Source organism: Zalophus californianus, chromosome 10 (genome assembly GCF_009762305.2).
Source record: "Zalophus californianus isolate mZalCal1 chromosome 10, mZalCal1.pri.v2, whole genome shotgun sequence".
NCBI lineage: Eukaryota > Metazoa > Chordata > Mammalia > Carnivora > Otariidae > Zalophus > Zalophus californianus.
The window spans coordinates 37867010-38011188 of record NC_045604.1 but is presented as its reverse complement, the minus strand read 5'-3'; the positions used below and the strand labels follow the sequence as shown (position 1 = coordinate 38011188).

Here is a 144179-nt window from a genome sequence, read left to right as displayed (position 1 = left end):
GGTGTGTGGCCTGGTCTGGATGCTTCCAGGAGGCCCCTCCCGCTGCCCCTCCCACCCCCATTAGCAAGACCCCGGAGAGCTTCCCAGACCCTGGGGTCGCAGGGATTCCTGGTACTGAAGCTGGATAAAAGCTCACACATCTGTAACACATTCTGCTTTCCTCCACAAACCTGATGCTCCTGAGCCACCTTCCGGGCAGGGTGGATTATATCTTTGTTTTCGTTTTTTTCTAGAAGCAGATCTTACAGAAGTTAGGGAGAGTGGACTGCGACCTCAGACAGCCTGGATTCTCATCCCAGATCTTCCGCTTACGAAATAATGCCTTTGGGCAAGTTGTTGAACCAATTCAAGCTGCCGCCCCCCTAACCCTCATCGGTAACATGGAGGATGATAATGACACCTGTGTGGGTAGGTCACTCTGAGGAACAAATGAAGTGATACAGGTAAGGCATGTTAGCCCCATACCGAGCATGCGGTAAGTGCTCCCTGTGTATCACCTGCCATTATCATGGTGGTTAGCCCCATACCGAGCATACAGTAAGCGCTCACTGTGTATCACCTGCCATTATCAAGGTGGTTATGATTATTACAACATATTATTGATTATTACGATACTCTGGGCAGCCCCTGTGCAGCCAGAGGTGTGAGGGCCGCATGGGCCCCTCCTGGTTAACCCCAACGTCCATTTCTCCGTCACTCCGCTGCCTTCCCCCACTATCAGGCCTCTGGCTTCCCCCAGAGCTCTTGGTCCTGCCCTGTCTCACCTCTTCATGGCCACCACCTGCCTCTCAGCTTCACTCCCTCCATTCCAAGGCTGGCTTTGAGGGACGCCGGATCCGCAGTCCTTGCCGCAATCCGAGGAAGAGAACGTGCGGTAGAGCATGAGAGGCCCCGCAGTCCAGTCAGGAGGCATGGCTGTTTGCTTCAAGTAAATTAGGACGGGCAAGAGGGAGGGTCCTGGCAGTCAGGCTGGGCCCAGGGCCTGAGGCGTGTGATGGTGGACCCTCCCTGCTAGTGGAGAGGCAGGCAGAAGGAACTTGGACTGGGGGTGGGGAGGGGCTAGAACTGGAGGCAGATAACCTGGGACCATCTCCTGCGGGGCTCAGGGGAGCCTGAAGGGGCCACGGGACACACAGCGGGAGCAGGGCCTCAGATCAGGGGAAACTGAGGTCAATACCCAGACACATGGACTGAGCCGGTCTCGTTTTCATGGGAAAAGGTTAGGATGCACACCCAGGTAATTGAAGGGTTGCCACCCCTGGAGTCCACATGGGGGCAGTCTGTGAGCATGTGCCGAAAGATGGTACAGAGATGGATTGGCTGCCATGGTCAACCTGGATTCACTCTCCCAAGGGAGCTAAGTGGGGAGGGGCTGCTGGCCGCCTGGGGCTTCCTGCCTCCAGACTAGATGGATCCGGCAGGAACAACGTCAGAGCTGGCTCTGCTAGAGGGAAGCCGGGGAGGCCGAGGCACGGGAAATGGGGTCTGCGGTCTTGAGGAAATACTGTGCTATTTAGGGTCATGTGTCCCCGGAGCCTCCTTTAACTCTCTCATAACATGGGAAAGGTGATGATCCCCATATGCGGGTTCTTAGGTGTGTAGTGAGATGAATATAAGAAGAAGTTTGAACAGCTAAACTCGTGTTGTCATTACTGTCCCTGGTGTAAGTACACAACCTCTTCTCATGCTAAGGACTTTACTAAAATTCATTTTAGTAAAGTAAAATCATAGTAAAACTGATACAACTAGTTGGGGAATCCACAAAGTTTCCTGAAATCAGAGAATGCTTCTGAGCAGGAATGGCACTGAGGATTAACCCAGTCTTGGCAAGAGTGAGCGTCTGTGTGGGAGGTGAGGGAAGAGAGCTATCTTGGTTCAAAACTGGTGACAAAACAGGGCTTTGATTGTTTCTGAACTAGGCGCCTGCCCACCTCAGTGCTGGGCCGATGTTCAGGCATGGTGCCGCCCTGAAGCTGCCCTGATTGGGGGCCCCAGCCTGAGACCTCCCAGCTCTGAGCCAATCCTGAGGGTGTCTGGAGAAGGCCTTTGGTTAACATGGGTGGAGTAAGTTAGGTCGTGGAGCAGGGGGGGCTGGTTCAGCACTCTCCTGGGGTTAAATGAGCCACAGCAGGGGAACGGGCATCGGGCCGGCACTTCCTTCTATTTGAAGAGTTTGGGGGATTTGCAGTTTTCATACGCACTCAGGCCTTTCATCCTCTCAACAAATCAATCCAATTATTATCCCTTTTTTACCTGAATAGAAAAACAGGACTCAGAGTGATTTGCCTAAGGGCACTCAGCAAGCTCATGGCCAGGTTAGGCCGAGAGTCCAAATGCTGGCATTTTGGAGGCACAGTGTCCCAGGACTGGGGCGGGAGCCAGGATCAGACCCAGGCTATGGCCAATAGCTCTAAGGACCAGAAACTGGTAGTTCTGAGCCTGAGGACACATAGCCAGTGTCTCAATGGATGAAAAAAAAACAGTGTCTGGTCATAGCATATAGGAAATAGGTCCTTTCCTTTTGATAGTGTTCTGTATTGATCAGAATTTTTGCCTAAACAAGTTTTACATTCATAATCAGACAAAATAATCTCATTTTTCTGGGGGTGAGGTGGTTGGAGATCTGTACGCAACCACGCTGGGGTCCTGTGCACTCCAACAAATGCTCTCATGGGCGGGTCTCTGGTCTCATGATACCTGAGCCCCCCAGTACTCCTCTCCTAGTGATGGTTTTGGGAATTCCAACTTGCAGTTTTCTCGGCTCAGACTGCTTTCTTGCAAACACAGCTGCCCTCCGCTGTCCTTTAAGGGTTTTCCAGCAACCCTCTGCGCTCAGTTCCTTGGCAGAAGACTGGGGGATCACATGGCTGAGTGAGTGGCATTTTCTGAATCATGGAATGGAAAGAAACACTATACAGAAAAGCTGCACACAGGGCTTCTGTGTTGAGCCTGGATGACGACACAGCGTGGGCAGTGACTCATCCCAGCCCGCCTGGCGTGTGTGCTGGTCAGCGGATGGAACGCAGTTCAGTGCTCGCCTTCTGCGGGGACCAATGGAGCTTCTCAGCCACAGGGCAGCCCCGGGTGCCTCCCACGCACACCAGCGCCCGGGGCCACCAGAGGCTGCTCGGCAGGTGTCTGGGGAGGTCACAGACAATAGGACAGAAGGTGAAAATGGTGGAATATCCAGGTTAGGGGAATCAGAGAAAGGAACTAGGCAGACAGGTGTGGGGCGAATATGGTCAGGCTCCCCTGAAAACCAGGAAACAGGCTCCGACTTCTCCATCCCACATCCAGAAACAGCCCGGCGCCCAGCACGCACAGGAGACGTGGGCTCACCAATGCCAGAATGGACGTAATAAATAATTAACATGCTCATGGAGCCTCTACGGAGTCCAGGCATGGTCTAAGTCCTCGACGTGTGCTATCCCACTTCAGCCTCCCAACGGCCCTCTGAGAACATCAGTGAACCCCTCTTGCAGAGGAGGAGATTCTGCACAGAAACATGAAATAGCTTGCCCGAGGTCATGCAACCACTAAGGAGAAGTCCCACCTACAGCCTCCTGTCCGAAGTCTGTGTGCAGAGGTCCCCCTGTGGGCCAGACACTGTTCTTCACGTACATGATCGGATTTAACTTGCGCAACAACAGTACAAAGAAGGTATTGTTCCCATTTTAAAAATGGGAAAACTGAGGCTCAAAGAGGTTAAGTTGTTGCCCAAAGTCACACAGCTGGTAAGTGATGAAGTGGGGCTCACCCACGTCTGCCTGACTCCAAAGCCCATGATCTGTTTCATGACATCTGTGTTCTCCTCTTTTGGGACAGTGTCCCTCTTTTCTGAGTCCTCGGCCTGCCCACCCATGGTTTATATTGGTTAAATCTTGACTCAGTAGTAGGAACCTCTTGGTTGTTCCACACAAGGGCCTCCCTTGTTGGAGAGGGAGGAGAGAGGTGATGCCCCAGAGCTAAAGGGACAGTGTCCCCAGGGTGGACTTGGAGGGTTCTGTGCAGGTGGGGAGGGATGAGGGAGGTGAGGCAGGGCTGGCTGGGCAGCAGGTCCAGTGGGTCTCCCCTGGCTCTGTATCAAAATCCCCTTTGAGAAAACATAGGCTAGGAATGGCAGAGATCTGGTGGGCGTGTGGGGGTAACTCCAAGGGGCAGCTAGGGCTGAGAAGTGCTCATTGCATCCACTACTATTCTTTTTTTTTTTTTTAAGATTTTATTTATTTATTTGAGGGAGAGAGAATGAGAGACAGAAAGCATGAGAGGGAAGAGGGTCAGAGGGAGAAGCAGACTCCCCGCTGAGCGGGGAGCCCGATGCGGGACTCGATCCCGGGACTCCAGGATCATGACCTGAGCCGAAGGCAGTCGCCCAACCAACTGAGCCACCCAGGCGCCCTCCACTACTATTCTTTACCCCGTGGACCACCTCTCTGTGGGGTCAGCCAGGAACTAGCAGGTTCATGTGGGATCTGAATCCCCCAGGCCACAAGCCACAGATATATATCATATATAGACGTTATTGCTTTTGTTGTTACTTAAAGTTGATGTCTTTAAGCAAGGTGTGTGTTCTCCGGTTTGGTGCAGGCCCCACTATTCCCCATTGCCTGATACCCTTGCACTCACTTTGGCAATTTACGGTGTTACTGCAGCTCCTGATAACACTGGAGTTTGAGGCCCTGAAGATATAAAGTAATCTAGCATCAGCATTTCAACTGGAAAAAAAAAATACTTGGGCCTCCTAGACCAAAATGGGGACTCCATGGCCTCTCAAAGTTATAATCACTGGGCAAATCTGTAAAGCTAACTCTGAAGCAAATAATAACGTCTAAAATAACTTAAACCCACATCGAAGTGAACTGGCTTGAGATTACCATTTGCTTTGGGTCATCTCCGTCACTGATGCCCACACTCACAGAAAACCAAGCCCTGAGCTCATTGTCTCTCATGCTTGGGGTTAGAGTTGGGGCTGTCACGAGGAAATACACATCAGCTGACACACTCACAGGTTTAAGGACGTGTCAGTTCATATCCTTGGCTTTCCCAAGTTAGGGGTCATTGGGCCTGGCTTCGAAGTGGCCAGAGGCCATTGGTGGGAGGGAGGAGAATCTTCCTTCTCGTTGTATATTTCTTGTTCACATTGTTCTTCCCTGCAAGTATGAGTGACTTCTGTAATACAAAGATGTTCCCAAGGTACCTGTGGGCAGGGCAGGCCTGGGTGCACTTGCAGCCTGGGACTCACTGTCCTCTGACCCCTGGTTCTTTGTCACGTGGACAGGCTCTCTCTGGGTGGACAAGTGAGAATGTGGGGTGCATGGGGACAGGAGCAGACTACGGAAGGGCCGCATGTCCACAGCTCCTGTCCTGGGACCTGCAAACCTGTTACTTCACGTTCCATTCGCAGGTCACTCTAACTGCCACGGGCCACTCCTGATGCACCACCGGCTTCCTTCCCCTCCACTGATGGAGGCGTTCTCCACCCCACCACTGATGGTGGCGTTCCCCACCCCACCACTGATCGAGGCTTTCTCCCCCCGACCACTGATGGAGCCGTACTCCACCCCTCCACTGATGGAGGTGTTCTCCACCCCTACACTGATGTGAGCCTCTCCGGGGTCCGAGCTCCCCCTCTTCCGGGCCTCCCACTCAGATAGCTGTCTGGGACGAGGCAGGCCACAGCTTGCCCTGCTTTCCCTGGGCTGAAGGCAGGCAGGTTGCTTGAAGGGTGGAAAGGAAAATTTGTGTCCTGGGGCTGACGCCAAAGGCCCAATGTTGCACCTAACAGAAAAGCCGTTGTTGTCCCCAAAGGCCCTGGAGCCATCTTGGGGTGCCTAGGGACAGCCACTCCATTTTTAACAAAACCCCTAAAAGCTCACACGGTACCAAGGATGGTGGGTGTGGCCGTGACCTCCCAAATGGCCCCCTACCCACCACTAAGCCAGTGACTCTCCGTTCCCATAAAGCTCAGTTCAGAAGCGCCAGCCCAGGAGCTGCTCTAAATGCCCCAGGACAGCCCTGGTCCTGACTGCCACCGGGGACACTGCCCAGAGCCGTACAGCACCTTGCATGGGAACAGCAAAACTTGACAGTTTTCGAAGTACGCTGAGCTCCACAGTATAGCCTATGAGTAGGGGCGGAGGGTGCCACCTCCATTTGCACAGGTAAGGAAATTGAGTCACCTGCTTAGGGTCCCTGGGTCCCCATACTGGTGAGTAGTAGCCAGAACCAGAACCCATGTCTTTGGACTCCTAGGCAAGGGCTCTTTTCCTTCATCTGGGATCCCAGCACCACCACCACCCCCAGTCCAACGGGGGGTGGAAGCACCCAGTCCCCATCTCTCCCCACCCTCGTGATCTGATTCTCATCAGCACTTCCTGCGCACGCAGCCCTGAGCTAACCCTGGGCCCGCCTTCTCCAACTCACAGCATGCAGAGGGCTGGGAGCTGCGGTCCTCAGGTCACATGGCCACAGCCCCTGACTGGGGACAAGAGGGTCATTTGAACAGAGGAAAGCTGTGGGCTTAGGATAGACTGAAGGTTTGCTAACAAGGCTGCAGAAGCCCGTTCTCCAAATGCAAGCAGACACAGCAGCCTGATAAAAACACAGGGACTACCTGACTGACAGGAGTGTACAGCCTGCGTGGCACCTGGGGGGCGGCGGGCACAACCCCCTAGAACTCCCCTGAGGTGGTGGTTTCAGTTGAGTTGGGTGAGGGGCACAGTGGGAGCTGGGCAGCCAGCCAGAGGGGACCCACAAGCAAAGGCATCAGTTTAGGGGAGGAACCAGCTTGTCCTCAGCCCCTGGTCTGTAGCAAATGTTAAATAAATGATGTTTGAATGAGGAAGGAAAGGAGGAAGGAGGAGAGGGCAGGAATGGATCTATTTAGCTAGTTAATTCTCAACATTGAGGGAGGAAAAGAAATAAGACAGTCATCAGTTAGTATTTTTTTTTTTTTTTTTTTACTGAATAAACACTTTCAAGCTTGTAAACATGAAACCCTTTAAAAAGAGATGGCAATGGGGCGCTTGGGTCACTCAGTCAATTAAGCACCCGAATCTTGGTTTCAGCTCAGGTCATGATCTCAGAGTCGTGAGATCGAGCCCCAAGTCTGGGCTCTGCGCTCAGCACCGAGTCTGCTTGAAGATTCTCTCTCCCTCTGCCCCTCCCCCAGCTCACATGAGCTCTCTCTCTCTCTCTCTCTCTCTCTCTCTCTAGCTCTAAAGTAAATAAATAAATCTTAAAAGAAAAAAGACAGGAGTGCCTGGGTGGCTCAGTCGTTAAGCATCTGCCTTCAGCTCAGGTCATGATCCCGGGGTGCTGGGATCGAGCCCCCCATGGGGCTCCCTGCTTGGCGGGAAGCCTGCTTCTCCCTCTCCCACTCCCCCTGCTTGTGTTCCCTCTCTCGCTGTGTCTCTCTCTGTCAAATAAATAAAATCTTAAAAGAAAAAAGAAAATTTCTGGCGATAGGGGTTCAAGGAGCTTGCTGTCCTGTGACAAGTTTCCCCACAGGTTCTCAACCCCAGTCATCCTCCTGGAAGCTGCAGTAACCCAGGGCAAGGGCGCCCCAGAAGGGCTACCTCCCCTCCTGCACACATAGCTGGGAGCCCAGCGAACTAGAGTAGAGGATGTGCAGGATGCCGTGCTCCCTGCCTAGGCCAGGCTCAGGTAGGGCAGGCACTGCTTCTAAGGCCTGGTGTGCAAATCTCGTCTCAGAATCCCCTTCCCCAGCTCAGCTCTGTAGGCTCATTCCTCCTCCCTGCCCGGAAGGCCCTCATGCCCCTGGGAGCCGGCATCGGCCATTAGTCACTTGAGGCCGCTCCCCAGCGCTCCCTGATCAGGACCCAAGTCCTCCTCGGAGCCCTGGGCTCAGAGCTTCCTGAACAAGATGTAACTGTGAACTCTGTTTAACCTGCTTTTGGAACAGACTGGGTCAGGCTCCACCCTTTTTTGTCTTGTGGCAAGCAAGGAGTCAGGTCAAACCAGGGGTATTCTTAAGCGTGAGAAGGCCGTGGTGTGCCTTACAGAAGAAATATGTGTAGAAGATGAGCTGCATTCGGACATAGAGCAAGGTTCTCTGTGTACTGGTAGTTCGCACCTTCTGGGGCCCACCCTGTAGGCTCTGCCCGCTGCTCTTCCCGCCCACCCCATCCCCACGTTGGCCGGCCCTGGGGAGGGAAGTGTGGCGGGACGGGGCAAACAAGAGGGTCTGAGAGACAGGGGTGCGGTGTTCGGTCAGGTGTCAGTTCTAGGTGGAGGGGGATGTCCCAGCTCCCCCGAGGTCCTGCTCTGGAGGTGAGAGCTAACAAGGCAGCACAAGGTTTGGCCTCGGCTTCAGCTCCAACACGGGACCAGCTATACAGCCCCCTCTTGGGGATGTCTGCAAGAGCTGCTGGGGGCCCCTCAGGGCCAGGCCCATGACCTTAGAGGATGTTCGTGACCCGGTGGGCAGCAAGTGGAGGGAGGCTTGTGGCTGCAGAATGCCCCTTCCCTGGCCTGTCCTCACAGATCTCCTCTCCACCCCCCCTTCCCAACCCCACACCCAGATGCCTGTGCCCCTTCCCTGGCTGTCACCCCACCTGACAAAAGACAGACCTCTCCCACTGCCTGCCCAGCACACCTGTCCTCACCCTCCACCTGAGACTACGCTTGAGGACCCTCACCTCCCCTGCATTTCAGGGCCCCAAGCCCTGTGACAAGGCTGGCTGTGGTGGGAATGGGGAGTTGCGTGGGGGGGTGGGCTTGGTTGGGCCTGCGCCCCCACAGTGCCACCACTTTGTCTAACCAGCTGGGGTAGGCCTCTGTGACCCAGGCTGAGGACCAGCCCACCAGACATGATTTCTGTGGAGAAACCAAATTCTGACTTGGGAGCCACCGACTTGCAGAGGTGTGCAAGTCCAGGGTTTGTGGTGATTTGGGTGTGAGGGGAGGGCAGAGTCACAGCCCAGAACCCACGGTGGCTGCTCTGCCATGCCAACTTCGAGGCCCTCTGGGGACACCAGCCCAGGCTGCTCTCCCAACCCTCCCGAGCAGCCCCCTCACCCCTCAGTCTGTCCTCTGCACCTTCTAACACCTCCGTCCAACTTCCCTTCCAGTTGCCGTAAGACAGAGCACATCGCTGGGCAAAGAGAGCTTTGCAAACACAATGGATCCTCACTATTTGTGGATTCCATTCGCAAATTCACCTATTCGCTAAAATGTGTCAATACTTGAGGCTCTTTCGTGGTCACGTGTGGATGCCACGCAGAGGGGTGACAATCTGAGTTGGCCGTCTGGACATTCCCAGCTGAGGTCCCGAGATGACGCTCTGCCTTCTCATTTCAGCTCCCACGCAGGAAATAAGTGTCCTTTTCACAGTCTAAGTAGGGCCACAGTTGTGCGTGTGTGCGTGTGTGTTCGCGCGCGCGCGTGTGATTTTGTTGGTGATTTCTCGAGGGCAGCGCTGCAGTGCTGTGTGGGGCTGCCAAGCACAAGAAGCCTGGGATGGACGCTACGGAGGAAAGAGTATTCGCCGAGCTTCGTGCAGGTGTGAGTGACAGTGATATTGGCCGTGAGTTCAACATTAATGAATCGCCCATTCGGATTACATAGAGTCTTTAGACAGAAACACACATAAAACAAGGTCATCGATGGATTCAGATGATGGAAAGTTTGTGTCCAGAGGCTCACAGGAACCTAACCCTGTGTTTCCCTCAGGGGCAAAGATTCAGAATTTGCTCATTCACTGTTGTCAGAGACTTTATAGACCCTAATGACCTCGAATGATGAGAATCAACCGTAGGTCTTACAGAAGAAATATGTGTAGAAGATGAGCTGGGCTCGCCCAGACCTAGCGTATCAGGATCTCCTGGCATCTGGGTGTTGGAAGCACCACGGGTGACTCTGATGCAGGGTCTGGGTGGGAGCTGCTGCTGGGAAGCACCATGTTAGACCCGTTGGGTTTGGACAGTCAAGGTGGCCATCTTGAAAACAACCTTCTGTCCAACTGGGAGGTGATGTATAGCATGGTGTGGGGAGGAGAACAGAGCACTGACGTGGTATTAGGGCTCTGAAGACTCTGTGTGACCTCAGGCAAGTCATCTGATGTTTGGGGACTCAGTTTCCCCACCCATAACATGAAGATAATAAAACCGACGCATGGAGGGATTTGCTCTGAGATTCAGACATGTCTGGTGACCTAGGACGCCTCCAGGAGTCCACAGGTGTCTTTTGAGAAAGAATTCATCCCAAGAGAAAAGGCAGATGGTCTTGGCCAAGAGTGATGAGCACATTCCTGGGGAAGGAAAGGAGGAAGGACAGCTTGGGGAACCACTTGGCGTTGGTCACCCAGGTCGGCTTCTAGCCTGGCCCCTTAGGGCTTGCACCTGAGGGGTCGACAGGGAAGGCTGCTTGCCTAAGAACCTTGGTGAGACCCGGGGACCCAAGGCCGCCAGCAGCCGAGCTGACATATGGCCCCAGGCAGAAGCAGGATGTCTCCCCTCAAGGAGGGGTGCCGTGTGCCATGGCCGTCTGGCTCAGCCTGTGGGAGCCGGTACCCGCATGGGCAGTATCCCACCCACCCCATCCTTCCCCTACCGCTTGAGGTAGCACCTTCCTGAACTTTGGAGACACTGAGGGCCGTCGCTGCAAATGTCACCTCAGAAAGTTGGAGCTGGGAGGGAAGGAACAGCTCCTGAGCTCAGGTATGATGCTTCCTGGGACAAGCCCAAAGGGGAAACCTGGAGGCCCCACATAGGGACTGAGGGAGGCACAAAGCCCAAGAAAGACTGTTAGTTCCTGTTCATGGGACCTTTTTTTTTTTTTTTTTTTTACTCCAGACTTGCATGGCTGGGGAGATGGGGGTCCTAGATGCTTGAGAATCAACTGAGCTGGTAGCTATGAAAGATTTTGAAGAGGGGCACCTGGGTGGCTCCATTGGTTAAGCGTCTGCCTTCAGCTCCGGTCATGATCTCAGGGTCCTGGGATCAAGCCCCACATCAGGCTGCATGCTCAGCGGGGAGCCTGCTTCTCCCTCTGCCTGCCGCTCCCCCTGCTGTGCTCTCTGTCAAATAAATAAGTAAAATCTTTTAAAAAAAGGTTTTGAAGAGGTGCAAAAAGAGCCAGACGAACACAAGGGCTTTTTATATCAGTCCTTTCAGAAACACCCCCTGGGCAGAACGGCATCCTTCCTGAACCGGGACTGGGTGGATCCTTCAGGGGCATCTCTGCGGTGAGCTGGGCCTGGTGGAGGAGGTGTGCCCGGATGTCCACATTGTCTCAGGAGGGTTTACCCACACAGCCTGCCTGGTCTTTCTGTCGACGAGGGTATATTTTTCAATGTTTCTTTGCTGCTTTGGGTTGAGAAACTGTATCTCCCCATTCACCCCCATCAACGGGAGCGCCTGCCACATGGCAGGTCCTCAGTATAGGCTGGATCCCTCCCTTCCCCTCCCCTCCCCCCCTCCCCCCCGCCTTGCTGCCAACCTTCCCCTTAGGTCCACCTCCTGGGCTTTCCTGGTAGCAAGCCATGTTACTGCAGGAAGAGGTGTTATTGGCAAGAAAGCCACGAATGGGAAACAGAAACTCTGCCGATCTGAGGCAGCACGTCCCTGTCCCTCCCGCACAGGCCCCAGAATCAGTCTCCTGCCATCTCTCTCCCAGCTCTGCCTCGGTACCCCCGGGTTCTGCTCGCTTTGGCCATCTAGCTCGAGAGCTCTCACCTCGGTGCCCTCGGCTAGCTCAGCATCTACAATCCGTTGGAATTTTCCAACACAGGAACTGCATGGTCCACCTTTTCAGGGCACGCTTGCTGGCCAGCCAGCCCTGTGGGGGTGCTGCAGGGGCGGGCAACCGTGTGGCCGTGCCTTAGCTGTGCAGCTGATCTTCTGGAGCCCTCTGCTCTGGCCTGGGCTTCAGGCATGGCCATACCGCACTCACGGAGGGACATCCGGAACGACCACCCCCTCCCAGAACCTTCACAGGGACACTGTGAGCCATAGAGAAGCCCATGGCCTTGTCTCCTGGGAGCCGTCTGTGGACAGGACAGGCCAGGGGGGTAAGGTGCAGCTCAGTGAGGAGGCAGGGGTGGGGTAAGGTGGGCCAGAGACGCCTGGACTTGAGACAGCACTTGTCCCCTTCCTCCTCACTGTCCCTTCTCCCGGAGAGGCAGAGGTCTGCACAGGAGGAGCTGGGCTCTCCCAGGACAAAGTGGCTCTTGGTTCCCAGGGGACATCAGCTACTCATCACCTGCAGGGCTCAAAAAACTGATTTTGTTCTTCTTCCCTGAGTTCACTCTGGCACAAAAGGCCCACAAAGGCCAGAAAATGGTTTGGGCCACCTGACACTAATGTCAGAGAATGCCAAAAATGTGTCATGGAGGTGGCAACTGCAGGAAACACCGCCACCCCAGAGCGAGGCAACAAAGGGAAACGGGCGCTCCCTGCATGGGTTGAGACCCGGGCATCAGAGGTGGGGATGCGTGCCAGCCGGTGTTGTCTCTGGGGTGGGTGAGGGGTGACAAAGTTTCCCAAGTGTTGGAAAACTGCAAACTGGAGACAGTTGCTGCTGGGGTGAAGAAATACTGCAGGAGGTAAACGGGGCGGCAGGTGTCCTCTCCGCTTTCCAGCGCCCTCTGGCGCCTCCTACTGGCACAGTCTAACAGGCAGCCGATGGCAAAGCCCGGAGTGGTCTGCCCAGTGTCAGCTCCAGCACCACGGAAGGGAGATGAGAAGATCAGCACACCCGTGAGCTGGAGCTGGAGTCTGCTCTCATGCACGTGTGTGTGTGTGTGTGTGTGTGTGTATTGGGGGGGGGTGGGCACAGACTCCAAGCTCCCTCCCTGCAGACTGGATTGTGAGTCCTGCCCCAGGGGGTCGGAGCGGCTGGGGACCTCTCTGATTTCTGAACTGCCAGGCCCTGGGCCCCATTACCTCCCCACCCCCAAAGAGCCCCTGCTTTGAGATCTTCTGTCAAAAGGAAGCTCAGAATCCTTCATCTCTAGAGGGACATCTGGCGATCTGGCAGAGAAAACGTTACAGTTCCTGCCCCACTGTCCCGCACAGGGATCCCAGGAGCTTGGAGAAAAGCATGCTCTGCGCTGTGTCACTCCTCACGCAGTGAACCCAGGGGAGCTCCTTTACCAATAGAAGGTATAAGCTAAAAATGCGATTCTAGTCTCTGTTTAAATGTCACCTCCTCAGGGGGATCCTCCCAGCCCACTCGGTCTAATTAGGGCCCCTGCCACCGTGTTGTTCTCCATCACTGTGTGTTGTCATTCCGGTCAGAGCACGTGTCATGCATGCAATTCCGTTTTTTAGAATCGTGTGTTTATTGCCTGTCTCCTCTAGATAGCAGACTCACAAGGGCAGGGCCATGCTGGCATCCTTCACCACTGCAGACTCAGGACCTAGCCCAGTGCCTGGCACACAGTAGGTCTCAATAAGAGTTTGTCAAATGCATCAACTTAAAAATATAAAATGGCTCTAGATGGGGAGCCTGGGTGGCTCAGTCAGTTAAGCATCCAACTTCGGCTCAGGTCATGATCTCAGGGTCATGAGATCGAGCCCCAGGCAGGGATCCACACTCAGCACGGTGTCTGCTTGAGATTCTCTCTCTCTCCTTCTGACCCTCTCCCCACCACTTGCGTGCTCGCTTGCTCTCTGTCTCTCTAAAAAAATGGTTCTAGATGAGTTGTGATAAATTGATGGGTGGTGGATCTATGAATTAGCGGTATATGTGGCTTAACACTGAGAAGAATGTTGTAGAAGGCAATCGCTCTCCACTTCCAGGTTGACAGGTTGACAGGATGGCAGGCAGGAGGACTTCTCTGCCGTCTGTGTGGTTTCTGCTGTACACCCATGGGGATTAGGGCCTAACCCTCCCTCATCATAACTTTGCCTCCTGAACCCCTGATGGCATTGGGCTCACTGAATGCCAGAGCTGGCAAGGCTCCATCGATTCCGAAGATGGCTCCACACCGCCGTCACCTGGGGAACATCTGAAAACACCACTCTGTGGGTCCTGCCACTAGTTTCTGATTCTTTTAGGTCCACAATCCAGTGGAGCATAGGGGGTCTCCGGAAACGTGAGCCTGAATCCTCACTGCCACACACTGTGAACTTGGGAAAGTTACTTAACCTCTCTGTGCCTTGATTTCTTCAGCTCTACAATGGAAATAATAGCCCCAATCTCAGAGGTGTGTTGTGAGGATCAACGTGCATAAAGCTCATTGGCTGACTCAGTAAATACTGAATAAATACAGCTTTTATGGTGATTATTTTCTCACCAAGAGTTAGCGGCTGACGTGGGGCGAGCATCCAAGCCTCCTGATCCTGGACCCAGTGTTCTTTCCAATACGTCACGCTGAATGTGCACACAGCATTCCCTCTGAAGCCAGACTCGACACAGAGAACAGACGGCCACTGCCGTGGGACCCTTCGGTCGAACCCCATGGAAGAGAGGCCTGCACCTGGGAACAGAGAGCAGATCTGAGCCCTGGAGAGCAGATAGCTGGAGATCACGGGAGTTCAGCAGTGCCGCTCCGAGCCCTTTGCGAAGCCCTCTGGTTGCTCCTGTTAGCATTTCGTTATGGAAATACTGGGAACCAAAAATAGAAGTTCTTGAGGAGAGCTTAATCCCCTGGGCTTTACAAAACAGCTGCTGGAGAGTTCCAAAAAGCAACCACCAGGAGGCACTGTCGTCCCATGCAAGTGGTCATGGGTGGGCTAGAAGTTTCCATGAAAATCCCAACATCCCTCCGCAACCTCATGCCCCCACCTTGTCACACTCAGGACCCTGTGGCTGGGGTCCCCGCGGATCAGCAGCTCCTGGGGCTAGGGAAACCTCTTTGCAACTCAGTCCACCGCTTTCTTCCTTGGAGACCCCTAAGAGCAAGGACAGTCCTTGCATTTTTTTTCCTGGCTTTGTACCCTATCCCAGCCCCAGGACCTCGCATAGTGCTGGGCACATAGTGGGCATGAAGTACGCATACGCTTGGTGGGTGAACGGATATGTGAAATCTGGTGAAATTAATACGCTGTGGAAAGGAGGCTGCCTGAGCTTCAAGGGGATGGTGAGACAGGATGCAGTGGTGGGGACCAGAGAGAGGGTTATGGCTGATGATTAAGGGGAAGGTCATGACTAAATGGGAAAGAGGGGCTGAGAGGGCTCAGGCAGGAAGGGAACAGATGTACTTCTGGGATCCAGCTAGTGAGAGGCTGCTCAGTGCTGAGGTCAAACCCTTACCTCAGGGCCCTGGACGATAGCACCAGGAATATGGAGACATGAGCCCTAGCGGCCCCCAGCCATGGCTCAGCTGCCCTCCATGTGGTCATCGCTGGTCTCATGGCCACTATTCGCCTCTGCTGTCCCTGGGGTGGCTTGTGGCTGCCACCGTCAGGCTGTGAGCTCCCGCAGGTGGGCCCGGATCCCACCGCCTCCCTTTGGGTGATGCCAGGGGGTTCAGCGCCCCAACCCTGCATCACACATCCTTAGCCCAAAGGAGTCTCTTTCAAGAGAACCTCAAGGATTTCGGAGTCCCTGCCACCAGACCAGCCTGCTGCCTCTGAGCTCCCCCTGCCCAGGGGTGGGCCTCCCCTGGCCGACTCAGTGTTCAGGGTGAGTCAGGGTGGGAGGAGCCCAGGATGGAAGGCCCACTTGTGTTGGAATCCCGGCTCCAGGGCCTAGTCCGCATCAGCGGTGTGGTTTCCCTGGCCCTTACTTGTTCTTCCCGACACCCAGTTTGTCACGTGTGGAATGTTAGCACGTCCTCCCAGAGGGTCCAATGAAGTAGCAGGTAAGTGGTGCGGCAAGTGGCTCCTGCCTAGCCCATCAAGTGCGACGTTTGCCATGTCACCGACAGGGCAGGGGACCCGGGCAAGAGGCCTGCAGCCACACGAAGTAGCGGGGTGAGTGGGCGGAGGGGGCAGGGGGCGGGGGCAGCGGCGAGGGGCGAGTCCACGGGTGGGCTTGCAGAGTGGGGGTGTCCACAGCCAGGAGGATGCGGCAAGGTCACTGTCCCGGGAGGAGGGGGATGAGATGGGGAGCCAAAGGCTGGCTCTCTCACAAACAGGGAGGAGAGCATGTCAGGCCAGGCCAGCGCCCAGCAGGGCCACGCCCACCACCTGCCCCTGGAAATTTGGGGCTTCCCTTGAGGACTCCTCAGCGGCTCACTCCGCGTCCCGCCTCCCCCCTGCCCCCTCTCAGCGGCTGGTTCACCCTCTGGGCGCTTCTGCTAGAGCCCAGCTGCCCACGGACAGTCTGCTGCTCCCTCTGGCCTCACCCGCGGCAGTACTGTTCCATTCTCCTCTTCTGGCACCCTCGGCAGCTCCCGCACCCTGACTCCCACACTCCAGGGGCCTCCTGGACCTCAGCCCATGGAGCCCCAAGCCCTGTACTCATCCTAGAGGGGAACTGGGCGGGGACAGGAGCAGGGGCTCAGGCGGGGCGAGACTGAGCCGTGGGGGAGGGCTGGCCCCAACAAGGCTGTGGGCCGGCCTGGGGGCGGGTGGGGAGGGCCCAGAGCCCGGGGGCCCAAGACTTGGGCGGAGACCCAGACGCTCCAGGTGAGGCCTGGGACAAGCTTGGGACAGTGGCCATCCCTGAAATGAGGCCTCTGGCCGCAAGACTGAGTCTCCTGGTGGCAGCCTCATCTGGATAGGGCAGGGCAGCCACTGACACCACGGGGAGGGGACAGGGGCAGCAACACAGGGACTGGCAGAGATGCATAATGTGGGCAGATGGGCAACTCCTCCAGCCCAGTTTTCCCCTTTGGGCTTCAGAGCAGGTGGTCTCCAGGAAGCCAAGAGGGGAGGAGAGGTAGCTCAGATGGCCCCCTGCCCGGCCCAGGCAGGATAGCTACCAGTCGGAGTGGGCTTCCTTTTCGTCCCGGCCTCAAGGCTTTCCAAGACTGTCCGTGCTGGTTACCATCTGCTGTGATGGTTGCCAGGGGAACCACTTACTATTTTTGTATGTTGCCTACATGACAAGGCTTTGGAAAGGCTCAGGCATTGTTGGTCCAGGAGGAGGTGATGCCCAGCGGGCTCTGCTGGAGACCTTGGTCAGGGGGTGGGTGTTATGGTGGTGCCCCAGGCTGGTGGACAGACAGACAAATGAAAACAGTTATGGGGCAGCAGCATCAGTACCGATTCGGGGTGCCATCTTGGCAGGGAGGGGTCCAGGAAAGCTTCCTTGATGAGGTGATATCTAAGCCAAGGTAAGGTTTTGTAGGTGATGCGGGTGAGAGGGAAGTAATAGAGTAGGCAGTTAGTTGGAAGAGCATTCCAGGCAGAGGGAACAGCATGTGCAAGGGCCCAGGGGACATTGTGAATAAGGCATCTTCTGGAACGGAAGTCACCTAACTTCTAGAGTGTGAGGTAGGGCCCAACCCCAGGGGAGGCGAACGGTAGGCAGGCACAAAAACCATCGGGTAGGGTGGGTGGGACAAGCTGCACCACAGTGGGCACACCTGGGCACACCTGATATTAGGCCTCTGGCAGCAAGACTGCCGTCCAGGCAATACTCTCGGGGGAGGTGGCAGGTTTCCCCATGGCCCTTGGGACTCTGGGAGAATCTCCAGGGCATCTGAGAAAGCTAAGAGCCTGAATGGTGGGAGGGAGGTGCCATCAGTGGAGCTGTGTCACTGCTCGAAGTTCTGGGCTGAGCAGCAAGTATCCAGGGAGGGGAAGAGAGTGTGCTGAAGCTAGTCACCCTGACTTCTTCTACCCCAGCCCGTGGCCCAGACCCTGGATGCATAACTGAGGATTTCTTCTCATGTCGGTCTGTGAACCTGCTGGGAAGTCCAAGAAGGGTTCAGTCCTGAGGTGGGGGTGGAATGGAATGGAGGGGAAGAAGCAGAGATAAAGTAGGCACCCATCAGGTGTTAGGAATCTGCTCGGCACATTCCAACACGACATACCCAGCCCTAGCACCAGTCTCGTGAAATGGGCATTTGGGCTCTCTTGTTTTTCTTTTTTTTAAAGATTTTATTCACTCATTCAACAGAGAGAGAGAGACAGCAAGAGAGGGAACATAAGCAGGGGGAGTGGGAGAGGGAGAAGCAGGCTTCCCGCCGAGCAGGGAGCCTGATGCGGGGCTTGATCCCAGGAGCCTGGGACCATGACCCGAGCTGAAGGCAGACGCCCAACAACTGAGCCACCCAGGCGCCCCTAGGCTCTCGTTTTAAACATTGGGAAACTGAGGCTCTGGGAAGCTAAATAACTTGTCCGGGATTATAGAGGCAGTAAGCAATGAAATTGGGACTTCTACCCAAGTCAGTCTGACCCTAAAACCTGTCTCTCTCCACAAGACAAAAGCAACGTACTGCACACTTGCCAGGTGCTGGGCAAGCAAGCTAAACACCAGAAACCTGAAAACAAGATGCAGTTTCTTCTGTAGGAATCTAATGAGATCATGTGCAAGGGACCTGTGGCAGGTCATGTTTTTCGAAATCGGCCTGGTGTGCCTTGACCCTGGGCGGGACTTCGTGGCTGCCACGAGGAATGCAGGTGACACTGCCTGACACTAGAGGAGGGGTCGTAAAAGGAAGCCCAGCCCAGCCCCTGGGCTATGAGAAGTTAAACGCAGAGAGGAATGGAACTCCTTGTGTCGATGACAGCTCCACCCCCTGGAAATGTGAGGCTTCATCATTCCAGTGGAGGCCCCAGACAGCAGGGACCCCAGACAGCAGGGACGGACTAGCGTCCCCACTGCACTCTCCCAGAGTCACTGACCCACCGAATCTCTGAGCACAGGGAGTAGCGTTTTCATACCAGTAAGTTCTGGAGGTAATTACTTATACAGCTGTAGTCACGGGAACGAGACTTTGTAAACTGTAAAGTGCTCACATGTGTAAGATGTTACTAGTAAACCTGAGTTTGGCATAAGGGGATCACGTTGGTGTCTGAGGAAGTCAGCTTGTATCTTACCCTGGGTTGTGCCCCTGCTGGGTAGGGGCTTGTGCGCAGGGACACACATTTGGGAAATGATCCTTGGGCTGAGGCTCAGGGGACTGAGGGGAATGGCACAGGGAAGGAAGCTCGGCCAGTTCAAGTGAGTGTTAGTGAGCTGATCACCACCCTGTGCCGCTGGGGCTCAGCACCACCTGAGACCCTCTCAGGAGCCTGCAGAATGAGCCTCAGGGTATGGGAGCGGTTGGCAGACTCCAGCCCCTATTGGTGGAGGGTTGGTCCGGGGTCAGGGAATGTTCACTCCTTGCCCTTGCCAGTTGGAATGCCCTAGAATGCCTCAGATGGCTCGCTTGGCAGAGGAGCCCAGGGGAAAACGCTGAACTTGGCACTGAGAGATTATGCCACACGTGCTGGGCCGACAGGCTGAGAACTGGAGCATGAAAGGTGAGCAACATATCGTGATATTAAATAATTCTCGAGGCGGTGTTCACATGTGATGTCCTAGGTGGACGTCTGCCTGGCCAATATCCCCACTGACGGGAGGGAGCCTGCCTGGCCTCTCTGGAAAAGCCTGTGCAGTTTCAGGCCTGTTTAAAGCAGGTCTTTATGCCCTCAAAGCTGCCATCCTTCAGAGCTGGGCCCTGTAGGTGGTCTCTAGTAATCACAGTGTTCCCTAAGGAGGGCACCGGGGTCAGAGCACTCTCTGCCTGGTGGAGACTGGGCTCTAGGCATGGATTTCCAGCTTCAGCCTCTTGCAGAAGCACCTCAGGAACGGACAGTAACCCCAGCAGGCCAGGCTTTTTGGAGATTGGGGCTTTGAGAAGCACCCTTTTGAAGGAAGCCAATGCAGAGGGTGAGGTTGCTTTATTCAGACCTTAGCTTTTCTCCTAGAAGCTAATGATGGGTCGAGGAACCACCCTGGAGCAGAAGTGTAAAGAAGGACGGAGGGGTCTGAGTCTGGAGGCCTTCCCATCCAGGGTCAGGCTGGGGCGTGGGCCAGATGCCCTCTGCATGACCTCACCTCTAGGACCTGGGCTGCTGGTCAGCTCCGGCACTCACCCCTCTGGAACATTCAAGACTTGGTGGTCTTATTTTCTAAATGGAGAACAGGGCTCCTTCCTTCAGGGCCCTGTTTCCTGCCTTTAAGCCTTTAAGCCCCTTCCTCCCTGTTATGTAAGGGAGCTGCCTTGTGCCACCTGTTTGGGAGGAAGAGCCTGTCAGCTGCAGGCCCGGGAGCACAGAGCAGGTGGGAAGTGGGCAGCACTCCGGGGCACGGGGAACATGAAGCAAGAGTTGCTCTGTGTCCCCTAAGAGAGGCTATGGACGGGCTGCACCTTGTGGAAGGAACTTAGGAAAGGAATTAACCAATCATGTCAGTATCAACAACACTCTGATGCGAGGCACCTACTGTAGACCAGGCGTGGAGCGTCTGCTCTGAGAGCTTGAACTTGAACTTGTATGGGGCCTGGTTAAGAACCCAACCCCTGTCCACTCTCCCATTGCCTTTCCTTCAGCTTTCTCATCTCCTGGGTAAAGAATCATAGCTCCTCTCTTCCTTCTTCATCCCAAGGTGGCACAAGGCCTCCCTGTGATGCCTGGAGCCCCTCCACTGGGAGGAGGCCTGGCCTCAGCAGTTGGCACAGTTTGGTCCCCCAGGTTTGCTCATGACTGAGGAGTTTCCTGGGATGCAGGGCTTTCAGTGCAAAGTCCAGCAAGGTTGGCCACGTCGATGAGTGTCTGTGCTGGGCCCTCAAGGTTCTCCTGTTTGGGGGAGACACGCTCATAAGTAAGCAATTATAGCCAAGTAGGTGAGTACTACGCTATAAGGGACCCCGGAGGTGGGTCAAAACAGAGTCTTGTAAAGATAGAAGCCTTGAAAACAAGGAAAACATGACAAGCCTATGTGGGAGTAGGGAGCAGGGGTAAACAGGGCAGCAGGCTTTGGGTCCTGCACAGACGCCATGATGCTGATCCGCAGGCCAGCAGGTTTCCCTTCCCTGAGCTGCGCCCACCCTGTGTGGAGCCTCTTCGGGCTGCCCAGGTTCCTGTGTGCTCTGTCCCAGAATCTCTAAATGAGAGGCATTCTGATTCAGAGAAGCCCCTTGCTGGGGTGTGGGGCAGCAAAATGGGCAGAACTGCCCCAGGAATGGGGAACCCCGAGGCCCTGAGGGAAAACTGTGCTTTGATGGGAGGCCATCAAGGGGGAGAGAGAAGTGGGGAAAACAGTGGTCCTGGAAAGTTCCCACCCTGCAGACCAGGCTCTAGGGAAGGAAATCCTGCCCCTCTCACTGCCCGATGATGCAGGGAAGTGGGCAGCATTAAGTAAAAGAAGTCCTCTCTCAGGTGTTCCAAGGACTTGTAACCATCTGTATGCTCTCACACATCATTCGTTTTGGGGCCACATGTCCGGCACAGACTACCTTGGCCACATGAAGGACTTTCTGAATTCCAGGCCAAAGGGTCCTGTCTGATAAGTTCCAGGCCCATTACTCTTGCGTGGATGGCCACCAAGCTCTCAGCTTCTGAGTGGGACCCAGGAGTGCACCAGGAGAATCTCTAGTCCGGACACACAAAAGAATAAGGCAGAGCTCAAACCTGGTCCTCAGCAAGGCTCTGGCTGGGTTCTCCCTGAGGTGAAGGGTGAGGCAGAAGGTAGTGTTTCTTAAAGTATATCTGAGCCCATCCATATCACAGTCTCCCCGGGGGGGGGGGGGTGCTCACTAAAAATGCAATTCCCAGGCCATGTTCTAGAAATATGGAATCATGAGCCCTGGGGGTGGGACCCAGAATCAGCATTTTGAATAGTCACCTTAGGAGATTCTTCTGCTTGATGTAAAAATTCTCTCTTGGGAGTAGTTGCTATTTATTTTATGTCAAAGAAATTCATCTCTACTATAAAATTTCCAGGATGAGTCTAACGCAGGGTTTCTCAACCTCCGCCCATGTGACTTTTTGGGCCAGATAATTCTTTGTCCGGGGAGGGAGGGCTGACCTGTGCATTGTAGGAAGTTTAACACTAGACACCAGTAGAATCCTACAGCTGTGACAACCAAAAATATAAAAATGTCTTCAGACATGGCCAATGTCCCTTAGAGGGAACTAAATCCCCCCTCAAAATGGATGAAATCCTTATGAAATCTGACCTGAGTCCAGTGTGTTGCATGGGCTTTACCATGCTTGGGATGACCTCCAGGCTGGGCCCTGGCCACACGGCCCTTGGCACCACTTCCCAGCCGCTGATGGGGCTGAAGCTGAGTCACGCGGTCACTCTCTCCTGGTGGTAGCGCCAAGCCAGCCCCTCTAACACCCCTTTCACCATCCCCTGCCGCTCCTGTGTATCCTCCCCATTCCTGCCATCTTAGGGATGGCCCCTCACGGATGGGGACACTGAAGGCAGGACTGTGAAGGGGGAGGCCCACGCACAAGGCTGCCCCATCCCGTCGAGCAGAGGAGGCTTCAAGGAGAGAGCATGCGGGGAAGAATTCTTCCCTTGTGAAAATACGAAGTTTATTTTTGTGCTTATTCTAAAGTAAACATGGTCACAGGAAATCTGGCAAGTACAGGAAAATAGAAATCTAAAGAGGAAGTAAGTCACTTGTAGTTCTACTGCCCAGAGAGCCAACAGTGACCCGGAGGGGGCTCCCCACTCTGCCATCCTTACCAGCCTGGCCGGTGTGCGGGTGGGACGCCACGGCGACAGAACACTCAACCAAGGACAATAACAGGCATTAGGGTTCCAGGTTCAACATCTGCTTTATTTGGGTCCGGGTGCCCAGAGGCTTGGGTAGCCTGTTTCACAGGAGATTTGGCAGCTGAGGGTCTTCCCTGCCCCCCGCAATCAGGAACACCACCCCTCCCCCAGGGATGGAACATCAAAACTCGTCTTTTGTGTCAAAATGGGGCTGGTCTTCAGGCTTGAAGTCCAGGTTGGGGCTGCCGTCCTCATTGAGAATCCTCCGGGCCGTGTAGCCCACGATGGGATACTTGGCTTTGTAGACTTTGGTGAAGACATTGTCCAGGGATTTCAGCTCCTCGGCCGTGAGGCCCGTCTTGGGGAGAAAAGCCCAAGCAACACGGGGGATGTGGGGGGGCGGGTGGGATGAGTGAGTCATGCCTCGCACTGAACTCTCTCCACCCCGCCCTCCTCCCCCCACACCCCTAATGCTGGCGAAAAAGTATCTCAACTAACCAACTGACTTTTCAAAAGCCAGCCCCGTGTGTCTGTGTGTAGGGGGATGGTGGGGGGCACCATTTACTCTTTGACTGATGTAGAAATTCAAGACTCCAGCGAACACCCAGCCTGGGGCAGGGTGGGGTACACTCTACGCAGTCTGCACCCACCTCCCTTTCATGGCTCTCTACCCCCCCTCCCACTATAGATTCATACACCCTTCCTCTTCCTTGACTCCTGAATGTTTCTGTAATGTTGTGGTTTATGAGTTTGACTCATCTGAGCGCAACTGGGGTGAATGCCAGCCCCCCTGTCGGGATTACTGAGGACCTCAAATGGCTTTTGCCAATGCTGTTTTCTCTCTTTCACAGAAATATGAACATGGGGATACTCTGCTCCTCAACCCTGTTCATGCCTGGAGCGGCCTGGGGAGTGGGTGTCTGAAACCAACAGCAAACCTGTGAGGCTGGGGGTGGCGGGTGCAGACTGCAAGGGGGATGGGGCTGCCAAGGCAGGTTGGAGCCAAATTGTGAAGATCATTGAGTTTGATCACCAGGTTCACGAGAGCTTGGACTTGACTCTATGGGCACTGGGGAGTTATGGAAGGTTTTTGAGTAGGAGTGGCATAGTAAGATCTCTATTTCAAGAAAAGAGTTGGTCACACTGAGTGGACTGGGACTTCAATAGGCTAATTAGGAAGCTTTGCTATTGCCTAGGGGTAAGAAAGGCCATGGCCAATGGGGGGTGGAACCTTTTGACAAAGGCTCATAATTTGGCTCACAGTGTCATGGGTGAGGTCTGCGGGATCAAGGGACATCTTGGCCACCCCTCTGGTGGAGTCCTTCCCAGTCAAGGCATTGTAGGGGGCTCCTCGTCCATAAAACTCTACAACAACAAAAAAAAGAAGATGTGAGTGTGTATGTGCATGCGAAGCAGTGAGGAGCCTGTACGTGGCAGGGAAGGGGACTTCTGAGACCCAATCCAATGCTGAAGAAGCCTCCAGGCCCAAGGAGAGGGGAAGCAGTGAAGACATGAAGCCCAATAAGCCACCCCCTGCCATCAGTCTGGGTTCCACTAATTCAGAGTATGGAATAAGTCACACATGCTGGACTGAGAGGTGATTTTTTAAAAATACAGAATGAAAACAATCTCTTAAAATATTTAAAATGCAAATAGGAAGAATGTTCAGTCTTCTTAAATGTTGGTGGAAGCCAAGTCTACTCCGTTCAACATCTTTTGTTTGGTATCAGATACACAATGAACCATAACTACCTCCATGATATGATCTGTAATTACCACTAGAGAAACCATGAAGAGGCATTAAAATGTTCTATCCTGTTCTATGATCCCAACGCCTTGCAAAGCAACGCTTTTCCTCTCACTGCTTCAACCGTGATAAATCATCAAGTTGGAATTTGGTGCCATAGGCAGCAGGGAGCCATGGAAGGTTTTTGAGCATAAGCATACATAATTAGAAAAACACTGTGGAGGTACAACACTGACAAAGATTGTTAACTCAATCTGAAGGAAAAGGACCTGGCCAGCGTCCCCTCCCTTCTTCACACATCCAGTGTCCACTCCAGCTGCCGAGCTCCCCAGAAGTAAGGATTTTTCATAAAGCTGAGCCACTTACCCTTTCCAGAAGTGACATCAAACACCACGCCTTTCACTGCCATGTAGATGGGCTGATCCTCCTAAAAAGCAGGAGAGAAGCTGTTGGTGAGAGCCCAAGATCTCCGCTCCTCCAGCCCTAGTTAGTGACATCTCTTCCCACCACGGGCTGTGCAGACAGCAGCAGGTGAAGGTACAAGGCAGCCTTCCCTCATCCCTATCAGGAGCTTGTCCCTATCTGCCCAATGTCATGTCCACTCACAAACTTTGGAAAGCTGACAAAGTATCATGACAAGCCCATGGCAATACCCTTCTGTGGAAAAAAAAAAAAAATCCCAGGGACTGAAGCAAATCTGCATAGATAAAAATTCAATGGTGAATTATTTAAATCAACCCAAATTTCCTTTCATCTTGGTCAGTGTACCTATGTGGATGCAATCAGTATAAATGATCACTTTTATATTTTGCTTCTTACACGTAATATTGCTTCGTATAAACATTCCCATGTATTGAAATAACCAAAATGGTTGTCACTCACACAGCTTTATTTTATATTAGCAATACTGTGTACCTGTTGGTTTAGCTCTTCTTCTATTTTGGGTATTTAGGTTCCTTCCAATTCCTTAAAACCATAAGTGGCAGGATTATGAATATCTTTCTATAAGCTACTTTATAATTTGGTGAGTTATCTCCTTGAGGCATGGAATATATGGAATTCCTGGACCAAAGTAAATGAACAACGTAATCGCTTTTATTAAAAATTTAACCAGTTCTTCAAAAAACCATTTACAGCGCTAGAAATATACAAGCAATGCTGTTTCCCCAAAGTACTAACAGTGAGTCAGTCTCATAATGTATTTTTGGCTATATTCGTAGGGATAAAATATTACCTTCAAATTCCTACTCCCCCCTCCCCCCGCCACCAAAGAGAACAACACAAAAACAGATGGCATGGATTTTCTAACTTCCATCAAGGTGGACTCGGGCTGGGGCGACTGTCACAGTTCCAGTTCTAGGACATGCAAGCCCAGGCCACCTTTGTCTCAGCCCCGCTGGGGGGTACGGGGACACCAATAGTCAGCTCCTAGGCTGGGGTGAAGGGGTCGTTGAGCTGGGTGCACAGGGATCTCTGGATCTCCAAGACCACACTGCTTGGTCTTCTCTAGGCGTCGGCCCTAAGGTTCTTGCCCTCGTGGGGCTTAAGGTCAAGTTTCACAGAGAGAGGGGCTGGGGCTCAGAGAAGGTAAGCGACCTGGCTGAGGAAATGTATCTCAGTGCCCCATAACTTCACAGGCCTCAGTTTCTCTGTTACAGATGGCTAACACCCACTGACCTCGCAGGCACGCTGAAGGGCACAGCATCTGTGAGCACACGGTAGGCCCAGCACAGGAGCTCAGTAAACAATTGGTTATTACATTCTCTATCAGCTCCAGACAGTCCCTAGAACTTCTGCTGACTTGGTGGACATTTGCTCCACTTCAACTAAGAGTTATTTTATTTTAATTTTTTTTTAAAGATTTTATTTTTAAGTAATCTCTACACCCATGTGCAGCTTGAACTAACCTCCGAGATCAAGAGTTGTGTGTTCTACCTACTGAGTCAGCCAGGCACCCCAAAATGGGTTATTTTAAAAGGTATGGTTTAATCAGCCAGCAGCCTGCATTTTTTTTTAATGGCCTTTCTTTCACTGTGATTATTTATTTCTTGACTTCAATTGCTTATCAAGTGGGGTTATATATTATTTCAGCTTAAACAATATATTAACAGTTATAATTTCACCCATGGCATTTTGTCATATTTTCCATTGTTGCTTTTCCTTTGATATGTTATTCCTTTCTTGTGTCTAGAAACATGACCTTCACCTACATAAAATACAACCACATGCATCTTATCACTAACACTCTCAATTTCTTCAACAGTTAAATATTTATCTCCCCGTGAAACTATACATTGAAGGTGTCAGGGCAAAGAGGAAGTCCTAGCAAAGGGGTAGCAAGAAACGGTGCTACAGGCGTTCCACAGAGAGGAATGGCCTTATCGGTTAAATGTCAAGTGTGCTGGGGGTGAGGCTGGGGGGTTGTTCCTGGCCTGTGGAGCTGGGTGTCCACGGACAGCACAGCAGTGGCCATGGTTTCCAGGCCCCAGAGGTGTGGCAACTGAGCAGACAGAGGGTGAGTGGAAGTCTTGGGAGCAGAAATGCTGACTCTGAAATAGAAATGTCCATGGAGACACGATAAAACACACATGCTCATCACCAGCTTCACACCGTGCTCCCGCAGCCTCTCATCCACCTGGAAGGATGTTTCACTGTTTTTGCTTTTTTTTATCTGCACAGCAGGTCTGAAGTAACAGCAGGAGGTCTGTCTTTTTCCAGGAGCCCCAAGGAGGAGTCACCATGGTGGGCTGTTCCAAGCACAAGTGCTCAAGTCAAACAGACCTGGGTTTGAGCCACCGCTTATAAGCTGTGTTGCCTTGGGCAAATTACTTAACCTCTCTGTGCCTCAGTTTTCTCCTCTGTAATAAGAAGATAATACAAGTATCCACTTTACTGGGCTGTTGTGAGGATTAACCAAAGGCAAGAGATATGAAGCACTCAGCAGTTTGGGGAAATAAATGTTAGTTACCTGGATCCTTCTCTAGATTTTGAAAGTTGTAAGATCAAAGAGGAATCAGATAACCAAGTGGAAGAAGACTGGAGATCTTCCCAAAGGAAAGATAGAAAAAAATGTAATTCCCAAGTGACAGATAAGGATTCTAGAGGAATTTTAAGTTAAAACTGAAAGGGTCTTGAAGATTATCCAACACCTTCATTTTACAGATGCTGCTCTCCAGGCCAGGGAATTAGGAGACTTGCCCAGAGTCCCAGCGGGAATTAGAGCAGTCTCTGGAGACTGGAGCCTTCTAACCCAAGTTCATTCCACTCCCTGGCCTGCCCCACCAGGGGGCACACAGCATGAGGACAGCGCAGTTGCCTGGGACCAGGAGAGGGCGAGGGTGGCCTGGGAAATTCATCCACAAGACTCAGGACCACCAGGTGAGACACAGGGGGTGGGCCAAAGGCACCCAGATAGACGGGAACCATGGGAACCATCTGCATAAATGAGACCTGCATAAATGAGGCCTTTCTCCTTGGGGTCCGGGCTTGCCTTACCGTCTGGCCATCCTCCCGGCCTATTGTCACGCGGGGCCAGGACAGTGCCATGAGAATGACCACAGAAGGGCAGACAAGGCAGCAGGGTGGTGGAAGGAGGGCCTCTTCCACAGCTGGGAGGGAGAGGCCTGGAGCCTGGGTGCAGGCAGGAAGGCGGGCCCCTGAGCCTCCAACCTCAGACCTTGCACCAGGGGCTGGGGACAGAGCCAAAGGTCCTCACTGGCAAAGAGGGGTGTTTTCTTCTGCAGAAATAACGGGGCCCTCGGAGGATCTAAGGCCAGGTTAGTTTCTGATTGCAGTTGGCATCGGTAACCTATTAATGCATCATGGATTAATTTAGTGATTTACTAACCAATTTTTTTAATGAAGCAGGAAAAGTTTAAAATAGAACAGAAAATAGAAAATATCAGAGTGTATCACACATAGTAAGAATAAGCATTGTTTCATAGAACTTTCGTTGTGTGTGTGTGTACTGGGGGAAGATGCAGAATGTATTCCTTGACACAGCCAGACATCTACAGTCGCTTGACTGCATGATTAGAGAGGGTGGTTTCACCTCTTTATTCACCATTCTCTACCCCACTGCCTTCACTGTCTGTATATTCTTTCTGTCCAGAATGATCTTTCTGGAGGAAGTACAGTCTTACTCTTCACTATCATTAAGTTTAGAAAAGCAGAAAACAAATGTCACCCTGTCCACCTCCCCACCTTAGCACAGATTTCCAAGGAGAGCTGGCACTAAGCATAGACAAATTCCATCTACAAAGAATAACTGTGAAGCCTAGGGGGCCATGGCAAGCTCAGGGTCCAGAGTCACACTAAATAAACTCCAGAAGCTGAACTACATTTCTGGGCATGCTTGCACTCTGATACCTTCTTCTTGGAACCGGTAAATCCCTGGAGCAGGTCACTGCCTGAAGCGATGGAGAGGGGGGCTCTGGGTAGTTCATTTTCCTTGCAGAAGCCTGAGGGAGCAGCACCTGGTTCACCTCTATAACTCCCTAGCTGTGTAACCTTGGGCAAGTTACTTAACCTCCCCAAGCCTCCTTCCTCCTCTGAAAAAATGCGGTAATAGCACCCACCGCACGGGGCTATGGTTGCCATTAAATGAGTTGGTGCTTTAAAGTGGTTAGGACAGTGCCTGACAGAGTTAGCGCTATTTATAAAAGTTGAATACATACATCTGGTCCCAGGCCCAGAAATCAGGTGGGTGTGGGGGAGGCAGGGTGACCTTCTCTGCCCTTGGGCTCCTCCAATGCAATTAAGGCAGAAAACATATTTTCTGAGGATGGCAAAAATCGTGTTGCACTAGGAGGGTGGAGGATGACATCCCCTCTGAACCAAAGAGAATCCTCAATTTCACCTCATCTTCCCTATGGAAGTCCGAGGCAGCACCCCATAATCGATTATATGAATATTTCCACAGTAAAGCATGATCATGAATATTCACACTAAGTACAACACATGAAGATTATAAATAGACTCATGTCAGTTCTGGCAAGGCTCTGTTACCAAAGGGGTTCAGAGCAGGTTGGGTTTTGCTATTAAATGACTTATTTAAAAAACAAAAACAAAACAAACCTTCTGAGGCACCTGGCTGGCTCATTTGGCAGAGCATGCAACTCTTGATCTTGCGTTTGTAAATTCAAGCTCCACGTTGGGCATAGGATTACTTAAAAATAAAATCTTAAAAACAAAAACAAAAATCCTTCTGGTTTCAGAGCTTGATTTTTGAATTGCCTAAGAGGATTATGGACCTGTTATACTGCCTCTTGCTTATACTTTAATAATTAACAAAAATAGCAGCTAAGATTTATTAAGGCTTACTGTGCTAAGATTACTGCAGGCCTATCCTACACACTTTGCTTATCACCATCTCATTTAGTCCTCACACAACCCCTATATAGAGTAGGAACTCTTGTGATAGCCATTAGGATGGTCAGTTTTACATGCCAACTTTGATCAACTACAGTATCTGGGTGTTGCTCTGAAGATATTCTGTAGATGTGATTAACATCTACAACCAGTTGACTTAATATGAAGGAGATTACCCTGAATAATCTGGGTGGGCCTAACTGCATCAGTTGAAAGGCCTTAACAGAACTGAGGTTTCCCTGCAGAAGAAGAAATTCATCTGGTAGGCTGGGGCATCAGCTACTGCCCAGGGGTTTTTGGCCTGCTCGATGGACTTCAGGCTTGCCTGACCAGTGCCCATGATCATATAAACTGATTCCTTGCCATAAACCAAATACGTTATCTCCTATTGTTTCTGTTTGGGGTGGACCCCTGACTGATAAAAGCATCTTACAGATAGAAAAAAAAAAATGAGACTCCAAAGAACTCCCTGCCCAAAGAACAGGGAGTGGTAGCCGGGCATGATCCAAAGGTATAAAGCTCTAACTAGGGTACCGTATAATGTATTATACAAACAGTGACACTTCTGAGAGTGAAGGGGTGCTATTAGTAATTCTTCCCAGACAACAGGCACAAACCAGAACCGTCTAGGGTGGGTCAGAGCACAGCACGGCTCTACTCAGCTGCATTCAACGGCCCCTCTCCTACCTGACTCTCTTCCTCTCTCTGCTTATAGACACCCAAAACATTTCTCCCTTTAACCTGTTCCCCCCTCAAGCTTCCCTCTTTGCTTCCCTTAGTTAAGTACCAATAATGTCAGCATAAAAAAACAAGGGTCTCTCCTCCATCGTCATCCTGCAGCCCCTGGAGCTGTTGCTGCAAGTACCCTCGACCTTGAACGCTGTCTCTTGGGTTCTGTGCTGGGGGTCTGCAAGTTCGCCCCCATGTTTGAAGATTCACTTTAAGGACTCACAGAACTCAGCATACAGTTGTACTCAGAGCTCAGATTTATGACAGCCATACAGAAGGATTCACAGTCAGGTGGTAAGAGAAAAGGACACGGGCAGAGTCTAGAGGAATCCATGGGCGGATTTCCTTGTGCTCTGTCTTTCCCATGAGGGGTCACACACAGCTCTCTTCCACCAGAGAACAACACAACGCAGCAACACGTGTGCGATGTTTCTGCCCAGAACATTAGAGTCTCTACCCATTAGAGACTCAGAGCCCAAGGTTTTTACTGGCAGCTAGCCATGTAGGCCCTCTCTGCCTAGCAGTGTTCAACATAAACACACTGTCTAAAGAGCCCAGATTGAGCCACCCTCATCCCTCAGGGAAGTGTGGAACACCCTGGAATTCCAGATATCAGCCAACAGCCACTCTTGCCAGCAGGCCTTTCTAAGGGAGTAGGCTTGTTATGTTAACTCTTTTCTGCACCGATTCCTGGATCCTGTATCATCCGGTTCCCTTCGGCCCTTAAAGATGTGTCCCTTAACATCTAGTCACATCCTTGTCTCCCTCCTTCTGTGTTCTCTTCCACTCAGGCTTCTAACCAACGTCTCTTTACAGTGATATTCAAACCAGCCATCACTGCCTAAGGACCAAGTTTCTGACCCCCGCCCCCCCTTTCAAACCCAGTCTAGCTAACTTAGGGTTAGGGATCCCAGGCTGGAGGATTTTAACAGGAGGACACTGGTCCCTTCCTCATTCTGGCCCTAGCTGGTGGCATGCCTCAGTTTCCCCCGTGTGTAAAAGCAGGATGTCCGTTCCCATTAATGCTGACACGCTATGGTACGGTGATTTCCCCATCAAACTGTCCCCCTCTCTTCCCAGATCGGCCCCGTTATGGTCCTTCTGCTGTGACGTGCAGCATCTTATTCCCACTCTCCGCAGGCATCACACTGGACCCCAGCAGCCCAAATGGACCAGGGAATGTGAGGAGTTTCCTGGACACCTCCAGACTGTTGACTGATGTGGGTGTGTTGGGGGGGGTGGGTGTCTTTGTCTCTAACCGGTCTCCCCCTCGGCCCTCTCCCCAACCTCCTGCTCAGCCAAGAGCCCAGACACTAAAAGTGGGTTTGAGGAGTCGGGGCAGGAAAACAAAGTGCAGGGAAGCCTGGATCATCCCTGGGCCTGCCCCACAGGTTTTACTTACCTCTCTCCCTCCCCCGCCACTCACCCCAAAGAGTAGGCAGAAGTGTTTGCCCCCAGCTGATTCTAACATTAAAAACCCCCCAAAATTCCGAGGTTCGTGGACGGATCACCAGCCGAAACGCGTCTCAAGGGGGCAGTTCGCCGGAAGGCAGGGCGCAGCGCGGGGCGGGACGGGGCGGGCTCGGTGCCGGAGCTGAGCGGGGCGCCCCGACGCGGGAGGACTCCCCGGATCCCTGCGCGGCCTTCGGCCCGGAGAGAGGAAGCCCGCAGGCCTGGCGCCCAGCTCGGAGCCCGCGCCTCCCCTCGAGGCCTCCCGTCCGCTCACCTCCTCCCCGCCGTAGCGGGCCAGCTCCTCCTCCGTGAAGAGCCGCACCGGGGGCCCCCGCTCGGCGGGGCGCGGCGCCTGCCCGGCCCAGGCTGCGGGCGGCCCCGGGGCCAGCGCCAGGAGCAAGGCCAGCGCTGCCAGCCGCCGCCACCGCCGCCGCGACGCGGGGCCCGCCATGGTGCGCGCGCCGAGCAGGGCCGGGTGGCCGGGGCGGCAGGGGGCCCGCGCTCCCGCCCTGCGGCCCCGAAACCCCGCCCCACCGCCCCCCTCCCCGCCCCCCCTCCCCGCCCCCTCCCCGCCCCCTCGGGACCGCGCCGCTGGAGCGCCTGACTCCGCGGCCTGGAGGTTGTGCAGAGAGCTACGTATGTGACAGCAGTTCTGTAGTAGGTACGTGGGGGACACAGCTCCACACTCCAGCACCTAGGAAGATATATTTGTAAACCAAGACCCCAGCTTTATTCATTCCGTCTTACTTCAGGGCCTCCTGGCTGGCTCAGTCGTGGAGCATGCGACTCTTGATGGGGGGGGGGAGGTAAGTTGGGTGTAGAGGTTACTTAAAAATAAAAATCTTTTTAATAGGCTGATTTCTTTTTCTTTCCAGTTGTGTCCCCAAAGGGATTTTTGCAAAGGGTAGGGCATGGCACAGATCTGCACTGAAATAATAAAGGCTAACATTTGTGCAAAGACTCCTTCAATAATTTATTCAGCAAATACTTATGCCTCTCCATGTATCAGGTCACTGGGAATACATCGCTGAACAAGGGATCAGCGCCCCCATGGAGTTTACATTCCATGAGCTTACATTCTATGGGAGAAATAGACAAAGATACATACCGTTGTGTGTTAGATGGTGATGAATACCGGGGAGAAAAATAAAGCAGGGCAAAGGAATAGAGAGCTGCAATTTTAAATAGGCTGACCAGGGGCTCCTGGGTGGCTCAGTAGGTTGAGAGTTGGGCTCAGAGTCAGTTCAGGTCATGATCTCATGGGTAGTGGGAGAGCCCCAGCTGGGCTTGGTGGGCAGTCTGCTTGAGATTCTTTCCCTCTCCTTGTGCTCTCTCTTTGTCTCTCCCTAAAATAAATCTTACAAAATAAATAAGCAAACAAACAACAGGGTGACCAGGGAAGGTCCCACTGAGAAGGTGGTATTTGTATAATACCCTCCCAGTGAGGGAGGTAGCTAGGAGGGGAGGACATTCTCTGCAAAAGGAAAGATGGCCGCATACATGTTGAGGAAGGACAGTGTCCCGCTTGCTGGAGAACAGTGGGAGGGAAGAGGTGTGGGAGATGAGGTCTGGGAGGTCAAGGTTAAAGGGAATGGAGGTGGTGGACAGGTCTCGTGGGGCCTCACAGCTCATTTTTAAAGGATTTTGGCTTTTATGCTTACTGAATGGAAGAGAGGAATGAGTTAAAATGTTAGTGGAATGACTCTGTGGTGTTGAGGACAGACTAAAGCAGGGGGAGCCACTGCAGTAATCCAGTGATCCAGGCGAGAGGTGATGGTGGCTTGCCCCAGAGTGCTAGCAAGGGAGGTGGTGAGCAGCGGGTGGGTCTCAGATGTGTTTCGAGGGTGTGGCTGGCAGGATTTGCTGACAAACGAGAGGAGAGAGGAGGTCAGGGAGATAGAACAGAGTCAAGGATGACCCAGAGGGTTTTGGCCTTGGTAACCATATGCATGGAGTTGCCACTTACTGAGATAAGGAGAGATGGTGAGAAGAGCAGGTTTGGGGGGAGAAACTCAAGATCAGGCTTGGTCAGTTTGAGAACACCTAGATATCAAAGTAGAAGTATCAAATTGACAGTTGGCTATATGAGTCTGGATTTGAAGGAAGAGTTTCCAGGCGAGTGATATAAATCATGGAATCCTTGGCATGTAGATTGTATTTAAAGCCACAGAATGGGGGCGCCTGGGTGGCTCAGTCGGTTAAGCGTCTGCCTTCGGCTCAGGTCATGATCCCAGTGTCTTGGGATTGAGCCCTGCATTGGGCTCCCTGCTCCTCGGGGAGCCTGCTTCTCCTCCCTCTGGTCCGCCACCCCGGCTCGTGTGCTCTCTCTCTCTCAAATAAATAAAATAAAATAAAATAAAATAAAAAAGTTAAAAAAGCCACGGAAAGGATGAGATCATCAAGGACATGCAGGTAGAGAGGAAGATGGAGGGACCAAGGACTGAGTTCTTGGGCCCTGCCAACATATTGTGGGTGGGAGTACTGGCAAAGGAAACCAAAGAAGAGTTTACTGTGTGCCAAGCCCTGGCTCAGCACTTTCACAAGTATTAACTCATTTAATCCTTGCTTTCACTCTATGAAGTAAGAACTAGTATTATTGCTCATTTTTACAGACAATGAAACTGAAGTACAAAGACTTTAAATACCTTGGTCACGGGTGGGTGGTAGAGCTAAGACTCAAGCCCAGGCCGCCTCCCAGCGTCTTCCCTTAACCATCAGGCTACACCTGCCCTCAGTGACTGCACCAAATTTTCATACATTTCATCCATGCAACAGAATGAGCTTCTAGTACACAGCGACCTGAACAGGATCCATCACAAACCCTCTGAATCTCAGTTTCCGTATTACTAACACACCAGCCTGCCTCCTTGATGGTATTGTGCTGAAACTAAAAATGATCATGGATGTGAGAGTCTGTATAAGCTGCAGCATGCAGAATCTATGTTACACTGGGTCACAGGATCTCTGGGTTAGAAGAGGCCCTTCTAAGTCCTTGAATAGAATATCATCCCCTTCCTGATGCATCATGTTCCTTAATAACATCCCTGACATACAGTGTGCTACTTCTCTGCTTGAGCCCTTTCTCTCTCTACAGTTCTATTTGTTAGTAACTTCTTTGAGCCAAAAGATACTCCCTATAATTTCTACTGATCAGATCTAGCTTCCTCTCCCTGAGACACTGAGTATAAATCTATGATGCAATAGCATGCTCATATGCCCTTGGATTTTTCTAGGCATTCCTCTGATTGCCCTTCCCTACTTCAACTCAGATTCATTTTCCCAAATGAATCAGTTACCTGAAAGTAGAATACAAATTATCTGAAGAGAAACAAAATGACTTGTAATAAGACAGTTGGTTGCACAGGGGACGAAGGAGGCTGAGAAGAATCCCTGAGGTAACCAGAAGATTAGAAACGGCAGGAGAGTAACACCATCCTACCCTTAGAAGGGAGCAGGAGGTGGTATGAGAGTCTGGGAGCCTGGGTCACCTAGCTGAAGCTAGAGCCACAAAAAGCCTTTGCATTGGGCTGGAACCATGGAAGGGACACTGCCAGGAACAGGGAGCAAGGAAAAGAAAAACCCTGGCTTCTCCCTTGCCCTGATCCCCTCCAATCGCCCAGGAGGGCTTCCTCTTGACTAAATTCAGTGGAAACCCTGTGGCTGGGTTTTTCTTTCCTTTCCTTTCTTTTTTTTTTTTTTTCTTCCTTTCTTTCTTTCCTATGTGAAAGTTTTTTTTTCAACTGTAAGTGGCAGGTGAATGATTAACGCCAGCTTGGCGGGCAGCTGTATCATTGTGCTCTCTGCTGTTGCCATAACAGGGCATTCTCCCTGTGTGTCTACCTTCACATCGGCTTCCATCGTTGTGTAAGGACGTGAGTCATAATAGATGAAGGGATCACCTTACTTAGAATGACCTCATTTTATCTAATACATCTGCAACAATCTATTTCCAAATGAGGTCACAATCTGAGGTACCAAGGGTTAGGACTTCAACATACCTTTTTGAAGGACACAATTCGACCCATAACCAGAATCTTTGGGATCTAGATGGTAAGTCAAACCATGAGCCTAGAGAGGAGCCCATTTCATTAGCCCCCAGGGAGTGAGTTGAAGGGAGATCAGAGACCTGGTTTGGGAATGCCATCTTGGAGAATTGAGGGGATGAGGAAAAACCAGCAAAGGAGGCTGAGAAGGAGCTTTGAGTGAGAGGGGAGGCAAAGGGAGGCATGTGGGGTCCTGGAAGCCAGAGGAGGAAAGGAGACAGGGAGGAGAGGCTCAGCTGAGGCCAAGCCAGCTGACAGATCAAGAAAGAGGATAGATAACAAAACAAGTGAATAAACAAAAAGCAGAATCAGGGCGCCTGGGTGGCTCAGTCGGTTAAGCCACTGCCTTCGGCTCAGGTCATGATCCTGGAGTCCCCGGATCGAGTCCCGCATCGGGCTCCCTGCTCGGCAGGGAGTCTGCTTCTCCCTCTGACCCTCCCCTCTCTCATGTTCTCTCTCTCTATCTCATTCTCTCTCTCAAATAAATAAATAAATCTTTAAAAAAAAAAAAAAAAAAAAAAAAAAAAAAAGCAGAATCAGACCTATAAGTACGGAGAACAAACTGACGGTTGCCAGAGAGGATGGACAAAATGGGGGAAGGGGAGTGGGAGATGCAGTTATGGAATGAATGAGCCACTGGAAGAAAAGGCACAGCATAAGGGAATATAATCAATGATCTTGTAATCGCATTGTATGGTGACAGATGGTAGCTACACTTGTGAGCACAGCATAACCTATAAACTCCTTGAGTCACTATGTTGTACAGCTAAAAATAATGTAACATTGTGTTACAACTCTCCTAAAAAAACAAAACAAAACTCATCCAAAAAAGAGAAGCTTGGGGAAATGGACATCTGATTTGACAACTCTGAGGTCACTTGTGACCTTGACAAACATATTTCAGGAGAGTGGAGAGGCTGAAAGCCTGATTCGTGTGTGCTCGTGAGAGAACGGGAGGAGAGGACTTGGGAACAGCTGGTACAGAAATGTCTATTTATGTGCTCATGGCTTCTCCACTCTAGCGTGGAAGAGCCAGAAGGGCAAGGACCTGGGAGTACCCCATTTGTTTCTGTATCCCAGTGCCCAGTGCTATATTTGTTAAAACCATGTTAAATATTGTACTAGGATCTCCTTCAAATGTGGGACTCTGTAATTTTCCAGTTTGGTCAAAGCAACAAAGAGTAGAGAGGATCGATAGGGCTGGACTAGATTTTTCTGGTTCTTTCCAGCTCTAAAATTCTCTGAATTGTGTGACCTGTTCTATCAACCAGGCTTGCATTCATACAGCTAAGAATCTAATGAGTTGTTTGTTGTCATTTGTCTTTGCAAGCAACTGTTAAATGGCTGGAATAAGTGTTGCATTCATATATTGAAAATTGTTGAGTACATACAATATGTTAGGTGCTATATATATGGTCGAGGGCGGTCAGAAGAGGCGAGGGAGGCCTCCCTCTACCAATACTCTGGAGGTCCAGGGGGCTTTGATGTGGTTGGTACTACTGTGGTTGCTGCTGAAGAGGGAAGAGCCCCGAGGGGCCTGCTTGCAGGGGCTTGCAGAGCTGCAGCTGCCCAGGACACAGAGCAGCATTCACCAAAGCATAAGCGACCTCTCTTTGCCTCACCACTAATCAGCCGGGGGTGGCCAGACAGAATAGCCGTTCGCGCAGTGGGAGGATGGGAAGATGCGGTCCTCAGATCCACACTGCTACAAGGCGAACACCATGTTCTCCACCACATTCAGGACAGGAGGCTTCTTCTGCGGGGGAACAGAGCTTTTGGGTTTTGCTGCATGATCCTGTTTAGGCTCTCAGTAAGGCCCTGTGAGCAGGGCAGGGTTTAGGCATAGAGAGGAGGGCTCAGAGTATTACTAGACTTGCGGGAGGAGCCCCTGGGTGGCTCGGTCGGTCAAGCTTCTGCCTTCAGCTCAGGTCATGATCCTGGGGTTCTAGGAAGGAGCCCGGCATTGGACTCCCTGCCCAAGGGGAGCCTGCTTCTCCCTCTGCCCCTCCTCCCCGCTTGTGCTCCCTCTCTCAAATAAATAAAAGCTTAAAAAAAAAAAAAAAAGACCTGCGGGAGAGGGGCAGAGCCAGGACAAGAAACTAGAGGTCCTGACTCCCAGCTGTCTGCCGTAGGAATAATGGAAAGTACTTGGATTCTGTAGTCTCTTCCTGGATTAATCTTCATTTCAAAACAAAACGAAACGAAAAAACACTTCATTACTGCCCTGCCCAAATCCTTTCCGAAACAAGGTATCTCAGTTTCTTTATCTGTAAGACAGGGAGCAAAACTTACGGCTCCCAGGGTTCCTTGCAAGATCAAGGGCATAATATGAATGAAAGTGCTTTGTAATATACAAAGTGCTCTGCAGACATTTATTAATGGTTATAATCCACCAGACTGCCTCTTGCAGTTATAGATTAGGCTCTCCCACTCGTCTGACCTGACCTCTTTATTCCACTTTCCACTCATTTTCTCCGTCCCTCCTCCTCTGACAAACAAGAGGAAGTGGGAGATGAAGAGAGCACGTGAGTCTAACGCCTGGCTTAAACGTGGCTTTGGGGAGCGCGCAGGCTTTGCCGCTCCGGAGTTGCTGAGAGGTGCCTCTCGCCCGGAACTACATTTCCCAGCAACCTTCCGCGGCTCCAGCGGGAGCGAGGCTCATGCGCCGAGTGCCGCCCCGCCTGGTCTCGGGGCCGCACCTCCGAACCGGTTTAGCCTCGCGGAGCCGGCAGCTTCAGGCGCTGCGGCCGCAGTCCTCGCCCCGCCGCTTCTCCCGGGCCGTAGCGGTCTCAGGTGTACCTTAGCTCGGGTCAGTGCCATGATCCGGCAGGAGCTCTCCACATCCTACCAGGAGGTACAAGGCAGTGGGGGGCGGAAGCAAAGTTTCCCGTGGGGCGCAGGAGCGGGGTCCCGGGGTCTGGGCGAGTGGGGTACGGGGGGCGTCCCGGTGGGTCGAGTGCGCTTTCCGCGGAGTGCGGCGGGGGGGAGGGATCCCCGCGTGCAGAGGAGCGGCGGAGCAGGAAGGAAACGGGACGCCGAGCCTCCCCCGGATGCCGCCGGCGCGGGATGGAGCCGGGGCCCCGGAGGAGCCGCGACCCGTAACCAGCAGGTGAATGATTAAAGCGGCCTCGGACCCAGGCAGCAGCGCGCCGGCCGGCCTTGACCTCGACCTCGGCTGTTCTTTGCAACAAGTGGAGGCACGGGCGCCCTCCTCCCAGCTGGAACGGATGTGCGGGAGGCATTAGCCTCTCTGAGCCCCAGGCCTCGTGGCCCCTTGCAGGTGTAAATGACAAGAGATAATTATGTCTTGTTTGGGGGCCCGCCTGACTTTGCAAAGGTGCTTTCGCCACTCAGGTGCTTCTCGCTGGGCTCGGTTTTTAACAGTCTCACCTCCTCCCACTACTTTAAATATCACTCTCCGGCTCTTTGTCTCTTTCTTGTTTGTCCTGAGCTACAGGCTGCGGTTCCATCTTTCTCTCAGACCTCCTGACTCCCCGGAACTAGTGAACTGCCCTCCTCCTCCTCCTCTCAGGTCCTACACCCTGGTCATCTCTAGAGATCATCCTCCCCTGTGCCCCGCACGGTGGTCCCCTCACTTGCAAGTTCAGTCACTTCCACATCTTGCAGTCCTCAGGTTTGTGTCCCTGTGTCTGCTCTGGCCAACTGAGTGAGATGCTGTGTTAGCACCTCTGCCTTTGGTGTCTCCCATGCTGTGCAGATTCCTTTTGAGGCCCTGCCTTGATCCCACAACATCTCTTTTTACAAACACCTGATGCTGCCCTTGATCTACCCAGAACAGGCCAAACTTCTTAGCAGCTTTCAAAGCTCTCTGCAAAGCTCAGAGCCATATCTTCAATTATCTCTCACCCACCTACATTCCAACCACACTGGAAACTCACTGTTTACAAATGTGCACCTGCTTTCCTGTCCCTTTTCCGCTTTCTCGCACCGTTTCTTTTTCTTTAACTCTCTCTCAAACTCCGTTGGTTAAAATTACACCATTCCCCCCCCCATCATTCAAGGAGGGATCTTAAGTCCTATGTGCTCCATGGAGACTGACTTCCCAGATCAGTCTAGCATTCTACCTGTCCTCATATGTACTTCCTGCTGTCTTGAGCAATACTGACCAGACTATTGATGTACTCCCTTTGCAAATGATACTGTGTGGATAAAGCAGATGGCTTCGCCCTACAGTGGAAGGTGGGAAGCCAAGTTGAAAGATGAGATTTGCCTAAGGCTTGCTATTTTTTAGTATAGGACCTGGTCTGGAATCTGACTTTGGGACAAATTTCTATATTTCTCCTACCCTCTCCTTTATCCAAAAGGAGCCAGATGAATTTTAACCAGTGCTGTGGATTCTGTGGCCTCTAGATTCTATACCGCTAGAGGACTTCCCTCTGAAAGTTTTCAGGTTTATAGGGAGTAGAGCATAGTGGATAAATACTATTTTGAGGCCAGAAAGCCCGTGTTCCTGTCCTGGCTCTGCTTCTGGCTATTTGTCAAGTCACTTTTCTGAGCTTTGGGTTTCTTCATTTGCAAAGGAGGGTACTGATAGGCCTTATCTCATATACCAATGAGTTGGTATATGGAAAATTCTTAGCTCCGCACTTGGCAGGGAGTGACCCCTCTGTGAATGATGGGCTCTTGTTAATAGGGTGCGGGCAGCTCCTGCTTCTAGGGAGCTTTGGGGTCCTGGTTTGTAGGATCACGTCGCTCACTGCCCATACATAACCTGCAGTATCGCCTTTCCCAGCAGGGCTCCTAAAATGCTTATTAAAATATAGACAGTTATCCTGCTTGCAGGGGCAAGGCCAAAGGTGGAGTCACTTTCTATTTGGGGGCACCCCAAGATGGAAGGTACTGGAAGGACCCTTCCTCTTACCTTCTTCAGTGGCTCATTTTGAAGTCCCTGTCTCTTGCTTTGTTCAGAAGAAGGAGGCCTCCCAGAGAGTGGCCTGCATCTATCTTGCCTGGATCATTCTGAGAGTGGACCTAGCTCTGAGTTAAGTTTCTTTGCTGAAGGGAGATTTTGGCTTTGGGGATGGGGCAGGCAAGGAGTGGGCTCATTATGGCGGCAAGTAGTCAGGAAGGGAACTGGGTTAGGGCGAACCTGGGTAAGGCTTGGATCAGAGAACTCTGGGTCTTCCCAGAACTAACATCCTGCTTTCTCTTTGGCCAGTGAGAACTCTTGGGACCTCTTGCTCTCATATCTCATGGTGTCTTCTCCAGCCTCCCTGCCTTCTCCCACATGTTGGTTTTCTTGTGAGCTTGGAGGACTTTAAACTGGAGGTTCTACCTGATTCTAAGGGGCAGGAGTGAAGGCAGAGAAAGAAGATGGAGGCGCTTGGCTGGCTCAGTTGGTAGATCATGTGACTCTCGATATCGGGATTGTAAGTTCAAGCTCCATGTTGGGTGTAGAGGTTACTTAAAACTAAAATTAAAAAAAAAAGGGAGAGAGATGGAAGACCAGTAGCTACATGAGAGTTTTATTTTAACCTAAGTCTCTTGGAGATTAATTTTTAGTGAAAATGTTTTGCGACCTTAAGTGTTGACACTGTGAACCTAAGAAAATACTTAGGAAAGCTATCCCCTTCCCCTCCCTCCTAATTCAGTGATAGGTCCTCTGAATTCTGGTCTTGATCTCTGTTGCCCTCTTCCTCCTCAATGCTATGAGAATTGTTGGTTATCATTGTATCCTTCTTGCTCCCTACCCTTCTCAGTGGCATTTCCCCCATTTGCCAGGTGAGAACGCAATGAGGGGAGGCTGAAGTTGCCTGCCACCAGGCTGTTAATCAGCATCTGTTTCTGGGATGGACCGCCCTCCCCATTTTGTTCTGCCTTTTGCAGCCTGAGTCGGTGGACATGAGCCAGAGTCCTGGAGAGCTCTGACACCAACTTCACTGTTTTCCTCCTGTCTCTCAGCAGACTCTTAGCTGCGTTTCCTCCTCCTCTGGGAAGCCGTTAAGATCATAGGCTTTGGAACTAGACCAACTTGGATTTGACTTCTGGCTCTCTGGCCATGGAAAGCGTGGTTGAATTGTGTCCCTCCAAAAAGATGTGTGAGGAGTGGTAACCCCTAGTACCTCAGTAAGTGTCCTTATTTGGAAATAGGGTCATTGCAGATGTAATTAGTTAAGATGAGGTCATCCTGGAGTAGGGTGGGCCCTGACCCAATATGGTGTTCTTATAAGAAGATGACCATGCGGAGACACAGAGCCACACAGAGACTCCGTGTGAAGATGGAGGTGGAGATTGGAGATGAGATGCATCTACAGGCCAAGGAACACCGAGGCTTGCCCACCTTTACCAGAAGCTAGGAGAGTGCCATGGAAAAGATTCTTCCTCACAGCCCTCAGAAGGAACCAGCCCTGCCAACACCTTGATTTCAGATTTCTAGTTTCCAGGACTGTGAGGGAATCAACTTCTGTTATTTTGAGCCACGCTGTCTGTGATGCTTTGTTACAGCAGCCCTGGGAAACCAACACACAGGGAGTTACGTGACTTTTCCGAGCCTCAGTGTCCTCATCTGTATTATTGGTATAACACACCCTGCATCATGTGACTGTGTGTGTGTGTGTGTGTGTGTGTGTCCATTGAGAGACAGTTTCTGCTTTCTCATTCTAGCCCTAACTAGCAGGGCTGATGTAGCTGACCGGTTCGCCCTCTTTGTCTTCCCCTTCAGCTGAGTGAGGAGTTGGATCAGGTGGTTGAGAACTCAGAGCGGGCGGACGAGCAGGAAAAGGAGACAGACAGAGTCCAAGGTCCAGGAGTCTTACCACGTAAGTGAGTTCGGTGCTCAGTCACTGTCGTAACTGGAGGCCCCGGCCCGGGGGCCTTGCCATCTGGGTACCTGTGGAAGAGGGGGAGCCCCCCTGCCCTGTGCCCTGGTGTCCGGTCTCCAGTATTGCCCTCTTTTTAAAGCTATACATATTTAACCAGTCTGGGGACAGAGCACGTGTCCAGGCCAGGATCTGCTTTTTTCTGTGCTCTGAGCCACTTTCTGAGGCCAGGCTGTTGGATACAATGGATCTCTGCTCTTCTGTTTGTTTTTCCCTAGGAGGTGGTTGAGCCTCTCAATATCTGAGTCCCTTACTTCCCAGGGCCCTCTAGTAGAATATCTAATAGGCCTCACCTCCTGGACATCAGGCCTCCCCAGGATCGTCATGCAGCCAGGCAAGCAGGGTCCCATCAGTCAGGCGGCATCCTAGGAAGTCTTACGGTCTTCCTCTTGGATACACTCTGCTCCCTCATGTGATGTCATTTGTAACACTTGACTTCCCAGACCACTTGCTCCTTCGGGCCTCCTTCACAGTCTCCTTCCAGCTCTTGGGTGCTAAATGTTTGTCAGAGGCCCGCTTGTCTCTCTGGTGTGCAGTCTCACCTGGGCCAACCTCCCTGCTTCCCGCAGTGCGTGCTCACGCGCGGCACCACGTTCACACTCCTAGCCTAGAGGTTACCTGTAAACTCCAGACTTACATATCCTGTATATCCAAATGCCCATTGGTAGCTCTGCTTGGGTGTCCCAAAGGTACCCTAAACCCAAAGCTGAACCTCATGATCTCCCCCTCCCAGTGTGGCCCTCTTCCAGTATTTCCTGTTTTGGGGAATGGAACCCACCACCCATCCAATTGAACCAGAGAGTCATTTTCTTCCCCTTCCTTCCCTTCTTCCCCTTTCTGTCTGCCGCTCAGCCTCGCTGGCCTTCTTTCATTTAGGCCTCACTCCCTTCCACCATCTGGCCTTTTTGCTGTTTATCCCTCTGCCTGGAATTGTCTTCCCTCTGTCATCCAGTTAATGCTAATCGTTCTTCAGCTCTCAGCTCACTCACTGTTTTCTCCAAAACCTCTCTGACCTCCTGCGTACCTCTCCGTTGTAGCCACCCCTGATGGAGCGGCATGTTTGTTTGCCTGGCATTTGATGAACGTTGGTTCTGCTAGCCATGTAAGCTCCATGAAGGTTGACACTGGTTCGTTTTGCTCACCGTCTTGGCTCTGGCCATGCAAGAAAGATTTGTTGAATAAATGAATGAGCGAATGGGGCCTCAGCCTGACTCCCAACTTCTTGGGTGGATTGAGGGAGGTGGGATTCTCCTCTTGATCCTTGCATTTATAGGGGAGGGGAATGAGGTAGGATCTTCTGTGATTGTGCCTAATCTTTAGAGAAGACTCCGTAGAAGGAAGGAGGCTGGAAGAGGAGCTGTTTACTGACTGCTTCCTCGGGCCTAAGCTCTGTCCTCCCCATTGCCCCATTTAATTTTCAGAGCTTTCAGGTGGTCATCCTGATTTTGATGGATGAAGACCTGAGTCCCAGGGGAGTTAAGGAAAGTATGGAAAGATCACATGGCTGATAAACAGACCGGATCAAGTTCTGTCTGACCTCAAACTCTATTACACCAGTGCCTTTTAAGAGGTATTTTAAGCATTCTTTTATTAAAGCCTCTTGCGTAAAAAGCACGGCTGCCCCCACTGTGACTCTCGGCACTGCTTCTGAAGCCCTAAAGCCCCAGGGAGAGAACAGTACATTCGTATTTATTTGCATTAGCTCTGTATATTAGTTTCTGTTGTTTCTATAACAAATTACCATAAACCTAGTGGCTTAAAATAACACGGATTTATTGTCTTATAGCTCTGGAGCGCAGAAGTCCAAAATGGGTCTCACTGGGCTAAAATTAAGGTTTCACCAGGACTGAATTCCTTTCTGGAAGCTCTGAGGGCAAATCCATTTTGGTGCCTTTTCGAGCTTCTAGGGGCTGCTTACATTTCTTGGCTCATGGCCCTTTTTCCATCTTCAGAACCACCCGTGGCCAATTGAGTCTTTCTCAAATCTTACCATTCTGACACTGACTTCTGCTGCCTCCTCCATGTTTAAAGAGGCCTGTGATTGTATTGGGCTCACCTAGATAATCGAGGAAAATCTCCTTGTTTTAAGGTCAGGTGAATGGCAGCTTTAACCCCACTGCCGCCTCAATTTCTCTTCGCCGTGTAACTTGACCTGTTGATAGTTCCAGGAATGAGGAGTTGGACATCTTTGGCGGGTTGTTATTCTGCCTGCTGCACACCCTGCACTCTGCCCTCTTGTCCCCAGTCAGAAGAGGATGGATGGAGATGGCCGGACGAAGAAGAGAGAGGCCAGACTTGGAAAGATGAAGCATTCTTTTGTGTGTCCTCTTTGAAGTGCCAGGCAAACTAGGAAGTGGCTGTGATGACCTTTGGCCTTCGTTTCTCTTTTGCCTCAGATTCTTGGGGCCTCAAAGCGTGAGGTCAGTCCGAGCAGGAAGTCAGACCTCAGGCAGAGCAAATTTTGGGTAGTTCCGTGGCCTGGCAAGAGCCTCCCCTGCTTTCGGGGGACCCTTCTGGGTGCATCTCCTTTGTAGACCATAGAAGATCCAGACTCAAAAGTCTCAGTAGTGAGTTGGCCCGAACTTGATGACCTGATAGACAACTCTCAGAGCTCATTTCCTGCCTTCGAGTCCTCTAACAATAGTACAAATGGTAATGACGACAGAGGCTGCCATTTATTTATTGGGTGCTTTCACGTACTAGGCCTGCATAGGGCTTTGCATATATACTTACACATGTCATCGTGGCCACTCCATGAGGGAGATGGTTAGTCCAGAGGCACAGAGAGGTTAAGTAATGTGCTCAGAGCTTATTAGTAGCAGGGCTGGGATTTGAACCCAGGGCTGCCACCTGGGGTGTTCTGACTCTGGCTCAGTTTCTAGATCAGATGCTTTCCTGCTCCCAAGTCCTCCCCTTCTTCCACCAGAGTCACTTCTGGACTCCTTCACGTGTTACACCATGTGCTAAAACCACAAAGAGGGCAAATGAGGCAGGCTTTCAGGAGCTCAGGACATGTAGAGAGAGAAGGCAGTTTACCCAGAGAAGAACTTACCTCTCCTCCTATAGAGCCTGCCCTGAACAACCTAATGAAGGCCTTTTCTCCCTGTTAGGTGTTTTCCTAGCCCTCAGTACTTTTCCTTTGTAGAATTTAGCACAGTTGAAAGGGCACACTTACTGAATATAATTCTTTTTTTTCTTAAAGCTTTTATTTATTTATTTGACAGATAGAGACACAGTGAGAGGGGACACAAGCAGGGGGAGTGGGGGAGGGAGGAGCAGGCTCCCCACCAAGCAGGGAGCCCGATGCGGGGCTCGATCCCAGGACCCTGGGATCATGACCTGAGCTGAAGGCAGACGCTTAACCAACTGAGCCACCCAGGTGCCCCGGTTCTTTCCTTTTTTTTTTTTTTTTTCTTTCCCCTGAAGGCAGAGGGAGAAGGGGAGAGAGAATCCTCAAGCAGACTCTTTGCTGAGCGCAGAGCCTGATGCAGGGCCTGATATTACCACCCTGAGATCACAAACTGAGCCAAAATCAAGAGTCAGATGCTTAAACAACTGAGCCACCCAGGTGCCCCTTGAATATAATTCTCTAATTAGTCATTACCAACCTCTTGGGCCTACCCCTGAGTTCTGTGAGGCACTCCCAGGACTTTGTCTTTTCCCCCCTTCATTGTAACTCTGATGCTTAGCTGAGCACCTGGCCTGCTGTGGGTGCTCATTATTTGTATTTATACTTTAGGAGGGGGACGTGGGGATTTGGAACAGGAATGTATATCATCTGAGCAATTGGGATGAATGATTGAAGGTCAAGGAAATGGTAGAGACAGGTGCTTCAGAAATGGACGAAAGGGAGCTGGTTAGTGAAGGAAGTGAGATTAACCGGAGGAAGCGTGCTTTCCTACACAGGCCAGTAAATGGTGGCTACTGTCATCGTCAGATGGAAAAGAAGGGACTGGCCATGGAGGTGGGATGGCATGCGCAACCATGGAGAGTTCGGGATAAAAGCAGGACATGTCGGAAACTGGGTAGCACCGTGTGGTCAGAGCAGAGAGTTGGCAAGAGAAGTAGAAGCGGATGAGGTGGAAGGACAGATTGGGTCAGATTAGGGAGGGCTTTGAGTGGCAGGGTTTAGCCTTTAGGGAGCAGGGAGTATTTAATGGGATCGGAGCAGAGCAGTAAGAGGGGTAAGTGGTGGTGCTACTGGGCTGGGTCAGAGGCGGCGTGGTAGGCTGCTTTGCTGTCAGGGAGCAGGAGGAGGAAGACTCGGGCTTGAAGCGGGGTGCGTGGGAGAACGTAGACATACAGACATACAGTCCAGAGGGGTGAGCAGCCCGAAGAGAAGGTGCTCCTGTGCTGCAGACACATGAAGCTTCAGTGGATGCGATGTGTCTGGGCTGACAGGGCCCAGGGGCTGAGAGAGCTGACGACTGGCGTAGTGCAGGTGGGAGCCTTGAAGAAGGCCTGGGACCACGTGTAGAGGCAGCTCTGAAGGCTGAGCCTCGAGGAATGGCCACATTTGGGGGCCAGAAGAGGAGGTAGAGCCGGAGCCCCATGGAGGGCCTGGAGCTGGGAGCCGCAGCACAGGCGGCTGGTACTAGGATGCTGGGCCTGCTGACACTGGGCAGCACAGGGTCAAGCTAAGCACCCAGACGTTAAGGATTATACTGCCCATTTTACCCTCTGAGAGAAATCATTCCAATCCTTAATCTGAGAGCTTTAGTCTGTTTGCTCTCCGTCAAAGGAATCACAACCACTTATTCTCTTCAAAGGGAGAAATGAGACCAGATATGCTAACTGAATAAGCAGTTTATTATATCACAGTTGAAATAAAATTGAGGAAGGCACTTGGCTAGTTAGTCATTACAGTCAGTTCTCCATGGAAACAACTGTATATTAATAGAATTGACAAAGATCAGCAACCAAAGGACAAAATACATTGGATCTCCTCAAAATGAAAAACTTTTGTGCATTAGAAGACAGTACCAAGAAAGTGAAAAGAAAGCCCACAGGATGAGAGAAATTTTCAAATCATATGACTGATAAGGGATCTGTATTTAGAATATATAAAGAACTTTTATAATCCAATAATAAAAGGACAACACAAGTAAAAAATGGGCAGAGAATCTGAATGTTTCTCCAACACAGATGACTGATAAGCACATGAAAAGATGCTCAACGTCATTTGTCATCAGGGATATGCAAATCTAAACCACAGGGAGATGTGTATCATTGTGTAGCCTTCACTCCTATAAGGATGGCAGTAATCAATCAGATGGGCAAGTTTGGGTGAGGATGTAGAGAAATTAGGACCTCCCCCCCCCCATAGATTGTTGGTGGAAATGTAAATGGTAAAATTTTTTTAGTGGTAAGATGTGATGGTGTCTTGTTTGAGAATTGGAGCGCCACGACATGTGCTACTGGGGAAGACAGTCTGGCAGTTCCTAAAAGTTTAAATAGAGAGTTACCATGGGACCCAGCAATTCTACTTCCAGGTATATATCCAAGGGAAGTGAAAACTCATGTCCACACAAAAACTCGAACATGAATGTTCATAGCAGCACTATTCGTAATAGCCAAAAAGTGGAAGCAACCCAAAGGTCCATCAGGTGATGAATGGATAAATAAAATGGTATATTCACACAATGGAGTATTATTTGGCAATAAAAGGGAATGAAAAACCGATACATGCTACATCATGGATAAATTTTGAAGATACATGTTAGGTGAGAGAAAAGTCAAAATGAAAGGTCACAGGCTGAGTGATTTCAGTTATGTGACCTGTCCAGAATAGGAAATCCGTAGAGACAGGAAGCAGGTTATTGGTTGCCAGGGACTAGGAGGAATGGAGGAGTGACTCCTGATGGGTATGGAGTTTCTTTTTGGTTAATGAAAACATTCTGCTAATTACATAATGGTGATGGTTGCACACCTCGTGAATATACTAAACATATATTCATTTTAAAGTGGTAAATTTTATGGTATGTAAATCATATGTCAAAAACCCCACAAAAACAAACCCACCACATCACTAAAAAGGAAAAAAAAAAAAGTTCATTCCTTCTTTGCATTCAGAATGCATTTTGGCCCTGGGCTGTTTGCAAGGTAGAGTTTTGCAGGGTTGCAGTGGACAACCAGTTCCCCCTACCTGGGAATAAAGGTCCCACACTGTTTTCAGAAGTTGAATGACTCGTCACACATCCCCTTACATTCTGGGGCAATTCTGGGTTTTGGAAGCAGTGCTGTCCTGGATTTTGTAGAACTCATAGATTTCCTTTCCCAAGAAAATCTTGTGCATTATTTTTGACTGTCTACTGTCATGGGTTTGCATTCATATAAAGGATGTATACTTTTTTTTTTTTTTTTAAAGATTTTATTTATTTGACAGAGAGACACAGCAAGAGAGGGAACACAGGCAAGGGAGGGTGGGAGAGGGAGAAGCAGGCTCTCTGCCGAGCAGTGAGCCCGATGTGGGGCTCGATCCCAGGACCCTGGGATCATGACCTGAGCCAAAGGCGGTTGCTTAACGACTGAGCCACCCAGGTGTCCTGGATGTATACTTTTAAAACACATCCAGCTTGCCCCAGAAAAGCCAGTGTTTGGTTTTTCTGACTGCAAGAGTACATAGGACATTTTGTCAAATGTCCACCTTTTTTTATTTTTTTAATGGTAAGATGGAATGGTGTCTTGTTTCAGAATTGGAGTGCCACAGCATGTGTGGATGATAAATAGTTTTACAGTTTTTGTTTAGCTTACATGCTGATTTGTGGATCAAGAAAAGGCAAAGGTATCTTGGTATCTCTACCGAGAAGCTCACCTTGGCTTGAGTGAAACAGAAGAGACTCTTGGACAGTGTTCCCACGAGAGTAATTTGTCTCAGTAGCTCTGCCAAAGAAATCCAGGTGATAGAAATTGTCATGTGACCTTTTAGTGCCTTAAGTTCGTTTTTTTTTTTTTTTTTTTTAAAGAATTTTCAAGAAGATGTAGGGGGAGATTCATCTCTTTCCCTAACCAAAGGTATCATGAAAGCGGAACATTTCAAATCATGTTTACGTGGCTTCTGATAGAGTGAATACCTGCCCACGAATGCCCATTATTATTCCTCTTCATTGCATGGTTTAGCCAGGATGAAATAGTTGACCTGAAAATGTCCCGAGCTTCTACTTGTCATGAAGTTGTATTTTTTCAATCAGATCTTCTTTTGTCCTTGTTAGTGACTGGAACTAAGTACTAGTGTTCACTGCTGTGGAGGGAAAGAACATTGATTAGGAGTCAGGACCTCGGGGCGCTCGTTCTGTGCTTAGACTCTGGGACCTGGATCACTGCACAAAGAGTGGGTTTGGACCTGATGGCCCTTTAGGTCCCTGCCAACTCTTAAAAATTCTAGTCAGATGTTATACACCAAGTCAGCCACATCAGAGTTCCTTGTTTTGTCTTGGGATTTTTTTCAGACCTTGTTTGGATATTGAAAACTGGTCCTTGTTGCCAGTTAGGAGCAGCTCGTGACAGGGAATGTTCTTTGACCTGCCATGTTTTGAAGTGAACCTGTGGGGGGCACCTGGTTGCGTCAGTCAGTAGAGCATGTGACTCTTGATCTTGGGGTCGTGAGTTCAAGCCCCATGTCGGGTGGGGAGGTTACTTAAAAAGAAAAAAAAGTCTTGGGGCGCCTGGGTGGCTCAGTTGGTTAAGCAGCTGCCTTCGGCTCAGGTCATGATCTCAGGGTCCTGGGATCGAGTCCCACATCGGGCTCCCTGCTCAGCGGAGAGTCTGCTTCTCCCTCTTTCTCTGCCTTCCTCTCTGCCTGCTTGTGCGCTCTCTCTCTCTCTGTCAAATAAATAAAATCTAAAAAAAAAAAAAAAAGTCTTGAAGTGAACCCGTGGTCCCACACGGGCCACGGGAGGTGGGAGGAGTGCCTTCCTGGCAGAAGAGCTGTGGGTAGGTCCATGTGTACACAGACTGCTGCCCTTTGGGTCCTGTGACCCTGCAGCCTAGGTACACGGGACTGATGAGGGATCAACGCCTGAGCTAAGGGGAGCCACCTACAGGCTGGGTATGAAGGACAGCAGGGTCCTGTGATGTGTGTGACAAGGGCCCCCTGTACCGGATACTCGCTGGGAGGGGGACTTGGCTGGTAAGTGGAGAATAATAAATATTATTTATTTGACAGAGAGAGACACAGTAAGTGTCTCTAGAGAAACACGGAGAGCGGGCAGGTAGCAGAGCCACCAGGGAGCAGAAATCAACACTGTCCCTGGTAACAAGAAGCAGTAAAAGTTGAATCAGAGACAAAAGGTGAAAGAGACTTGCTTTAATTCCTCTTGGAGAACTAGAGCTGCCACCTGCCACGGTGGCTGTCACTCAGCTGCCCCAGGGGCTTCCTTCGGGCTTCCTGGTTCCTCACTTCTCTTTGTGGCTGTCAACGTCCATTGCCTCAGTGCCCTCTTCTTTACTGCCTGAAGGAACCTTGTAGACACTTCTGGGAACTTGCACTTCGGTGTAATGTAAAAACTTTCTAAACATTTGGCCACGAATAGCAAGGCACACCAGTTGCTTTAGAGTTCCACATGCCTGGGATGCACTGCTCTTCTACAGATGAAAGGTAGCTAGTTAGCACTGCAAGACTTCGTTCCTCTAATATTTGGGTGATTCAGTCATCTAACAGGCATGGAAACATTACGTGCCTACTGTGTGAAAGATACTGTACCCTGCCTCTCTTCCGTTTTGTTTTTGGCATTTTTTTTTTCTAATTTATCATGATTAAGAGATGATAGTGCCGTGGTCTTCATTTTTGCTGTCTACATCAGTGAAGGCTTTGTTTTTTGAGGGGTAGAGGGTACATTCCATTTCTCTAGTAACATTAATGCATTAAGTGGGCACTCTGTAATGCATTTTGCAACATTCTCTCATTTCTTTTAGACGTGCTATAAAATTGAAATGATTATTTCCTTTTCACATGAAAAAAGTGAGGCTTAGGAGCACTGACTAACTTGTCCTGGGTCTCGGAGTCATCTAGCAGAGCTGGAGCCCAAATCTCTGATGCTAGAGCTCATGCTCTTAACCACTTGGCTGCATATCTGGACTTTCAATTCAGAAAATAAATGAATAATGAACATCAAATTATTTCTTCATCAGAATCCTCCTGGTGCTTTGGGCATAGGGCTGTGTGACCTCCACAGAGCCTTTGCTGATCTCTGCCCTTCTCCCCACACCCATACTTCCCCCCAAGCAAAGGAAATATCACAGTTTACATCCTCGTGTCCTCCTGAGTTCTGTGGTACTTTTAGCACAGACCATCAGCCCTCCTCTCTTGGTATCTCCCTAAAGCACCTAGCACAGCGTCTTGCACACAGAGTTGGTGTTCGATGCATGTTTATAGAAGTACAGAATGAATGAATGAATTTTCTCTAACCTAAGACCGTTGATAGTTCTATGCTGATCATGCTTTTGTGCTTTTAAATAGAAGAAAATGTAATATTTATGAGCAAATATTCTTATCTCTTTGGATTTAAAGTTCATTTTTTATAGGGAGCATATCATTACATCCTATTTTTAATCCAGGCTGACAGTCTCTGCCTTTTAATTGGAATGTTTGGTCCATTTACATTTTTTAAGTTGACGTATAGTTGAACTTTATAGTTGAAGTATAGACAACAGTAATAGACTAATATATTAGTTCCAGGTGTACAACATGGTGATTCAACAATTGTACATATTACTTGGTGCTCACCACAATAAATTGCCATCCGTCCCCATACAAAGTTACTACAAAATTATTGACTGTATTCTCTATGCTGTACTTTTCATCCCCAGAACTTATTTAATAACTGGAAGTTTTTTTTGTTTTGTTTTTCTTTAAGATCTATTTATTTATTTGACAGAGACACAGTGAGAGAGGGAACATGAGCAGGGGGAGTGGGAGAGGGAGAAGCAGACTCCCCACTAAGCAGGGAGCCTCACGTGGGGCTTGATCCCAGGACCCCGAGACCATGGCCCGAGCTGAAGCCAGACGCTCAACAACTGAGCCACCCAGGCACCCCCCCCCCCTTTTTTTTTAAATTTAAAATGTGTTTATGGTTTTCCACTCATTTTGATTCAGGTTGCTTTTAGTGCTGCTGCTTTCTGAAGGAGCATCCTTCTGGAAGCTTTGCTTTTCTTCCTTATAGGTTGGCAAAAGACAGCCAACACACAAAACTGCTGTGTTTGTGCATGGCTACAGACGGTGGTGATTTTATAGCACCCTGGGCATTTCACGTCCATGAAGTAGGAATTACAGCTCTGCACCAGGCGCTGCTGCTTATGCTTCCTCTTCTCTTCCAGGGAGGGATACAGGAGGTCCTTGCAATGGGCATGTTCTTGTGGGGAGGTTGTCACTGCTAGGAAGGCCTGAAGTTTGAATCTCTTAGTTCCTTTTTTGTTCTCTTTTGTCCTTTTTAGTTCTATTTTGCCTATCACCCCCCCTCTTCTCCCCTCTGGCAACCTCCAACTTGTTCTCTGTATTTATGAGTCTATTTCTGTTGGTTTTGTTTTTTAGATTCTGCTTATAAGTGAAATCATATAGTGTTTGTCTTTTTCTGTCTGACTTAATTTCACTTAGCAGAATATTCCCTGGATCCATCCATGTTGTTGTGAATGGCAAGATTTCATTCTTTTTTTTATGGCTGAGTAATATTCCACATCTTCTTTATCCATTCATCTATTGCTGGACACTTGGGTTGTTTTCACATCTTAGCTATTGTAAATAGTGCTGCAATAGACATAGGAGTGCATATATCTTTTTGAATTAGTGTTTTTATTTTCTTTGAGTGAATACCCAGTAGTGGAATGGTAGTTCTATTTTTCATTTTTTGAGGAACCTCCATACTGTTTTCCATGGTGACTGTATCCACTTACTTTCCCATCAGCACTACATGAGGGTTCCTTTTTCTCCACATCCTTGCCTACACTTATTTCTTGTGTTTTTGGTACTAGCCATTCTGACTGGTGTGAGGGGATATCTCATTGTGGTTTTGATTTGCATTTCCCTGACGATTAGTGATGTTGAGCATCATTTCATGTGTCTGTTGGCCATCTGGATGTCTTCTTTGGAGAATTGTCTTTCAGATCCTCTGCCATTTTTTTAATCTGATATTTTTGGAGGGTGATACATGAGTTGAATGCGTTCTTGATGTATTTTGGATATTAACCCTTTGTTGGATATATCATTTGCAAATGATATATTATTTAGTAAGTTGCCTTTTCATTTTGTTGATGGTTTCCTTTGCTGTGCAACAGCTTTTTAGTTTGATGTAGTCCCAATAGTTTGTTTTTGCTTGTTTCCCTTGCATAAAGAGATAGATCCAGAAAAATGTTGCTAAGACCAGTGTCCAAGAGATTAATGACTATGTTTTCCTTTAGGAGTTTTATAGTTTCTGGTCTCAATACCATTTTGAGTGTACTTTTGTGTATGTGTAAGTTGTATGGTGTAAGAAAGTGGTTCAGTTTTATTTTTTTGCACATAGCTGTCTGGTTTTCTCAACACCATTTATTGAAGAGACTGTCTTTTCCCCATTGTATATTCTTCCCTCCTTTGTTATAGATTAATTGACCATATGTAAACATGGGTTCATTTCTGGGCTACCTACTCTGTTCTGTGGACCTTTGTGTCTGTTTTGTGCCAGTACCATACTGTTTTGATTACTGTAGTTTTACAGTATAGCTTGAAATATGGGATTGTGATACCTCCAGCTTTGTTCTTTCTCAAGATTGCTTTGTCTATTCAGTCTTTTTTGGTTCCATACAGATTTTAGTAGTATTTGTTCTAGTTCTGTAAAAATACTATTGGTATTTTGAAAGGGATTGGATTGGATCTGTAGATTGCTTTGGGTAGTATGGACATCTTAACAATATTAATTCATCCAGTCCATGAGTGTGGTTATCTTTTCATTTTTTGGTGTTATCTTCAATTTCTTTCAACAGTGTCTTACAGTTTTCAGAGTACAAGTCTTTCACTTCCTTGGTTAAATTTATTCCTGGGTATTGTATTCTTTTTGGTACAATCATAAATGGGATTGTTTTCTTAATTTCACTTTCTGCTACTTTGTTATTAGTGTACAGAACTGCAACAGATTTCTGTGTATTAACTTTGTATCCTGCAATTTTACTGAATTCGTTTATTATTTCTAATGGTTTTTAGTGGAGTCTTTAGGGTTTCCATATATAGTATCATGTTATCTGCAAAAAGTGACAGTTTCACTTCTTCTTTCTAATTTGAATGCTTTTTATTTCTTGTCTGATTGCTGCCGCTAGGACTTCTAGTTCTGTGTTGAATAAAAATGGCAAGAATGGACATCTTGTCTTGTTCCTGATCTTAGAGGAAAAGCTTTCAGTTTTTCACTGTTGAGTATGATGTTAGTTGTGGGTTTGTCATATATAGCCTTTATTATGTTGAGATATGTTCCCTCTAACCCTTTGAGAGTTTTTTAAATCATGAATGGATGTTGAATTTTGTCAAATGCTTTTGCTGTGTCTATTGGGATGATCATATGGTTTTTATCCTTCATTTTGTTAATGTGGTGTATCACATTGATTTATTTGCAGATATTGAACCATTCTTGCATAAATCCCTCTGGAATAAATCCCGCTTGATCTTGGTCAATGACCTTTTAATGTATTGTTGAATTTGGTTTGCTAATATTTTGTTGAGTATTTTTCTATCTATATTCATCAGGAATATTGGCCTGTCATTTTCTTTTTTTGGTAGTGTCTTTGGTTTTGGTGTTGGGGCAATCTGAACAGAAATCTGTTTAGATTTTTTATTTCTTCCTGATTCAGTCTTGGAAGATTGTATATTTCTAGGAACTTATTTCTTCTAGGTCGTCCAATTTGTTGGTGTATAATTTTTGTAGTAGTCTTTTATAATCCTTTTTATTTCTGTGTTATCAGTTTTAATTTCTCTTTAATTTCTGATTCTTTGAGTTCTCGCTCTTTTTCTTGATGAGTCTGGCTATAGTTTTATCAATTTTGTTTATCCTTTAAAGAACCAGCTCTTGGTTCATTTATATCTACTTGATCTTTATTATTTCCTTTCTTTTACTAACTTTGGGCTTTGCTTGTTCCTCTTTTTCTAGTTTCTTTAGGTGTAGGGTTAGATTGAGATTTTTCTTGTTTGTTGAGGTAGGCCTGTATTGCTATAAACTTCTCTCTTAAAACTGCCTTTGCTGCATCCCAAAGATTTTGAACTGTTGTGTTTCCATTTTCATTTGTTTCCAGGTATTTTTTTTTAATGTTCTTTTTGATTTCTTCATTCACTCATTTGTTGTTTAGTAACATGTTGTTTAGCCTACATGTGTTTCTGCTTTTTTTCTAGTCTTTTTTTTTTCTTGTAATCTCTATAGTTTCATACAGTTGTGGTCATAAAAAATATTTGATATGATTCCAGTCTTCTTAAATTTATTGAGACTTGGGCGCCTGGGTGGCTCAGATGGTTGAGCGTCTGCCTTCGGCTCAGGTCGTGATGCCAGGGTCCTGGGATCGAGTCCTACATTGGGCTCCCTGCTCCTTGGGAGCCTGCTTCTCTCTCTCTCTCTTCCCCCTCTCTCTCTCCGTCTCTCATGAATAAATAAATATTAAAAAACATTTATTGAGACTTATTTTATGACCTAATGTGATCTTTTCTGGATAATGTTCTATGTGTGCTTGAAAAGAATGTGTATTCTGTTGATTTTGGATGGAATGTTCTGTTTATCTCTAAGTCTATCTGGTCTAATGTGTCATTTAGAGACACTGTTTCCTTATTGATTTTCTGCCTGGATGATCTATCCATTGGTGTAAGTGGGGTGTACCATCAATTTCTCTCTTTCTGTCTGTTAATATTTGCTTCATGTATTTAGATACTCCAATGTTGGGCAGAGATACTTACAATTATTATATCCTCGTGTTGGATTACTTTATCATTATGTAATGCCCTTCTTTGTCTCTTGCTATAATCTGTTTTAAAGTCTATTTTGTCTGTTAAAGTATTGCTACTCCAGTTTTGGGGGGTGGTTGTTTTTGTTTTTGTTTTTTTTCTGCTATCATTTGCATAGTAAATGTTTTTTCCATCCATTCACTTTCAGGTCTCAGGTGAGTCTCTTGTAGCCAGCATGTAGATGGGTCTTGTTTCTTTATCCATTCAGTCTTTTGACTGGAGCATTTAGACTGTTTACATCTAAAGTTTTGATAGGCATGTACTTATTGCCATTGTGTTTACTGTTTTCTGGTTGTTTTTGTAGTTTTTCTCTGTTCTTCTTCTCTTGCTCTCTTCCCTTGTAATTGATGACTTTCTTTGGTGTTACGTTTGGATCCCTTTCTCTTTATTTTTTGTGTATCTAGTACAGATTTTTAGTTTGTGGTAACCATGAGGTTCATATATAATATCCTAAGTATGTAGCAATCTATATTAAGTTGATGGTCATTTAAGTTCATACACATTCTAAAAGCACTAAATTTTTACTCCCCGTTTTTATGTATATGATGTCATAGTTTACATCTTTCTATTTTGTGAATCTCTTCACTAATGTTTTAGATATAATTGATTTTACTACTTTTGTCTTTTAACCTTTATACTAGCTTTCTAGGTGATTGATCTACTACCTTTACTACATGTTTACTTCCACCTATGAAATTTTTTCCTTTCCTAATCTTCTTCTAGTTATGTTCTATTCTGCTTAAAGAAGTCCCTTTAATGGCCAGGTTAGTGGTGATGAACTCCTTTAAATTTTGTTTGTCCAGGAAACTCTCTCCCCTTCAATTCTGAATAATAACCTTGCTAGGTAGAGTATTCTTGGTAGTAGGATTTTTCTTTCAGCACTTTGAATATATCATGCCACCTCAATGTTTCTGCTGAAAAATCAGCTGATAGCCTAATGGGATTTCCCTTGTTAGTTACTTTTTGCTTTTCTCTTGCTGCCTTTAAGATTCTCCCTTTGGGGCACCTGGGTGGCTTAGTCAGTTATGTGTCTGCCTGCGGCTTAGGTTATGATCCCAGGGTCCTGGGATCAAGCCCCACAGGGAGCCTGCTTCTCCCTCTTCCCCTCTTCCCCACTTGTGTTCTGTCTCCCAGTCAAATAAATTCTTAAAAAAAAAAAAAAAGATTCTCTCTTTATCTTTAATCTTTGACATTTTAATTATTATGTCTTGGTGTGGACTTTGTTGAATTCATCTTATTTGGGGCTTTCTGGATATCTTTTCCCAAATTAGAGAACTTTTCAGCTATTATTTCTTCAAATAAGTTTTCTGCCCCTTTTCTCTCTCTTCTGGGACTCCCATAATGCAAATGTTAATACACTTGAAGTTACCCCAGAGATCCTGTAACCTATCCTCAACCATAGTATTTTCTAATTTTTTGTTATACCATACATTCAATTAAGTTTTTAATTATTTAGTATTTTTAAAAATTTATTTTAATAAAATTATATTTTTTTAATTTTTTATTGTTATGTTAATCACCATACATTCAAAATTAAGATTTTTAATATTATAACAGCTGTATCCCACTTTTAAAAAATTTAAATCAATTACTATATAATGTATTAGTTTCTGAGGTAGAGTTCAGGGATTCATCAGTCCTATATAACACCCAGTGCTCATTACATCACATGTCCTCCTTAATGTCCATCATCCTGTTACCCCATCCCCCCAGCAAACCTCAGTTTGTTTCCTATGATTAAGAATCTCTTATAGTTTGTGTCTCTCTCTGATTTCGTCTTGTTTTATTTTTCCCCCCCTTCCTCAGTGATCCTGTTTTGTTTCTTAAATTCCACATATGAGGGGCGCCTGGGTGGCTCAGTTGGTTAAGCGACTGCCTTCGGCTCAGGTCATGACCCTGGAGTCCCGGGATCGAGTCCTGCATTGGACTCCCTGCTCGACAGGGAGTCTGCTTCTCCCTCTGACCTTCACCCCTCTCATGTGCTCTCTCTCTCTCTCATTCTTTCTCTCAAATAAATAAATAAAAATCTTTAATAAAAAAAAATTCCACATATGAGTGAGGTCATATGATAATTGTCTTTCTTTGATTAACTTATTTCTCTTAGCACAATACCCTCTAGTTCCATCCATGTCATTCCAAATGGCAAGATTTCATTTTTTTGATGGCTGAGTAGTATTCAAGTATAAACACACAATGGAATGTATACACACACACTATATATATATATACACACACACACACACACACACACCACACTTTTTTATCCATTCATCTGTCGATAACCTATCCTCATTTTTTAAAATTCTTTTTTCTTTTTGCTGTTCAGTGGGTACTTTCCATTATCCTTTCTTCCAGATTGCTGATCCGTTCTGCATCTGGTAATCTGCTGTTGATGTCCTCTCCTATATTTTTCATTTCAGTTACTGTATTCTTCAACTCTGGTTGGTTCTTTTTTATGTTTTCTTTCTCTTTGTTGAATTTCTCACCGAGCTCATCCACTCCTCTCTTAGTCTCGTGAGCATGTTTATGACTATTAATCAGGTAGCTTGCTCATCTCTGTTTTGTTTAGTTTTTTTTTCTGAAGATTTGTCTTGTTCTTTTGTTTGGAGCATGTTTATATGTGTCCTCATTTTGTGTGATCTTCTGTGTTTGTTTCCATGAATTAGGTGAAACAGCTGCCTCTCCCTGTTTGGAAAGAGTAACCTTCATGTAGTAACTTATCTGCATAGACTGTGTGTGCCTGGCTGGGTGTAGCTTTGGCTGGCTGACTGGAGCTGTAGTGGGTGCCAACTCGGGGTCCCTGGGTGTTCTCTGCAGGGGCACCCTGGAAGGGAAAACTGAAGCTGGCACAGGTGAGGGTAGGATGGGGGTCTGGGATGTGTCATGCTGGGGTTTGAGCTTGAGCAGGCATGGGTTGGGGTGTGCCATGCTGGGTCACCTGGTGCTTGAGTAGGCCTGGGTTGAGGGGGGCACCTTGGGAATATGGCTAGGGCTGGTATGGGCTGGGGGCCTGAAGCTCACTGAGGCAGTAGGCAGGCTCGAGTGTCTAACCTCTCCTCCTATCTGTGCTACCAAGGTGAACGGGCAACATAAACGGTGGTGCTCCCCAGCACCTCTGACCCCAGAGAAAATTCTAGCAATTTCCCCACAGTTTGTCAGAGGCTCTAGGGTTAGTGAATGGGTTTCCTTCACCTTTAGTCATTTAAGCCTTTTAAACCACAGCTTTTTTTCTGTGCCCCAGGGCAGGTGACTGCACAGGGTCCCTCAGTGCTATTCCTCTCTACTCCAGTCCGCAGCGTCAGGGGAGGTGTGCCTGTTGTTACTGTGTTCCCAGCTCTCGTGCCCTTCTCTGTGTGGTCCCTCTATGTTTTGTTGTGCAGAAGCTGTTGGATCAGCCATCGGTTCTTCAGGAAGAATTGCTTTATATCTGGGTGTAGAATTGATGTGACTGTGGGAGGACATGAGTTCAAGGTCTTCCTATGTTGCCATCTTGGACCCTCCCCTAGTCTGTTTACATTTAATGTAATTATTGATATAGTTGGATTTGGTCCTACCATTTTGCTGTTTTCTGTTTGTCTCGTGTATTCTTTGTTTCTCCGTTCTTTCCTGCAACTTATAAACCTTATGATATTGTATAATTTTTGCTTTAGATAGTCTTCTGTTTTAAAAATACATAAGCAGCTTTTCATATTTATCCACCTGTTTAGCACTTCAGTGATCTTTATTCCTTCCTGTATGTTTGAGAGTTATCATCTAGTGTTAGTTCCCTTTGGCTTTCAGAATTTCTTTAACGTGCATTGTGGTGCAGATCTTTTGGCGATGAATTCTCTCAGCTTTTATGTTTGAAAATATCTTTATTTCACCTTCATTTTTTGAAAGTTAGTTTTGCTGGGATTTAATTCATGGTTGACAGAATTTTTTTCTTCCAGCCCTTTAAAGATACTCCATTGTCTTTTGGCCTCCATTATTTCTGATCAAAAGTTACCTGTCATTAATATAATACCCTCTATGTAATTTGTCTTTTTTTTTTTTTCTAGCTGCTTTCAAGATTTTTTCTCTTTGCGTTTGTAGTTTGTGATTTGCCTGGGAGCGGTTTCTTATTTAGTCTGCTTGGCATGTATTGAGCTTCTGGGATCTGCAAATTGATGTTTCTTTTCTCCAGTTTTGGGAAGTTTGGGCCATTATTTTTTCAAATACTCTTTGTGACCCATTTTCTCTCTTCAGTTAGATGTTGTTAGACTGCTGGATATTGTCCCACAGTTATCTAGATAAGCTCTGTTCAGTTTTTCCTTCAGTTTTTTTTTTCAAATTGTTTAACTTTTGTTTATTTAACTTCAAATGCACTAACTCTTTTTTTCTGCCTTTTGCTATTAAGACAGTGCAGGGAATTTTTCACTTCATTACTTTCCAGCTTTAGAATTTCTATTTCGTTCTTTTATTTATTTATTTGAGAGAGAGAGAGAGCATGGTGGGGGGGAGGGGCAGAGGGAGATGGAGAAACAGGCTCCCTGCTGAACAGGAAGTCCGATGTGGGGCTTGATCCCAGGACCTCGAGATCATGACCTGAGCTGAAGGCAGATGCTTAAATGACTGAGCCACCCAGGTGTCCCTGGTTCTTTTTTCTGGTGTCTATTTCTCTATTCCCCCTTTGTCCATTCCTTATCTATATATTTTCCTTTAATTCCTTCTAGTGCTGTGAAGTTCCTGTCTGCTGATGGCAACATCTGGGTCATCTTGGCTTTGGTTTCTACACACTACCTTTTTCTTGAGTTTGGGTCATGTTTTCCTGTTTCTGCGCATGTCTAGTGATTTCTGATTCAACAGTAGACATGGTATTGGTACAGTATGGAGGTTCTGGATTCTCTTAAAATCCTCTGAAGGGTTTTTGTCTTAGCAGGTAGTTATGTGATGAGACTCAAGTTCCAACTCCTGGGTTCCCTCTACTACCAGCAGCTGGAATCTCCACTCAGTTCTTTTCGTTTCCAGTTGCTGCTTTTTTTTTCTTGGGCCCCCTGGGGTCTCCAGCCAAGAATTTGAACATATTTGCAGATTTGGGGGTTCACCCTCCCCATCCCATCCCTTTCAAGGTTCCTCTTAGCTTTCTGACTGCTCTGCCAGCCCTGCACTCTGCCCACTGCCATAGGGAATTGTGCCCCATAGAGATGGGGACGTGCCCTCAGGCACGACATGCAAATGTATAAGTCTGATCAGGTGCAGTTGCTTTCCTTCCAAGGTCAACTCTTCTCGTTTCTGCCTGCTTTTGATTGCTCCCCAGTGCCTTCACATAACTTTTAAGGATTTTGTCCAAACTTTGTAATTGTTATCTGTAGGAGGGTGGTGTGACTAAGCTACTCTGTCATTGGTGGAAGCCAGAAGCCAAGCACATACCTTTTTGGACTTACATTCACATTTCTCCTCAGCTTTGGGCTCAGCCACTGTGGAGGGTATAGGGCTTTTTTCTCAGGGAGCTCCGGCTTCGGCCGAGGAGTAGATGCAGTGCGGAGAGCAGCCTGGGGGTGTCTCAGTCGGCTTGGGCTGCTGTACCGAAGAACCCCAGGCTGGGTGGCTGGATCAACAGGCATTTTTTTTTTCTCAGTTCTAGAGACTGGAAATCAAAGATCAAGGTGTTGGCTAAGTTTGGTTTCTCACGAGGCCCTTCTCCTTGGCTCGCACATGGCCACCTTCTCCCTGTGTCCCACGGGGCTTTTTCTCTGTGTGTATCTGTCCCTGGTGTCCCTTCATCTTTCTTATAAGGACACTAGTCCTGTTGGATCCGGGCCCCACCGTTATGCCATCATTTAACCTTAATTAAGCTCCTTAAAAGTTGCCCTATTTCCAAGCGCAGTCACATTGGAGATTAGGGCTTCAGGGTATGAATTTTTTGGACGGACGCATAATTTAGTCCGTAGCAGAGCATAATCAAGGCTGGGGATGGTCTGAGGGCAGGCAGGAGAGGCAGAGCCGTGCTGTGGGGATGGCATCAGGACACATTTACCCAGCCGTCGAGTCACTCACCACAGACATGCAGGATGCTACTCTCTTCCAGGCACGTTGTGAAGGGCTAGTGGTTCAGCGTGAGCAAGACTGGCCCTGCCCTCACGGAGCTTACACCCAAGGAGGACAGAAGGACGTGCCGCAGACAGTGAGGTTGCAGAGTGACGAGAGGGGACGTGAGGGGTGCCTTGGGAGCACTGACAAAGGGGTCCTCCAACCAATGTATGGGTCTGGGAAGGCTTCCTTGAGGAGATGCCCTTCTAAACCAGAACCTGAAGTGTAAGTTAGGAGTCAGCTGTGGAAGAAAAGCGCTTCAGGCCAAGCACGGGGTTGGGCAGATGGGAGGGGCCCCGGGGCTGAAGGGGGCTCTGCGCGCTGGAGGGACGGAAAGTCGTTTAGCACAGCTGGAGCTGGAGGTGCTGGAGGAGCAGAGTGGTAAGGGAGAAGGCCAGAAAAATTGGTTGGGGCCGGTTTCCATGTTGGATTGTAACTTTGTCCTCCAGATGGGAGGTTCTTAAAGAGAATAATGGTCTCCTTCCGCTTGGAGCCCCCTTTCCCGTGCAGTAAGTGCCTGGTGAATGTCGACATGTGCCATGTGTTATGATTTGGGGGAGGGGGCTGAGGTGGGAGGGTTGGGGGTGCGGGTGACCTTGCCTCCTTGGTAAAGCAGGTAACGGGCCTGGAGGTTGCCGACCACCTCCGGCTGCACCTGCCGCTGGGCTCCGGCTCACTGGTGTGATGTTGTTCAGCCCTGGACAGTGAGTCGGCCTCCAGCAGCATCCGCTTCAGCAAGGCCTGCCTGAAGAACGTCTTCTCGGTCCTGCTCATCTTCATCTACCTGCTGCTCATGGCAGTGGCTGTCTTCCTGGTCTACCAGACCATCACAGACTTCCGTGAGAAGCTCAAGCACCCTGTCATGTCGGTGTCTTACAAGGAGGTGGATCGCTATGACGCCCCAGGTAGAGAGCCTGCCCCGGATGGGCATCGGGGCCGAGGTCTGGGCCACTGGCTTACAGAGGAGCCCCTGTTGCGCTCGCCCACCGTGCTGGGCGCTGCAGGCAGCCGGAGGAGCCCGGGCACGGCCTGGGCGTAGAGGACACACCCAGGGAACTGCTATCAGGCCCCAGCGGAGCATGTCCCGTGCCGAGCAGAGGAGTGGACAGGGTTGGGCATGGTCGCTGCGTGACTGGGGTGGGCAAGGAGGGCTTTACACAGAGATAGGTTTTGAGCTGGGCTCTGATAGATGAGAAGAGAGTTTTTCTGGGAGGGGGATCAGTGGGAGCAAAGGTGAGTACAGGGAGGCAGAGGGCTTCTCTGGAGAGGGTATGTCTAGCCTGGCTGGAGCTAGTGAGGAAGAGCCGTGGGAGTGACGGGTGGCAGGGGAGGTAAAGCCATCCAGAGGTGGTTGGGGCCCTGCCTGAGGAGGGGGCTCCCTGCCTTTCCTGTTCCAGCGGGAGGCCAGTCCCTGGGGAGGCAGTCACCTCTGCTATAGAGTGGAGTGTCTGCCTCAGGCCGTGAGGCTGGCGCTGGGCTCTGGAAGTGTGGGCATGAGCTCTGGGGGCTCAGGCTGTGCCCACCTACTGTGTGTACCTGCTCTGCCCACAGGATGCCCGACTCACCCTCTGGATGGCCTGGCCACAGGGCAAAGCCAGAGCCTCGGGTGCCTTTTGCCTGGGCTTCTGGAAAGTGTGCAGCTCGCAGCTTCTTCACCCATCTTTGCCCTGTCTTGTGTTTGTCCCTCTTCTCTGTGGGTCTGTGTTGGTCCCTTGATCTGCGGGTTTTACTTTCTGATCCCTGGGTCTCTGAGCTCTGCCTGTGTCTGGTGTCACACACTGCTCTCAGGTGTTTCTAGCGCTGAGGTTGGACAGCTATCGTCAGTAGAGCCTGGGATGAGGTGCTCTGGCTGAGGGGAGGGAGGGACCGTCGGGGTGTGACTTGCACACCTGGATCCCCCGATCAGAGCAGGAGGTGTGAGAGGCAAAGTGAGCCGTGGGGAGTCCCACAACTGGCGGCCCCCCAGTGAATCTGCAGGTGGGTGGTGGTGCTGGGGGTTGGTGCTGCCAGGCTCCGTCACGGAGGCCCCCTCAGGGTGTGCTGAGCAGGGTTGTGAAGTAGGGTGGGTTTTGGTGCAGGCGCCAGGGAGGCCAGGAGAGGGGCTTTCTGGGAAGGGGACTGTGTCTTCCGTTCGAGTAGGGCTTTCTGAGGGCCACCGATGTGGCTCCCCACCCCCCATAACCCTCTTGTTCTCCCTCCTCTGCCATCACCTGGGGAGTCATGAACTTGGGTTGTTGGTGGGTGTGAAAAAATGTGTGTGATGTGATTTTAGGGGTGTGGCCGGGGACTGTGACTTCTGACATGCCCTTTTTCCTGTTTGTGCCCCCTAGGGATTGCTCTGTACCCGGGTCAGGCCCAGCTGCTCAGCTGCAAGCACCATTATGAGGTCATTCCGCCTCTGAGGAGCCCTGGCCAGCTGGGCGACATGAACTGCACCACCCAGAGGATCAACTACACAGACCCTTTCTCCAACCAGACCCTGGTAACTCCCGTTCCCCTGCGCCAGGCCTGGGCAGGTGTCAGCCCTGCACCCTGCGTCCCACGGTCTTCTTCCTGCCACGAGGCCGCTCACGCTCCCTTTGTGCAGGCCCTTGGCCCCCAGCGACCACGAGGCTGTCCCAATTGGAGTCATGGCCATGGCTGGCTGGCCTGCATCAGGAAGGGCTGTGGGGGCTTCGGCATTCTCCGAATGATCCTCAGGGATTCCTGACACTGTGATAAGATCCTGTCCTTGACGGAAGGACAAAGGGCTGCAGGGTGAGGCCAGGGTGGTGTCGTGGAGTGAGTCCTCTACCTGAGTGCCCACCAGAATTGCCACGTGGGGCCAACTGAATCATTCATTCCTGGGGGCGGCGTCTGGGAATCCGTACTTTGAAATAAATAGGCCAATGTAAAGAAGCCGGTCTGGGAACGAGGACCCTAGGCCCCGGTGGCATCTGCACAGGGTTTTGGAGACAGGGAAGAAATTTTATATTTATTTACATCTTCTCTTTTGCATCCTGTGCCCTTGTTTCGGAAAGGATTGCACGGGGCTGAGTGCGGGTTTTCCAGTAGAGACAACATCATGCTGTGTTTGTGTCTGTGCACAGTTCCAGTAGCTGGGAGTGTCTGGACGAGCAGGGGTCTCCCCCCCGGCCCCTGGAGCGGCGGGAGGTGAGCTGTGGATGGGGAATGGCCGGAGGAGAAGAGCTCCCGTGGCTCCTCGGGGTGGGTCGAAGGTGGAGAGTCCCGCCGGGATGGTTCTGTTCACATTTATTCTAGGCTTCCTCCTAAGATCCGGCAGAAACTAGAGTAAAATAAAGTTTCCATGACAGCCCCACAAACCCAGAACAGGTATCACCAGTGGACGAGACATTTTGAACTGGTGTAAACCACAGATTGGGTCAGATGGACTGAGCAGACAGACCAGAGAAAGCCCACACCCTGAAACAGGCGCAGGAGAGGCTTGGGGGAGGGGAAAGCCTTCCTTCTGGCTCCCAGCTCCCCCTTGGCGGGCTCAGAGGGCAGGGCCGCGGTCAGGGGCAGTGGTTGGGACAGTCATCATGGGACAGTCATCACAGGACTGCCCGTTGGCAGGACCTGCTGTGGCTCCTGTCCTCCCAGGGTGCGCAGAGCCGCTGGGCATAGCGTTTGCTTCTGGGTAAGAACATTCTCTGCAGAGGCTCGGGGGAGGTTCCCTGCTTGGGTGCTGGGGCAGCAGAGGGAAACGGAGCAGAACTTGAGACTGGGCCTCCATGGTGGAGCGGGGTGACAGGTACCGGAGAGGAATCTCTTACCAGGAGAGAAATCCACCAAGTACCTGGCCTGCCGGCATTGCCTGCCCACCGCCACGGAGCGTCAGCCTGGGCGAGCGCAAGAACCACCCGGAGCGGGGGGGGGCACCCGCACCCCAGACCTGTGCTCATCACCTGGCCCCACCTTCAGAAGTGGGAATGGAGAATTAAGGCCCATTAGACATTTACAGGGAACCAACGGCATAGAAGAGGACCAAGAGGAGCAAACAGAATGGACTCTCCAGAACAGGGAAACGGATGCTAATTGAAATGAAAAGGAACGTAATTTTTAGAAACGTTAAGGAAGAGCAGGCAGGGTCTCGTGGGGGCCAGACCCTGGCGCCCTGGCTGAGCGGCGCCGCCCAGGATCCCCTCGCGCTCGTTCCCAGACCTGGTGGTGCCGGTTGTACTTAGGCAGTAGTCACGTGATTTAAATATTATGAACACCCATGAAATGGGGGCACACAAGGAGGGTTGTCAGCACAGAAACTACGTTGAAGGCTGTTACCGCCCACAGCTCCGGATGATGCTTAGTCTTCTCCAGCGGTTCGCGATGTGGCTCCTTGCGGTCCAGCTGTCAACTGGGAGGGGTCTGGCCTCTCTGGACGCCAGGCCCCCCACCCAAGCAGCAGGGGGAGGTGAAGCGGGGGGTGGGAGAGATCGACAGGGAAGCACAGGAGAGCTCCCGTGGGGAAGGGGGGCCGTGGTGAGCTCACGGCAGCTGGGGGGCACCTGGGGGGCGCCAGTGAGGCCCTCTGGGGGCGGCCTGTGGCATGTGGTGCCTCTGCAGGCCCCGAGGGAGCTCCATGGTTAGAGGCGTCTGTGTGCTTTGTTAGCCCCCTGGCTGATTGGGCCTTGGTGGAGGTCCTCAGTGGCTGTGCCTGGAGTGGGCATCGGAAAATAAGCCCCCAGCTCCCTACACCCCTGCCGCTGAGGCCTTGGAGGTTGGCTTGTCATCCGGCTCCCGCCCCTGCCCCCTTTGTTTGCAGTGTGCCGTCTGGGAAATGGGTAGGCTTCAGGCTTTTTGCATCCTGGCCAGTCTGTGTGCAAGCGGCCCACTGGGGGCCTCCTCTGACCTGCTTCAGCAGACTTCCGATTCTCATGTTGCCTAGGCTCCCTCGTGCCCTCAGTTCGGTGCACTTTTACCGCATTAGGGCCACCGCTGTCCCAGCCTGTAGGACCCGTTCCATTCCTCACTGGCTGACGTGTTCCCGGGGTCCACATGGTATGCCCTTGTCCCCTTTCAGTTTGTTCCCAGAGCATTCCAGTTCCAGAAAGTAGCTTGTGTGTTGGGCACAGACTAGGCCGAGCTGCTGGGCAGAAACACCCCAAACAGACACTGTGGCCGAGACCAGAGAGAAGTCTGGAGCCAGTCTTCTGGAGCTTCTTTGGAGCCAGTCGGGCATGAGGGCGGGGGGGCGCCAGGGGCAGTCAGCGATGGCTTCTGTCTGCCACTCTGCCATCCGCAGGGCAGGCTCTTGGGCCTCGTGGGCAGCCCTGGCTTGCCGTGATGGGCACATGTGGACTCGCCCGAGTCACTTCTGTGCGTGTTCCAGGAACTTCATCATGTGACGGTGGCCGGGGCCAGAACGGAGGCCCCAGCAGGGTGGCCGTGCCCCTGAAATCCGGGATTGGGGAAGCGGTTCTGGTTCTCCAGGAGGAAGTGGATGGTGGGAACGGTTAGCTTTCTCTGCCACTCCTCGACATGTCACGGAAAGGTTGAGATTACAATGGACAGAGATCTCTCGGGAAAATGCAATAAGAGGCAGGTGTGAGGGGCGGCTTCGCATCAGTTGAACTGGAATACTAGGTGCAAAGGGCTCCAAGAGGGTTGGTTAATACGGATAAAAAACAAATATAGGACTCTCCACTAAGATGTAACAGTCAGAAATCTGTATATGCAAAACAGCGTTCCACTTGTATATTTTAGGCAAAGCCTGTTAGAAATAAAAAATACCTGTTGCCTTAAAGGGTGACTAAATTCGTACTTTTCTCTCTCATGTCCACAGATCAAACAGATGCAAAGGAGTAAGGATAAGAACCGAACAGCACAATTCATAAATTAAGAGTGAGCGGGTGGAACACTGTGCTTGACGGTGCTCCCTCTTCAAATGTCTGTAGAGCATTGATCAAAGTTATTGATGTAAAGATTTTTTCCCCCAAGTTAATCTATAAATCCAGTGTCAGTTGATTTTTTTCATGGAATTTAACAATCTAGTTTTATTTTTTTTATTTTTTATTTTTTCTAAGATTTTATTTATTTATTCATGAGAGACAGAGGAGGAGAGAGAGAGAGAAGCAGGCTCCCAAGGAGCAGGGAGCCCGATGCGGGACCCGATCCCAGGACCCTGGGATCATGACCTGAGCCGAAGGCAGACGCTTAACCATCTGAGCCACCCAGGCGCCCTTAACAATCTAGTTTTAAAAAGTCCTCTTAGAAGAGCACCTGTGCAACGGTCACTCTGCCGGGTTTTGGGGTAGGGAGCAGCGCCGCGGACCTGCCCGGACAGATGGCAGAACAGTGTAAACCTGGGGTTCAAACCTGTGTCTGTCCGTTGCCTGGGAAGCAGGAGGTAGATCCCTATTTCACACCAGATACAAAACTGAAAGCTAGGCATATGAAGTGCCTGAATGTAAAAACATGTAAAAAGTGTTATAAAATACAGGAGAGGGGCTCCTGGGTGATTCAGTCGGTTAAGCATCTGACTCTTGATTTCGGTTTAGGTCACGATCTCAGGGTCATGAGATCAAGCCCCGCATCAGGTTCTGGGCTCAGTAGGGGGTCTGCTTGGGATTCTCTCTTTCCCTCTGTCTCTGCCCCTTTTCCTTTGCCCCTCCCCCCCATGCATGCTCTCATGCACATACTCTCTCAAAAAACAAAAAAAAATATAGACCGTTGATGTAATTTTGGTTTTCCTTGGCAAGAAAACCCAGAGCCATAAAGAAAAAGATTTATAGATATCACTGTATTAAATTTAAAGCTTCATGTAACAAATGACACTAGAAACAAAGTTGATGGAAAAATGACAGACTGGAAGAAAACATTTGTACATGTAATGGATGTAAGCTAGCATCCTTTTTATTAAGTAGAGCAAGCATGCATCAGCAGGGGAGGGGCAGAGGGAGAGGGAGAGAATCTCAAGCGGAGTCAGGGAGCCTGACTCATGCTCGATCTCATGACTCTGAGGGACCCTGTGGCAGGTCTGAGATCATGACCTGAGCCAATGTCAAGAGTCAGATGCCCAGCGGACTGAACCATCCAGGCGCCCCACTAGCATCCCTTCTCAGTAGAGGACTCCCCTAGCGCAGACCACCACTGAGAAAAGTGGATGGAGGACAGTTGCTCTCAGCTCTGGTCCGGCTCATACCCAGAGGGCCACCCCGTGGGGCTGAGCAGGGGTGAGCATGGACAGCAGTGGGGGTGGCCTGTGGTCCTCTGGGGTCCACGGGGCGAGGGGCTTTCCGGTCACAGTGTCTCGGGGGGGGGGTGCGGTCAGGAGTACAGCAGCCGCGGCTCCTCCAGGGCTGATCGTGGCCTTTGTGTCTCTGCAGAAATCCGCCCTGATTGTGCAGGGGCCCCGCGAGGTGAAGAAGCGGGAGCTGGTCTTCCTCCAGTTCCGCCTGAATGAGAGTAGCGAGGACTTCAGTGCCATCGATTACCTCCTCTTCTCGTCTTTCCAGGAGTTCCTGCACAGGTGGCCTTTCAAGTCCGCAGCGGGCGGGCCCATCCCGGGGCGGGGGCGGGCACTGCCCAGGGGACTGACCTGGAGATCAGTGGCTCGGGGACCTGCCTTCACAAAGCGCAGCAGGTCCGATGTGGGGCACATTCGGACTCGTGGGCTGAGAGGCTTGGTCCTGTCACAGCCGGGACCTTGTGCACCCCCCGAGTCGTGGGCCAGGTCTCCCCCTCAGTGTCAGCCCTCAGTGTGTGTTTGCCATGTGCGTTTAATATGGGGATGAAAGTTCCCATCTGCCCAGCGGGGTGGGGGGGTGGTGTGGGGCAGGGGGGACCCCCCCAGCCCCTCTCTGGTGCCTGGAGTGCTCGTTGGGACTGTGAGCATTTTCGTCACATGCCCGAGCCGGCATGACCCCGGCCTCCAGGTCGTGCAGAGCCCGGGGCCCCGTTGAAGGGAAGTGGGGTGGCAGTCACCACGGAGGAGAGGCCGTTCCCCTGCCTGAGGCTGTGGGCCACCTCCCCCCGCTCACACACCCCTGCTCCGTCCTTCCGTTTCAGAGCTTGGAGCCTTGGCCGGGGCGTCTTCCGCCCTGTCTGCTCCCCACCCCCCCGCACTCCCTCCACCCTCCCTGCGCAGAGCTGCTGGCTGCACAGGTGCCACGGGTGTCCTGTCTGGTGAGGTCCCCCTCACTGGGCCTCTCAGGAGGAGGCTGGTGGGCGCACCTGCGTTCTCGGGGCCAGTGCTCTGGGAGCAGGTGGGAAGGAGGAAGGACCTCCCCCACGGGGGGCCGCCTCGAGGTGGGTGGCAACTCTCCCTGCGTCTGCAAACCCAGATCAGAGCTTGGAAAGGAGGCAGGAAGTGGGCAGCATCGTGGTGGTGCCAGCCAAGAAAGCGGCTCCAAGTAGGGGCTGGGGTTTGAGTCTGGCCGAGGTTGCGTCCTGCTGTCGGCCTCACTGGGCCCGCCCTTCTCTGCCTTCCAAGCCCAGACAGGGTGGGCTTCATGCAGGCCTGTGAGAGCGCCTATTCCAGCTGGAAGTTCTCCGGGGGCTTCCGCACGTGGGTCAAGATGTCCCTGGTGAAGACGAAGGAGGAGGACGGGCGGGAGGCTGTGGAGTTCCGGCAGGAGGTAGGTGGCACTGGCTTCAGGGTCTGCCGCCGGCCGCCTCCAGCCTTGACTCGGGGGTGGAGAGTGGCTTTGTGGAAGAGATGACCTCTGGGCGGTCTTCAGAGTGGGAAGGGACCCCGTGGCAGGGGGGATTCGTGTTCCCCAGGCCCTTCCGTGGGCCACTGTCGGTCCTCAGCAAACACGTGGGTCAAGCAGAGCAGGTGACTGGCCCTGCACAGCCCGGATTCTTGGCCCTCAGGCTGCCGGCCGCATGGAAGATGGGTGATGTGCAGGGAAGAGACCAGACCCGGTGGCCTCTGAAGGTTGTACGCGTGAGGATCCGTTGGGATGTGGGGCGGGGGGGCGGATACTAGGTTGCTTCTTGTATTAATTTCTTTATCATCCTTTTTCCATTTCTTAATATTTTGAAAGGTGTGTCACATTAGAACAGTAATAATCATGTCACATCACTTCTGAAAAAGTCACGTGTATGTTGAATATATGCTCAAAATGTGATCCTAACGGGAAGTGCGATTGAAAGCTTTCCGCCCCCTGGCCTGCAGCCCTGGGATGCACCAGGGGTTTCTAGCCAGGGCCCGGGGGTTGATGGGGGAGGAGCCGGGGAAGAGGCCTGGCAGTGGGGATGGAGGGAGAGGGCATCTTGGTTGCCGCAGCAGGACTGTTTTCGTCAGCTGCCACTGAAAGCAAGGCTGCACCCCTACCTTTGGGACTTCCACCTTGGCTGTGGCCGCCCCCCTGCCCACATCCACACTCAGAGCCAGCCATCCTGTGTATCAGTGGCGGGGTGCCTGCTAAGGCAGCGAGGAGACGGGTCTGTTCTAGAAACCTCTGTTCCTCCCTGGAGATGTTGCAGTGGGCTGGACTCTGAGAGGCAGCATCGGGAAGGGTCTGGGTTGGAGTAGGGGGACCGACTCCATCGATGCGGCTGTCACTGGCCAGAAGCCAATGCCCCTTCCCTGCCTCTGGGTCCTCAGACTACTCCAGATTAGAGACCTTTGGGAAGGGCTTGAAGCCGGTTTTCTTCAAGAGGACAGGCTTTTTTCCTGCCCTGGGATGTGGCAACTCTCCTGGCAATGGGTCCTTAAAGTATTCTAGTTTGTCAGATAACTGTCACGTTCTGGAGTTTCCTGCACACTTTTCTCCAAGAACCCCCAGGACCTTCCTCATCTGGCCCCACAGTGGCTGAGAAAAGGAGACTCGATACGTGCACCTTGCAGTTAGGTGCAGCCTGCCTACCCGGCTCCCCCGCAGCTCCCCCGTGACCGGAACCCAAAGGGGCCAAAGGCCCAGCGAACCTACGCATTTTAGAATGTTTGTGCCGTTCGGTATTGTCTAAACTGGAAGTCTTTTGGTGGGTGACGTGAACTCTTGAACAAAGTTTAAAAGTTTTTTTATAGAGTGTTTTAAAGTTTAAAGTCCTTAATGTATATATTGTCTTCTTTGATCCTGACTGCCCCTTAGTGGTGTCGGCACTTTGCTGGCTGTGTGGCAAGGGGCTAAGTGAGGCTCGGCTCGGGGTGGACACGGCCCTTCGGCTGCACCTGGGCTTCTGCCCCTGGAACCTGTTTGCTCTCCGTGACACGAGGCAGAGTTTCTAGTAATTGATAACCAGATCTTACCAAGCACGCCTACTAAATATTTACAGGGAATGCTCAGCCGGGTGGGTCTGTGAGGTTGAACTTTGTCCCTGTAGACCTGAAGGGTTGAAATACTCCGCTTTTAAGATCAAGTATTTTGAAGTTTGAGGTTTCTGTGGCTTCTAATCATGCCTTAACATGATACTGTGAGTATGGTTTAATCATGAGTCCAGATACATAATGACAGTTTTGGTGATTCTCCAGAATACCTATTGTACATCCCGGATCCTATTCATTTCCCCAAAGAGCTGGAAACCAGGGTAAAGTCTCGGCTCTTGTACAAGTGTCAGGATGTTGTTTATGAGATTTCTGGCTTTCTCTGTCCAGAAGATGGTATGAAGAGAACCAAGGTCCAAGATCCCCTAACTACCCTCTCCTTTCCTGCCACCCAGGCTAGGGAGGGGCACAGAGGTGGTAATACTGCTATCTTTTCTTTGTACCTAGACCAGTGTGGTTAACTACATTGACCAGAGGCCCGCCGCCGAGAAAAGTGCTCAGTTGTTTTTTGTGGTCTTTGAATGGAAAGATCCTTTCATCCAGAAAGTCCAAGATGTGAGTATTACTTCAGGTTACAAGAGCAGACTCCCTGCGCTGAGGTATTTTGACTCATCCTTGCAGGCTGTCCTTGTCTCCTTTCATGGCACAAATTAGTTTGTCATTTCTGACATTCACGTCCTGTGTTAGTTGTGTTTCATTGGCCTTGCCATCACTATATAGTTGGCCCCATGAAGGTGGGGACTTCATCTTTTGTTCACCATCGTTTTATCTGCCGTGTGGCAGAGTGCTCGGTACAGAGTACTTGCTTGGTGGTAGTGTTAAGTGAATGAGCAGAGTAGAAAGCATGGATCGCATTAAGCTAATGTCTAGATGACGGTTTTTGGAAGCCCTTCTTTTTTAATGGGTCTCTGTTGGATAATCCTTATTTGTTGTCAGAGCAGAAAGGTACAAATAAAAATTAACAGTGTGTCAATTAATGGCAGGTTCTCAGCCTCAGTCTGGGGAGGGGGTTGGGGAAGAATGATGGGACGGCTTTGCTAAAGGAACATTCCAGGGAGACACCATCCACCAGAGCCAGGCCCCGATCTAATACTGATTGGCATTTAGATAATCCCAAAGTGTCCTGAAGTCGTGGCTTCGGGGAAGCACCTTCCGTGGCCGAGATCCAGACGTGGAGGGTCCCTGTGACATGAACTCCTCCATAACCTCCCCCGCCCCCCCAGGAGGTGTGGACCGGCAGGGCCATGTGCACAGGGGCGCGTGCAGTGTGCTGAATCTGGGTTCCAGGTGGAAGAATGGATGCCTTCAGCTCGACACGTACAAGTGCGTGATGAGACATTTTCCACTTAGGCTGTTACTCAGTAGGTGCCCATCGGGCCAGGGAAAGGCCACGCTCGAAAGAGACCTGCTTTTCTCGAGCAGTCACTCAGCTGCTTCGCAGCCCCGAACAGCGGCGCTGGTGTAACCGTTTTGTGTCTGTGAGCCCTGAGGCTCCAGTTGGCCACGTTCACCCTGCTAAACTGACTTCCCATGCTGGGGACTCAGAAACCAGGGCTGAGACCTCAGCCCAGAAGCGTTTAACATTTAGCGAAAGCTGTGAAGGGACTCGTTGCAGACAGTAAGTAGCTGCCGGAGGGGTTTGTGGGGTAAAGGTCTCTGCCGAAGTGGAGAGGGTTTTGGCCCCCAAGGAGCCGTGCAGGGTCGGTGCACTTGGGTAGCAGGAAAGCAGTGCAGGCATCAGAGGGCACAGCCTGGGGGCAGGAGTCCGGGGCGTGAGACCGTCACTGGACCGGGTGGAGGACAAGTTTGCATCACTGAGAGATGGGAAGAAAACAAGAGGAACTGACCTGATGCAGTGGGTACAGTTTTGGGGGAAATTTGTCTCAAAGCAAGTTCCCTTACTGTGGATGAGGCCAGAAATTTAAGCCTCAATACTGAGTATCTAATCTGTGCAAGAGTTTTAAGAAACTGCCCCTCCCCCCCCCCCGGATCCGTTTATGGTAGGAAGGGATTAGTATTTTTCTTCTCATACTTGAGCTCTGCACCTTCAAGGTATAGTCGGAACGAAGTACAGTCATGGCAGTTTTAGGACCCGGCTGTTTTTCTTGTCACTCCCATCATTTGGGGTAGGAGGCCCTTGACAGAAATGTTGATATGACCTAGGAATCAGAGTTGAAGCACACTGAGAAGCTTGTGTTTGTTGCTGTTTTCCAGATAATCACCGCCAATCCTTGGAACACAATCGCCCTTCTCTGTGGGGCCTTCCTGGCATTGTTTAAAGCAGCAGAGTTTGCCAAACTGAGTGTGAAATGGATGATCAAAATTAGGAAGAGATACCTTAAAAAAAGAGGTCAGGCAGCAAACCACATAAGCTGAGGTGGCCTCGTGGTGTTCATAGAACTGCCCCCGGTGATGGAAGTTCTCGCCACTTCATTGTCCACCGAGCAACCGGTGGCCCTGCGCTCACTTGAAACGAGCCTCCACTGCGAAAAGCAGCCTGCCAGACCACAGCTTCGACCCTGGCCCCAAAACAGGATGTTTAGAGCCTAATGGAACAGAGCCAGTGGATAACCTAAAACCTATTTAAGTATTTAAATTATTAACGAACATTTTTGGACATATGAATAGGGATTGTGGACGATGGAATTAGATACGTATCAGGTTTTCTGAAGGTTTGTGAAGCTGCCTTATTTGGTTTGGTGTCTAGTTAAGCTGTAATGGGATAATTAAGGCTCTACATTTCACCTTAGTCTCCACCCCCCCCTCTGCGCCACCCAAGGTTTTTTAAGTGGACAGAAGAGAGCGTGATTTTTTCCCCAAATCCTGACGATGCAGATGTACAGGTTATGCGTTGAAGCCTCTGCACCCTGTACCCAAAGGCAGAATCCCTTATGTCTCCGGCATCATCGGCCAGTTACATTATCTGGCCTCTGACATGCTCTTTCATTCGTTAAATTTTAAAATGGGACTTTTTTAAAGCTACTAGAAACTAGTGCTACGCTTTCTTGTGGATTGACTAGCCCCCTACCTGTCTGGCTAGAATATTTGTTGATGCAGGTGTAAGAGTGCAAAGTGATTAACCTGCAAAAGCACTGGGACATGTGTACAGAGGAGGTGCCTACTCAGTATATTTTGATGATTTTATTAACAGGTAAATAAAAGTTAGGTTAATGCAGAAGGAGTCCGTGTGCCAGTATGAATATCTGCTAAATTGGTACACACCAGTACGCTTTCATTTTGTGACCTCCAAATAAGTGGCCACGTGAGCTTGGACTCCCAAGATGGATGGATCTGGACTCCCGAGGTACGTCATGACTGTGTCCAAGGAAGGGTAGGTGGCCCAGTCGGGAAGAGTGACAGATCTACTTTGTTCTCCGGGTTCTGTTCCTGTCCTACCAAAGCACCCATCTGAGAAAGGGGTCACTCAGTGTGACCCTCGAAGCCTTCAGCCTAGCTTTTGACAGAGATGAGTACTCAGTATTTTTCACATGGTAGCAGTGGGGTGATTATGAAAATTGCCTCCAGAGTTTCAAATTATTTACATGCCCTTTGCTTCCAAAGAGGACTTGGAAACACTTCCTGCATTTTATAACCTGGCTTTAGGTAATTTAAAGAGGAAAAACTCAAACGTACAAGTGGGGCATTCTTATCTCATGTCTAACTTAGCAAGACACTGTTACTTGAATTACTAAAGATAAACTTGTGCAAAGAAATATTCCTTGGTACTTTGCTATGCCACAGAAGCATGCACAAACGTGAGCCTAGATCCTGTCTCTCTGTAAAGTCTTTTTTGTAAGGCAAATGTAAAGCCAGGTGTAGCTTACCTTAACAGTACTGGAAAACACGTGTCTGTGTGTGTTAAAATATCTCTGAAGATGACACACCACTTTAGTATTTAATAAAATTTGCTCATATAAACATACCAAAACTGATTTCCTGTATTGTGGAAAGTTGAGAGACATCTTACATGTGCTTTAAAATAAGTAGTTAGGAAGTGAGCATTTTTAGCTTGTCAAAAAAAACTTTAACTACAGCCGCAGCCTGCCCAAATCCACTGTGGCTGTTCAGTGAAAGAAATATATAAACCTTCCACTAACAAGACAGACCTAACCTTTACTTTCTGGAAAGGTAGGGCCGGCCTTTCAGTCTGTGTTCTGTGGTGGGATCACCCTTGCCTTCCTGTGCTGCCCCCAGCTGTCAGTAACACTGGCTGGCCTTGGGTTAGTGCGGAGGTTTTGGCAAAAGCACGTTGATCTGGGTGGCCGGGATAAGGTGGCTATTTGAGACACTAAAATATGAGCCATGTACCAAAAGGAAGAGTTTCTCTTGGGGCCGCAGCGAGTGAAAGGAGTTGCTTTTACAGTGACCTAGGAATCGTGTGCAGGACCCAGGCTAGAGTTTTTCATGAATGCAAAAGAGTGGGAAGTTTACAGTTATGTCTAATTTCTGACTGTGCCACAATTTCTCTAGACCTCACCTAGGGAAGTGTTTATTATAAATTTTGAGGTTTTTAATTACAACTGACATTTAAGATAATTTGAACCTATTCTCTGAACACAGACATGAAGGAAGATGAAAGGATATCCTAAAACTTAGAATTTTATACAGGTGTTCTATAAAACAGATGTACTCTGGTAAGTGGCTGCAACGGTCATGTATGTCTATATGAATATAAGGGACAGCAGGCTGCTTCTGGATGGCTCAACTTAGAGCTGGAAAAAGCAAACACAACATAGGCAAAATACAAACATAGACTTTATTAAATGCTGCTCAATCCCCCAATGAAGATCTTTCATTACAAAACAGTTTTCCACACAACTGCAAGTAAAGAGATTGGAATGGTACTCATAACAAAAGATGTGAGAAATACTTGACTAAGTGAAAACATACAAGACCTCTCTATGGTCAAGAACTCTACAGGGGAAGCCTACTGCATTTCCTTTAAATAAAGCTAGGCAGTGACAGTGAGCATTCTGTGTCACCACATTGTGGGACTCAGAGCCTCCTTCCCTGGGTCAGGAGGGACTGGAGGAAGGGCAGGTTGTGAGGACTGGAAAGGTCCTGCCTTCAGCCTTTGGGAGAAAGAGGAGGAATGAACTGAGAGGCGGGCTCAGGGTTCACCTGTGCTGCCTCTATGAATCTGGGCTCATGGCTTGGGGGGGTCGCAGATGAAAGGGGGATATTCATGAGGAACAATCTGAAGAATCTGGTTTACTTTCCCAGCTTTTATTTATATTTTGTGCTTTAAAAAGTCTGGAGATTTAAGTTTCTGCTCAAATTCCAGAGTGCAGTAATATCTCTGATGAAGGAAGGCTTAGGGCAGGTAACTCCCCCCATCATATTTCTGGGAGCAACAAAGCGAAGAGTAAGGATTACACCTCAGTTTTATTTTAGGAAATGTTCTTTTTCCCAGGATGTAACTGAGGTCTGCAGCAGTGTGAAAAGCACATTATAAAAGGGAAAAATACACAGAGCAAACTGCTATATCTATGTGCAACACAATTCAAGTCATAATTCTTACCACTCCCATAATTATCTCACTCATATCATAGAGGATACAGTTCATTCGTTTCTGTGAAACTTTAGAAGTGACACAATAAATCCATGATTAGACAAAGGTCACAGTATACCGTGGCCATGATACAGCACAGGGCTATGTTTAGTCCATATTTTTCATTTACACTTGCCAGAAAAAAAGTTGGCCTTTTAATTATACTGAGGTTTGTTTCATAATTTTTACATATTTCAAAAAAGTGTACAAAACTGCCTATCCAACAGAGGTGGTGGGCTTTTTTTTATTCATCACTTGTATTGCTGAGAATACTGTGCATGTTGTAAGCACTGTTTTGCTTTTCCAGAGCTTTCTTTAGCTTTAGCTCCTCTAATTTTTTCCATAATTCTTCACGTTCCAATTCCTTCTTTTTCTCTCTGTAGATAAACCAAAATTTTAGTAGTCAGAAACCTCTAACTTAGAGCCTGAAGAAACTTGCTGTTTGGCAGTGTGCTGGGGAACATATTATTCACCCACATTTCACTTCAATCCCTTTACTAAAGCATCTGAGGCCAATTACCTGAAACACCTAACTATTCTCTAAGTCACTCTCCTGAGTGATTACTGCCTCTGTGCATCTCCTGTACCAACTCAGAGATACTCCTTGCTTTCCCCTACGTATTCCACGACTGCTATTGTCATTTGTGCTTTATTACATTCACTCTCCCACCTAACCCTCTTACAGCCAGGAGAGCTGTGATGGTCGTCCTTTTATGGAGACTGAAGGGTGGCTATGAGGTCAGCCTGGAGCCACTTCCGGGTGGAATCACCTCTCTAGCCACTAACTAGTTTGTATCTTTGATGTCAAATGAAAACTGAAGTTTGAAAAGAGAAAAAAAATTCAAAATATTTTTTGTTTCAACTATTTAATTTCAATTCTAAGGAAAATGCTTCTGAATAACTTGGACAAAACTGTTCTGAAGGACTATATGAACATCTCTCAGATGTTTTTGCAGATATGATGATTATTCTTAGTCATGTGAAATATACAAGTTTCATGTGACCCTAATTACCTTTCTTGCTTCCTAAGGTTTAAACTATGTACCTAATTTCTTTTCCTGCCTGAAAGGTGCTATTTTTTTTTTTTTTTCCAAGAGTTACTGAGGGGCTACGATGGCCCTGAAGAGCTACCCTTGTTCTATTTGCCACAAGAAAATCCTGATTAGGAATTTATAGTCAAAAGAGATCAGCTTTTCCAAACAATAGGTGATAAACTTCTTAGAAATAAATGGTAGTTATTATCCTCAAAAGATGGGTTGCTCAGGTAGAGTGGTTACTGCCTGCCTGATGTTTGAAATAAATGAGAAGAAAGTGATTTGCAGATTATTTTACATATGTTCTCCAAAAGAGGTAATCACTTAGGTTTGTAAATGTTGCTATATGCTACCATCTCTAAAATATTTACTGTTGCAAGGAACAAAATATTAACAGTACTGAGCCAGAGGCATACCCATTATGTGAGCTCCCGCTGACCAAAAAAGAACTATGCTGAACTTTAAGATACCACTTTGGTAAAATGGGCAACTTAAAACTACCAAACTGTTGTGCAAAGAGCAGTGGAAGAGTAAAGCTCACTATGGAAGCCCATCTGGACAAACGCTTTTCATAAATACATTGATCAAGTTGTATAAATTTGGCATAAATTGTATTTCAGGATGCAGATGCTACCAGACCAATGAAGTCTAAGGCTCAGAATGAGATAAACAGGATTTATAATCCACATTAAAACTGTCATCTAACCAGTAGGGGAAGTTTTCTATTTGGAAATGAGTTTGAGCATTACAACTTGAAAGTCTAATGTAACTGACTTAAACATTATAATTTTAACTTAGGCAAGATACCTTATTGGACTGAATCCCATTCAACTAACCTCAAATGCATCAATAACTTGGTAATTAAAAATACCAAATACCTTTGTCTTTCAGCTTTGTATGAGCCAGTAAGGTCATCAAAGAGCTTGCCATTCATTTCCATTAGGGTTTTCAGCACGTTGTATACCAGTGCTACAATGGTCCTAAAATGAAAATAAGCAGTGTTGGGTCACAGGAAATGTAACATTATCATCCCTAAATGGTGGCTGATTCACTTAATCCATTTTAGAGATGATAAAGTGCGAGAGGTTTAACAGTTTGTTCAAGGTCACATACAGTTGTGACAGAGATGATTCAAAATTCACATCTGTCTTATAACGTTACAGTTACCTTCATGTCTGCTCTACAGTCTACTGTCTCAAGCTAACAGTATTAAAAGATAAGAAAGAGCTACCTACCATAACTTGTAAGAAAAACAGGAAGTAGGAGAGGATGGTACTGAGGTTAGAATACATGCACAATCTGAACACTGCTACCATGACCTTGGGCACTTCAGCTTCTCCCTGGGAGAGTGCTAACCCGTGGAGGTTTGTGCATCCTCTGCAGATGTTGGGTTGGTCTCCCCAGCTGGGTTTGACCGCACAGTTGTGCAGAATGTCAGACTAGACAGTCCTCCCTTCAGGAAGATTTGCAATTTTAAATTGAAACTAAGAGCTTTATAAAACTGTATCAAGTACACAAAAGAACAGAACTGTGATGTTAACCTTGGAATAAGCTCCAAATCTCTCTAGGTTTCATGTATGAGTTAGATCGAAGGACAAAAAGCACAAACACAAGAATAACACAATCAACATAAAAGACACTTACGGATTCCAGTGTTCTTTGGAGATTTTGTACAAACTGCCAAACATAATTGGCAGAATTTTATCAATGTTCTCCTCAATCAAACTAAGAATATATTCATTATTCCAGAAGTACAATGCCCTTTCTGCAACCTAAGAAGACATTTAGAAATGTCAAAACTAAAAGAGAAAAAAGAAATAGTATAAAAATGGCTTCACTGAAAATATCATACCTGAAAATGAGAACTGGATACACACTTGGATATCTGCTTAAAAAGGGGCTCTTCAATTTTTTTGAACTGTGTGGGTTCAATGACATCTAAGATTTCTTCAATTTCTCCTAAAAACATCACCTAGGTTAAAAAAATTTTCTTTTAAGAGACATAACATAAATTATATGGTGTTAACATAGAAAACTATAAATGAGAAGGTTAACTGACAGATTACACAGTGGACAAAATTTAAGGTCTTGATTGTATATACAATTTACTATAATGGCCAGCTATCCCACCAAGTCTCTCAATCCCCAAAATACCACTTCTTGCTCAGTAGCAGTGACAGTATAGCCAGCCCAAAGAAGCATTTTTTTTTTTTTTCCAAGGATTTTATTTGACAAGAAGGGGTTTGGGGGGAGCAGCAGAGGGAGAGAAAGGCTCCTTGCTGAACAGGCAGCCTGATGTGAGCTCGATCCCAGAACCCTGAGATCATGACCTGGGCCCAAGGCAGATGCTTAACCAACTGAGCCACCCAGGCACCCCAAGAAGCATGGTTTATAATAAAGCCCTAAGATTAAGAAATTTTAATAAAATTGTACTGTTTTTTTGAACAAAACCTACCTCTTTCTGACTGCATGTTTTTGGCCAAAATTTCAGCAACCCTCTGATCACCTGCAAAAGGAAAAGTTTAGCACAAATTAAGCAATGAAGTTCGTTAACCCCAGGAAATTTTTAGTAATTGTGATTGTATCAATATTCATTCTAAGGTAGATCAATGTTATTTAATATTTAAGTGCATCAACAGATTTTCTGCTCAGCTTTATACTTTTATAATAACCCAACAAATAGGAGTACCTTTGTACCAGATACTATTCTAGAAGCTAGGAACACAGTGATGAACAAGACAGATGAGATCCCTGATTTTCCATTAAACATAGAAGTAATTTTAATAGTAAGTGCTACTTAGTAAGAAAATAAGGAAAATATAATGACTGGGTGGGGTGAGGGAGGGAAGTTATTTTAGGGAGAAACTAAGGAACAAAGATTTCCTGTTACTTAAAACCACTGAAGCATCAGAAAGCTTCCTGCTTTGTTTCATAGCTAGCACCATCTTGACAACCAACACACAAGGAAGTGATCGTGAACTTAAGTGAACACAGCTGCAAAAGTTTGTATTAAACTGAATGTTAACTGTATTAACAGAACACTACTACTTGCCCCCTTATGCCTTATTCCAGAAATTCCAGTTCAACTCATTACAGTTTTAAGTTAAAAGGGAAAACTATATGATCATCTCAAAAGATTCTGAACAGTTATTTGATATGTTTGACTGATTATATATTCTGATAAAAATTTATTAAGCTAGAATGAAGAGAATTTCTCAGAAACCATCAGCAATCATCTTACATAATGATTTCTTCGAAATACACTGCAAACCATCAGGGCCTGGTACTTTTGTGGAAATACATTTTTGTTAAGAAACTGGAACTCTTGTGCATTTTTAAAAAAAAAATTTTATGTGACAGAGTACACACAAGCAGGGGGAGTGTCAGGGAGAGGGAGAAGCAGGGAGCCCAACACAGGGCTCGATCTCAGGACCTTGGGACCATGACCTGAGCTGAAGGTAGATGCTTAACCGACAGCCACCCAGGCACCCCGGAAATATATCTTTGATAGCCTTTTAGGTTATTTTATAGTTGTAGTCCAGTTAATATTTTATAGCCTGGTTTAGTAATAAACCCTCATTCAAATTAAAATTAGGAAGAACACTTCTGGAGACAATCCAGTAAGTTAAAAAGGATCTGATGAATAATCTTGGACAGGAATACCAGAATTATACTTATTTAAGTATACAAAAGTATATAATGATTATATACCCCCTCATTTAAAAAAAAAAAGGAAAAATTACGAAACTGAGTAGGAAAGTTCAATATGTGGCCAGATAAATACATAAAAATGCCTTTATAAAACAAGTGTCTAATAAAAGATGCGTTTCATAACAAAAACTAATGTACATAAATAAAATTTGCAAGAAATGTTTACTGATCATGAAACACTTCAAAAACAAGATTCAATATCATACATTTTTCCTACATTTAATGTAATTTCAATCAAATACAAACTAAACCTTCTGAAACTAAAAACATTTATTCTAAAATCCATAAATGTAAGCAAATAACCAAAAATTTTTTTGTGGGGGGAGGGGAGAATTAATGGAATGAACCCGCATTACTGATAAGAGCAACTAAACAAGATGATAGCACAGAAACTGACAAAAAGATATGAAATAGGGATGCTGTGGCTGGCTCAGTAAGAGCATGTGACTCTTGGGGTCATGAGTTCAGGCCCCACGTTGGGTAGAAAGCTTAAAGAAAACACGGGGAGGTATGAAATAGAGGAGTATCTACACTCGTGTAAATGGGTTTAGTATGGGCAATGATAGCATTTCAGTTCCATGGGAAATAGATGAATTAGCCAATTAAGTGGTGGTACTTGGACTGCTATTTAGAAAGAAAAAATTGTGGCTCTGCTGGTAGCCAGACTCCTAAAATTATCTTCCATGATCCTTACTTCCTGAATTCACAACACTTGTGTAAATCCAATCCCAAGTTGGGCTGGCCTAGTAACTTGCTTCTAACCAACAGAATGCGGCCAAAGGGACAGAGTATCATTCCCATGAGTAAGTTACAACAGATTGTGACTTACAGCTTACTAGCCGACTCTAGAGCCTTCTTTGTCTTGGCAAACTTTGATAAAGCAAACATATGCTGGAGAGGCCCACATGACAAGGAACTGAGGGTGGCCTCTAGCCAAGAGCCAGCTTCGAATTTGAGGCCCTCAGTCCAACAGCACTTGAAGAACTGAATTCTGCCAATACACACTGGACTCACAAGCAGATCCTTCCTCTTGTAATCCTTTCTATGAGACCCCAGCCTGGGCCAACACCTTGACTGCAGCCTTGCAAGAGACCTTAAAGCAGAGGACCCAGCTACATAATGCCTGGATTTGTGCTTCACAGAAACAATGAAATAATAAATGTTTTTGTTTTAAGCCACTAAAATTTTGTGATAATTTGTTAGCAATAGAAACTAATACATTTTTTACCCTTGTCACATACAAAATTCAGTTTCAAATGGTGTTCAAATGAGTTAAATGGTGGCCCCCCCCCAAAAGGTATGTCCATGTCCTAATCTCTAGAACCTATGAATGTGACTTATTTGGAAAATGAGCCTTTGCAAATATAATTAGTAAAGGATCTCAAGATGAGATCATCCTGGATTATCTGGGTAGGCCCTAAATCCAGTGACATGTCCTTATAAAAGCACACACAGGACAGACAGAAGCAGCAGCAGTATGAGATTGCAGCCATGCCACAAGCTGAGGAACACCTGGAGACAGCAGAAACTGGAAGACGCAAGGAATGGCATCTCCCCTAGAGCATCTGGAGGGAGTGCAGCCCTGCTGCCCTTTTGGACTTCTGACCTTCAGAACTCTGAGAATAAATTTGTTATTTTAAGCCACCAAGTTTGTGGTAATTCATCATGGCAGCCCTAGGAAACTATTACCGATGGAATAAAATTTTTATAGGTAAAAACTAAATCCATAAAATAACTAGGATACTGGAGAATATTGGGGTGCCTAGGTGGCTTAGTTGGTTAAGCATCGGACTCTTATTTTGGATCAGGTCATGACCTCAGGGTTTGAGATCAAGCACCACATGGGGCTCTGTGCTGGGTGTGGAGCCTGCTTATTAAGATTCTCTCCCTCTGTCCCTCCACCTCCCCTCACTCCCGCACCCACCACTCTCTCTTAAAAGATTTTTCTTAGCGTGACATCAAAGCCAAAAACCATGATGATGAATAGATTCCACTACATAATTTATTTTTTTTAGTTCTTTAAGGGTAAAGATTAAAAACTATATTCAAACTTAGAAACTCCAAATGGATAAAAACTTTTTGCAAACTATTAACAGGAAAATGATTAAAAGTAGGCAAACGACCCAAAAATGTAAATGACCAATAACTATATAAAAGGATGGCTTAATCCTTGTAGTAATAATAAAAAAAAGCATATTAAAATAGTATTTCATACCAGGTGCCTGGGTGGCTCAGTTAAACATCTTTGACTCAGGACATGATCTCAGGATCCTGGGATCCAGCTCCAAGTCAGGCTTCCTGCTCAATGGGGAGTCTCCTTTTCCCCCTCCCTCTCCTTTCACTCATGCTCTCTCTCTCCAAGTAAATATAAAATCTTTAAAAAATAATATTTCAGGGGCGCATGGGTGGCTCATGTGGTTAAGCGTCTGCATTCAGCTCAGGTCATGATCCCAGAATCCGGGAATTGAGCCCCGCATCGGGCTCCCTGCTCAGTGGGGAGCCTGCTTCTCCCTCTCCCTCTGCCTGCCGCTCCCCCTGCTCGTGCTCCCTCTCGCTAGCAAATAAATAAAATCTTTAAAAAAAATTTAAAAAATATTTCACACCTATTTGACTAGCAAAAATTTTCTAAAGCTTAATTTTCAGCATTGGCCAGGGTGAGGGAAAAGGCATCTTCAGACTCTGGACTGAAATATTAAATTGTTGAAACTTTTTGGAAGGCAACTTGGAATATGTTAAAATTTCCATGTACTCTTTGACCCAGCCACATGGTTTTAATTTTAATGATTTTTAAACATTTATATACATGGGACACCTGGCTGTTCAGTTGATAGAGATGCAACTCTTAATCTCGGGGTCATGAGTTTGAGCCCCAACTGGGTGTAGAGATTACATAAAAATTTTTTTAAATACTTAAAAAAATTCATGTACAGTAAAAAAAAATTTTTTTTGGTGTGCTGTCCTGCGGGCTTTTATACACACATAGATTTCAAGACTTTTATACACACACAGGTGTTTTTTTTTTTTTATTACCAGCACCACAGACAGACACAAAAATTCCAACACCCTAAACATCCCCTCACCCAGCAACATGTTTCAACTATTCATGTGCCCATTAACTGAAGATTAAATGTGTTATGGAATTTGATGTTACCAGTGAAAACAATGAAAGAGATTAACGTGGTAAGGTAGCCACATTATACTGAGAAGTGAAAAAACCTGGTCAGCACTGTCCCACTGTTTAACCTACACATATATATGCATAGAAAAAATTTCTAGGAATATATTCACCAAAGATGGTTATCTTTTAGGGAACAAGATTTTAAGGAATTTCCTCCAACTTGTGCTTTATGATTTTGTATTGTGTGAACCAAATTAATACACGTTATTTTCACAAACAGAAGTAACAATAAAGTCATTTCCATTTTAGAAAAATAATTTCAATTGAAGATATAGGTACACAAATAATGTAATAAACTAGCCAAAGCTCTGACTTATTTATAATTTGTAGGAAGCTTTGATATGAATACCAGGTTTCTAGAGAATGAGTGTGAAGGCTCAAACCCAAGTATCATGGCCATAATTTGGGTGCTGAATGGCCTGTGGTAGAAACTGCCAGATCTATGTATCTACAAATCTTTATGAATTGAAAAATATTTTCCTTTGTCAACTTGGACATTTACCTTCCCCTACCTCCTCATCCTGTTTCTATTTCCATTAACTCAGCTCACGTAAGACAGACATCTAGCCATCATCCCCCTCTCCAATCTACTCTTTAAAAAGAAATCACCTATCTTCTCCCCTACCCACCCCATATTAATTTATATTTATATTACATCTGTCTATAATGCAATTATGAACCATGACTTATTATGTTATGGGTTTTGTCTTAATTCTGAGGAGAGGTACCATGGATTTATATTAAGTTTTAATTCACTTTAGAAGTTTATGTGGTTTCATGTGAATACGAGGCTTCTAATTCTCCTGATTTATCTTTAAAAACTGGTTTTTTTTAGCTGTTTCCAGAAAGATCTGCAAGTCTAAAAGTTCAAAAACTCACAAGTAGTAGGGAGTGGAAAAATATCTCTTGTTCCTTTACAGGAAGGAAGTTCAAGTCAGAGGAAGAGCACTAAGTTCATAATCTTTTCAAGCATGCCTAAGGATAGCCTAAGTAACTTCATAAAAGAAAATCTTATTTAAATCCTTCAAATCTTTTGCTATTCTTCAAGAACTCTTAAGTTTAAATATTTAGATTTAGGATGCCTTGAAAACATTCTCTCAAAATACTCACTTCACCAATGTTAAAAGGTTGTTCTGTTTGCTTTCATACTTTTCTATTTTCTCCCTACCTTTTCTTTTCTTGGATCTTCAATTTTCATAACATTTTTATTCTCTCCTGATTCTTCTCATTGTAGGCAAACAGAATTCAAAGACTGAACTGCTATGTTGATTCATAAACAACCTTTATTCCAAGATTACATCTTGATCACCAAAGGCAAGGAAATGTTTCCAATCCCTATCATGTGGTTTATCATTAATAAGAGGGAAAATCCTATTTCTAAAAACAAAGCAAAACTCCAAGGACTCTCACAGTATGTTTTAATTTTAAAAGGTGAATGAAGGTAGCCTGGGTGGCTCAGTCGACTGGGCATCCAACTCTTGTTTTCAGCTCATGTCATGGGATGGAGCCCCAAGTAGGGCTCCATGCTCAGTGGGGAGTCTGCTTGAGATTCTCTCCCTCTCTCTATGCCCCTCCCTCAGCTCATGTGCACACTCTTTCTCTAAAAATAAGTATATCTTAAAAAAAAAAGGTGAACGAAGAATAAAAAGATTACCAGTGAAGATAATATGCATATAAAATTTCACTGCAGTCATTGGATCCTGTCATCAAACATCTCAACTATGATATTTTAATATTAATCTATATTTATGTTATTCAAGATACAACTTCTAACTTGTGAGAACTCCCCCTCCCAACACTGTTGTTTCAATGCAGATTAACTTAACATTCCTTCTAAAGGACTTTAAAGTATATTACTACTACTCTTTGACAACTTTACAATGGTATAAAGAAAGGTACAACAAAATGCTACAATGCACATTAGAGACATAAAAAGAAATAGAACACTTACTGGTTCTGTTAGTGTAGTATCCTTCTCCAGGAACTGTACGACACAGTAGGCTAGCTAAAATGTAAGGGACAGTTTATAAATATTAATGAATGAAATAACAGTGATACAGGATTTTTATATTTAGTTAACAAAAAGGACTACCTCATTTTAATACATTTTACTCTATCTCAATACATAAACATGAATATACTCACTACTGTGTAACTTTTAACCTTGAAAGTAACTTCTAGGTCAAAAAATATGTTCTTTTTTCAGTAATTACCTTCTGAATGTAAAGTTAAGTGAAACAAGACTAAAGCTAACATTTAAGTTTTTCAGCATGTTTCTGCATGTATACCTGTACTGACAGGGTATTATTCTCTAAATACTCATGGAGACTAAAATCACTGTCCAACTATGCTATCTATGCTAGATGGAACATTCTGCAGATATGTGGGACTCATTCAAAGTCAGGGCCTGGACCAGAAAAGAAAACTTGATGTTATCTCTCTTATATTTACACTTAAAGTGCACTGAGCTTATTTAATAAAGCTAAATATCATAATACTTTTAAATTATAAGGAAAATTTGCCTTGAGCAATTTACAAAGCAAATTGCTTAATTATACCTAAAATTGCTGCCTTAATATTTCTCAATTTCTCTGCCTTTATATCAGCCTTTGAAACAATATCCAAAATTTGAAATTTTCTGAAACTTACCTGAGCATGAAACAAAGCTAATCCTTTTGCAGTATGCATAGGAATAAGAACCTTCATTAGAAATTGTTTATGTTCTGCTTTCAGTGGCAATGCAAAGCCATTGATAATACTGGAGGGAAAAAAAGGCAGGGGGAAGGGTTAAGTAGTTACTACTTTATTTCCAAAAATTGTATCTATGATCGCATAAGGAATAGTGTTCTGCTTCAATCCTGGTGTTGAATGACTTACCCATCTTCAAACAAGTCTGGTTCCTCTAAGTCATTCAATGATCCCAAAAGAAAACTGGGACTGCCAATTAAAGTCCCACTAAGTAATTTCTACCTTCATTTTCTATAAAGCCTATCACTTTATTTATGCATTATTGCCTTTATTCTCCTACCTAAAGCCACAGGGGAGTCAATATCACAATGCTGTTAGAACTTTCAATATTTTCTGAAGCGAAAAGTATTTTCTGACGTAAATTTTGAAGTTTCTCCTACTTTGCTGAAAGATCTGAAATTAAGAATTTTCTCCATAATCATTCTCTAACTATAAATAGAGGGGGCCTAATCTCAAGTTAATACTGCTATGTGATGAGTAAGGAAGGCAAAATGTTCATGTAAACTAAAAGGTTATAGATTCTTCTAAAAAGAACAGATGGATTAGGACTGGCTTATCAATATCTCAACAAGAATTCTTATAAGTTTATCAAAGATTCACAACAGTTTACTTCATTTCTTCCCAATCAAATCCTAGAAGTTTCTGAGGCAGTCTGGCAAGATCAGGCATAAAACATGCCACAGCTTCAAAAGCAGGCAGAGCCTATTCTAAAACAGATGTCTTGCATGGCCAAGTACTTTAATATGCTGACCGCTTAAAAGCTATAAAAAGAATTCAGTTGAGAAACCATGTCTTGTGCTCTATATTTAAACTCTAAAATACAAAATAATTTCTCCACCCCAGCTAAGATTCTAATACATAAAACATTCAAAGTTATTTAACTCTTTAAAAACAAAAAAACTGACTTACCTTCCTAATATTTCAAGGAGTTCAGCAACACCATTGAAATGTTCTGTTTCATATATAAACCTGAATTTAAAATAAAGATAGATGTAATGAAAACTCAAACATTAGAAAACTAAACTGAGAGAAGAGGCAGAAAGGTAAAGAAATCAATCCTAAGGGCAACTATAAGAAACGTACAAGCATGCTTCAGGAATTCTTTGTAAACTATTTTGTCCCAAATTAGTTACTTCTTTAGCTAAAACTAGCCACAAAGATAGTGGAATATTATTTCACCTGGAATATTTTATTTTACCTAAAAATTTAAAAGAAAGATGGGTTTTCTCAAGGAAACACTTTTCAAAATAGGAAACCTCCACCCATAGGAAAATCCATGAGAAAAAGACCCATATGTAATAAAGCCACTTTTATTCATAGCTTTGCTAAACCTAAACTACACAGGCTGCCTAGCTTTCCAAGATTAGGTTTGCTATTAAAGCAGGAAGTCATAAACGCAAATGACTACAGGACAGGGAAGGTGTTAAATGAGTAAAGTGGACTTAGGAGAGGAGGACAGAGACCTGCAGAAAGATGCGCTCTCTAGGGGAGACAGCTGTTACTGATTTGATTTCTAATTGTTACAACGTGGGAATGCTAGCCTAATTCTGCCAGATTTCCAATGAAAACAAACAAACCAAACCTGAAATATGGGTATATTAAAGCTAAATCTCCTAATTAGAAGGAACTACTTAACAGATTATCATTTATAAAATAGTGAAAATATAGGCTCCATATAAATTTAATTAGCTTTGTCAGAAAAACAAATGAAAGTACTTTCAAGAGCAAATGATTTAAACAATATTTATACATATTTTCTTAAGAAGCTCAAAGAAGTAACTAGACAAATTCAATGAATTTTAAACATGAACACTGGTATTACCTATTAAAAACAGTCTTCATTACTACTATCCACTCACATGAGTAGTTACAAGTTTCTAAAAAGTTATATGCAACCAAATGATACCCACAAAATATGCTAAAAATAACTCAAATACTATCAATTAACAGAGTTCAGATACTAAAAATTAATCTAAAGGAAGTGGAATAAAAAGAAAACATGGAGGGGGAAAAAAGTGCTGTATATGAATATATGACAAGTTTACCTGAGGAAAATGTTGTTAATTTGTTTTCTGATGAATGCTCTTAATCCAAGAAATTTCCCATAAATTCGGTGCAGAACAGTCTTCAGGAAGTCACGTTCTCTGGGATCTTCACTATCAAAAAGCTCCAGGAGCTTTAAAAAAAATCTGAGAAATTACTTTTTAAAAATAATTGAGCTAAAACTTCACTTTTTTTTAATTTGATTTAGAGATAAACCATGAAATCTTTAAAACATTTTTTAAAGATTCTTAAAGATTCTGCCTTAGGTTGATTTTATTCTTGCTAAATAATGAAGCTAAAGAAAAGCTTAAGGAATATTTCTTTTCACTTCATTTCAAAAAACATAATAATATAAACCCTTCAAAAAAAAGTGGGATTTTTTTTTATTTTTGCCTTGCCACTCATTTTAAAATTCTATTCTTGACTACTAACCATGGCTCATAATTTTAGAGTGTTGAGATTTGAGAGATTTTTAGTGCTAATAATTTAAAATGACATACAAAAATCTTAAGCTTGCAAACTGCAAGTCATTATAAATAAATGAAGTTTAAAAAGTACACATGTGCAAATGAGTATTTACAGTTTACTAGAATGATTTATACAAACCAAAGCTGTTTTGTGGTTTTACACTAAAAATCAAGTCAGCAGATACATGCTAATAGAGCAAAAATCATTCATGAAATAATGAAATAAAAGATGAGAGACCACAGATTTTTAAAGTCACCTTAGCAACCGGCTGCAAAATTTTAAACCAGTTCAAACTGGCCAAATCAACATTTTCCTATACCTCTCTACACAACTCTTCAGCAAAGGCAGGATAAAGAGATCTATGAAAAATTTAAAGTCAAAAGCTCAAATTTCCATTTTTAAAATGGTAAAGTGAATTTCTTCTGTCAAAAAATGGCATTACTGTATTTTAAATAAAACATTTGATTTTTGGGGCACCTGGGTGGCTCAGTCGGTTAAGTGACTGACCTCGCTCAGGTCATGATCCTGGAGTCCCAGGATCAAGTCCCATATCGGGCTCCCTGCTCGGCGGGGAGTCTGCTTCTCCCCCTGACCCTCCCCTCTCTCATGCTCTCTCTCTCTCTCAATAAATAAAATCCTTAAAAAAAATAATTTGATTTTCTTAGGAAAAAATTTTAAAATACTCCCTTCTCTATAGAATATAATTACATATATGAAGTCATCAAGAAATTCTATGTTCTGTACTTTGATATTGATAATTACAGTCAAGATGGCAAGCTCAGAACCTGAAAGTTCTTTTCCCATTCTGTCTTGAATTATATGTAACTGTTTACATATACATCTCTTCTACTAGAGTGAATATTTTTTGAGGGCAGTGATGACTTTAGTCATATTTATATGTCCTTAAACAAGTGTCTTGTTTATAGTTTGCATTCTTTGTTCACTAGGTTATTAAAGTCCTGAATGAGGCTCTAGCCAAAAATACCTAGAGTATAAGAATTTGTGTTTATATACCTAATAAATTCAGTTCAAATTATTCTAATTAAAAATGGCTAAACTACTCACTTGAGACAGTCAAATCCAAGTTTCTGATGTTGGGTTTACTTAGAAGATAAGCTTTCAAATTAATGAAAGGGGCCCCTAATTGTTAAGGCTGACATGTTTAATTCAAGAACAAATATAATCTAGTACAAGCTGATCCTCAGGAGAAAATATTAAACTAGAGAATAGCTGTTAACCAAGTTTCAAATCTATTTAAAGAAACCTATTTTAAAGTATTAATCTAAATAAAATAATCTATTTAGAAATATAAATAGATATAAATAAATAAATATAAATTCATGTAATAAAACACATATAAACCTCATCATCAAGAAATTGTTTCTTATTCTGGCTGTGATACTTATATCTAACTGCTTTTAAGGGTAATTCATAACCTCTGAGCTTTTTCATCATTGATAAAATGAGGAAGGTTGAGCCTAATCTTGTTTTTGTTTTTTTTTTTAAGTGAAGGTAATATCATAGTCTAGTTCCAATCCTGACTGTCCCAGCCACTAGCTGTGTGGAATTAGACATAGTCTAGTTCTTTATAAGCATAGAAGAACAGTGCCTGGCACATAAAAATATGCACTCAATAATTCTTAGCTTCCTTTTTTCTTCTGAAATCCTATGACTTGAACATAACTTGGAATTATGCAAGTGTTTTTTTCTCTTGAAATAATGAATGCCCACATTTATACTTAAGTTTTTTTTCCTGTACTTTTAAGTCTTAAAATTACCACATAATCAAATAATTTCAAAATACAAAAGCTGAGAATTCCCTTATATACAAAAGTAACATAAGAATAAGAGAAGTGATCTATGAAAGCATAGTCATCTAAACTGCTAAGAACAAATTATTGGGCTTTGGCTTTCAGATAGTTCAGGTATTCAGGGAAGGTAGAAAATGGGTCCCACTCTCACAGTTTTCTTCTTGATCCCCCTCAAACCCACAGAATAATCCAGCAGCAGAAATACCTCAAGCTCCAGACTGAAGAAGCACTAATGCAACTGTTCCTCTCAACCTGCTTTTTATCTTAAACACAATTTAATATGGTATTACAGTTCCTTAATATACTATATTCCTTCTGTAGCACACAAGAGCTACAGAAGGAAATAAATGTGCATTTATTTGCAATTACCAAAACAAAGCTCCATCTAATCTCATTTTTACTTGTGAATGAAATGTAAATTTTACTGTTAGCACACACCTAATATTTCTTCATAATTTGAGGAGCTGCTTGAATGGCTGAAGGACATATTCTTGACAATATTCTCCATTAATCAATATACTCACAGCAACTAGTCAGAATACTTCATGTATAGAGGTCAGAGGTAGGTATAAATGACCAAAAATCAATTCCAAATATGTGGAAGTCACGTTTGTAGAATCTTTAACATACAGTGGTGGTAAGAGGTTCGAAAAGGCCCTCCCAACAACTTTAATCCCAGCCTTAGCACTGGGTTCATCACTACCCTATCACTCATCTTCTACCTTTCTTGAAAATGCAAACAACTTTAGAAGAGGGGAGCATCAAATTCCTAATGAGACCTTACATACTGATAAGTTTCCAGAGAAAAAATGAACATAGAAAGATCTGGTCTACTTCACAATCTTGTCTAGGGCCAGCCAATTCCCCATAGTTAAAAAGAGGCTTTTACATTGTTGAAAAGATTTTGAAAATAAAAATGAACACATTCTGAGAAATTAATTTTCAGTATGTAGGTTCCAAAAAATAATAGCTAATAACCAATTTATAAAATAAAAGAAGGGGGAGCCTAGGTGGTTCAGTCATTTGAGTGGCCGATTCTTGATTTCAGCTTGTCATGATCTCAGGGTCCTGGGATTGAGCCCTGTGTCAGGCTCCGTGATCAACAGGAAGTCTGTTTGAGGTTCTCTCTCTCCTGCTCCTCCCCCCACTTGTGCGTGCTCTCTCTCTCAAACAAATAAATCTTAAAAAATAAAAATAAAAAAGAATAAATAAAAGAAGGTATCACATTATGTTTCACTCTATTTCCTTTTCTTCTTAAAGATCCCATTTATCTGTGGCTTAGGAACTGGGTGGCTAGAATGCCTAAGGTGGGAAGGGGAAAGGAAAAAGGAAAGGTCACTGGTAATTAGTAACAGGAAAGGAGCCTAATGCCCAAACTCCTAAACAATGATTCCATTTCCATTTTTTCTGTCATTTCAAAGACACAATGCTTAAAACATATGTCAAAGTTCAAGTTCAAAGACTTAAAAATTTAAAAGAAGGCTTCTTTAGATTGAATGATCATAACAAATTTTCTCAGATTGTCCAGAAAGGCTTGCTTTTCTGGTCTTTATAAATACTGAAAATTCAGTATTGGATAAGATAATTCAATTGACTTCATTAGAAGTTCACTCTTGCTTAAAATACTCTTGTATTCTCAAAGCTACTTCACCTTTATCCTAATTGTCTGGTAAGAGTATTACATACTGTTAAAGTGAAATAAACCATTTAAGTTTTGAAAGACTATTTTAATCAAATTAATAAGTCATTGCTAAGACAAATATAAGAAAATTTAAGACATTAAGAATTCCTTACCTGTTGTACGAATTTCTGATCAATGTATCGCTTTGCAATGCTAGGCTGGAAATCGGGGCTCTCCAAAAATCTTAAGAAGAATTCATACACCAACTATGAAAGAAAGTCAAATAAAAGTTAAGATGATGCCTATAAAATTTTACCCAAATTTATCCCTTCATACCAAACATACCTTCCCTACCACCCTTGGAGGGAGATTTCCGACCTCATTAGAAAATGTGATGAGTTGGTAACAATTTGGCCTCCTAAGCTCCTGAAATTACAGGAGCTAGAAAATAAAAAGGACACCTGTAAATTTTTTAACTAAGAAAAACTATTTTGCAGTCCATACTCACTGGGAACATGTTCTTTCTCCAGTGGACTCCTAACCCACCCCAATTTAATCTCCAGAGTTCTTTAAATACAGGATCAGAAACCTCCAGATAAGAATAAACTGAATTGTAAGGGGTGTGTATCAAAAACAATAAAAAGCAAAAAAAACTTCACATCTTTCTATAAAACTATAGTGGGAAAAAATTAAATCAAAATCAGCATACCTTATTTGCATGTGGGAAGTAATGAACTAAATTATGTAGGTTCAGGGTTCAGGAAGGAATGTCCGTTTACTACAGTGAATAAACTAGAAGTCACAGCAGGACGTCTACTTAAGAAGCGCCAAGCATCTAGGGGCACCTGGGTGGCTCAGTTAAGCATCGGACTCTTAGTATAGGCTTAGGTCATGAGCACAGGGTTGTGAGACTAAGCCCCTCACTGGGCTCTGTGCTGGACATGGAGCCAGCTCCCCTCTCCCCCTCCCTGCCCCCTCTCTTTCTCTTAAAAAAATTATATATATATAATATATATATATAAAAATATATAATATATATTACATTTAAATATATATACACTAATACATATAAATATAAATATATATATGAGTGCAAAGCATCTTAAAAGTAATAGGAAATGTTCACTCGCTGCACAAATCAGAATTAAAAGTACGGTTTAGTGCACCTGGGTGGCTCTGCCTTCGGCTCGGGTCATGATCTCTGGGTCCTGGAATTGAGCCCTGCATGGGGCTCCCTGTTCAGTGCGGAGCCTGCTTCTCCCTCTCCTTCTGTCCCTCCCCCTGACCCCACCGCTCATGCTCTCTCTCTCTTCTCTCAAATAAATAAAATCTTAAAAAAAAAAAGTAAGGTTTAGTTAACTTGCCTCCATCACACCTACATCTATCTTTTAAGAAGAAAGGAAAATACACTAAAGTTTTTTTTTTATTGTAACCTAACATCTATAAAATGCAGGAGTATAGCCCCAAATGTGCTTTAATTTATAAGCTATAAAACAACGTATTAATCTAGTGCCCTAAAAGTGAAAAAGGAAGATTACATCGCAAAGTAAAAATAGTCATTCAATTAACATTTAGGTAGTCAGGCCACATATAGAAGGGAGAAAAAAAAAAAGATTGCTACACTAAATTTACAGACATTACAACACACACAAAAAAACATTACCAGATCTGGGCCTTATCATTCACCATAGAATAACAAATTTTTACTACTATGAGTTCAATAATATTCTAAGCCTAACAACAGTTTTGGGAGCTGAATAAATGTTTTTGTGTGAGGCATCTTTGCCCAACTATCCAAAGGAGTGATGCTTATCTGATCTAATTATTATCTTTTAGTTGTTAAGTATGACATTATAACACGAAAACAGAAACTGATATCAGTTTTTACTTATAAATAATCTTCTAATCAACCAATCATACAAATAATTTTGCTTTGGGTTGCACACATGCAAAAAGATACAAAAATGATCAGAGTCCTCTGAAGAGTTAGTAAGGTCTCATGGACTGCTACAGATTTTCACTGGCTACTCAGTGCCTGTTTTTCATGTCCAATACTGGCCTACTGTGATATTGTGATATAAGAAAATATATACTTGGTCTTCGTCTCTGGTTATTGCCACAGAGCTCCTAAAACCCTTGGAATTTCCTGAGTGATAAGGGGTAAGAGAAGCATTTTTTGTTATTTATAAGAAGTCCCTTTCAAACATGCTTGAGTTTAAGTTAATGTGGTAACTCCAGAGGGATGAAGCCTGGTTATCACAGGAAACGTGATGATGAGAGGGTTGAAACTTTCAGCCCCAACTCTCCATCCTCCAGGGAGGGGAGAGAGGCTGGAAGTTGAGTTCAATCACCACTGGCCAGTGTTAATGAATCATGTTCACATAATGGGACCACCATCAAAATCCTCAACAAAGGGGTTTGGAGAACTCCTGGGTGGGGGAACACATCAAGGTGATGGGAGGGTGGTACATGGAGCCCCTTTTCCATACCTTAACCTATGCATCTCTTTCATTTGGCTGTTCCTGACTTGTATCCTTTATAATAAAGTGGTAAGTAACAATAAGTGAAGTGTTTCCCTGTGTTCTATGGGCAGTTATGGCAAATTATCAAACCTGAGGAGTGGGTCGTGGGAACCCCAGACTTAGAGCCAGTTGGTCAAAAGTACAAGAGGCCAAGACTCGTGACTGCCATGTGAAGTGGGGCGTGGTCTCATGGGACTGAGCCCTTAACCTGTGTGTCTGTGGTAACTCTGGGTCATTAGTGTCAGAAATGAATAAATTATAGGACATGCAGTTGGTGTTCACAGAGAAGTGGTGAATTTCTTGGTGTGGAAAATCGACACATTTGGTGTCAGAAGTTTTCCTTTTAGCTATGTATACTGTGAACAGATACTGAGCACTGTATAGCTCCAAAAAAGCTCATTCACTTGTTAGGGAGAGAAGACAAAACTGGAAACATAGAAAATGGTATATACACAAAAATTATATGGCACAGGGGCATAGGGTGGGGCTCAGGCAGTTGGCGTAGGCAGTTGAGCGTCTGACTCTTGGGTGGCTCAGGCAGTTGAGTGGCTGACTGGGTGGCTCAGGCAGTTAGCTGAGCGTCTGACTCTTGATATCAGCTCAGGTCATGATCTCAGGATCATGAGATCGAGCCCCGTGTTGGGCTCTGCACTCAGCAGGGAGTCTGCTTGAAATTCTCTCTCCCTCTGTCCCTCCCCTCGCCTTTGTTATTAAAAAAAAATCTTAAAAAAACTATATGGCCCAGACTATGAGTGAAGGAGACATTTAGAAAAGGGCTATATCATTGTGGAATTAAGTCAGTAAGAAAAGTTTTAAGGAGGACTTGCAACTTGAGCCCTACATTTGATTTGATTTTGGATAAGCCAAGAAGAAAAAGGGCTTATTATAGAAAGGTAGGACATGTCTTGAGAAGTAGATGGGTGTAGGTTATGGGTTCGTGGGTATGGAATCAGACTCAGAATCTTTATACAGATCCTTAGTTCAGTGGAAGTTAAGATTTGTGGTAAGGTGGGACCAGGTTAAACATGAGTCAAGTATGGCATGCACTAGCCTATATACTCTACCTCTTAAGATCTGCATCAGATATATAGGGCTTAAGGCTTAATACCACTAAAAATAATCACATGTCTTTTGGGAGACTTGCTGAATCCTCTAAATCACATATTCAGTTGAAACCTATGCCTATCACAGATACATTATTATTCCTTACATAGTTTTCATCTCCATCATTTACCCGACACAGTGAACATTAAGTGACCAGTCAAGATTAGCAGCAAAGTGCTTTTATGCAGCCAACTCAGCACTACTGAAGAGATGATAACAAAAGGTTATCTAATAAACACATGCTGAGTAATGTTAGACAGAAGTAAAATAAACACTAGTGATCTACAGAGCTGAAAACCTTCAAGATGGCACAATTAAGACTTTGCTTCTATAAAATGGTACCCTGTCCCTATGGTCATGCTCTCTATACTCTTTATCCTGCATTACTTTTTTTCTTGTATTTATCAGACCCTGACAGAGTATTATTTTTCATTCTTTTCCACTAGAATATAAAAGATTTTGCTTTTTCGTTCAATACTTTACCCCCAATATTTAGAAGAATGCCTTGAACACAATATTTACTGGATGAATAAAAATCATAGTTGTGGAGAGACTGTTTCTGTGTAATTACTAAAGTTCCTCTATATTCTTCTATATGAAGAAATAATTTGCTCTAAGAATCTAAGAAACAGTGCTGCAAAGAACAATAGATACTTTCAGCAATGGAGTTATTTCTCTAGTAAACTGGAAAATTTCACATATGTTCAACGTATGGCCGGTCCTTCTACTTCTGTGAACCAAAAAAATACCCTAAAAGATGTAAGTACAAAATGTAAAAAGGTAACTAAAAATGGGTCTTACCATTCTACTACTCCATAATGACCATGTCTTTCCTAAGGTAGTTAGAATATGTAAAATTCTGATCTTCACCAATAAATGACTTTAGAAGGTACAGCACAAACACATAGATGATTAAAGTATCTGAAAATAAGATCTATACAAAAAGCTAAAGGAACCAGAAATGTTTGGCCCAGAGAGGCAAAAAGACTAAGAAGCAACTTCAATGAACTGTATATACAGAAAAGGCTCTCTTCAAGGAATATGGTGGCCCAATGTTTTCCAAACTCTATCAAGAGGAAACTTTTTTTTTTTTTAAGATTTTATTTGTCAGAGGGAGAGAGAGAGAAAGAGCACAGGCAGGGGGAGTGGCAGGCAGAGGGAGAATCAAGCTCCCCGCTGAGCAAGGAGCCGGATGCAGGACTTCATCCCATGACCCTGGGATTATGATCTGAGCTGAAGGAAGACACTTAATCGAGTGAGCCACCCAGGCGTCCCAATTTAAATGGGTTTTAAAATTGATTTAATATATGAAAGAATTCATGTGAGACCTAACATATACTGAACTAAATGAGATGTGCCTAAACACTGAATCTAAGAGCTATTTGAATGTGAAGGTGTACACTGTAAAATGTAAAATGTGTATGTTTCCAGTTTAAATTTCTAATTGTAGAGGACAAAAAGAAGAGTTTCTAGTCCCTAAATACAGGTTATTCTTAAAAAGGTCTATGTTTTAGGCAGCACCCTACATAATTACATCTTAAGTATCTGTACCACTAAAGAAAATAACTAATAAAAGAAAATTAAAATACTACATAATCTGCCTGTATTCCAGGCTAATACAGCAGCCAAGCCTCCCTAATTATCTAAAAGTCAGTGTACAGAAAATTATAATCTTGTTTGTCCTCAATAAATACAAAGCAATAATACTTAGGAAAGAAAATAAAAAATAATTTATAACTGTTAATTAATAATTACCATATAATACATTTTGTAAATTAAAAGATGACCAGTCACCTACTACTAAAACAGTTTTTCTTTGTTTCTTTCATTTATTCCATTTTTCCATTGCTTATTAGTATTTCCATTACAGTGTGAAAAAAAGTAAAAAGACAAACTATAACTTAGCACACTTTTAGGAAATTCATGAACAGCGTTGGGGAAACAAAATTTCGAAAGGTTTTGAAATTATTTGTGATTATTCCCCTCATTAATTTAAGGTTTATTTTTCATCCTATCAAATCAATTTCTAAAATCAAGTATCTGACAAGCTAAATGTAAAATGTAAACTTCTAATACAGAAAAATTTCAGGTGAATTGATTTAAAGTACGTTAACAGGAAAACTTTCATTGAGCAAATTTCCTCAGTGCTACAACTGTCTACAATTTCATTTATCAGAGCAGCTTTAATATTCCACCCTAAAAAAAGATGATTACATAATGATGTAGCAACAATATTCTGACAGATCCTATGAATCAGCCTACTCAGCATTTAGTAGTTTCTGATGTCCCTAAGACCATTTAATTGCCAAATTTTATTTTATTTTATTTTATTTTTTTAAAGATTTTATTTATTTATTTGAGAGACAGAGAGAATGAGAGAGAAAGCACATGAGATGGGGGGAGGGTCAGAGGGAGAAGCAGACTCCCTGCTGAGCAGGGAGCCCGATGCGGGACTCGATCCCGGGACTCCAGGACCATGACCTGAGCCGAAGGCAGTCGCTTAACCAACTGAGCCACCCAGGCGCCCTAATTGCCAAATTTTAAAACTGTATACTAAGTTTTAGTTACGAGAAAGATTTTTAACTATAAACATATATATCTAGGGCAGTCTTTTCAGCGGGGTCATGAAGGTATGAAAATTTCTTGTGTGTGTCTGTGTATTCTGTCTTGGGAGAAAACCCATTTTTTAAAATCGTATTTTGAAAGCAACTCACCACCTCCTAAAATTTTAAGAACTGCTAGTTTCAGGGAATTCAAATGAAACTTCAAATCATACCAGTGAAAAATAGAAAGCATATTGTTTGGCTGAATTTTCACTGTTAATTTCCATGAGCATATAAAAATATCTTAATGGAGATACTATTTTTAGAAATTCAAAGACTGAGGAAACTTTTTCAGATTATCCAACTACATGTGATTAAAAAAGATATAACTTACCAGCTAGTAAGAATTTCATGCTTTTAAAACCTTTGCATTATTAAATATAGTATCATTAATTTTATATCACCTATGGTCTCAAATTTTACACAAAGTGGTGTATGACGCTATTAAAGAAGTTTTCCACCTCAGATTTTCTAGTTCTGTAAGCTCTAATGTGCTGATAAATCTTAAAATTTTTATCAGCTTTTGCTAATCCTAGGATTCCTCTTTCACTTTATTTAGATATATATGTGCTAAAAAGAATAAATAAGTAAATGAGGCAGACTATTAAAGTGTCCCAAAGAGTTAAAATATAAATTTCTTTCTCTTGTCTTTTAAAATAAAATGTAATGACCACTAAAAATATTAAGTCCTGGCAAAATAAAAATCAACAATGTAATTGGAAGTAACAGTTAGCACCCACATATAAAGCAGGGTTTCTCTCTACCTCCCAGGAACTATATAGAAAGTAGCTGATGTTGCTGATTATCCATCCTATTGTCATTAAAAACATATCATTTTTCATTTTACTCAAGACAGACTCTTCCCTCCAATGATTCTAGCCTGTGGCAGGCATTGTTGGTTGACTAATATAATACCCATTCCCTTCCTCTCAACTGTCTCTAATACTGTCAGTCTGCCTTACAACTAGAGTAATCAAAAAAGGAAAAAGGGAATGGAGATAAGAAAGATGAACAACAGTCCAACAGAAAAAAGAGATTAAAAAAAATAAGACTTTAAGAGAAAGTAAGAGACACAGAGAGCCAAAGAAGAGCCTACATATGAATAGCTGGCCTCCCCAAAGAAAAACAAAGCAGTGCAACAAAAGAAATACTAAAAACTATTACTTAAGAAAACTTTTCAGAAATAAAAATAAAAATAAAAGTGGAATTTTATAGTGAAATAGTACTATTCAACTGAGAAAATTTATCTACAAAAATCAACACTTATGTATGACCAGTAAAGTACCTGGCCATTAAAGGAAAAACATCCTTTAGGCATCCAAGCAAAAAAACCCAAGTCTTTATATAAGGGAAAGAAAATCAGACTGAAATCAGAAGACAATGGAATAACATATTTAAGGTACCTAAGGAAAGATGAATCAAGGATTTTATATCAAATCAGGTTGATCTTTAAAAATTAAAGCTACACACAAATTGTTGTTATACATGCAAAACTCAGGGGATAATATTCCCATGAGTTCCTCTACTAAAGAATGAGCTCCAGGGGCACCTGGCTGGTTCAGCTGGAAGACCATGTTACTCTTGATCTTGGGGTTTGTGAGTTTGAGCCCCACACTGGGTGTAGAGATTACTTAAAATAAATAAAAACTTAAAAAAAATGAGCTCCAAATTACCAAGAAATAATTAGAGAAACTTTGACATAAGGAATGATGGTAAAATTAAATATATTACCTGTATAACTAATAAAAAGCAATGGGCATAAAGGTAACAGAATAGTAGTATACAAGAGTTACATGTTCTAACCATGTAAGTATTACACAATAAAAAATATAAAGTTGAGGGAGGGGACAGAGAAGAGTGTATGGAAAGCAGAAGCTTTGAATTGCTATATAGGTATTTCTTGGATTATTACTTTACATTAGATGCTAGGTAAACAGCAAGTGGGAGAAGAGACTATTTGGTAATTTAAGTATTGTTCATGCTAGGGAACCAATAAATGAGCTATAAGAGAAAGAACCAAGAGTTATCATATATCATATAAAGGTATCAGCATAAAGGTAACAATAAAAACAAAAATACACTTCTTCCCACGTACCAAAAGTACTTATCTTTTAAGAAAACAAGGGAAAAGAAAACAGTATAGTTTAAAAAACTGTGCTAGTTTCCTATGCATACAGTATCCCATTCAATCTTTATACAATCTTGTTTTATTCCAGTTTTATAAAGGAGGATGCAGAGAAGTTAAGCGGCTTAACCAGGTCATACAGGTAGAAAAGTATAAAAACTGGGATTTAAGTAGAGGTCTGTCACTAGAATAATTTCTATTTCACCATGCTTTGTAATAATAATTCTCTTACTTGTTAGAATTTGTATATATAAACTTCTGTTCCATTTAACTAAGCCACATCCATACCTATATATCATTAAAAACTCACTTATGAGGGCTAAGAAAGAAAAAGTATGGCTAGTTGAATTATTTGGAAGATCTAATTTACTGGTGTTACAATGAAGCTAAAAAGGTATGAATTAAGCCTCATTAAGAATTGGTATGTATTTATTTTAGGGCCACAGACTATATTTAAGATAAAGCTTTTGGGGCGCCTGGGTGGCTCAGTCGTTAAGCGTCTGCCTTCGGCTCAGGTCATGATCCCAGGGTCCTGGGATCGAGCCCCGCATTGGGTTCCCTGCTCGGCTGGAAGCCTGCTTCTCCCTCTCCCATTCACCCTGCTTGTGTTCCTGCTCTCACTGTGTCTCCGTCAAATAAATAAAAATCTTAAAAAAAAAAATTAAAAAAAAAGATAAAGCTTTTAAAAATTAAGAGCAAGTACTCTGGAATAATACTGGAGGTGTAAACCTAATTCAGCCATTTATTACTTTTATAATCTTGGGCAGGATTCTTAATCTCTTTTAGCTTCATATAAGCTTATGTATAAAATGTGAACATTATATTTTTAAAAAATTTTTTATTTAAATTCATTATAGTTGACATACAGTGTATTATTAGTTTCAGGGGTAGAATTTAGTGATTCATCAGTTGCATATAACACCCAGTGCTCATTACATCAAGTGCCCTCCTTACTGTCCATCGTGAATATTATGGTGTTACCAAAAGGATTAAATGAGATAATGTATGTAAAGCAGTTGTCACTATCTCTGAAACACCTAAGTGCTCAATAGTTATTGGTATTGCTATAATATAGCTAATCATGATCAGCAGCCTTATAAATGAGTACCATTGGTTATATGTAGACATCTTCATTAAATTCTCTAGAAAAACATATCATTGTGCTTGCCTACAGATTTCAGGTCATTAATATTATTTTTAAGATATAAAATTTGAAGCATTAAAGGCAAGAGTCCTTTGAACATTTACTTGAACATTACTCAGAGCCTTGCTTTAAAATAAGAAAGTGTCATTTGAATATTCTCAGAGTATTTTAACTAGACAACTGGGGAACAAAAACCAATGATCATTAAGACTAGATATATAAAAACACGTGCAAAAGAAACACTATACACATGTGAGTATAGTATTTTATGGCTATAATGGAATCTCTGTAACAGTTTGTAAGTAGTGTAAGATGATCTACCCTAAATTCTACCTAAAGAGTTCTAGTTACTAAAAATGAACTAAAGTAGTGCCAATGTGATTCTACTGAATGAACCCTAGATGACATATTAAAGCCACATATTTGAGGGTATGTTTGAATGAGGCAGTTAGAGCTAGATAGAAATAGGGAAGGTTTAATGGAAGAATTGGTCCTGCCTATATAATAAGTTTATATTACCAATTTTCCAATTATATCTGAGTTGTGAACTGTCACACAATGGCATTTAGGTCAGGAAGACTATCCCTCCCTCAGTCTCAACTAAATAGACATGCTCCAGATAGAGACTTCTGAATAGCAGAGTGAGGACTTCAGTGACCTTGCTGACCCATAAAAACAACCCAAAACAATCTGAGCTGGCATAAGAAAGAATAAGTAATGTGAAGGTAGATAAATAAAGATTATCCAGGAGTGCTTGGCGGGGGGCTCAGTCGGTCAAGAGTCTGCTTTTGGCTCAGGTCATGATCTGAGGACCCTGGGATCGAGCCCCATGTCGGGCTTCCTGCTCAGTGGGGAGTCTGCTTCTCCTTCTCCCTCTGCCCCCTGCTTGTGTTCTCTCTCTCTCTCAAATAAACGAATAAAAATCCGAAAAAAAATTTTTTTCATTAAAAAGTACATCATAAGGGGGAATGTGACTAGTGCAGCCACTGTGGAAAACAGTATGGAGGTTCTCAAAAAATTAAAAATAGAACTACTCGGGCGCCTAGGTGGCTCAGTTGGTTAGGCGACTGCCTTCGGCTCAGGTCATGATCCTGGAGTCCCGGGATCGAGTCCCACATCGGGCTTCCTGCTCAGCAGGGAGTCTGCTTCTCCCTCTGACCCTCTTCCCTCTCGTGCTTTCTGTCTTTCTCTCTCTAAGAAATAAATAAAATCTTAGAAAAAAAAAATAGAACTACTCTACAATCCAGTAATTACACCAAAGAATATGAAAACACTAATTCAAAAAGATATATGCACCCCTATGTTTATTGCAGTGTAATTTACAACAGCCAAATTATAGAAGTAGCTTAAGTGTCCATTGATAAATGAATATGGATAAAGGAAATGTGGTGTGTGTATACACACACACACACACACACACACACACACACACACACACACACTACATACACAATGGAATATTACTCAGCCATAAAGAAGATTGAAATCTTGCCGTCTGCAGCAACATGGATGGATCTAGAGAGTATAGTGCTAAGTGAAATAAATCAGTCAGAGGAAGACAAACACCATATAACTTCACTCATATGTGGAATTTAAAAAAGAAAACAACAGAACAAAGAAGAAAGGAGACAAACCAGAAAACAGACTCTTAATTATAAAGAACAAACTGATGGTTACCACAGGGCAGGTGGGTGGGGGGAATGGGAGAAACAGATGAAGGGGATTAAGAGTAAACTTATCACAGCGAGCACTGAGTAATGTACAGAACTGTTGAATCACTACACTGTATACTTGAAACTAATATAACACTGTATATTAACTATACTGGAATTACATTTTTTAAAAAATCATAAGGAAGAGATAATACATTTACAGTACTGTACTGTATTTATCAAAGAAAATCTGCATATAAGTAGACCCATGCAGTTTAAATTCATGTTGTTCAAGGGTCAACTATACATAAATAAATATAAAAGACAGTATAAATGTATTTTATTTAAAGCGCCTGGGTGGCTCAGTCAGTTGAGCATCTGCCTTCAGCTCAGGTCATGATCCCGGGGTCCAGGGCTCCTTGCTCAGTGGGGAGCCTGCTTCTCCCCCTGCCTGCTCTGCCTGCCGCTTCCCCTGCTTGTGCTCTCTGACAAATAAATAAAATCTTTAAAAAAAAAAGTATTTTATTTATAACTCATTTATTCTACTGCTCTACAAGACAACCACATAAAGCAATAATTACAAAACTCTATCGGTGGGCATGTAAAAAGATCTAATTTGTGCAGCACCTGGATGGCTTAGTTAAGTGTCCAACTCTTGGTTTCGGCTCAGGTCATGATCTCAAAGTTGTGAAATTGAGCCCTGTGTCCGGCTCCCTACTCAGTGAAGAGTCTGCTTCCCCTCTCCCTCTGCACACCTCCCCCCATGCTCTGTCTCTCAAATAAATAAATCTTTTTTTTTTTAAAGATTTTATTTATTTATTTGAGAGACAGAGAATGGGAGATAGAGAGCACGAGAGGGAAGAGGGTCAGAGGGAGAAGCAGACTCCCCGCTGAGCGGGGAGCCTGATGTGGGACTCGATCCCGGGACTCCAGGATCATGACCTGAGCCGAAGGCAGTTGCTTAACCAACTGAGCCACCCAGGCGCCCTCAAATAAATAAATCTTAAAAAAAGATCTAATTTGTATGATAATAATACCACAAAGGAGGTGGGGGAGGCAATGGAGGTATACTGGACCAAAATTGTGTATATTATTGAAATTAAGTTAGTATTCAACCAAACTAGATTGTTTTAAGATGCTAACTGTAATCCCCAGGGTAACTACTAAGAAAATAAAAAATACAGTTAAAAAAAACAAAGGCAGGGATGCCTGGGTGGTTCAATTGGTTAAGCATCTACCTTTGGCTCAGGTCATGATCCCAGGATCCTGGGATCTTAATAAAAAAAAAAAAAGGAATTAAAATGGTACCCTAGAAAATACCTGTTTAATACAAAAAGCAGTAATGTAGAAAAACAAAAAGGTATAAAACATATAGAAAATAGCAAAATGGCAGATGTAAATCCTATCTAATTACATTAAATGTAAATGGATTAAACACTCCAATCAAAGGCGGAGATTGTTGAAACTGATTAAAAAAACATGATCCAACTTTTATAGGCAAAATTTAGATTCAAAGAAACAGATTAAAAGTAAAAGGATGAAAAAGATATATCATGCAAACAGTAACCAAAAGATAGGTGAAGTGCCTATACTAATATCAGAAAAAATAAACTTGAGAAACTTTGTAGGTTATAATGATAAGGACCATCCAGATGGAAGATATAACAATTATAAACATAAGCAGCTAACAGGGCCCCAAAATATCTCACTTTCAATAATGGATAGAATAAAAGGTCAACAAGGAAATGGAAGACTTGAATAACCTTATGAACCAATTAGACCTAAGAGATTTCTACAGAACACTCTACCAAACAACCACAGAACACAAATTCTTCTCAAGCACACATGAAACATTCTCCAGAATATACTGCATGTGAGGCCCTAATACAATCCTCAATGAACTTAAAGGATTGAAAACATTCAAAGTATGTTCTCCAACTACAATGAAATAATTAGAAATTAGTAACAGAAAAAAATGTGGTAGTCACAAGTATGTAGAAATTAAACAAATTCCTAAATAATAAAGAAGAAATCACAGGAAAACTAGAAAGTATGTGAGGTGAATGAAAACAAAAACACAACTTATCAAAATCTATGGGAAACATGTTAAAACAAAAACGGGTACGTAAATGTTCATAATAGCTCTTGTTACAATAAGCCAAAACATCCATCAACTGATTAATGGATAAACAAAATATGGTATATCCAGAAAATGAAATATTATTATCAGCAATTAAAAAGAATGAGGTATGGACACATGCAAGAACATTGCTCAACCTTGAAAATACTATGTTAAATAAAAGAACCCAGACACAAAAGGCCACATATTAAATGATTTCACTTATATTAAATATTCATAACAGGCAAATCCATAGAGACGGAAAGTAGATTAGTAGTTGTCAGGGACTGTGGGGTTAGGGGAATGGGAAGTGACTGCTAATGTAAAGGGGGATTCCACTTGGGGTGATGAAAAAATTCTAGAACTAGAAGTAGTGATGGCTGCACAGCATTGTGAATGTACTTAATGCCACTGAATGGTACACTTTAAAATGGTTTAAATGATAAAAGTTAAGTGTACTTTATCACAATAAAAAAAGTAAAAACATTTTGGGAAAAAGAAAATAATGATAACACATACTAAAACTCAAATATTTTAAATAGACACTCAGATCTAAAAGAGAACCACCACGATTTCAGTAGAATATCATAAATGCAAAAACTGCCAATATATAATGTTTCATACTTGTATGTGAGGCCAAGAGGCCTCAAGCGTGGGTTCATCCTCTTCTGGATCAAAATCTGGATTATCACTTGGAGGAAGAGTACGGAAGATATTAGCACTGATCTGTAAAGAAAAAGAAATTTACATTTATATTCTTTGTTGTATAATTAAACAATGTAAATGAAATATTTTAAAGATAACTTTAAGGAAAGAGTTAACTTGTGACTATAAGCCTAGTTCAAAACCTATAAACCTCATCAAGATATGAAAAAGGTAGGTATTTGTTTCTCTTTTCTCTATCCCATAACTATGACTTCTTCAGATGCCAACCTACTATAGATTACAGACTTCTTTTGGATTCCTCCTTCCTTAAATTACAAGAAGTTTTGCTTAACACACATACACACACACACACACACAGACACACACGAAAAAAAAGGAGGGGAGGGGATGATTATGGGGGAAAAAACATAAAGTTCCTAAACTCTACCTATCTCTAACTTGATCCTTTTCATCTTTCCGCAATTCCCTCCATATTCTAATCCAGCCATTTACTTACCTTACAATCCAAAAGAGACCTCCATTCCTATACATACACACCACACTAAGGAGAGGGGTGGGAGAGCAGAATACTTTCACTGCAATTACAGACATATTTTATAATACCCCGGTGGTGATTTAATGTATTTCATCTACTCTTAGCCTTTTTTTTTTTTAAAAAAGGCTGATCTCTCTGAAATCAGGATGTGAGATTCTTCATTTCAGATTCAATGAAATATTTATAATTTCATCATTCACACTGTCTCAGCACCAAGGTAAAGTTCACATCTTTTTTCTCTAGCAAAGGGTAGACTGTGGTGCCAACTCACAATTCTTTGAGGAATGATGAACAGACTGAGAGACCACATGGTTTAGTAAACATTTAAGGCCATACTATTAAGGAGTTGGTCACCTGAAATAAACTATTTAGGGAATAAAGGATAAAATAAAGCAAATTTCCAACTATTCTTATGAAGTGGCATCTGTGGTCAGCCAAAGAACTGCTAACAGTCAATTAGTATAACCATAAGACTTAGAAAGTAATAACCTAGAATGTGATCTGGTAGAACTCAACATGAAAGCAGAACCAAGAGTTTGATGGATATCAATTTCACAAAGAATGGCAGAAAGTCACAGATAAAACTTGAAAAGGAAATATATCCTACAAGAAGGCATAATTTGCCTTTGAGATCATACTTATTATTGGTAGTAAAAGAAAAAAAATAACCTTGTAGCCACCAACAAATCTAACTGTATATAACATATACATAAGAGCTTTACAGGGCCAACAGGGTGAATTGGCTTCACACTTGCCTAGAAATTAAGTGGACAGAAGTTAAAAAAAAAAAAGAAAAGACAAAACATACACACGCCTTTTCTTGAGGAAAGAAACTAAATCCCACAATTTATTATTACATAGCAAATTACAGAATAATTTGACTCAGATATTTGAGCATTTTCAATATGCAAATATTTAAGTCATTTCAATATCCAAGTCAATAACTTTAAGTAATCTCTACACCCAACATGAGGCTCAAACTCACACAAGAGGTGCATGCACTACCCACTGAGCCAGCCAGTCAATACCTTTACACAGATAAAAATAAAGTACTTTTTCCAGTATTTTCAAAATTCATGAATACAAACCATTTGAAATCAGTAAAAATTAGTAAAACGGAAATATGTTCCCCTGAACATATTTTAATGATAAACACAAAACAAAAAACAAAATAAGTTTATCAGTATTCAATATTTCCATTTTCAAACTGTCACTTTTTACTGTCTATGAGTTTTGGAAGCCGATTTTATTTTGATCAGTGTTCTCTGTACAGCTAATCTTTTAAAAATTCTTTAAGGCTTTTATTTTCAATTAAAAAAAAAAACCAACAAAATTTTCTAGTACAGGGTGATGAAAGAAAACTCAACTAGTATTACAGGGCCAAATTTAGCGACATTTTATTCTTCCCCCAGAACATATATTAGGCAAGGGGAAGGAAACGAAGACAAGTACAAATTATACTTGCTATAACCTTCTATACCCGGGGAACATTTAAGCTTCAATTATGTACTCAGTGACTCTCTAATTACTCCAACTAAATTTTTTGTATTTTGTTACTATGCACCAAAATACAAAAATCACAAATCCTAAACAAATTTCTACTATTTGATGGAGAATAAGGTTGAATTATTAATAAACAATATCCTAAACAACCTTACTAATAAAGTTAGCAGTAATTTATTTTTCAGAAATTTCATACACTTATTTGCGTTGTTTAACTTTTCAAAGGTCCTGAGTTTTTATTAAAATTCAAGTGTTACAGACTCTATATTAAAGTATTCTAAATAAATATAATTTTTTAGATCTGACTCCTTTACCCAACTGCTGAAATGTACAGAATTCCATAGATTTTCATTGTTCCTCTCTTCCCACTTTAGACATTCTCCCTTAGTGACAATTCAGCCCTATGATAATCATCTATCAGTCTGTATAATCTTAAGCCTACATCTTTCTCTGAAGCTCTGGATCTGCACTATACAGTATGGCAGCCACGAGCCACTGTGGCTACTGAATTTTCAAACTATTATAAGCAATGACAGCATTATTGGAATGAATGGATCTTTCAAATGGACTACTTTAAAAACATTTTGAGTACACTGATTATTGCACATTTGTTAAAAATCAGTCTCAGTAATTCATAATTACACCTTAGATCTTACTTAAATTTATATAAATCTTACCATTTTTACTATATCAGAATATGCTGATTCAACAATTACACCACGATTAGTTGAAACATACTCAACCAGTTCATTCAGTGTTGCTCTTTTAATTTCTTTGCTCTTCAAGTCTGAAACAGAGTCCATGAAATCAAACAGTATACAACACTGCTGCAACTTCTGACAGAAAAGCTCTTGTTGTTCATTGGAAGTGGCATCTATAAAGAAAAACAAAGAAAAACTTAGAAATAACCTACTCAGAAATTACCTTTAATATGCTTATTAATTTTATAGAAGGTATTCATACACATAAAGCTTCTCTCAAAAATAGAGTGAGGAAAAAAAATCTACTGAAAAATTCATCCATCTAATCTCATCATTCATGCCAGAAACTAGGAAACATAATGGACTCTTCCTCCTCTCTCACTATCCACAATCAGTCATTAAACGCTGCTGACTGTTTCTTTAACATCTGGAAGCTATCCTTTTCTTGTCATTCCCACTGCCATTTTAATACCCTCATCATCCATCATCTAGAATACAGAAGTGATATCCTAACTGCTCCTCTTGCCTGTTCCCATAACTACTACAACTTCTGATTTATCTTCTAAACAATCTCAAAAGCTAAAATCTTGCTAAAAGGAGATTCAATCTGATCACACTAAATACTTTTCAATGATCCTCCAAAAATTACAAATTGAGGCTCAAACTCCTCAGGATTGTACACAAAATTCAGCTGTCTACTGTCAACAATCATCTCTCAACACTTTCCAGCATGTACCCTCACTTTGGTTAAACCATATTCCCTGCAACTTGTGAATATTCTAGTTTCCTCTGCCTGGAATGCCCTTTTCTTTTCCCCACATTCCCACCCTGGGAACTCTCCCCATTTATTATGTTTCAGCAGAAACATATTCCCCTCAGAAACTCTAAAACACTAAAGCTAATTGGTTAATCCACTTTTACCCAAACGTATCTTAGGTGTGTTATCTCTACTGTAGCATTTATTATGCTGTATTATATTTCAATTATGTTTTACATGTACAACACTCCTAAAGTATGAGGCCACCAGACAGGAAACAAGTGTGATCTTTATCTCTATCTGTGTCTCTCCCTCCCTACCACCTCATATCTAGCACAGTGCCTGACATACAGCAGACATTCAATAAATGTTTATTTTTACCCTCTACTTATTATAAAAATATGGGCACGTTATATTGATTTGATTCTAACAAATGTATTAAATCCTTTTGTTTTCAACATTCAAAAAATAACAAAACTTCAATTCTGAACTTTCACATCTGTAAACAAGGACCTTCAATTAGCTCAATTATTTAAGTTTCTTGACTACTGAGATTAAATTTTAAAAAATCATACAGATGTCTACTATACTGATACTTAGTTTGAAAAAGTTTAAGATGTACACCTCTGCCTTTTGTAAGCTTCCCAATTATGCTAAATTTATTAGATTGGGTATATGTTATACACTAGAGAAGGAGTAATTAGTTGAGCTGTAAAAATCCTTCTCAACTCATTCTGTACAGGAAATCCCTCAGTTTTCTCAGTTAGTAATACCTTTATCTGTTTATAAAGATATCTATATCCTCATTATATATTTTTATATCTTTATTATGACATATATGAGATTTTTATATATAATTAAATTCCATTATAGCGATGGGGAATATAGGGGAAATAAGTGCCATACCTTTACAAGCTAACTCAGTTCTGAGTTTTAAAATATTTTTAAGCTATTTTTTCCTTATGCTAAAAGCAATACAAACTCATACAATAGCCCTTTTTTTTTTCCACAATAGTCCATTTTAATATGTGGTCACCTTGTTAGCCAGTCCTAATTTTCTTTTTCCTCCTGCTACCCACTCTTCAACATGAAATCACTCCTTTTCTTGTTCTCCAAAGGCCATGTGTTTGCTTAAACTCTTTTCCCTACCTGAAATACCATACCAGATTTCCTCCCCTATGTTTCCAAATCCTACTCACCCTCTAAGAATTAACTTAAATCTCACGTTCTCCACAAAATTTCCCTTAGGTACTAAGTCAGGATACAGTGACCCCTCCCTTCTCTGAACATCTACAGTACTCACAGTCTCAAACATACAGTTGAGTATGCATTATCTTCAAGCTTGTATTTAACAAATACTTCTTTTGTTACCTACCAAAAGATTTCAGGCTCCTCAAAGGCAAGGATCATTCACCGAACAATGTTCCTTTTTATTTCTTTTACGTCCAGTGTAGGGTATATAAAGAGTCAACAAATACATATTTGATATTTCAAAAAACTCTTAAATTTGAGGTATGAAGATTACGCACTGAAAAAGAGGCTATAGAGTAAGCTTAAATTGGTGCTGGATATCAGAAGTGGCACGAATAGTAAATTATTACATCATATAATGCTAAAGAATTTACAACAATGACCATTTTATCAATAATCTACCTTGATGGTAGACTTAAATGGATTAAATGAGATAATGATCATGAAGCTGAGTGCATATATTTCAAAATAAAATATAAATGGAAGACATTCTTCTCTTACAGCACAGGCCAAAAGCCTCTGGCTAACATGTCAGAAGACACAAAATGATTTCTAGGATTGGCAAATAGAAGATTCAGGAATACGTTCCATACAAAGAAAATAAAGCTTCATTTTCTGGGCACCTAACTCTTGAGAGTTTTCTCTAGAAAGAAATTAATGTTTTTCATAGCTTCTCTATTCAGTAATTCATTTCTTAACCTAAAGATTTATTTTTTCTCCTTCAGATGCTCAGATGGGATAGGTCACATCTGGATCTTCCCAAATATTAGAAATATTTAGAAATCAGTTTACATTTCAACTCCTTTGGCTCTGAGTTAAAATAGACATTTCCTTTTTTTTTTTTTTAATTTAATTTTATTTGAGAGAGAAAGAAACAGAGGTAGCATGAGCGGGGAGGACAGGGAGAAGCAGGCTCCCTGCTGAGTAGGGAGCCTGACTCAGGGCTTGATCCCAGACCAGGACCTGAGCCGAAGGCAGATACTTAACCGACTGAGCCACCCAGGTACCCCTAAAATAGACATTTCCAATCCTCAATTATTTTTAGGTATTAAAGAATAAAAAAAAATCTTTTCCCACCTAACCCTTCCTGCAAATACATGTTCTCATTAAGCAGCTTGCTGAGCTACATAATAAAATATAATACCACTGCTAACATTAGTGTCCTTCATGCCAAACACAATATTAAGTATTTCATATGTGCTAACTTTCAAAACAATCCTTAGTTCTGAAAGTTAGAGATGATTTCCTGTCTTCAAGAGATTAGAAACTGTTAGGTTCATGACATGCAACATTTTTATATAGGTCAAAAACATTTTTATAATGGTTATCCTAAAAAAAGACAATTATGGTTTTCATCAAGAAGTTATGAAATATTTTGCACTTGTAGATGTTTAATATGTCCCAACTCTTAGGTACCTTTCTGAAACACCATTTACACCGAATTTTCTCATAAGAAAAGCAAAAAATATATTCAATAGGTTGAAAAAATATCAGACTATATTCTGGCTATACTTCATAAATATGGAAAACAACTTGTGAGAAAAACAATGCATAATAATTCTCTGTTAAATGTAAAAAGCACTGACAAAATTTACATTGGCCACTTTATACTTTAACATCACCATTATAAGAATGCTTGCAAATGAAGTCTGTTATTCTCAATGATGTTTCAGTTTGGCAATGTCTAATATTTAGGCAGTAATGTCACATAGTGTTCTGACTTGGTCATTTTTAGTGGGCTAATGTTAATTATCCGTTTGCCATTTTCAATGTGGATAATGTCTATTCCAATTCCTATGGTGTTAATGTCTTTGCCTGGGATTCTCTATCTGCAATATTCACTGATGTTTTCTACCAGAAGTTCACTTAGTGGTTTAAAAATAAAAATACCTGTGGAAACATACAAGTTCACAGGAAAAAAACAGAACACCTTATAGTACTACATCATACAGTAACTGGAATGGTAGATGCACACAGTGTAATTGTTTTGCGTCATCCCCTGAGTTCAAGACAGTATTTGCTTAGTCACCTTAAAGTTAATTACCAGAAGAGACCCCAAATTTTTGTTGGAGCAGTTTAAACAAGGTCTTCTTGAAATGATGACATGTATCTATTTCAAATGGATTAATTTCTTCTAAAATGTGTAAATAAATTAGTATTTAAAATCCTAGTGACTGCCATTTAAATGAAGAGATAAACCCAGTCCTGTCATAAACCTAGAGGTATATTTTGACCTCCCTAAGTATTTACTTGAGGGCAGTTTAGACCAGCAATTTTTACCAGTAATTATTATCAGTGTATCATATTCAACAATTTAAAATGCCTTAAGTCTTTAAAATTCCTCAAGGAAATTTTATTACAACTTAAAAATATTATGACCTGAAATATCAATTTACATTTCTCTCTTCAATAACATCAGAGCTAAGGATTTATTAAAGTGCTCTTCTAGAAAACACTAAATCCCCAGTATGGAAATTATGGAAAATACAAGAAAAATTGCACAAAGAATTATCTAAAAAACAGATGTGCCTTGCCTTGCAAAATACATAATTGGTTTAAAGTTGACTGGAAGATGAGTTTTTCAAATGCATCTTAACTGTCTTCCATTTTTTTAAGACTGAAATTTGATACCACTAAAAAAATTCTTACTACTGTAGAAATCCCTGCATGGTCTTAGGCAGAAGGAGAATCAAGACAACTCTAGGAAAGTGAGACATTTCATCTTTGAAGATTAACACAATTTTTAAAACTCACAAAATTCCTGGGGTGCCTGGGTGGTGCAATCGGTTGAGCACCCAGCTCTTGGTTTCAGCTCAGGTCACGCATGATCTCAGAGTTGTGAGACAGAGCCTGTGTGGAGAGTCAGCTTGAGATGCTTTCCCTCCCTCTGCCCCTCTAGCCTGAGCATGCATGCTCCCTCACACTCACTCTCTCTCTCAAATAAACAAATCTTAAAAAAAAAAAAAAAACTCACAAAAGTCCTGTTAGGTTTCCCTACTTATCTCTAATTTTTTTTTAATACACAGTGTAAATATGTACCTGGCTCACATTGTAAGGAATACTGCTCTAGAGAACTGTTTTTCAAGGTGTGAGTTGCAACCCACTGGTGCGTAGATCATTTTAGTGGGTCATGACCAGAATTTTAAAATATATATAAAATATCAATATGTTGCAGGGCGCCTGGGTGGCTCAGTCAGTTAAACATCTGACTCTTGGTTTCCGCTCAGATCACGATCTGATGTGTCCTTAAGATCAAACACCCCTATCCCCCTCAGGCTCATGCACACGGGGGAGTCTGCTTGAAGATTCTCTCCCGCTGCCCCTCCCCCACTCTCACATGCATGCTCTTCTCTCTCTCTCTCAAACAAATAAATCTTAAAAAAAATTAAGGTGTTGCATGTATATGAGTACAATGTGTTTATAAAATGGGTTTATTATAGTTTGCAGTCAAAAAGTCTGACAGCCACTGCTTTACAATATGTAAAGTACTATCAGAGCCCATACTACATAGCATGCCCAAGATCACAAAACAAATCTGTAATCAAAATGGGATTCAAATCACTTAGAATGCAAGAATAAGTATAAGACTATAGTCTTTAAAAGATCAACTCTTCCTCTAATAGCTGTATTCTAAATCCTTACCCACTTAGAAATTCACAATGCATATTAGAAATGACAAATTTATCTCTTCCCCATCCTCTAAATAAGACTAAACCAAAAAAAAAAAAAGAATATAGGTGTGTGTGTGTGTGTGTGTGTGTGTGTAACCCCACAATAACAAAGAGAATGTTCACTAATATTAATAGAAAGGATCACCAGACATTCAAGGAAGGCCTTGAATCATGAAAGAAAACTAAATAAAAAGAAAAAAATGACCCCAAACGAAGGGTTAATTTAGCATATCACTTTGAAATTTCAGATACCCAGGAGAAAAGACTAAAAGCTTTCAGATTAAAAAAAAGAAAAAATTAACTCACAAAAGAACCAGAAGCAGATATCCATTAGATTTATCAGCAAGAGTGATGCCAGAAGATAATGGGGCTATATCATTCGAATTTGAATGCCAGTCTACAACTGCGTAACCAGCCTACTATCAATAAAGTATAATGATTCAATAAGGGCATTTTCAGACATGCAAATACTTGGAACAATTAGCACCCTCACAACCTTTCTTCGGAAATTACCTGAGGACATAATGCAGCAATAAAGGAAAAAAAGAAATGGAATCCAGGAATAGGGGAATCAATCCAGAAAAGCAGTCAAGTCCTACAGAGCAACTGAGCCATTTAGAACAGGAGTAAAGAAGCCCCATGAGAGTGATGCCTACAGGAGGATCAATCAATAGGATATCTTATTATACGGAAGAAAAACTTGAGAGTATGTCAAAAAGTGCAAGAAAAATAAACACAATTATAAACTCCAGGAAATACTAAAAAGACTATTTAAGGAAATGTAATTACATTATGTGGCTCTGAAGCCTATACAGTCACACAACATACACCAGGCTGACTTTTGACTTTTAGAATTACAACTTAGAGAAAACTTAATATAATGGTGTAGAAAATGTTACTAACCTTAAAAATGCGAAGATAACTAGAGTTGAGGCTGAAAGGAGAGGAGGAGAAATTGAGAGGCACCACCTTTCCAAGTTCATTTCCCTCTACTCCGCCTTTTATATCCCATATTCCATTTATGTTGACACTTGGAAGTTTCCTGTCTTATGCACCAGCTGGAATGCACTCTCTCATCATTTTTTAACCTCTTCAGAAGCAAACACAAGACAGAGCCCACCCAAACACTTACCAATGAGAAAAAACTTTAGCCAAAGGATTTCGAGTCTACCAGAACCATTAATGGTGTTTAAACATGACTATATCCCCTGCTATGAGAGAATTAGGATATTTTAGCCTAATACCATTATTTATAAAACTTCCTTTGTTCTAATTTCATACTTAGCAAGTGTACTAGTTTTAAATTTTGTCCACAAATTATCTGACACTCTTCTCTTCAAAAGGTTTAATTTAATCTCCTATGAATGTGGGCTGGACTTGGTGACTAGCTTCTAGGGAACAGACTCAGTATTGCATTAGTGAAGCTACGTGACTTTCAACTCTAGGTCATAAAAGGGAGTCTATGTGACTTTCAAGACTGGTTCTTCCTAAAAAGAACCAGGGTCACACGAGGCCTCAAGGTTCATAGAATAAACTGTTAGAGAAAAATAATACCTATGTAGTTGAGGATATAGTCTAGTTGATTACACTAATTCATCTGATATTAGCAAACTTTGTGAAAATTTTTCAAGATCTAGAATCTTTATGAAAATGTGGTAACGAAGTTTTACACTATACTCTTTGGTGTCAGTTTATGAAACTTATTTAGGAAGACTGTACCACTAAATAAAGGTATCTTTGAGTTAATGTCTGAGGCTATTCCTCTGTCTTATACACTCAGATACGTGGTTTCTTTTTATCATACACAGTACAAATATAAATTAACCAAGTTCATGACATAGTAATAAATGCCAGTTTATTAATTTAGGATAAGAAATCATTCCTCAATGTACTATATTAGAATATTCCAGTTATGTATTCCTTAGGCAGGCCTAAAGAAGCAGCCAAATCATAATCAGAATGATGTTTGGTGTTTTAATTTTCTAATGCTTAGTAATAAATTGCCCCAAATTTAGTGGCTTAAGACAATAATTATTATCACAGTTTCTTTGGGTCAGAGATTCAGACAGAACACAGCAAGGACAACTTATCTCTGCTCCATGATGTCTTAAGGCCTCAGCTAGAAAACTAGAAAGAGGTGGAATACTGTGAAGGCTAAATCACTCATATGTCTGATAGTTAATTCAGGCTTTCGACTAAAGGTCTAGCTGGGGCTAGTGCCAGAACCGCCCCCCCATGTGGCCCGAGTTTCCTCACAATATGGTGACTGAGTTCCAGGGTAAGTAATTTGAGAGGTCGGTTTAACAAAAGACAAGAAAGACTCTTATGAAGAAAGTTTAAAACATTTATGAAATAAAAGATATAAATAACAGAGATAAACCATTATTATGAATGAGAAGATTCAATGTCTTCCCCTATGAATATACAGGGAATGCAATTTGGATTGCAACAGGATGCTGCAATCAATCAACAGGGTGTTTTGTTGGAACTTGAAGAGTTGCTCTTAAAATTCATCAGGAAAAACGAAGAGCCAAGAAGAGCCAAGATGATTTTTAAGATGAAGGAGAGAAAACTAATCTTACTATATATAGTAATTAAAACTACATGATTTGGGGCAGGAATAGATAAAAAAGATCACTGGAAAAGAAAAAATAAGGTAACTTGGGACATTCTAGTGTAACATATACAGAAGGTTAATATATAATAGAGTTGTTTTTTTTTAAATGTCAGTTGTGAATTTTAATTTAAAAAATTATGCTAGGACCACTGACTATTCATAGGGGAAAAAAAATTAGATCCCTCCCTCATACCATTTATAAAAATTAATTCCAACCAGAGAACTAAAAGACCAAATGTGAATAGGAAAGCTATAAAACATTTTATTTTATAACCAACTCTGGACTGGCATCCAGAATGCACAAAAGAACAGCTACAAATCAATAAGAAAAAGACAAATCTACAGAAAAGGGCACATGAAACATAATGACCAATAAACATGAAGACATTCAACCATATTGGAAAGCAGAAAAATGTAAGTATATAAAAACCATATATATGAATTTATGTATGAAATGCCATACTATCATTTCATACCCATTGCATAAAAATGACAGAAAGTGTGGGAAACATTTCTGCTTCCACCAGACTAGCATTCCCTCTGTAAACTACTAAAAACTGGACAAAATATGTGAAATAACTGCTCTCAGATGCTGGAAAACAGGCAATATGGGACTGTGATCCTGAGAGAACTAAAACAGAGTGAGGCCCACAATCATACCAGCTCTCTGTTAGCACTTTCCAGACTGCACCATAGGGAGAAGCCTCAAAATAGCAAGCAGCCTCATAGTAAGTGGAGATCAGCGTTAATGAGGTGGCTGGAATTTACACATTAAAGTACTAGAGAGAAAGGAACTATAGAGAAGGAATTTCTATTTTTCTAGATGATACAACTTTTTTATTCTGCTTACACAGCAAATCTTTTTAAAAAAATTTTTTTAAGAGTAAGACACAGCACATGCACATGTGTTGGGGGTGGGGAGGACAGAGAGAATTCCAAGCCGACTCCATGCTGTGTGTGGAGTCTGACTTGGGGCTCGATCTCACAACCCCAAGATCATGACCTAAACCAAAACCAAGAGTCAGAAGCAGCCACCCAGGCAGCCCAGCAAGTCATTTTTGAATATAAAACCAACCTTGGATTCTGCCATGAATCCTACATGATCATGATATATCATCCTATTTATATGTTGCTAAATTCAATTTATTAATATTCTGTATAACATTTTTTGCATCTAAGTTCATAAGGGATATTAGTCTGTAATTTCATTTTCTTATAATGTCCTTGTCAAGGTTTTTAATTAGGATTCAATTGAATAGGTATAAGACTTGTTCAGATTTTTGTTTCTTTTTGTGTCAGTTTCAGAAAGCTATTTATTAAGGGATTTTCCCAATTCCTTTTTCAAATTTATTGGCGTAATTATATACTTGAAAGCTATAAATTCCTAGGAAAGAGTAAGGTACTAATTATTACTACAAAGGAAGCTAAAATTTTAGCCACAGGAAGTACAACTTCTAGCAAGACAAGGTAAAAAAGCTCCACCAGAACTGCTGCCCAGGGAAACAGATGAAAATTATTTTTAAAACAAACTTTGGAAGCCTCTGGAAATGGTCCCTAAGGCAAAAAGCAAATGAGGAAACATCTATCTAAGAATACTTACTTATGAAAATTTGTTAAGAACAAGAATGTGTGGTATTTGAACAAAGAGAGCTACCTGCCTCTCTCCTCCCAGCTTAGCTAGGCAGAAACTCCACTCTATAGACGTGCAGCCAAGAACACAAGGATCCCTTTACCACCAGCTCCCTGTCAGATAGCTTTCTTCAGGTCAGGAACTCTAACCCTGCCCACAACTATCTATTACTGAGACTAAGTTCTGGGCCAGTGCAGTTGAGAAGAGGGGCCCCCTTCTTTTGCCCAACTCCTGGGACAGAGGCTCTATTGGTACAGCACCACTGAGAATACTGGGGCTGCCATTACCTTAGTTCTGGTCTATAAAGGTGGTAGTTCCATGCTGGAAGAGGTAAGCCAAAAGATCCAAAAAGATCTCAAGTTATTGCTCCCTCTCCATCTCCTGCTCAGCTCCTGAAGTGGGGTGTCACTCAGAGAGAAACATGCCATTGTCCCTATCCCCACCCAACTCTGGAGCTCTCAGAAATTCTGCCTGAGGAGAGAGGGGGAGAAGCAAACCATAAAACAGCTGTTAAGTCTTTTCCCAAAGGCACTGACTTCTTTTCTAACAGAGCATAGAAAAGTTCAAGGTTAGGGGTGCTCTCAAAAAACATGGGAGTTGTGGTGAAAGACAATGGGAAGATTTATAGATTCAATGAGGAAATAGGCTTTAGCCAGGTAGTTTACAGGAGAATACCAGGAAAAGAAACAGCTCGGAGGAGCCCTCCTGGTGTCAGAACAAGTATCAGACACTGATCTCAGGAACTATTCCTTCAAAGGAGCCTGAATTTAACTGGATTAGTCAGAAAAAATCAGAAGAACAATTTATGCCCCAGAGCATTGTTGAAAACAAACAAGCTTTAAATTCACTGGAATTTAAAGTTGGGGGTGTAGTTAGGAAAACATAGAGAGCACTGTCCAAAGCATATCATCTCAGGGTGTTTACTGGCATGCCTAAAGCTGCAACCTCTCCGAGGAACAACATTAGCCCAGTCACTAAACAAAAAAACAAATTAACACCACCTCTGAGGGGTGGGGCCAGTACCCAGTACTGTGTTGCTATAATACATTAAATACATTATCTGAAATGTTCAGTTTACAACAAAAAAGATTATAAGATACACAAAGAAACAGGAAAGTATGTCCCATATACAAAGAAAAAAAAAAAAGGGAGGCAACAGAAACTGCCTGTGAGAGCAACCAGATGTTGGGTTTACAGAAAATGACTTCAAAGTAGCCATTATATATATTCAAAGAACTAAAGGTAACCGTGATTAATGAAGTAAAGAGGATGGGATAATGTCACATCAAATAGAGGATATAAAGAGACAAAATTTACAAAAAAAAAAAGAGAGAGAGAGAGAGAGAGAGAAACATGAAAATTCTGCATTAAAAAGTACAATAACAAAATGAAAAACTCACTAGAAGGACTCAACAGTAGATGTGAAATGGCAGAAGAAAGAATCAGGGAAGTTTGAAGATAAATTGAAAGAGATTATAAAATCTGATTAGAGAAAAAAAGGTGAATAAAAATGAAGAGAACTTCAGAGATCTGTGGGACACCATATAGTATACCACACACACATAATAGGAGTACTAAAAGGAGAGGATAAAAAGGAGCAAAAAAAAAAAAACCCTGAAGAAATAATGATGGAAAACTCCCCAAATTTACTGAATAACGCTAATCTACATACCCAGAAAGCTCAAATAAACTCTAAGGAGGAAAAATCTACAGAGATTCCCAGCTACACCATAATAAAAGTGCTGAAAGTCAAAGACAAGGAGAAAATCTTGAAAGCCGGAAAAGAAAACAACTAGTCACTTACAAGGGTTAAGATTAATAGTTGACCTCTCAGCAGAAACAGCAGAGGCTAGAAAACAAAGTAACGTATTCAAACTGCTCAAAAACAAACAAGAAACCCCAAAAAACAAAACAAAAAAACCTGTCACCAAAAATCCTATATCCATCAAAGCTATCTTTCAAAAATTAAAGTGAAATAAAGACATCTCCAAATAAACAAAAACTGAGAGCCTACCCAGTCCGCCTTACAAGAAACACTAAAAGAATTCCACCAGGCTGAAATTAAGTGACCACAGAAAGTAATTCAAATCCACACACAAAAAACAAAAGAACTTCAGTAAAGTTAATTATGTAATTATAAAAGGCATTAATAGTATTAATGCATATATTTTCTTTTTTCTCTTAACTGATTCAAAAAACACTATATAATGTATATACAGATACAGATATATATATATACACACACACAGATACGTTTATATATATTTATATATATACACACTTACAGATATATATATACACCTCCATACATACACAGATTTATACATATATACATACATACATATACAAATAAATGTATATACATATTTATATATTATATATAACATATATATGTATATGTATGTATATATATGTATAAATCTGTATTATAATATGTATTATGTTATATATACATATATATGTATAATACATATAATGTGTATTATATGTTATATATATAATATGCAACACATAATAATATGTATATAATAATACATATATAAATATGTTAGGTCATTACCATATAGAAATGTAATACATTTGCCAATAACAGCACAAAGGAGGTAGGTGGGAGCAAACCTGTACTAGGTTAAAGAAATAACTGATGGTAAAGTAATAACTACAACAATGTACTGTTGGGTCTATAACATTAATAAATGTAACTGAATAACAATAATGTCTTAAAAAGGGGGAAAGGAAATAGAGGAATATAAAAGTAATGTTTCAGGGCGCCTGGGTGGCTCAGTTGGTTAAGCAACTGCCTTCGGCTCAGGTCATGATCCTGGAGTCCCGGGACTGAGTCCCGCGTCGGGCTCCCTGCTCAGCAAGGAGCCTGCTTCTCCCTCTAACCCTCCCCCATCTCATGTACTCTCTCTCTCATTCTCGCTCTCTCAAATAAATAAATCTTTAAAAAAATAAATAAAAGTAATGTTTCTATATCTCATTGGCACTGAACTAATATAAATCTGAAGTTGATTCTATTAATATATACATAAGCCCAAGAACAACCACTAAAAATAAACTCAAAAAGATGTAGTTAAAAAAAAAAAAAATCATGAAACAAACTTAAATGCTTCTTTGAAAAATATTCACCTAATACTAAAGAAAGCAGAAAAGGAAGAATATAGCAAAAAAAGGACACAAGACGTAGAAAAAAGAAAAGTAAAATGGCAGGCATAAATCCAACTATATCAACAAATAACATTAAATATAAATGGATTAAACAATCCAATCAAAAGGCAGAGATTTCATATATAATAAAAAAAGACCTAACAAGATGCTGTCTCCAAAATACAAGCCATGGATTCAAAGACAGGAAGACTGAAAGTAAAATTATGGAAAGTGATATATCATGCAAATAAACACAAGAAGGCTAGAGTGGTATACTGTATCAGATAAAGAGATTTTAAAACAACAGAAAAAATTATAGAGATAATCATTTTATGATAAAAGGGTTAATTCATGAATAGGATGTGACAATTATAAAAATATGTGCACCAACTAAGAGTTCCAAAATATATGAAGCAAAAACAAAAGTGAAGAAAGAAATGGATAATTCAACAATAACAGTTGGAGACCTCAATATCTTAGTTTAAATAATGGATAGAACTAGACAGAAAATCAAGGAAATATAAGACTTAACACTATAAATCAACTAGACTTAAAAGACTTCTACAGAACACTACAGAATTTATATTTACTATAGAATACTCCCCCCAACATCAGCAGAATATATATTTTCGAGTACACATGGAAGTCTCCAGGAGAGACCATATGCCAGGTCATAAAACCAACCTCAAAACAATTAAAAACAGAAATTCTACAAAGTATGTCCTCAGACCATGGTAGAATGAAATTATAAATCAGTAACAGAAAACAAATTGGGAAACTCACAAATATGTAGAAATTAAACCATAGACACTCTTTAATAACTAATGTATCAAAGAAGGTGTCAAAGGAAACTCAGAAAATACTTTCAGACAAATGAAAATGAAGACACAGCATACCAAAACATATGGGATGCAGCTAAAGCAGTTTAGAAGGGAATTTATGGCTATAAATGCCTATAGAAGAACAAATAAAGATCTCAAATCAATAACCTAACTTTTGCAACTGCAAGTGATCCAGAATAGCCAAAACAATCTTGAAAAAGAAGAACAAAGTAGGAAGACTCATACTTCTCCATTTCAAAATGTACTACAAAGCGACAGTAATCAAACAGTGTGGTACTGATGAAACAACACAATATAGATCAGTGGAACAGAACTGAGAGCCCAGAAATAAAACCATGTACCAACTGATTTCAACAAGGGCCTCAAGATCATTTAATGGGGAAAGCATATTCTTTTTAACAAATATGCTAGGACATCTATACATAGCTACATGCAAAAGAATATATTTGAACTGTTACATCACATCCCATACAAAAATGAACTCAAAATGGGTCAAAGACCTAAAAATGCAAGGGCTAACCTATGTAATTCTTAGAAGAAAACATAAAGGTAAACCTTAATGACCTCAGATTTGGTAAAGATTCTTAGCTATGACACCAAAAGCATGAGGAACAAGAAAGAAAAAGATAATTGGGGTTTTTATCAAAACTAAAAACGTGCACGTCAAAGAATACCATTAAGAAAGTGAAAAGACAAAGGGACTTGTATTAAAATATATTAAAAATTATAATAATTAAAAATAAAAAGTAAAATTATTTTATTTTTAAAATTTTTTCAAAAGATTTTATTTATTTGACAAAGAGAGACACAGCAAGAGAGGGAACACAAGCAGGGGGAGTGGGAGAGGGAGAAGCAGGCTTCCCGCGGAGCAGGGAGCCGGATGCAGGGCTTGATCCCAGGACCCTGGGATCATGACCTGAGCCGAAGGCAGATGCTTAACGACTGAGCCACCCAGGTGCCCCAAAAATTATTTTAAAAACTTGAAAAAAGACAATTCAATTAAAAATGGGCAAAGGATCTGAAGTGCCATTTCTACAAGGAAGATACACCAAAGACCAAAAAGCACATTAAAAGATGCTTGACATCATTAGTCACTGGAGAAATGCAAATCATAACCACAAAAAGATCATACTTCATATCTATTAAGATGACTATAATAAAAAAGTCAGAATAACAAGTGTTGTGGGGGTATGCGGAGATCATAAACTGGTGGTGGGAATGTAAATGGTGTGGCTATGGTGGAAAACAGTGAGGCAGTTCCTCAAGCAATTAAACACAGAATTACAGGGTGCCTGGGTGGCTGAGTTGGTTAAGCGTCTGCCTTCGGCTCAGGTCATGATCCCAGGGTTCTGGGATCAAGCTCTGCATTGGGCTCCCTGCTCAGCAGGGAGTCTGCCTTTTATAGCAACTTTATTCATAATAACCAAAAGGTGGAAACTCAAATGTCCATCAACTGATGCATGAAGCCATACAATGGATCACTGCCATAAAGAGAATGAAGTACTGAAACATCTACAACATGGATGAACCTTGAAAATATGCCAGATGAAAAGAAACCAGTGGCATAAAAGACTTACAAAAGACTATATATGATTCCATTCATACAAAATGTCCAGAACAGGGAAATCTAGAGAGACAGAAAATAGATTAGTGGTTGCTTAGGGAAGGGGATGGATGAGATGAGGAGTAATAGTTAAGTAGTATGGCATTTCTTTTTGAGATTATGAAAATGTTCTAGAATTGACTGTAGTAATGGTTGCACATTATCTGTACATATACTAAAAGCTACTGAATTGTATACTTTAAATGGGTGAATCATATGGTATATGAATTATATATCAATAAAGCTGTTAAAAATTTTAGTTTAGTCCTGGTCTCTAAAATATTTTCATATCAAATATGCAAAACATTAAAAGTTTAAAGCATTAAAAGCAAGTAGAAGTTTAAAGATCAGTTGTGATTTAAAGGTCAAATGCCACTAAACAATAATTGTAAAAACTTCATTCTACCACAAATGTATACACAACACATGCCCAGGATACCCCTGTTTTGTCTTTACGCCATCTATACTAATTTATATGGAACACGTAAATGAAAACACAGAAACCACCACATAAAAGGAGAAAGAATATTTTATCAATAGGGCTATATAGGGTTGGTTTTATAACAGTTCATTGAATAAAAAAGAAAAAATTCCATAAAGTAAGGTAATTTGGAGTTTTCCCTTATAATGGAGTTTTGCTGGTATGGTCTCAAATTCATGTTACCAGAAAATCTAGTTTATATTCATTTCTCTTAAGACCTCAAATACCAAATAGAAGAACAATGCAATTTTAACATATTATCATAAAACCTTTCTTTTCTTGCCCATTTTCATAAAAGTCAATATGATAAACTAAACTTCTTAAGGATAACCAAATTATTTCAAATTGTTCATTGTTAACCCTCTATTTTAGACCCAAGAATAAATAGTTTAAAGTATCAAGTATACTTTGTAACAGAAATAAATTTTATAGGTATAATTTTCCTTAAAGGAAAAACGTGTCATATTTCCAATTACTGCTGCTCACATTTTTGAAATCTAAAGTAGGATCTCATATAGGATTCATGCTACAAATTATAGAACAAGCACTGTAGCATAGCAACCCAGCAATACCACTACAGTGACACGCTGAGGATGCAATCCAAGATTCTAATTTAAGAAACTGGCACAGAATATAGGACATGTAGCTTTTTTTGGCAATACTCCCAGAACATTAATAACTAAGACTCTAAAATCAGCTTTTATTTGAAACTTCAGAGGATCAAACTATTATAAAGAAACAATAGAAACATTTATTAACAAATGATTCACAGGAATGCAAATAGAACTTTGTTAAGGATTTATGATTTCATTAAAATTGAAAAATGGTTGGAAAAAACTAGAGGCATCACCTTTTAGGAAATATGAATACATGCATCCTACCAATCTGATATCATTATCAAATGATATACATTATCAAATGTATATCCTAATATACAAATATTGTTTTAAGAAAACTGCTAGAATACTATCTGAAACTTTAGAGAACAAATATTTCTATGCTTTACTCCATTACTATTCAAATGTGAATACATCCACAACTATTGCATTATAGAAGAATAAGAAGGCACTGTTTGATTTTTATCTCAAAAAAATTAACTTTGTTATCTTTTGTCTTTGACAACAACTTCTGATAAAGTAGAAAAGAACAAGAAACGAAGATGAGCTAATGGGGCTTGTTATATGAATTCCCTGGAAGGTAGAAACCTGGACTTTTGGAAGTAGAATATTGAAAAACACGCTCTTGAGAGAGTACAGGCATATTAACTCATTCCATTGCACTTCGCAGATACTGTATTTTTTACAAATTGAAGGTCTGTGGCAACTCTGCATTGAATACGTCTATCGGCACCATTTTTCCAACAGCAGTGTCCAATAGCTCACTTCATGTCTGTGTCATATTTTGATAATTCTTGGAATATTTCAAACTTTTTCATTATTTTATTTGTTATGGTGACCTATGATCAGTGATTACAACTTTCTGAAAGCTGATGATTAGCTTTTTTCAGCAATAAAGTATTTTTAAATTAAAGTAGGTATTTTTTTTAGACATAATGCTATGCACACTTAAAAGACTACAGTACAGTGTTAATATAACTTTAAATGCACTGGGAAATCAAAAAATTCATTTGACTCACTTTATTGTGATATTTCCTTTATTGTGGTGGTCTGGAACCAAACCTGAAATATCTTTGAGATATGCCTATAAATGTAATATTTGTGTCATCTGCTTAATTCAATGTTTTTTGGTTTCTTTTTTCTGTGTGATAAATTATGAAACATTGTTTTTGCTTAATTCAATTTGAATATAAAACCTGTTATTCATGAAATAAAACAGGTTTTTAGAAGCATTTTGTTTCTCATTTGGAATTTTTGGGGAACAAGAAGTATTAAAGGAATCTTTACAGATCAATGCCTCTATAGCTATTTTCAGTTTTGATGACTGTGATGAAGTTCCATCTGGCAACTGCTCCTCCCTGTGACTCCTAAGAAACACCTGCTACTGTGTTAAGAAAAAGGATTAACGACTTAGCAAGGTTGTTCAAGTCTCTAGAACAGGCCCAAGGTCTACAAACACTCCCACTTTCCCCCATAGATGGACTTCAGGGTGGTGGTGAATCCAAGAACCCTAAAATCATATATACAATATTGTATATGATATTTTCTGAGAAGATGATGCATTTCTTTAATCAGGTTTTCTAAGAGATCCATGTATAACCTCCCTAAAATTAAATATCAGTGTTCTTAGAAATTATTTCCTCTCCTTTTAATATAAGGAATTTTTTTAATCAAGGTTTAAAGTAATTTCATTTAGTATTTCCAGAAATAAAAACTTTATTCAGAAGCAAATTTAAATTAATTTTAATTTTTTCCTTTAAGAAGTATACTATTTCTAATATTCAATTAAAGTAAATGGCAGAACAACATACATTATATGATCCCACTTAATGGGAAAATATAGAAAGATACCCAAAATTTTAAGAGACGTTTCCTCAGGGGGTTTTTATTTTCTATCCTTGTAAGATTCTTTTTTGACTTGATTTTAACAGTGAAGTCTGTAAGTTTTTATAAAAATAATAAAACCACTATAAAGGAAATAGGGTAGTTAAGAATATGACATTTCTTATGGCATAGTCTTTGAGTTTATTTTAGAAAACCATGAAAACTGAAACTCACTCATGACTCACAGCAAGTATTGTATCCTAAAATAGTCATTCCTATTCCACAGAAGCTACTTTTCTAGACCTTAAAAAAAAAAAAAAAGCAGTTCTCAAAATACCAAAATATGTTATGTGTAAGGTCATCCATGTGGTCCAAATTAAAAACAGGATATCAAAATATATGAAATACCAAAATCAGTGCCTGGGTATTTGTTAGCTAGGTAAAAGCTGGGTTATTTTTAAGTTTCCTAAATGAATGACAGAAATTTCCTATGAAGGAAACATGACTATTAAAACTAAATGCCCCTTAAAAGGTGCATTGTTACATTTACTACTTTATTTCCATTTTGAATTCAAATTTAGGCTGGTTCATTCACTGGAAGGACAAACGTATGTGGAAAACTACTTAAGCGGATGACATCATCCAATTTGTTTTTCTGGAGGTTTTATAGGAGAATAAAATCAGTAAAGTGATAGATGAATTAGCCCAACCAACTTTTATATCCAAGTCTCAGTTATTTTGCCTCAATTTATTTCCTCCCTCAAATTGGGAAATAATGATCAGAAAGACTACGCTAATGTGGCCACAAATACAAGTTTTCAAAAACTCTGTGTACATAGCTTGTGTAGAGGGAGACTGAAATATACACAGCATTTCCAAAAGAGAGGCAAAAATAAGCAGTCTGATCAGTTCCTGATATTCCATAATAACTCATTAAAACTGCTAATTATAGATTATAACTTTAACTCCAAAACATAAATCTAGCTCTGACAAAAGTGCTGAGTGATTAAAAGTTCACTTCATCTTGTGTCTCAGTACTCATTCATAAAACAAATGTTAAATGTTCTCCAATGAAAATTTTACATTATTTAAAAAAGGGAGGAACAGTGCTAAAAGGGAGACACCAAAGAAGATTAAGTTATTTTTATATCAGCACAACCTAAGAAATAAAAATCCTCTGCATTGAAGATTCTTAGAAAAATGTTCAATAGTGGTCTACTTGCCCAGGACCTAAAAGAAGTCAGTATCTTGACAAGGTTCAATTACTACTATTTCTCCTTTGTACTGTTAGGAAATAAGGTATTAATATTGCTTTAGTGCAGGCAATACACATCTTCAGTTTAATATTATAGAGGAAGAATCAAAAACCAACTGAAAAGATACTGAGCTACATATGACCTGCACAGACATATAACCTACCTGTTTTTGTTTCTTCATCAAAAAAATGCTAAATTTAGGGTTGTATGTAAACATCATGGGACTCAGTTATAAGTCAGTATAAAATTGTGAATCACTGCATGACACAAAATAGTGCTTTTCTTTAAGCCAATCTAATAGCTTTTGCTTCATTATTTCATTCAATAGATAATAAAACCAAGAAGTGATTACCTAAATACTGGTGAAGAAGATACAGATCTCAGTCTTGGAGCACTTACACTCTAAAGGCAGAAAACAAATAAGTAACTCTAACCTTACTCATGCACTTCTCCCAACATATTCTGTAATGTCCCTCACACATACACCATGGGGTATACACAGACATTCCACTGAACAGTGAATAGATAATCCCAATTTGGCCAGAAGACCAAGTAGCCAACATCACAAACTATGACCATTTTCTAAAAGGCAAACTTGAAAATCTTCTAATTAATGTTTAGAAGTCACAGAAATTACCAAATGGGTACTCCATGATTCATGCTTCCAAAAGAAAATCTATTTGATATTCTTACTTGGGTTTCCAAAAGACATCTCAAACTTCAAATTTCCAAAATTCAATTCTGGATTTTCCCTCTATATCTGGTTCCTTCTTTAATGTATTCCTTCTCAGTGGTGGTAGACCTACCCACTCAGTGGTCCAAGCTAAAGCACCTGAAAATCACCCTTGATTCCTACCTTTCCTTCTCCACCTCTCCTCAAATAATTAACAAGTCCTATCTAAGATATATCCCAAATACATCTCTTTCTTTCCATTTCAACTACTACCACCCCTAGCCCAAGTCATGCCATGTCTCACCTTGCCCTAATAAAATAATCTCCAATTAGTCCTCCTTCTAAAAGTCTTGTTCTGCTACAATCCATTCTGCACCTGACAGCTAATGATGAATTTTTTTTTCTAATTGTCAAGCTTCCTGAAAGAGATGTCCATATTTACTGACTTGACTTTAACAATTTCCATTCATTCCTCACTTTACAGAAATTTCAAGTCTATCAATCCTTGGAAATGCCTCTCAAGTCACCAATGTTAAGACTACCAAACCCATGGAAACTTTTCAGCTCTTATTTGACTTGTCAACAGCTCTTTTCGATGTTACTAGTCCCCCACCCCCATTTTTTAAAAAAGATTTATTTTTTGTGAGACAAAGAAAAAGAAAGAATGTGCACACACACAAGGAGGAGCGGGGGGAGGGGAAGAGGGAGAAGCAGACTCCCTGCTGAGCAGGGAGCTTGATGAGGGACTCGACCCCAGGACCCTGGAATCATGACCTGAGCTGAAGGCAGACGCTTAACCAACTGAGCCACCCAGGCGCCCCTCCCCCATTCTTAAAGCTTCTCTTCCCCTCACTGCCTTGTCTCTCCTCTTACCTGTCTTCCTTTGGCTTCCACTCCAGCTGTCTCTCTTGCCTTGAGATTACCCCCTTTCCTCTAATCATCATCTAAATGATGGTTCCTTGGCCTCTTCCCTTTCCATACATTTTCAGTGGTTGCTTCTACTCGAACCATTTCAAATACCACCATCTAAAGATTCCCAAATTGTTCTCTTTAGCATAGGTCTTTCTACTTAGCTACAGACCCAAATATCTAACTTCCTACTAGACAGCTTCACTTTGACTTCCCACAGGCACTTCAACTTGTCCAACAAAAAAACATTTTCCCCCAAATCTGACCTTCCTCTCTTTTTCCCTTTCAGTAAATTGCTATCATGCCTCTAGTTGCCTGAGTTAGAAATCATCATTGGTTTCTCCCTGTCACCAAGTCTTGCCTTAGACAAGGCCACCTTCATCTCATGTGAATTACTGTGCCAGCATCCTAACTAGAGTTCCTTACTCCCATCTCTCAATACACTCTTCATGCTACTATCAGGAGTAAACACATCGGGTGCCTCGGTGGCTCAGTTGGTTAAGCGACTGCCTTCAGCTCAGGTCATGATCTCAGGGTCCTGGGATCGAGCCCTGCATCGAACCCCACATCGAGCCCCACATCGGGCTCCCTGCTCGGTGGGAAGCCTGCTTCTCCCTCTCCCACTCCCCTTGCTTGTGTCCCCTCTCTTGCTGTGTCTCTCTGTCAAATAAATAAATAAAATCTTAAAAAAAAAGGAGTAAACACAGCACATAGCATCAAGACTATGATATAGACCCTAATTGTTGCTTCAGTCTCTTCTCTGATCAGTTCTCTATTACAATATCCTTTATCACAGCCACATAGACTGCTGGCAGGTCCACAAATACGCTACACCCATTGACCTCTGGGCTGCTCATATTGCCCATTAGTTGGACTCTCAGACCCCATCTGTCTTGGCTGAACACCTCTTTAAGGTCTCAGTGTACCTGTTGCTTTCTTCAGGAAACTTTCCCTGATTTCTCTCCTTCCATACCAAAACCGGATTGGGTCCCCCATACACTACCCTAGCCACTTACTGCTTACTCTTATCACAAAACATGACAGTAATTGAAATTGCCTTACATGTCTATATTCCCCACCAAACTACAAGCTCCTAAAGACATTTAATTTTTAAAAAATTCATCATTTTATTCACTTTATTAAGTAAAGCTTTAATCTCTAAATTTTAAGCACTATGAACACCAAAGAGAGGAAAATATTTCTGCACCAGATTTTGAAAGCAAAGTATTATCTAGTTTTAACAGCAGGCAAACAAAATTTTTCCTCTGGCCAAATTAAAGAATGATAGTGTTTTTTGTTTGTTTGTTTGTTTTTTTAAGGCAGATACAGGGGCACCTGGATGGCTCAGTTGGTTAAGCACCTGACTCCTGGTTTTGGCTCAGGTCATGGTCTCGGGTGGTGGGATCAAGCCCTGCATCAAACTCCCTGCTTAGCAGGGCGTCTGCTTGGAATTCTCTCTCCCTCTGTCTCTCCCCCACCCCCTCTCTCTCTCTCAATTTTTTTTAAAAAGGCAGATACATATTCCTACAGAAATTATATTTTACTTATGGCTTCAGCAGATGTTTATCTGTCTGAAACACTCCGTTTTGCTACATCAAAATTCAGAGTTAACAACAGAAACTCTCATCTTTTTTACTTTATTAATTTAAAGGCATGGAATTAACAATGTGTTTAAATAATCACTAACTTGTGATAACAGCTGTAACTGTAGATTAACTTTTACCAGTGAGTGTGAAACAAAGGCAAAACCACTTAAAAGAGAAAATGTATAATTTTTGAAGCCATATTTAAAACTTAAACTCCTGAACTACAAGTTTTAAGTCCAGTCATTAAAAAATTCTTGTTTCAGACATTTAACCCGTTTTTAGGTACGGCCCATACAGTTTATTCATTAACAAAGCAAAACCTGAGAAAACATCTAGGAGCTTAAAAATCCCGTATTTTCTCCCTACATTAAAGAAAGCTTCTCTGATGAAATGACAAGCTATTTATTTTGAACAAGAGTGAAATGGATTCCCAATGAAGGCTAAACTACAATGACTTCTGTGGTCCCATTCACCACCAGAAGGCTCAACTAGATATAACATCATGGTAAGGTTATAGTAGCTGCAATTAGCATCACCATTCCAGTAGGAGGAGTGTGTTCCCAAGAAATCCCTTGCCTTCAGTGTCCAAGTTAGAAACAGGTTCTCTGAATTTTATGTGAGCCTATCATATTCAGCAAATTACTTCTCCAAAAATTATAATGTGTTTCTTTAGAATTCCTGATCCAAATTGCAGGATCTCGAAAATTCACCAATACTCATTCAAAAAGCCCACATAAACAAATTCCTTCAGGGAAGACTTCAAACAGATATACATATAAAGTAAATTTGAAACTGCTTATTCGTCAATATCCTGCTCAGACAAGTAGAGTTTATTTTGCATAAACCTACTCTGTCATGTAAAACTCTTTCAGCAAAGCATTTAGGTTCCTTGTTACACAATAATGCATTAAAAGTAATTATATATTTAAAATGTGTTCCTTTCATCTCCTTCAAGGACATCCTTATAAAGATGGCAACTCAAATTTAGAAATTACTGCAAACTAATTATTTGAGTTCATTTAATGTTTGTATACACATGTCCAGGTTGGGAGTCAACCCAGTACTATTTTCTTCCATATAAACGTTACACACACCTTTCCTAGCAAGAAATCTATCAATAATGTTACATGTTACTTAAACCAGTCATTTGCAAAGCATAAATACAAGAGCAAACAATCCTTCGTTTTAAACCTACATTTACTATTTACTGTCATGGTATCAAAAGCCCAGAATTTATTTACTTAAAAACCCTGAACTAGGCTTAGGCACAAATACATTAAAATAAAAAAAAAAAAAAAGAAGAGAACCAATCTGCTGATAGATAGCATCAAACATCACTGAACAAATGTCACTGAAAGAAGCACCATCATCAATAACTGGATGGGGGAAGGGGTGTTAAGGGAAGACAGTCAAAAGACAACAGGTAATTTCTTCGACAAAACAGTTGTTCTAACGACATAATTACATTTACTATGCACAGAATACTGTATTTGGTACCACAATGGGATATGAAAACACAGATGACTTCTGCTTTCAAAGTCTTTCATTCTGGAGAGAGAACATCACTCCATAAAACTGAACACTGACTCAAAACAACAAATCAACAAATATGCCTTATTCAAATTGGATAGCAGAAAGGCCAAAAACAAAATAGGAACATGACATATAAGTGGTACCAGGTCCTTGATGCTTTACCTTCAATAAAGAGCTGTAATCAAGATTAAGATGACAGAAGTAAAAATACCGTGCAAAAAAATTTCTTTTTGCCGAATAAGGAGAAGGCATGACCAAAAATACAGTTATATTCAAGAATAGTTCATTTGCTTAATACCTAATATTCAACATATACACTAGTAATATTAGTTCTAAATCTTAAAGAAGCAGAACAATGCTTTTAGGGTATAGCAAATATTAGTTTTATACTCCAAAATGGTTGGAATCATCATGTTACCCTGAATGATGGAATTAAAAACCCTCTATGATATGTTCTCACTTTCATTTTACTCAGCCACAGCTCTAAAATCAGAGAAACGAAAAACAGACCACCTAGTATAAAATGATTAACGGTTGAGTTTTAATTATGATAACTACAGAAAAATCCTATAGAATCATCTCATCATACCTAAAACTCCAGAATCTAACTAACATCCCTTCAGGAAAGCCTCTGATTAGCCACAGGGGGCAGCAAAGTTAAAAGAGTGAAAAGTAAATAGCAGGAGGTGAAGTGAGGGCAGGAAATGTTAATAAGCTGGGTAATGAGCCATGAGTATCAGAGAGAAAAGGAGAGAGTCTCAATTAATGAATTAAATCAATAGACAGATAATGTTAAATTACTGATTCTCAACCCTTGGCTGCACATTAGAATCACCCCGGGGGAGCTTTTAAAAATACAAATGCCTGTATCATACCTTAGGCCAATTAATTTAGAATCTCTTAAGGGTGGGCCTTGGCATTGATATTTTTTTAAAGCTCTCCTCCAAGTGTACAGCCACAGCTGAGAACCAGAGTGCTAAACACAAAAATAAAAATAAGCTAGTCTCCATTACCAGCTTTTTACAATTTAAAAAGTTAAATTTCAAAAATAAAGCACAAAAACCTATTTCCCAAATATATTATTTTTGTTGATAAACTGGTCTTTCTCATCCCAAGAGGTACAAAAACTCATTAAGAACTAATTCATCTTTGTGATTTTATCAAGGAAAAATGTGATTCTTATAAATAGAAATGATTAAACTGATGCAGAAAGACAACTCAAGTTTACTATTTACAGGATAGCGCTCTATCCCACGGATCACACTATTTTAACTCAATACATTTTACTGCACTATCACTTTATTCAATTAGACACTTCATAAAGTAATTCCAAAATTCAATTAAGGATCAGAGGAGGTAATAAAATTGGGGGGGGGGAAGAAATTTGACCCTAAATAGGAATTCTGAAGATGTTAAATTAAACTTAATTAGAAAAATTTTCCTTCAGGTAGAGGCCAGCAATGGATATTATGTTATCAATTTCTCTAAGAAGTATATCCTAAAAAAATTTTTTTATTAAAAAATAATCTTCCAGAAGAAATTTCACATTACTTTCAGAAAACAGTCCTAAAATGACAAAAATGTGTTATATCCCTTTTCAAACATTTTTCTTGACATATTCAGATGCATTTCAACTCTCCTTTAGTGCCAACCCAACTACAAATAGGGATTTGGGGTTTAGAGAAAATGCTATTAACTTTGAGAAGACCTATAAACCTTAAAAGTTGAGTTAGCAATGTTTCCCACCAAAAGAAAGTTAAGATAGTTAAGAAACTTCAGATCATGTCAGTGTTCTTGTTCTAGTTACCCTAAAAGACCACATACCTCAAGGGAAAAAAAAAATTTTTTTCCTAAAGGTCAGCAAGGCACTTCAAATCAGCATCACTGTTTACTGGCCTGGATACCTCCAGTGGGACCCAGTTTCTAAGAATATACCAAAGAATCTGAGTGATACTTAGGAGGTTCTTCACTACCATCTCAAAGCCGGTTTCATTCTGTTCTTTGCCATTTACTGGCTGTCTCTTAGGAGAAATGCACAACTATACAATTCTACTGGTTAATTCAATTACTTTGCTTGGTAAAAATCTTCTAACTACAGCTTTTAATATTTTAAACAGTCTTTACCTTATTTCCACTTTCACACTGAAAAATGATATAGCTTCACCTTACTTCACATAAAAAATATCTGAAAACTGGTTATAAATAAAATCATGCTTTAAGTACACTAGGAAGGTTTACTATTTACATGAATCCTTCATTAAAAAAATACTTAATCCAGACTCAAATATCAAAGAGAATGGGAGCTAACATTCTTTGCCTATTTTTAGATACTTTAATTACATTATTTCACTTTAATCCCCACAATCCTGGGGAGATAGAAGGTATTATCCCCATTTTACAGATAAGGAAAACAACTCAGAAAGATTAAAAATTTAACTTTGACCCGGGATTAACCCCAATGACCTAACTCTATCATACTGGATCAAATTTTTATAAAACAGGTTAACAGCAAATATACTGAAATAATTTGACCTGAGTACCTGTATCGGTTGCAATACCAGAGAAATCACAGGCCTGAAACTAAGTTGTTTAAGCCTCAACTTTCTCATCGATAAAATGTGAATGATACTGGCTTTGCACAGAGTTGCTGGGTGACCCAGTGAAATACAATGTTTGTAAAAACACAGGGAGCTATGGCATGTCAGGCAAGAGCACTACCTTAGTAGGCTTGAAAAAGAAAGGGATATCAGATTTAGGAGTTACACCTCTTCGGATTTTCACTTATTATACACAATACTGTTTTATAATTAAAGTATGAAACAATTTGTAAATGCTAAGAATTATATAAATGTAAGGCATCTACTACTTTACCAAATAAATCCTTCCTGAGACTTAAACAAAATAAGTTAGAAGAGGCTGAAAAACTTCCTATTGTGAAGAACAGATTTTTTAATGTTAGAAGTTTCCTAACTGTTGGTTACTAGAGGAAAAATTTAAGGTAGAAAAATTAAGTCCTATACTAACCTAAATTTAAAAACAGAATAAAATGGTTGATAAAATGCTTCTACTTTTATTTTCCAGTACCTAGTTCTCAGGGGGGAGCTTACAGAATTAACATAACAGGAAAATTTAAAAGTGCTTTGAAAAAAAAATTTTTAAGCTATACAATGAGGCAGTTTAATTTTCAGGACCCACATGACAGTTTCTTGTTTTTAAAAAATCCTTTTAACAAGTCTTTTTCATTAAACACTTTGTATAACAAAATAGTTTTCTCTGAACATTTTCCCTATTAAAATCCTGCAACCTACTTACTAAATGATTTTGCACAAAAAAACTTCTTATAGACGAAAAAGTTGGATTATTTTGTTAATCCCTACCCATAGTATGCTTTGCGGAAAATAGCTGGCACCTTTCCAGTTTAGATCCATGTGGACAAAGTGTAACATAAGCAGGTTAGTATAAACACTTGAAAGATCTTGGTTGCCCACAAATATCTGAATCTCTCCACAGGAAGATTATATTTCAGAGCAGGAAGAAAAATTCTCTTTCATACACATACTAAAGGGCTTTCCACTGGTTTTTGTTAAGACCACAAATGGAAAAAACTACTACAGACAGAAAAAGCACACAACTCTGTGGTATCAAGTACACTGCCAAAGTACCATGTGAAGCAACTGAATTTTTTTTAAAAAGCACTTTTCAAGCATTTTGGCATTTGGAGTAAAAGTAGCTCTTATTAGCGGGCGATCCAAGAAGGGTCTTATTTCCACAATTAAATTTGCATAAATTTATCTTGAATACTTAACCTTCCTTTTAAAGAATACTGTATTTTCATGTTAAATATACAGAATTAATCTAAAGTTCCAATTTTATTTTTTCCGTACTAGTGACCAAATACTATAAATAAAACATTCAATGACACCTTCAACTTGTTGAACTATGCACCATATAATTTAGAGGATTACTGACTCTGCATATTTTTGTCAAGCTTTTAAAAACTGTATTAAAGCTGCATTTCCTAGCTTGATCTACTAACGATGTTTAATATGCAATTATTTTTATTAAATAAAAGTAAATATATTAATAAGGATAACAGTACTAAGAATCCACAGTACCTTACTAAAAAGCAAATTTAATAAATATGAAAAACACTAGCAGCAAACCTTCACAATTTAATGGAAAAAAATCAATGATATAAAAACGTTTTAATTAAATTTACACTTTGAAATCCATGAATAGCAATCCAATGTCCTAATAGGTAAGATGATATTCTTTTATAGCTGTGACATCAGTCAAGAATTAAAATCTTGGAAATGCCTACCATTGTGATCTACCATTGACTATGATATGTAAATTTTAATCATTTTTGCATGCTGAACAACAAATGATAAATGCAGCAACACAAGCTACACATATCTTAAAACCTTTCAAAAGCTAGTTGGATTCTGGCTGTGGGATGTCCTTGATTAAAAGCACCCCAAGAGGCAGGACAGTATAGGGTCTGAATGGGGTTCCAGATCTATTGTAGGTCAACTGCGATTTGATCTGGGGTTTTCTTTAGACTCCTCGCCAAACTAAGGCTGGATTCGTAAGTCCAAAGAAAAATCAGAGCCAGGTTATACTTGAAGGAGATGAAATGGATTGAAAAATCTGAACATGTATCTATTTTAGTAAGGGATCTTTAATTTCCAGGCCTTGCAAACCAGATAATCTAGATTTCTAACAGGTTTCTTTTGTACAAGAATTGTTTTAAATGTCTAGGAGCATTATCAACTTGTTCCAAGACGATTTCTATCTCATAAAAAGCGAAGACATGAAAATTATGAAATCAAAAGAGAGTAATGCACAAAGAATAAACTAGACCACCAGGAAACATTTTATTAAAAATCCTCTAAACCTCGTGGGAAAAGTAAGTGAGCCAAAAGAAGTGCCAAGTTCTCCTGTAAAGCATTAGGCACGGATACGAATTTGAATTACTGTACAAACCTACATAGTCCCTGGAATCCCTGCTTCGCGAACTAAGTTCCAATCCCACTGCAAAGCAACACTATTAACTCTTTTATACTTCTCCAAATTTACCGTGTATATCTTCTCAAGCAATAAAGTATTTTAAGTCTTTCTATTTTTTCAGTTAACTATACCATTTAAACGTAACGACCCAGTAAATAAGACTACACTACTCAGATTTTTACGCTTGTTCCTTTATAAATAAATCTGAAGACAAGCTAACTCCTAACCATTGTTTGCGTTAGGATTGCAAACAGATCCCGGTCTGTGTGACAACTGGGAACAATCAATGGAGAGGGGAGGTGAGGAGAGAGGGAGTGAGAGCAGACGCTGGGTAACTGGGAAAGTAAAGGAATAATTCAAAGTATCTGAAAAGCGGAGGAGGGTCTCGGGGAAGTACAGGTCGGAAGGTAGGGCAGGTAGTTAAAGCCATACAGGGAAAGACAAGCAAGAGGGAAGAACTACCTGGCAGGGCGCAGGAGGAGAGTTGCAATCGCAAGGGCAGGTGAGCGAGCGCGCAGGTGGGGATGGGGGCTGGCATCCTCTAGGATGGGAAGGGTTCAGGTGAATCGGGGAGAAGAAAAGCAACAAAACTCTGAAGAGCAAACCTGTTTGATTCGGGCGGGGGCGGGGGCGGGGGGAGGCAACGTGGGAAACACGACTCAACTACAAGCCCCAGCGCGGCAGAAGGAAAGCCCTGGAGGAAATGGCTCTGGAGGCGCGGGGGCGAGCCCCTGCGCTCTCCCCCGGGGCCGCACCCTCGGAGGTTACCTTTGAGCTGGGGCAAGGGGTGCAGCTCTGCCTGGCTGCCCTGGCTGCGGAACTGCGACGAGCCCTGGGAGCGCTTCTGCCTCTGCGCCTTGCGCACCGATTTCCGGGTGAAGCCGTCCACTTTCTCCGAGGCCGAGATGGCGGCGCTGGCAGCCCCCACCGGCGGCGACGACGACGACATCTCCGCGGCCCTGGCGCTTGGCAGCTCCGGCTGCTGCGTGCACGGAACGGGCAGCGGCAGGAGGAGGAGGCGGGGGAGAGGCGCGGAGAGCTCGCGCCCCACCGACCCGTCCCCCCGGCCGCGCCGCCCTCCCGCTCCCGGGCGCCGCCGAGCTTCTCCTCGCTGCCCGCCGCCGCCTCACGGCCACATCTCAGTGCCGGGGGTTCCGGGTCCCCGCCGCGCGGCCACCTCCCGGGGCTGACGGAGGCAAGGGCGGGGGCGAAGGGGGGTGAAGAAGTTGTTGACTTCGGGCGCGGAGGGCGGGTGGAAGAGAGCCTGAAGTTTGGACAACTGAGGCGAGGGCGCGGGGGTGCGGACGCCGAGCGCGCCTCTCTTCTCTTCTGCCGGGTTCGCCAACCGGCCGGCCGGCCCCTCAGTGTCCGCTGCCAGCACAGCCCGCCCTGCTAGGAGCCTCCTCCTGAGGCGCTGCCATCGCGGGTCCCCTCCGAGTCGCCGCCGCGGTGCCCGCTCTTCCCTGTCAGCGCCGGACCCTCATCTCCCGGGGCGGTTACCCGCCGCCCCGGCTCTGGGCGCGCACACACTCGCTCCTCACAGCGTCTAGCGGTCCGAGCCCCCTCCCCCACGCGCCCTTCCGCCGCCCCCGGAGAACCCCCAGCGAGCGACCGCTACAACTTGAGAAGGTGGAGGGTGCACGCGGGGGAGGGGGGGTGTAGTGTGTGTGCGTGTGCGCGCGCGTTAGGGCGCGCGGCCCGGAGGAGGGGCCGCGCGAGGGGTGGGGAAGGAGGAGATTGACTGACAACTTCCGCAGGGTCCCGCCAGCCTCTCGGACGTTCGGGAACGAGTAGGAGGTGGGAAAACATGCCAGTTCTCTCAGCCAATCGCAGGGCTAAGCGGCACGAACGGGGTGAGGCGTGGCCTCCTACACGGTCTATTTAAGCGGGGAGGCTAGGCTCTGAAATGGGGCGAGGTTGTGTGACGGACTTCTGCCACAGCCAATCGTAAGTGAGGACGGCAAGCGGTGCGCCGCTACGTCACAACCGCGCGAGTTATTCTTCTGGTAGAGAGGGGAAGTGCCCCGCCACCAGCAAGCGGATTTGCACGCCTGCGCGACAGCTCCAGGCTATAATTGCTCTTCTGACAGCCTATGAAAAGACCAGAAGACTAGAGTGGGTAGTTTAGAGAGCAAAATGAAGGCCCTTTCCCGTCCCTGTCCCCTCTGCTGGCCAATGAGGAACTGAAGCGACTGATGGGGCTTGAGGTCTGGGGCGGGAAAGAGCGCCAGGTGTTACATCACTAAAATGGGTGGAGCAGAAGTCGGGTTTGGGAAAAGAGCGGTTGGATTGACGGGCGAAGGGGCCCTGGGGAAGGCGAGAAAGTGAATCTGCCCATTTGGGGTTGGGCACTGGATTCCCGGGCGGGCCTTGGAACCTCCACTGGTCTTAAACCGCGTAATTAGTAGTTGCGGAATAAATTGGTAGCTCTTGAGTGGTTCAGGCACCGTGGTTCCGACAGCTGTTTTCGCGCCTAGTGTGGGCAGTCTAGCATCTACTGCTTCAGAGAGTTCTCCGTATCCACACCATCCTAGAAGAGGTTTCCCGTGCCCAAGTTAGTATCCCACTAATTTTCACCCCTTCTTTAGCCAGAGACCTTCGGCTTCTCCAACAGAACCAGTACGGATTCGATGATCAGTGGCTTGTGGATTCGGGGGCTTGCCATTAACTCTCACTGTGATCTCTTCCTTGGAGATTACAAACTTCTTAAGGACAAGGACTCGTTATCTTTGTGTGTGTGTGTGTGTGCGCGCGCGCGCGGGGGGGGGGCTTTGCGTATCATGTTTAATAAAAATAAGTGAGTTGATTTGTATGAGAAGTACGCGAAGGGAACCAAATGTTCTCTCTCCAACCTATTATAAGACTCTCACTACCCAAAGTATTAGTACTAAACGAAATTCATAAATGGATTTGTCATTTACGTAAAAATTGATAAACCTTTGCAGAGTGGAAGAAGTTTTAAAAAAATTTAAGCCTAG

The 144179-nt window shown here is 43.5% G+C and overlaps 3 protein-coding genes across 6 annotated transcripts; 1 reads left to right on the top strand and 2 right to left on the bottom strand.

Moving 5' to 3' along the window:
- Positions 1-22615: 22615 nt before the first annotated feature.
- Positions 22616-32337, bottom strand: NENF (neudesin neurotrophic factor). The gene is made up of 4 exons (XM_027613889.2): positions 32145-32337; positions 24686-24746; positions 23834-23937; positions 22616-22930 (listed from the first exon to the last, which is right to left on the bottom strand). Exons 1-4 carry the CDS (start codon positions 32319-32321, stop codon positions 22754-22756), a joined length of 519 nt encoding a protein of 172 aa, XP_027469690.1. The 5' UTR covers positions 32322-32337; the 3' UTR covers positions 22616-22753.
- A 6150-nt stretch (positions 32338-38487) lies between these two features.
- PACC1 (proton activated chloride channel 1) lies at positions 38488-76874 on the top strand. Of its 4 annotated transcripts, XM_027613641.2 has the most exons (8): positions 38499-38767; positions 42596-42692; positions 63438-63647; positions 65073-65224; positions 70068-70210; positions 71174-71318; positions 73400-73507; positions 75167-76874. In XM_027613641.2, exons 1-8 carry the CDS (start codon positions 38732-38734, stop codon positions 75326-75328), a joined length of 1053 nt encoding a protein of 350 aa, XP_027469442.1. In that variant the 5' UTR covers positions 38499-38731; the 3' UTR covers positions 75329-76874. The 4 variants fall into 4 exon arrangements, with proteins under 4 accessions (XP_035578452.1, XP_027469442.1, XP_027469443.1 ...); XM_027613642.2 differs by lacking the exon at positions 63438-63647 and having other exon boundaries at positions 38500-38767; XM_035722558.1 differs by lacking the exon at positions 42596-42692 and having other exon boundaries at positions 38505-38767.
- Positions 76875-77694: 820 nt separating this feature from the next.
- On the bottom strand, positions 77695-142807 carry PPP2R5A (protein phosphatase 2 regulatory subunit B'alpha). Its single transcript, XM_027613639.2, has 13 exons — positions 141970-142807; positions 111768-111964; positions 109011-109112; positions 95291-95383; positions 91220-91350; positions 90084-90143; positions 89076-89184; positions 88378-88431; positions 81993-82043; positions 81390-81509; positions 81182-81309; positions 80416-80517; positions 77695-78880 (listed from the first exon to the last, which is right to left on the bottom strand). Exons 1-13 carry the CDS (start codon positions 142148-142150, stop codon positions 78748-78750), a joined length of 1461 nt encoding a protein of 486 aa, XP_027469440.1. The 5' UTR covers positions 142151-142807; the 3' UTR covers positions 77695-78747.
- Between the last annotated feature and the right edge of the window lie 1372 nt (positions 142808-144179).

Bases quoted from the DNA above. Each gene is read 5' to 3' on its own strand.
- NENF (XM_027613889.2), bottom strand. From the start codon at position 32,321: ATGGCGGGCCCCGCGTCGCGGCGGCGGTGGCGGCGGCTGGCAGCGCTG. The intron at 24,747-32,144 runs GTGAGCGGACGG...CCTGCTTTTTAG, and splicing joins CCCGCTACGGCGGGGAGGAG to GAGGATCAGCCCATCTACAT. The intron at 22,931-23,833 runs GTGAGCCAAATT...TTTCTCCCCAAG, and splicing joins CAGACCTCACCCATGACACT to ACGGGCCTCACGGCCGAGGA.
- PACC1 (XM_027613641.2), top strand. From the start codon at position 38,732: ATGATCCGGCAGGAGCTCTCCACATCCTACCAGGAG. The intron at 42,693-63,437 runs GTAAGTGAGTTC...GATGTTGTTCAG, and splicing joins AGGTCCAGGAGTCTTACCAC to CCCTGGACAGTGAGTCGGCC. The intron at 63,648-65,072 runs GTAGAGAGCCTG...TGTGCCCCCTAG, and splicing joins GGATCGCTATGACGCCCCAG to GGATTGCTCTGTACCCGGGT.
- PPP2R5A (XM_027613639.2), bottom strand. From the start codon at position 142,150: ATGTCGTCGTCGTCGCCGCCGGTGGGGGCTGCCAGCGCCGCCATCTCG. The intron at 111,965-141,969 runs GTAACCTCCGAG...TTTTCTTTATAG, and splicing joins CCCCTTGCCCCAGCTCAAAG to ATGCCACTTCCAATGAACAA. The intron at 89,185-90,083 runs GTAAGTCAGTTT...TTTTCCCTCCAG, and splicing joins CTCCTTGAAATATTAGGAAG to TATTATCAATGGCTTTGCAT.